This window comes from Macaca mulatta, chromosome 2, assembly GCF_049350105.2.
Source record: "Macaca mulatta isolate MMU2019108-1 chromosome 2, T2T-MMU8v2.0, whole genome shotgun sequence".
NCBI classification, from domain to species: Eukaryota; Metazoa; Chordata; class Mammalia; order Primates; family Cercopithecidae; genus Macaca; species Macaca mulatta.
Genome location: NC_133407.1, coordinates 100,608,478 through 100,744,535, shown reverse-complemented (window position 1 = coordinate 100,744,535; position 136,058 = coordinate 100,608,478). Strand labels below are relative to the sequence as shown.

General features: G+C 44.1%; 1 protein-coding gene, 1 long non-coding RNA gene, 1 other non-coding gene and 2 pseudogenes across 16 annotated transcripts; 1 reads left to right on the top strand and 4 right to left on the bottom strand.

Moving 5' to 3' along the window:
* Positions 1 to 25,453: 25,453 nt before the first annotated feature.
* LOC100425310 (putative NBPF family member NBPF5) lies at positions 25,454 to 37,606 on the bottom strand (annotated as a pseudogene). Its single transcript, XR_013413801.1, has 11 exons — positions 37,305 to 37,606; positions 36,731 to 36,942; positions 35,110 to 35,212; positions 33,560 to 33,774; positions 32,413 to 32,485; positions 30,629 to 30,843; positions 29,568 to 29,619; positions 28,835 to 29,050; positions 28,243 to 28,343; positions 27,197 to 27,242; positions 25,454 to 26,426 (listed from the first exon to the last, which is right to left on the bottom strand). The product of XR_013413801.1 is annotated as a putative NBPF family member NBPF5 (transcript).
* A 1,810-nt stretch (positions 37,607 to 39,416) lies between these two features.
* LOC114676586 (small nucleolar RNA SNORD45) lies at positions 39,417 to 39,495 on the bottom strand. Its single transcript, XR_003727637.2, has one exon. It is a non-coding gene; the product is annotated as a small nucleolar RNA SNORD45 (small nucleolar RNA).
* Positions 39,496 to 39,679: 184 nt separating this feature from the next.
* LOC144339123 (uncharacterized) lies at positions 39,680 to 44,401 on the bottom strand. The gene is made up of 2 exons (XR_013413802.1): positions 44,264 to 44,401; positions 39,680 to 39,800 (listed from the first exon to the last, which is right to left on the bottom strand). It is a non-coding gene; the product is annotated as an uncharacterized LOC144339123 (long non-coding RNA).
* LOC696427 (palmitoyltransferase ZDHHC7 pseudogene) lies at positions 40,785 to 42,143 on the top strand (annotated as a pseudogene).
* Positions 44,402 to 51,081: 6,680 nt separating the features above from the next.
* XYLB (xylulokinase) lies at positions 51,082 to 135,714 on the bottom strand. Of its 13 annotated transcripts, XM_077992171.1 has the most exons (22): positions 135,565 to 135,714; positions 134,193 to 134,277; positions 133,882 to 133,964; positions 122,563 to 122,664; positions 112,950 to 113,019; positions 110,344 to 110,424; positions 108,086 to 108,172; positions 107,635 to 107,763; positions 106,522 to 106,587; positions 105,138 to 105,210; positions 103,219 to 103,337; positions 99,468 to 99,549; positions 97,791 to 97,831; positions 97,047 to 97,162; positions 96,079 to 96,194; positions 95,319 to 95,392; positions 92,833 to 92,929; positions 78,597 to 78,655; positions 76,494 to 76,581; positions 72,628 to 72,722; positions 57,809 to 57,963; positions 51,082 to 53,802 (listed from the first exon to the last, which is right to left on the bottom strand). In XM_077992171.1, exons 2-21 carry the CDS (start codon positions 134,271 to 134,273, stop codon positions 57,832 to 57,834), a joined length of 1,791 nt encoding a protein of 596 aa, XP_077848297.1. In that variant the 5' UTR covers positions 134,274 to 134,277; positions 135,565 to 135,714; the 3' UTR covers positions 51,082 to 53,802; positions 57,809 to 57,831. The 13 variants fall into 13 exon arrangements, with proteins under 13 accessions (XP_077848297.1, XP_028699792.2, XP_014986824.3 ...); XM_028843959.2 differs by lacking the exon at positions 122,563 to 122,664; XM_077992172.1 differs by lacking the exons at positions 51,082 to 53,802; positions 57,809 to 57,963 and adding an exon at positions 58,520 to 59,343.
* Between the last annotated feature and the right edge of the window lie 344 nt (positions 135,715 to 136,058).

Here is a 136,058-nt window from a genome sequence, read left to right as displayed (position 1 = left end):
TGGGGGTGACGGTGGACCGTGGGAAAATCGGATGTCTTCTGATGGGCGAATTAAGTGGCAGAAAGAGGCTGACTTCCCTGAATTGACAAGCAGTCCCCTGTCTGCAATCCCTTGCCACACACTCAAAGGCACAGGTAGGGATCCTGGGAAATGGTGATTTAAACCCAACCAAGTGAGGGAGGGGGCAGAGTCCCGCCCCTCCAAGCCCAGCAGGTGGAAAAGGGCCTCTGGCAACCTGCTTGCCCTCCCTAACGCCATCCCGTCTTCAGCATTTCCTGCGCCGCCCGCAGCGGCCCTGAGCTTCAATCTGCACCTTCAGAACTTCTCAATTGCTTTCAGAGCCCTGCAGTTGAAGATCTTGTCTAGCACATGGTTTTGCTGTTTTCCTCACCCCCAACTCCCTCCTTGGAGGGCCATCGTTCTCTGTCTCGGATTCCACCCTCCTTATCACACAACTAGAGCTTCAGAGGAACCTGATGGGGCTCCCAAGTAAAGAGGGAAAGACCATCATAGCTCAGGGATGAGGCTCCGAGATCCTCAGATAACATTAATTGTCCTTTGTCTCTCTACTTGACATCCTTGCTTGGAGCAGGGCAGGAGCAGCTGAAAGGGTGGTGGCACCTTGGAGGTCTGGGTCATTTCACTTTTCTGAGCCTCAGTTTTCCCATATGCAAAGTGAAGAAGTTAGACTCCTTCAGGGTCTTGCATCTTCTTAATGGCAGAAACCTATTCAAACAAAATCTTATGTAAATGTTCACTATAGGTGGAGCGAGGTGGCTCACACCTGTAATTCCAGCACTTCTAGAGGCCCAGAAGGCACTTGAGGTCAGCAGTTCGAGACCAGCCTGACAAACACGGCGAAAACCTATCTCTACTAAATAATACAAAAATTAGCTGAGCATGGTGACACACACCTGTAATTCCAACTACTCGGTAGGAGGCTGAGACAGGAGAATCGCTTGACCCCAGGAGGGCGGCGGAGGTTACAGTGAGCTGAGATTGCACCACTGCACTCCATCCTGGGTGACAGAGTGAGACTATCTCAAAAAAAAAAAAAAAAAGTTTACAAATAAATGTATATTGTTCTGATTGACACTGATATATGGTCAACTATCCCTGGTCATCAGAGCACCAGGAACACCTCAGGGACCACACTTTGGAGGCACTGCCCAGAAAGATTTCTGGGTCTTTAAAAGTCCCTTCCAGTTCTGGGAAATCCTATGTGAAAAATGATGGCCCCTGCTTGATGCAACCCCTACAGGTGACCTATTATCTAAGCCCTTTAACACAGAATTGAATACTATGCAGCTGTGTGCCAAGCAAGAAGCAGTGTTGTATGGTACACCCTAGCTGTGTATAAGGTATCTGGTAATACCACAGGAGGCCACAGTGATAGACTGTGATAACAGAAGTAAGTCCATATCCATTTTAAGTGTCTTTTCTAGGGAGTATAAATTGTTATCTCCATTCCAATATGGACTGAAAGGTATCAACTTATCCATGTGCCAAAAATTAGATTGGCTGGTTCCTCTCTTCTACTCCATACCAGGTCAGGTATCATAATAAGGGCTCAGAGTGGTCCAAGCTGCCCAAATATCTGTGTCTTCCACTCTGACCTGTCTGGGAACTCCAAATTTATATCCAACTGCTTACTTGACAACTGTAGTTGGTAACCTATCAGGCATCTCAAGTTTGACCTAGCCAAAGCAGAAGTCCTCGTTTTCCCCATAAATCTCCTCCCCCGTTTTCCCTGTCTGAATCAATGGCATAAGCAACTACACCATTGCTCAAATCAGAACCTTATGAGTCCTACTGAAACCAGCCAAAGAGTCCCATAGACAGTTGTTTTTGTTTTTGCTTTTAAGACGGAGATTCACTCTTATTGCCCTCACTGGAGTGCTGTGGCACGATCTCGGCTCACTGCAACCTCCACCTCCTGGGTTCAAGTGATTCTCCTGCCTCAGCCTCCCAAGTAGCTGGGATCCCAGGCACGCCACCATGCCCAGCTAAGTTTTGTATTTTTAGTAGAGGTGGGGTTTCATCATGTTGGCCAGGCTGGTCTTGAACTCCCAATTTCAGGTGATCTGCTTGCCTAGGCCTCCCAATGTGCTGGGATTATAGAAATTGACCCTTTTGCTGTTAAAGCTTGAAACTTATTTGTTTTATCGGAGTTCCTTCCTCAGGAAAGGACCTTCAGGCCTCTCACAAAAAGTATCAAAGAACTGAAGCCACAAAAAGTATCAAAAAACCTGAAACCAGATCACTGCACTAGATGGTGGGCTCCTCGGTCACCATGATTGCTTCCTTGCCCCTCCCATGTTCCTGTTTTCTTACATATCGTTACATTTCTTTCCTGCTGTATAAACCCTTGGTTTTGGTCAGTCAAGGAGATGGATTTGGGACTGCACTCCCAACTCCTCGGCTGCAGCACCTGATTAAAGCCTTCTTCCTTGGCAATACTTGTCATCTCAGTGATTGGCTTTCTGTGCACTGAGCAGCAGGACCTAGACCAAACCCCTGATGTTTCGATAACAATACTTGATTCCTCCTATATACAGTCCATCAGCAAAATGGCCTCAAAAGCGTTTCCATCACCCGACTACTTTTTTCCATGTACACTACTGCAACATTGTCACTGTTGCAAAAGCAGTGAACTAGAAGGGATCTTAACTGGTCCTCTGAATTCATTCTTGCCTTAAATAAATCTTCCATATAGTAACCGAAGTGGATTCCCTGCCACCATTTTGATCATGAGCTCATCAAGCAAATACTAGGCTGGTTGAGAAAGGTGTTAATGGATATTTGAAAAAGGAGTTATTTTTGGGTTTTCTGTTCTTTTGAATGACTACAGGATTGCTAAATACCACATTTGATGTCAGACATGGGGTGACTGAAAACTGAAAGGCAAAAAAATCCAAAACCCCAAATGTCTGCTGTAGAATTTATGTCAATGAGTTCTGCCATTAAGGCATTCAGTGTGTTAGGACCACTCTTCCCTGGCTTACCCACTCTTCAACAATCAAGACCAGAAACCAAGGAAATGAGAAGAATCAGTTGAACATGACATTCTTTAGGATCAAGCTCATGAAAGAAGATGGAAAACTATAGAATTGTAATAAGACTTAGTATCTATACAATTATAATGAATTCTATTAAGGGATTAAATACATTTGTTTAGCAAGATAAACTTTGAAAGTAACCACAATTTTTATAATGTTATTTGGGGATTTCTTCATTTGAGAAAGTATAAGTGGCCTCACCCTTTCTCAGCTTCTGAGAGGCCCTGGTTAGACATACTCTGTAGAGGGTAATTTAGGCATAGCAATATGAAATTAGACAATTTTATGAGAGTACCATTCACAGTGTATAATTGTGGGGGGAGAGGTGGGCAGTGCATGCTTTCTTTGATAGTACAATTCCCCCAAGACTTAATAAGCTATCTGTTATTTCCTAGACATAGTTCTCAAAGTGCTTTATTTCTTTGCCTTATTTATTTTCTTCCGAGACCTTGTACTTTTCCCTGCCTCCTTCTCTTAACTTAATGGTAGTTACTTGAGGTCAACTAAATGAATTGGCCTGGGTAGAAAGCTAACACTATCTCTCAAGAGAGATTAGATTATGCTGTGCTAATGGAAAAATCCCAAAACCTTAATGACTTAAAAGAACAAAATTTATATCTTTCTAGTGATACATGTTCATTGGAGGTCAACAAACAAGCTCTACTCATTATAGTGACTCAGGGACACAGACTAAGAGAGCTACCTTTTGATATATGCTTCTACTATTGGAGAGACAAGGGGAAGAGAGCATGTTAAATGCTGGCTCTTAAAACTTCTACCAGACTGGGAAGATGATGGTTAGGTTGTTGGTTGCATTGTTTTTCAATCTTTCAAAATCTTCACATGAAAACACAGAATAAGCTGGGCATGGTGGCCTATGCCTATAATCCCAGCATATTGGGAGGCTGAGGCAGGAGCATCACTTGAGCCCAGGCATTCAAGCCTAGTCTGAGTGACATAGTGAGACCCCCATTTGTTAAAAATAAATAAAAGTAAGGCTGGGCATGGTGGCTCATGCCTGTAATCCCAGCACTTTGGGAGGCCAAGGTGGGCAGATCACGAGGTCAAGAGATGGAGACCATTCTGACCAACGTGGTGAAACCCCATCTCTACTAAAAATACAAAAATTAGCTGAGCGTGGTGGCACATGCCTGTAGTCCCAGCTACTCAGGAGGCTGAGGCAGGAGAATCGCATGAACCCAGGAGGTGGAGGTTGCAGCGAGCTGAAATCGTGCCACTGCACTCCAGCCTGGTGACAGAGCGAGACTCGGATGTCTCAAAAAATAATAATAATAATAAATTAACTTAAATAAATAAAAATAAAAAACACAGAGCAACTGTATGGAAAAAACCAGACCATCCAAGTGCACTCACCAAAAAACTAGGTGACAAGATTTCCCTCAAAACATCAAAATACAAGCAAATGGAGACAAACTACTAACAGCAACAAAAGCTGTGTGGGCCAGCCTCTGCGCAAGAGGGAGCAGGATATAACAGGGTATATGACATACCTGAGAACCTCCAAGAATTCCCACAGGATGGGGAAATGTTTAGCTCCACCCAGCAAAACTGGAGTCTTCATGGAAAACTCAGAACATTCAGTAGAGACCTAGACAGTCACTCCCTAGTAGTGGAGCTAAACCAGCCCTAGATAATAAAGGCTATTGTAAACCACAATACTAAGCTAAAGGAACAAGCCTTGACATGATCAACCTGATCTATAAGTTAATTTACCCACCAGAGAAACCATCACTTTTTAAAGAAATTCTATCAATCTGGCATTCAGTAAAAAAATATTTTAAATGCCCAACAGCTAATAAAAGAATTACTAAGCATAGGAAGAAGCAGGAAAATGTGACCCAAAATAAGCAGAAAAATCATTCAATAGAAACAGATACAGAAGTGACAGAGATAATGGAATTATCAGGCAAGAATTTTACTTTCATTTGATTTTTACAGGTATTTTTGTACAAATTCATGGAGGACATCAGAAATTTTGTTGCATGTATATAATGTGTATTGTTCAAGTAATGGCATTTACGTATCCATCACCCAAGATCAATACATTTTTGTTAAATATAGTCACCCTACTCAGCTATCAGATATTGAGTTTATTCTATCTGTATTTGTAGCTTTTAACCCAGTTCTCTTCACCCACCCACCCCAGCTCCCTACTCACCCTTCCCAGTCTCTGTTATATATCTCTCTACCACCATAAAATCAAATATTTTAGTTTCCACATACAAGAATATATATTTGTCTCGTTGTGCCTGGCTTAGTTCACTCAAGATATATCCAGATCCATCCATGATGCTGCCAATGACAGGATTTCATTTTTTTTAATTAAAATTTATGAGACAAGGTCTCACTATGTTGCCCAGGCTAGTCTCAAACTCGTGGGCTCAAGCAATCCTCCCTCTTCAGCCTCTCGAAGTGCTAGGATTGCAGTCATGAGCCACCATGGCTGGCCAATTTCATTCTTTTTAATGGTCGAATAGTATTTCATTGTGTATGTATACTACAGTTTCTTTATCTATTCATCTGTTAATGAGTGCTTAGGTTGATTATCTTCTCTTTTGAGAATAGTGCAGTAATAAACAAGAATGGAGGTATTCATTTAATATATTGATTCCTTTTCCTTTGGGTAGCTATCCAGTACTGGGATTGCAGGATCACATGGTAATTCTATTTTTAGTTTTTAGAGAAATCTCTATACTGCTGTTTTCCATAATGACTGTGCTAGTTTACATACCCACCAACAGTGTATAAGAGTTCCCTTTTCGGCCAGATGTGGTGGCACATGCCTGTAATCCCAGCGTTATGGGAGGCCAAGGAGGGAAGGTTGCTGGAGTTCAGGAGTTCGAGACCATCCTGGACCAACAAAGTGACCATCCTGGACCCGCTTGTATCTACAAAAAAAATCAAAAAATTAGCCAGACGTTGGTGGTGCATGCCTGTGGTCTCAGCTCTTCAGGAGGCTGAGGTGGGAGGATCACTTGAGCCCAGGAGGTGAAGGCTCCACTGAGCCATGATCATGACACTGCACTCCAACCTGGGCAACAAAGTGAGACATTGTCTCCAAAATTAAAAAATAAAATAAAAAAGTTCCATTTTCTCTGCATCCTCATCAACATCGTTATTTTTTTGTCTCTATAATAGTAGCCATTCCAGCTGAGATAAGATAATTATATCATTGTGGCTTTGATATGTATTTCTCTGATGATAAGTGACATTGAGCACTTTTTCATATGCTGTTATCCATTTATATGTCTTCTTTTTAAAAAAATGTCTATGCATGTCCTTTGTCTAATTTTTAATGGGATTATTTGGGATTTTGTTCCTGTTCAGTTGTTTGAGTTCCCTGTATATTCTGGATATTAGTCCCCTGTTGAATTAATACTCAGCAAATATTTTCTCCCATTCAACAGGTTGTTTCTTTACTCTCTCGATTGTTTCTTTTGCTTTGCAGAAGTCTTTAGTTTCATAGAGTCCCATTTGTCTATTTTTGTGTTTATGGCCTGTGCTTTTGAGGTCTTAGTCATAAATTCTTTGCCTAAACCAATGTCCAGGAGAGTTTTCCCTGGGTTTTCTTGTAGTATTTTCATAGTTTCAGATCTCAAGTTTCAGTCTTTAATCCATTTTGAGTTGGTTTTTGTATATGGTGAGATATAGGGGTCTGGTTTCCTTCTTCTGCATGTGATTACCCAATTTTCCCAGCACTATTTATTGAAGAGGGTTTCCATTCCCCAATATAAGTTCTTGTCAGCTTTGTCAAATATTCGTTGGCTATAAATATGTAGCTTTATTTCTGGGTTCTCTATTCTGTTCCATTGGTCTATGTGTCTATTTTTATACCAGTACTATGCTATTTTTGTTAATACAACCTTGTAATATATTTTGAAGTAAGGTAATGTGATGCCTCCAGCTTTGTTCTTTTCACTCCGGGTTGCTGTTGATAGGTGAAACCAGGTGGACTTCTGGATTGGGTGGCAACTTGGAGAACTTTTCTGTCTTACAAGAGGATTGTAAAATGCACCAATCAGCGCTCTGTAGCTAGGATTGTAAAACTCACCAATCAGCACTCTGTGGCTACCTAGAAGTTTGTAAAATGTGCCAATCAGCACTCTGTAAAAATGCACCAATCAGCTCTCTGTGGCTACCTAGACGTTTGTAGAATGGACCAATCAGCACTCTGTAATCTGGACCAATCAGCACACTGTAAAATGGACCAATCAGTGTTCTGTAAAATGGAGGACCAATCAGCAGGACATGGGCGGGGACCAATAAGGGAATAAAAGCTGGCCACCCCAGCCAGCAGCGGCAACCCACTCGGGTCTCCTTCCATGCTGTGGAAGCTTTGTTCTTTCACTCTTTACATAAATCTTGCTGCTGCTCACTCTTTGGGTCTGTGCCACCTTTAAGAGCTGTAACACTCACCACAAAGGTCCACAGCTTCATTCTTGAAGTCAGCAAGACCAAGAATCCACCAGAAGGAACTAACTCCAGACACATCTTGGCAACCACAAAGGGACTGTCACCAAGTGGTGAGTACCATTGGACCTCTTTCACTTGCTATTCTGTCCTATTTTTCCTTAGGATTCAGGGACTAAACACCAGGCACCTGTCAGCCAGTTAGAAGCGACTAGCATGGCTGCCGGACTAAAGACATGGGTGTCAGGCTTTCTGGGAAAGGGCTCTCTAACAACCCCTGACTCTTTGGAGTTGGGAGCGTTGGTTTGCCTGGAACCAGCTTCCACTTTTCCTGTACTTCTGGGCTGAGCCAAGGGTTGACAGAGAGGAAAGCCATTCAGCTCTGAGGTCCCAACAAAATGTTAGTTGACCCTGTAGCCATGAGCAGAACTCTCAAAGTTACATTGCCCAAGCAAGACTCGCCCATCTCTCCTATCCATCCTGACTCTTGCCTCCTGGTTCCTAACACCTGTCAGACAAACTTCCTCCTGCCTCTTCTCTGAGACTATCCCACTTCTAAAAACCACTCCCTGTTTCTGGTGCTTTTCTAGTTTCTCTTATAAGAATGATTTCTAGTATAAATTTCAGGACTCTGTTCCCTCCTTTAGGCACCCAGGCTCACCAATTAGACATAATTTTTGCCCAAAGCCCTGTCGTGGTTGGGGGGCGGGGAGTGGAGATCAACTATCCCTTTAGGATCCCTCCTCAGACAAGCAGGCCTAACAAAGGCTATATGGGGAGCCTCAGAAATGATATCCTTCCTATCCATATGATGAGAAGTGAGGACAAAAGGCGTTACTCTTCCAAGCCTGGAGATCCCTTCCCTCCCTCAAAGTATGGCCCTCCACTCCATTCTGGGGGCATATCATCTTTATAGGAAAGGGGTAAGGTCCCAATACTAACAGGAGAAAATGCTTAGGACTCTAACTGGTTTTCAAGAATGCATCAGTAAGGGCCACTAAATCCGATTTTTCTTGGTCCTCTTTGTGGTCCAAGAGGAAAGGCAAGGGTGCAGGTTTTCAAGAATGTGTCAGTAAGGGCCACTAAATCCAACCTTCCTCAATCCTCTTTGTGGTCTAGGAGGAAAACTAGTGTTTCTGCTGCTGCATCGGTGAGCACAACTATTCTGATCAGCAGGGTCCAGGGACCATTGTGGATTCTTGGGTGGGCGGGGGGTAGGGTGGGGGCAGAAACAAACCAAAACCATGGGCGGTTTTTTCTTTCAGATGGGAAACACTCAGGCATCAACAGGCTTATCCATGAAATGCATGCTAAGCCTTTGGGACCAATTTGACCCAAAAACCCTGAAAAAGAGGTGACTCATTTTTTTCTGCACTACGTCCTGGCCCCAATATTCTCTCTCTGGTGGGGAGAAATGGCCACCTGTGGGGAGTATAAATTACAATACTATCCTGCAGCCTGACCTTTTCTGTAAGAGGGAAGGCAAATGGAGTGAAATACCTTATGTCCAAGCTTTCTTTTCGTTGAAGGAGAATCCACAACTGTGCAAAGCTTGCAATTTACATTCCACAGGAGGACCTCTCAGCTTACTCCCATTATCCTAGCCTCCCTATAGCTTCCTGTCCTATTAATAATAGGCCTCCTCTAATCTCCCCTGCCCAGAAGGAAACAAGCAAAGAAATTTCCAAAGGACCACAAAAACCCCCAGGCTCTCAGTTATGTCACCTTCAAGCTGTAGCGGGAGGGGAATTTGGCCCAACCTGGGTACATGTCCCCTTCTCTCTCTCTCTGATTTAAAGCAGATTAAGGTAGACCTGGGGAAGTTTTCAGATGATCCTGATAGGTATATAGATGTCCTACAGGGTCTAGGGCAAATCTTCGACCTCACTTGGAGAGATATCATGCTATTAGATCAAATCCTGGACTTTAATGAAAAGCATGCGGCTTTAGCTGCAGCCCAAGAGTTTGGAGCTACCTGGTATCTTAGTCAAGTAAATGATAGAATGACAGCCGAAGAAAGGGACAAGTTCCCTACCAGTCAGCAAGCTGTCCCCAGTATGGATCCCCACTGGGACCTAGACTCAGATCCTGGGGACTGGTGTTGCAAACATCTGTTGACCTGTGTTCTAGAAGGACTAAGGAGCATTAGGAAAAAGCCCATGAATTATTCAGTGATGTCCACCATAACTCAGAAAATCCTGCTTTCCTCGAGCAGCTACAGGAGGCCTTAAGAAAATATTCTCCCCTGTCACCCGACTCCCTCAAGGGTCAATTGATCCTAAAAGATAAGTTTATTACCCAATCAGCTGCAGATAGCAGGAGAAAGCTCCAAAAATGAGCCCTGGGCCCTGAACAAAATCTGGAGGCATTATTAAACCTGGCAACCTCGGTGTTCTATAATAGGGACCAAGAGGAACAGGCCAAGAAGGAAAAGGAAAATCAGAGAAAGGCTGCAGCCTTAGTTATGGCCCTCAGACAAACAAATCTTGGTGGTTCAGAGAGGACAGAAAAGGGAGCAGGCCAATCAGCCGGTGGAGCTTGTTATCAGTGTGGTTTGCAAGGACACTTTAAAAAAGATTGCCCAGTGAGAAACAAGCTTCCCCCTCGCCCATGTCCACTATGCTGAGGCAATCACTGGAAGGCACACTGCCCCAGAGGACAAATGTTCTCTGGGCCAGAAGCTCCCAATCAGATGATCCAACAACAGGACTGAGGGTGCCCAGGACAAGCACCAGCTTACGTCATCACCCTCACTGAGCCCAAGGTACGTTTAACCATTGAGGGACAGGAAATTGACTTCCTTCTGGACAATGGCTTGGCTTTCTCAGTGTTAATCTCCTGCCCTTGTCAGCTCTCCTCAAAGTCCATTACCATCTGAGGAATCCTGGGACAGCCTGTAACCAGGTATTCCTCCCACCTCCTCAGTTGTAATTGGGTGACTTTTCTCTTTTCACATGACTTTCTTGTTATGCCTGAAAGTCCCATACCCTTATTAGGGAGGGACATATTAGCCAAAGCTGGAGCTATTATCTACATGAATATGGGGAACAAGTTACCCATTTGTTGTCCCCTGCTTGAGGAGGGAATCAATCCTGAAGTCTGGGCATTGGAAGGACAATTTGGAAGGGCAAAAATACCCGTCCAGTCCAAATCATGCTAAAAGACCCCACCACTTTTCCTTATCAAAGGCAATATCCCATAAGGCCTGAAGCTCATAAAGGATTATAGGACATTGTTAGACATTTAAAAGCTCAAGGCTTAGTAAAAAAAATGCAGCAGTCCCTGCAACACCCCAATTCTAGGAGTACAAAAACCAAACGGTCGGTGGAGACTAGTGCAAGATCTTAGACTCATTAATGAGGCAGTAATTCCTCTATATCCAGTTGTACCCAACCCCTATACCCTGCTCTTTCAAATACCAGAGGAAGCAGAATGGTTCATGGTTCTGGACCTCAAGGATGCCTTCTTCTGTATTCCCCTGCACTCTGACTCCCAGTTTCTCTTTGCCTTTGAGGATCCCACAGAACACATGTCCCAACTTATGTGGACGGTCTTGCCCCAAGGGTTTAGGGATAGCCCTCATCTGTTTGTTCAGCCACTGGCCCAAGGTGTAGGCCACTTCTCAAGCCCAGGCACTCTGGTCCTTCAGTATGTGGATGACTTAATTTTGGCCACAAGTTCAGAAGCCTCATGCCAGCAGGCTACTCTAGATCTCTTAAACTTTCTAGCTAATCAAGGGTACAAGGCGTCTAAATCGAAGGCCCAACTCTGCCTATAACAAGTCAAATAGCTAGGTCTTATCTTAGCCAGAGGAACCAGGGCCCTCAGCAAGGAACGAATACAGCCTATACTGGCTTATTCTTGCTCTAAGACATTAAAACAATTGCAGGGGTTCCTTGGAATCACTGGCTTTTACCAACTATGCATCCCCAGATACAGCGAGATGGCCAGACCACTCTATACTCTAATCAAGGAGACCCAAAGGGCAAACACTCATCTAGTAGAATGGGAACCAGAGGCAGAAACAGCCTTCAAAACCTTAAAGCAGGCCCTAGTACAAACTCCAGCCTTAAGCCTTCCCACAGGACAAAACTTCTCTTTATACATCACAGAGAGAGCAGGAATAGCTCTTGGAGTCCTTACTCAGACTCGTGGGACAACCCCACAACCAGTGGCATACCTAAGTAAGGAAATTGATGTAGTAGCAAAAGGCTGGCCTCACTGTTTATGGGTAGTTGCAGCAGTGGCCATCTTAGTATCAGAGGCTATCAAAATAATACAAGGAAAGAATCTCACCATCTGGACTATTCGTGGTGTAAATGACATACTAGGTGCCAAAGGAAGTTTATGGCTATCAGACAACCGCCTGCTTAGATACCAGGCGCTACTGCTTGAGGAACTGGTGCTTCAAATATGCATGTGTGCAGCCCTCAACCCTGCTACTTTTCTCCCAGAGGATGGAGAACCAGTCAAGCATGACTGCCAACAAATTATAGTCCAGACTTATGCTGCCTGAGAGGATCTCTTAGAAGTCCCCTTAGCTAATCCTGAGCTTAACCTATATAGTCCTGGAAGTTCATTTGTGGATAATACGATACAAAGGGCTGGTTATGCCGTAGTTAGTGATGTAACAGTACTTGAAAGGAAGCCTCTTCCCCCAGGGACCAGCAATCAGTTAGCAGAACTAGTGGCACTTACCCGAGCCTTGGAACTGGGAAAGGGAAAAAGAATAAATGCGTATACAGATAGCAAGTATGCTTATCTAATCCTACATGCCCATGCTGCAATATGGAAAGAAAGGGAGTGCCTAACCTCTGGGGGAACCCCCATTAAATATCACAAGGAAATCATGGAGTTGTTGCACGCAATGCAAAAACCCAAAGAGATGGCAGTCTTGCATAGCCAAAGCCATGGGGAAGGATGGGGAGAACAGCAGCATAAGCAGCTGGCGGAGGCAGGGAAAGACCAGCAGAAAGTCAAAGAGAGAAAGAAAGAGGAAAGGTGAGGGGGGAAAGACAGTAAGTCAGAGAAGGAAAGGTGGGGGGAGACAAAGTCAAAGAGAAGGAAAGAGAGAGAGGAAGAGACAGACAAAGAGGGAGTTAGGAAGAGGAAGAGACAGAAACAGAAATCAGAGGGAGAAAGAGAGAGAGAAGAAAAGAAAGAGAGAGACAGAAGTAGTAAAGAAAAAAGTATGTACCCTATTCCTTTAAAAACCAGGGTAAATTTAAAACCTATAATTGAAGGTCTTCTCTGTAACCCTGTAACACTCCAATACCACCTTGTTGTCTGTAACCAAGAGCATAGCCCAAAAGCACTGAGGCCACTGACAATCCATAGCCTTCCTATCAAAAATCTTTAACCCAGCAGGTTTCCTAACAGGGGATCTAAATCTTAATTAAGTACCATACAAATGTCTGACCAGACCTAGGAGGATCTCCCTTTGGGACAGGATGGTTTAGATGGTTCCTCCCAGGCGATTAAGGGAAAAAGACACAATGGGTATTCAGTAAGTGATAAGGAAACTCTTGTAGAAGCAGAGTTAGGAAAATTGCCTAATAATTGGTCTGCTCAAATGTGCGAGCTGTTTGCACTCAGCCAAACCTTAAAGTACTTACAGAATCAGGAAGGAGCCATCTATACCATTTCTAAGTTAATATGGACTGAATGAGGTTTTATGAATAGCAAAGAATTATTGAAATCCCAAACTTACAAGGTTTTCAACAAAAGTAAAATTTGCTAAAAGTTAACAGTGTAACATGTATTATCCTAACTTCTAATCTTGAGGAAATCAGACCCTATTAGTGCCCCTCAAAGCTGAAGTCTGTTAGCACAGGGCCATACAACTAATAACCCTACTTATAGGGTTAGGAATGGCCACTGCTACAGCAACCAGAATCGCCAGTTTATCTACTTCACTATCCTACTACCACACACTCTCAAAGGATTTCTCAGACAGTTTGCAAGAAATAACAAAATCTATCCTTACTCTACAATCCCAAATAGACTCTTTGGCAGCAGTGACTCTCCAAAACCTCCGAGGCCTAGACCTCTTTACTGCTGAGAAAGGAGGACTCTGCACCTTCTTAGGGGAAGAATGTTGCTTTTACACTAACCAGTCAGCAATAGTATGAGACACCGTCCGGCGTTTACAGAAAAAGGCTTCTGAAATCAGACAATGCCTTTCAAACTCTTACACCAACCTTCTGGAGTTGGGCAACACGGCTTCTCCCCTTTCTAGGTCCTGTGACAGCCATCTTGCTATTACTCGCCTTCAGGCCCTGTATTTTCAACCTCCTTGTCAAATTTGTTTCCTATAGGATCGAGGCCGTCAAGCTACAGGTGGTCTAAAAATGGAACCCCAAATGAACTCAACTAACAACTTCTACAGAGGACCCCTGGACTGACCCACTGACCCTTTGGCTGGCCTAGAGAGTTCCCCTCTGGAGGACACTACCACTTCAGGGCCCTTCTTTGCCCCTATCCAGCAGGAAGTAGCTAGAGTGGTCATGGCCCAATTCCCAACAGCAGTTGGGGTGTCCTGTTTAGAGGGAGAATTGAGAGGTGAAGCCAATTGGACTTCTGGGTCAGGTGGGGATTTGAAGAATATTTCTGTCTTACAAGAGGATTGCAAAATGCACCAATCAGCACTCTGTGGCTATCTAGAGGTTTGTAAAAAATGCGCCAATCAGCACTCTGTAAAAATGCACCAATCAGCTCTCTGTGGCTAGCTAGAGGTTTGTAAAATGGATGAGTCAGTGCTCTGTAAATTGGACCAATCAGCACACTGTAAAATGGACCAATCAGTGTTCTGTAAAATGGACCAATCAGCAGGACATGGGCAGGGACAAATAAGGGAATAAAAGCTTGCCACCCCAGGCAGCAGCAGCAACCCACTCGGGTCTCCTTCCATGCTATGGAAGGTTTGTTCTTTCACTCTTCACAGTAAATCTTGCTGCTGCTCACTCTTGGGGTCCTTGCCAGCTTTATGAGCTGTAACACTCACCACGAAGGTCTGCGGCTTCATTCTCGAAGTCAGCGAGACCAAGAACCCACCAGAAGGAAGCAACTCTGGACACACTACGGCTATTCAGGCTCTTTTTGGTTCCTTATGAATTTTAAGATTGTTTTTTCTAATTCTGTGAACAATGATGTTAGTATTTTGATAGATATTATGTTGAACCTGTAGATTGCTTTGGGCAATATGGTCATTTCAGTAATATTAATTCTTCTGTTTCAAGAGCATGGGATATTTTTCCTTTGTTATGTCTTCTTCAATTTCTGGTCATCGGTTTCTTGTAATTTTCCATGTACAGGTCTTTCACCTTGTTGGTTAAATGGGTTCCTAGGTATTTTATTTTATTTATTGTAGCTATTGTAAATGAGATTGCCTTTTTAAAAAAATGGAGACAGGGTCTTGCTCTGTCACCTAGGCCAAAGTGCAGTGGTGCAATCAGCTCACTATAGCCTTGAATTCCTGTGTTCAAGCAATCTTCCTGTCTCAGCCTCTGGGTAGCTGGGACTACAGGCACAGGCCACCACACTTGGCTAATGTTTTATTTTATTTTTTATTTATTTTCTTTTTGAGTTGAAATCTTGCTCTGTCACCAGGCTGGAGTGCAGTGGCACGATCTTGGCTCACTGCAACCTCCGCCTCCTGGGTTCAAGTGATTTGCCTGCCTCAGCCTCCTGGGTAGCTAGGACTACAGGCATACACCACCACACCCAGCTAATTTTTGTATTTTTAGTAGAGATGGGGTTTCACCATGTTGGCCAGGCTGATCTCGATCTCCTGACCTCGTGATCTACCTGCCTCAGCCTCCCAAAGCGCTGGGATTACAGGCATGAGCCACTGCACCCGACCTATTTTTATTTTTATACAGGGTCTCACTACGTTGCCCAGGCTGGTCTTGAACCCCTGGCCTTAAGTGATCCTACTGCCATAGCCTCCTAAAGTGCTGGGATTACAGGCATGAGCCACTTTGCCTTCTTGACTTATTTCTCAGCTAGATCATTATTGGTGTATAGCAACACGACTGGTTTTTGTACATCGTTCATTCATCAAATCTAAGAGTTTTTTGGTAGAGTCTTTAGGTTTTTCTGGATATAGGATCATATATCATATCATCAACAAACAGGGATAATTTGACTTTCTCTTTTGCAATATGGATGCCTTTTCTTTCTTTCTCTTGCCTGATTGCTCTGGCTAGGACTTCCAGTTCTATGTTGAATAGTCGTGGTAAAAGTGACTTGTTCCAGTTGTCAGAGGAAAGGCTTTCCACTTTTCTCCATGCAGTATGATGTTAGCTGTGGATTTGTTGTATATGCCCTTTGTTAATTTGAGGTATGTTCCTTCATTGCCTAATTTCTTGAGAGTGTCATGAAGGGATGTTGAATTTTATCAAATGCTTTTTCTACTTCTATTGAGTTCATCATACGGTTTTTGTCCTTCATTCTGTTGATATGGTGTATCATGTTTATTGATTTATATATGTTGAACCTTCCTTGTACCCCTTGTATAAATCCCACATGATTATGGTGGATTTTTTTCATTTTTGTTGTTATTATTATTATTATTATTATTATTATTTTAGAAGGAGTCTCACTCTGTTGCCCAGGCTGGAGTGCAGTGGTGTGATCTTGGCTCACTGCAACCTCCACCTCCTGAGTTCATGCAATTCTTCTGCCTCAGCCTCCTCAGTAGCTGGGATTACAGGTGTCCACCATCATGCCCGGCTAATTTTTGTATTTTTAGTAGAGATGGGTTTTCATCATGTTGGCCAGGCTGGTCTTGAACTCTTGACCTCAGGTGATCTGCCCACCTTGGCCTCCCAAAATGCTGGGATTACAGGCGTGAGCCACCGCACCCAGCCCAGGTGTGTTATCTTTTTGATGTGCTGTTGGATTTGGTTTGCTAGTATTTTGTTGAGGAATGTTGTATTAATGTTCATCAGATATATTGCTCTGTAGTTTTCTTTTTTGCTGTGGCCTTTTCTGGTTTTGGTATCAGGGTGATGCTGGCCTCATAGAATGAGTTAGGGAGAATTCTGTCTTCTTTGATTTTTCGGAATAGTTTTAGGAGGATTTGTATTAGTTATTTTACATTTGGTAGAATTCAGCTGTAACTCTATCCAGTACAGGTTTTTTCTTTGTTAAGAAGCTTTTTATTACTGTTTCAATCTCGTTACTTGTTATTGGTCTGCTTGCGTTTTCTATTTCTTCCTGGTTCAAACTTGGTAAGTTATATGCGTCCAGAAATTTATCCATTTCCTCTGGTTTTTGCAGTTTTTCTGTGTATAATTGTTCGCAGTAGTCCCTGATGATCTCTTGTATTTTTGTGTTACCTATTGTAATGTCTCCTTTTTCATTTCTGATTTTGTTTATTTTGGTCTTCTCTCTTTTTTTCTTGGTTAGTCTGGCTAGTGATTTATCAATATTGTTTATCTGTCTGAAGAGCAAACTTTTTGTTTTGTTTATCCTTTGTATTTTCTTAGTCTGGTTTTCATTTAGTTCTGCTCTGATCTTTATTCCTTTTTTCTGCTAATTTGGGGTTTGATTTGTTCTTGCTTTTTTAGTCCTTTGAGGTACATTGTTAGATTGTTAACTTGTGATCTTTTTATTTTTTGATGTAGGCAGTTACTGCTATAACTGCCCTCTTTGCTCTACTCTTGCTGTATCCCACATATTTTGCTTCATTTCATTTCCATTTTCATTTGCTTGAATAATTTTTTTAAATTTCCATCTCAGTTTCTTCATTGACTCAATTGTCATTCAGGAGCATGTTGTTTAATTTCTATATATTTGTATAGTTTCCAAAGTTCCTCTTGGTATTGAGTTCTAGTTTTATTCCATTGTGGTCAGAGGAGATACTTGATATGAATTTGATTTCCAAAAAACTGTTGAGACTTGTTTTGTGGCCTAACATATGGTCTATCCTGGAGAATGTGCTGTATGCTGATGAAAAGAATCTATATTCTGCAGTTGTTGGATAGAGAATTCTGTAAATCCCTGTAAGATTCATTTGGTCTGAAGTCTAGCTTAAGTCCAATGTTTATTTGTTGATTTTCTGTCTAGATGATCTGTCTAATGCTAAAAGTGGGGTGTTGAAGTCCCCCACTATGATTGTATTGCAGGCTATCTCTCTATTTAGATCTAATAATATTTGCTTTATGAATATGGGTGCTCCAGTATTGGGTGCATATATGTTTAGAACTATATCCTCTTGCTAGATTGATCCCTTTATCATTATAAAACGACCATGTGTGTGTATGTGTTACTGGTCTTGACTTAAAGCCTGTTTTATGTAGTATAATAAGCATAGATACTCCTGCTCACTTTTGGTTTCTGTTTGTATGGAATATCTTTTTCCATTTCTTTACTTTCAGTCTATATGTACCTTTACTGGTAAGGTGAATTTCCTGTAAGCAACCTACCTACAGTTTGATCATGATTTTAAAAAAATCTATTCAATCAGTCTGTCTCACTCTGTCACTCAGGCTAGAGTGAAGTGGTGTGATCTCGGCTTACTGCAATCTCTGCCTCCTGGGTTCAAGTGATTCTCAGGCTCAGCCACCTAAGTAGCTGGGATTACAGGTATGTACCACCACACCTAGCTAATTTTTGTTTCACTATGATATGACGATGGGGTTTCGCTATGTTAGCCAGGCTGGTCTTGAACTTCTGGCCTCAAGCGATCCACCTGCCTCTGCCTCCCAAATTGTTGGGATTATAGGCATGAGTCACCACACCTAGCCCCAGTCAGTCTATATCTTTTTAGTGAAGAATTTAAACCATTTTCATTCAAGGTTATTATTGATATGTGAGGCTTTGTTCCTATCATATTGTTAATTGTTTCCTGGTTGTTATGCATCTTCTTTGTTTCCTTTTCTCTTATTGTCATTGTGGCTTGGTAGATTTCTGTAGTGGTACTATTTGAGTTCTTTCTCTTACTCCTTTGTGTGATTGCTTTACCAGTGAATTTTGTTTCATGTGTTTTCATGATGGTAAATGTTGTCCTTTTGTTTCTAAGTTTAGGGTTCCCTTGAGCATTTCTAGTAGGACCAGTCTAGTGATAACAAATTCCCTCGGCATTTGCGTATTTGGGAAGGACATTTCTCCTTCATTTATGAAGGGTAACTTTGCTGAATAAAATATTTTTGGCTGCTGATTTTTTTCTTTCAGCACTTTGAATATATCATCCAATTCTCTTCTGGCCTGTAAGGTTTCTACTGAGAAATCCACTGTTAGTCTCATAGGCTTTTCTTCATAGATAATAGATGCTTTTCTCCTGCTGTTTTTAGGAATCACTCATTATCTTGGACTTTAGACAGTCTGATATAATGTACTGTGAAAGAGACCTGATATGGTTTGGCTGTGTCCCCACCCAAATCTCATCTTGAATTATAATAATCCCCATATGTAAAAAGGCAGGACCAGGTGGAGATCATTGAAACATGGAGGTGATTTTCCCCATGCTGTTCTCATGATAGTGAATGAGTTCTCACAAGATCTGATGGTTTTATAAGGGGCTTCCCCACCTTCACTCAGTGCTCATACTCTCTCCTGCTGCCCTGGAAAAAGGTGTCTTCTACCATGATTGTAAGTTTCCTGAGGCCTCCCCAGCCATGTGGAACTGTGAGTCAATTAAACTTCTTTTCTTTATAAATTACCTAGTCTTGGGTATTTCTTCATAGGAGCTTGAGAACAGACTAATACAGTAAATTGGTACCAGGAATGGGGTGCTGCTGTAAGGATACTTAAAAATGTGGAAGTGACTTTGGAACTGGATAAGAGGCAGAGGTCAGAATGGTTTGGTGACAGGAAAATGCGGGAAAGTTTGGAACTTCCTAGCGACTTGTTGAATGGCTTTGACCAAAGTGCTGATAGTGATACAGAAAATAGAGTCCAGGCTGAGGTGGTTTCAGATGGAGATGGGGAACTTTTTGGGAACTGGAATAAAGTTGATTCTTGCTATGGTTTAGCAAAGGGACTGGCAGCATTTTGCCCCTGCCCTAGAGATCTGTGGAACTTTGAACTTGAGAGAGATAATTTAAGGTATCTGGTGGAAGAAATTTCTAACTGACAAAGCGTTCAAAGGAAGCAGAGCATAAAAGTTTGGAAAATTTGCAGCCTAGTGATGTAATAGAAAAGAAAAAACCATTTTCTGAGGAGAAATTCAAGTCTGCTGCAGAAATTTACATAAGTAATGAGGAGCCAAATGTTAATCACCAAGACAATGGGGAAAATGTTTCCAGGGCATGTCAGAGAACTTCATGGCAGCCCTCCCTATCACAGGCCTGGAGGCCTAGGAGGAAAAAATGGTTCTGTGAGCCAGGCCCAGTCCCCCTCTGTTGTGTGCAGCCTAGAGATTGGTGCCTTACATCTCAGCTGCTCCAGCCATGGTACAGCTTGGGCTGCGGCTTCAGAAGGTGCAAGCCCTGAGCCTTGGCAGTTTCCACATGGTGGAAAGCCTGCAGGTGCAGAGAAGTCAAGAATTGAGGTTTGGGAACCTCTGCCTAGATTTCAGAGGAAATGTGTGGATGTCCAGGCAGAAGTTTACTGTGGGGACAGAGCCCTCATGGATGAACCTCTACTAGGGCCGCACAGAAGGGAAATGTGGGGTTGGAGCCCCCATGGAGAGTTCTCACTGGGGCACTGCCTACTGGAGCTGTAAGAAGAGGGCCACCATCCTCCAGACCCCAGAGTGGTAGATTCACTGACAGCTTGCACCATGAGCTGAGAAAAACTGCAGACACTCAACACCAGCCTGTGAAAGCCAAGAATGGGGCTGTACCCTGCAAAACCACAGGGGTGGAGTTGTCCAAAGCCATGGGGGCCCACCTCTTGCATCAGCATGACCTGGATGTGAGAAATAGAGTCAAAGGAGATTATTTCAGAGCTTTAAGATTTAATTACTGCCTTGTTGGATTTTGGACTTGCATGGGACCTGCAGCCCCAATGTTTTGGCCAATGTCTCCCCTTTGGAACAGGTATATTTACCCAATGCCTGTACCTCCATTGTATCTAGGAAGTAACTTTTTTTTTTGACGGAGTCTAGCTCTGTCGCCACGCTGGAGTGCAGTGTTGTGATCTCAGCTCGCTGCAACCTCTGCCTCCTGGGTTTCAGTGATTCTCCTGCCTCAGCCTCCTGAGTAGCTGGGATTACAGGTGCACACTGCCATGCCCAGCTAAATTTTGCATTTTTAGTAGAGATGGGGTTTCACCATGTTGACCAGGATGGTCTCAATCTCCTGACCTCGAGATCCACCCACCTTGGCCTCCAAAAGTCTTGGGATTACAGGTGTGAGCCACTGCATCTGGCCAGAAGTAACTGTCTTGCTTTTGATTTTACAGGCTCCTAGGTGGAAGGGACTTGCCTTGTCTCAGATGAGACTTTGGACCTGTACTTCTAGGTTAATGCTGAAGTAAGTTCAGACTTTGGGGGACTGCTGGAAGAGAATGATTGTGTTTTGAAATGTGAGGACATGAGATTTGGGAGGTGCCAGGGGTGGAATGATGTGGCTTGGCTGTGTTGCCACCCAAATCTTGCATGGGGGCTGTGGCCTCTTTGTTTTGGCCAATGTCTCCCCTTTGGAACAGGTATATTTACCCAATGCCTGTACTTCCATTATATCTAGGAAGTAACTATTTTTTTTTTCAATTTTGAGTTATAATAATCCCCATGTGTCAAGGGCAAGACCAGGTGGAGATAATTAAATCATGGGGGCAATTTCCCCATGCTGTTCTAATGATAGTGAGTTCTCATGAGGTCTGATGGTATTATAAGAGGATTCACTCAGTGCTTATTCTCTCTCCTGCTGCCCAGTGAAGAGGTGCCTTCTGTCATGATTGTAAGTTTCCTAAGGCCTCCCCTGCCTTAGGGGAACTGTGAGTCAATTAAACCTCTTTTCTTTATAAATTACCTAGTCTTGGGTATTTTTCATAGCAGTGTGAGGATGGACTAATACAAGACCTTTTTACATTGTATCTCCCTGAGAATCACTGAGACTCCTGTATCTGAATGTCTAAATATCTTGGTACACTTGGGAAGTGTGATGGTTAATACTGACTGTCAACTTGACACTTCATCTTTCTCCCATGCTGGATGCTTCCTGTCCTTGAACATCAGACTCCAAATTCCTTAGATTTTGGACTGTTGGACTTATACCAGTGGTTTGCCAAGGGCTCTCGGGCCTTTGGCCACATACTGAAAGCTGCACTGTTGGCTTCCCTGCTTGTGAGGTTTTGGGACTCAAAATGGCTTCCTTGCTCCTTGGCTTGCAGATGGCCTATTGTGGGACTTCATCTTGTGATTGTGTGAGTCAATACACAATAATAATTAATAAACTCCCCTTCATATATACACTTATCCCATTAGTTCTGTCCCTTTAGAGAACCCTGACTAATACAGGAAGTTTTCATTTATTGTTTCATTAAATAGGTTTTCTAGTTCTTTCTTTGTCTCTTCTTCCTTGGAGAGACCTATAATTCAAATATTTGATCATTTTATGTTGTCTCAAATGTCATAAAGGCTTTGCTCATTTTTAAAAATTCTTCTTTATTTTTGTCTGACTGGATTATTTCACAAGACCTCTTTTCAAGTTCTGATATTCTCTCTGATTTAGGCTATTGTTGAAGCTTTCAAATGTATTTTGTATTTCCTTCAATTTATTTTTCATTTCCAGAATTTCTGTATGATTATTTTTCAAAATATCTATCTCTTTGGTAACTTTCTCATTCTCCTGAATTGTTTTTCTGATTTCTTTGTATTATTATTCAGAATTATCTTGTATCTCACTGAGCTTTATAACAAATATTTTAAATTCTTTATCTGAGATTTCAAAAATTTATTTTTGATTAAGGTCTATTACTGGAGAATTATTGTATTCCTTTGAAAGTGTCATATTTCCTTGCTTTGTTGTGTTTCCTGTCTCCTTATATTGACATCTGTGCATCTGTTCTAATAGTCACTTCTTCCTATATTTGAATTTACTTTCATATGGGAGGACTTTTTCCTGAATACATATCTACAGTTTTGCTGGGTAGGGTACTTTGGCTTTCATTCTGGGTGCACGCAGTAGTGTAGTCCTTGTCTGATTTTCTTGGCTATAAACAGTGCCACTGGTATCTGTGACTTCTTCAGTAACATAGGGTGTGGTTATTAGTGAAAGCTGTGGTGAAGTTTTGATGGGGAGTGGGATGCCAGGTGGGCCAGTCTTCAGGCCCCAGTGGTGGCAGTGGTGGACTGAGCATGCCTATCTTTTTTTAGAAGCAGGGTTTTTGTCACCCAGGCTGGAGTGCAATGGTGCAATCATAGCTCACTGCATCCTCAAAATCCTGGACTCAAGCAGTCTTTCCACCTCAGCATCCCAAGTAGCTAAGACTATAGATGTGCACTACCACACCTGGCTAATTTTCAAAATAAATTTTTGTATAATGGGGTCTCACTTTGTTGTCCAGATTGGTCTCAAACTCCTGGCTGCAAGTTCTCCTCCCATCTCAGCCTCCCAAAGCACTGGGATTACAGACTTGAGACACCAAACCTGGTCAGCATGCCTATCTTTGTGCCCCAGAGCAGTATATACTGGCACCTGTTTTAGCAGTTACCAGGGGGGCAATTCTTGAGCCTCCAACTGACTTGCTCAAATGCAGGTAATGGAAGCAGTGGGCTGGATGGGTGGGTGGGTTCTTGAGCTCCTGGGCAGTTGGCATGGCATGGGCAATGGCAGTAGCAGTGGCAAGATGCTTGTCTGCGTCCTGAGCAGTGTGCACTGATGCTGGCAGTGAGTGCAGTGGGCTGGGTGGGCCAGTCTTCAGGCCCCCAGGTGATTCTTGCAGGTAGTTGCTGGCTGAGGTGGTAGTGGCTGGGAGTTTTGGCCCAACATCAGGCCCCCAGGAAGAGTGATCCAGTGTCCAAGCAGGTGGATTGGGTTAGGCAATCCACAGGTCTCTGGGCCATGTGCTCTGTCTTGAGAGGAAAGGCTAAGCCAGGATGAGTGGGCTTGTGCTCAGACCCTGAAATGGTGAGAGCGGGCACCAGCTGTGTGTGGATGGGGGCAGGGCTATTCTCAGATTCAAGGCTTGGGTAAGGGACAGTAGCATCCATGTACAGGCCTTGCCACTAGAGAGAGTGTGGCGTCCTTTGAACACTGAATGGACCAGAGACAAGCATACACAGAGCTTGCTTGGCAAGGGCCATGGCACATGACAGAGGCAAGGTAAATGTGTATTTCACCCATTTCATGAATCCCTATGATCCTGGGAAAAGCCTTTGCTTCTTTGAACCTCAAGGAGAAACAGAAAACAGAATTATCCTAGCACAAAAGACCCTTACCCACCAAAAGAGGATGGAGGACAAATGTTTTAACTGATTTTTTCATTACAACATACTGAAATATACTGGAGGGCATCAAAGAGTTATTTGCTCCCACTACAAGATGATTTGATAGGTAAAATGCCCTACAATCCAGATGCAGCTCCCAGAAGTCCAAAAAATGAAATGAGTGAGAAGAAATGAAAATTGGATTTTTTCTCCACACACCCTCTGAAGCTGCTGCCCCATGGGACAGCCACTCAACAGGAAGGATCTTCTGGAGATCATGGGGATAGGAACCACTGGGCTTTGCTCTTCAGCTAGGCTACCACCTCATCATGGACAGTGGTTGTTGATGGTTTACATGACCTTATGACACTGAGACCAGACACATGATTGAAATTACAAACCCACACATGGAAAAAGTCACTGGTGCTCTACAGAGAATGAAAGCTGTGGCCATGCATGGAGGATGGGACACTAGTCTGCTTCAGATGGAGGGCAGCCACCTCAGAGGAAGTCAAGAAACTGGCCTGGGACATAGGAATCATGAAAACAGATCTCCAAAATAATTGGGCAAAACTGCCAGCACAAGTGGACGACCAGAGAAAAGTGAGGGGCGCTGTTCAGGAAATGCAACTAGCAACATACTTTCATCAAAGAAAGATGTCTTATCATAATAATGTTTTCAGCTACAATTCTAAGCAAAAAGAAACAAAGCTGGAGGCATCACACTACCTGACTTCAAACTATACTACAAGGCTACAGTAGCCAAAACAACACGGTACTAGTACCAAAACAGACATATAGACCAATGGAACAGAACAGAGACCTCAGAAATAATACCACACATCTACAACCATCTGATCTTCGACAAACCTGACATAAATAGGCAATGGGGAAAGGATCTCTTATTCAACAAATGGTGCTGGGAAAACTAGCTAGCCATATGCAGAAAACTGAAACTCAACCCCTTCCTTATACCTTATACAAAAATTAACTCAGGCTGGATTAAAGACTTAAATGTAAAACCCAAAACCATAAAAACCCTAGAAGGAAACCTAGGCAATACCATTCAAGACATAGGCATGGGCCAAGTCTTCATGATGAATACACTAAAAGCAATTGCAACAAAAGCCAAAATTGACAAATGGGATCTAATTAAAGAACTTCTACACAGCACAAGGAACTATCATCAGAGTGAACCTACAGAATGGGAGAAAATTTTTGCAATCTACTCATCTGACAAAGGTCTAATATCCAGAATTTACCAGGAACTTAAACGAAGTTACAGGAAAAAAACAAGCATCCCCATCAAAAAGTGAGCAAAGGATATGAATAGACTCTTCTCAAAAGAAGACATTTATGTGGCCAAAAAACATAGGAAAAAAAGCTCATAGAATAATTCAATCAAAACCACAATGAGATACCATCTCACGCCAGTCAGAATGGCGATTATTAAAAAGTCAAGAAACAATAGATGCTGGCAAGGCTGTGAGAAATAGGAATGCTTTTACACTGCTGGTGGGAATGTAAATTAGTTCAATTATTCTGGAAGACAGTATGGCAATTCCTCAAGGATCTAGAATAAGAAATACGATTTGACCCAGCAATCCCATTACTGGGTATATACCCAAAGGAATATAAATCATTCTACTGTAAAGACACATGCATGTGTATGTTTATTGCCACACTATTTACAATAGAAAAGTCATGGAACCAACCCAAATGGCCATCAATGATACTGAATAAAGAAAATGTGGTACATATACACCATGGAATACTTTGTGGCCATAAAAAGGAATAAGATCATGTCCTTTGCAGGGACATGGATGAAGCTGGAAGCCATCATCCTCAGCAAACTAACACAGGAACAGAAAACCAAATACCACATGTTCTGACTCATAAGTGGGAGTCAAACAATGAGAACATATGGACACAGGGAGGGGAACAACACACACTAGGGCTTATTGTGGGGTGGCGGGGGAGGGGAGGGGAGAGAACATAAAGGATGGATCAATAGATGCAGCAAACCACCGTGGCACACCTGTACCTATGTAACAAACCTGCACATTCCGCACATGTATCCTGGAACTTAAAGTAAAATAAATTTTAAAAAATTAAAAACATTTTTTAAAAGAAGTCTTCAGCTGAGCTATTGGTAGCCAAGCATTTACAGTTGCACCTTACCATTCTCCACACCAGCCTGTCTTGATGCCCACAATCCACTCTTGTGAGAAGGAGCTGGGTGACACAGGAGTCACCTAAGACAAGAGGAAAGTTCCACCCATTGGATGTCTGTGTTTAAAACTAGATCCAAGAGCCAGGCTCAAAACAATCTAAGTACAGGAATGTCATGTCTCAGCCTGTACAAATTGCAGAAACAAAAATATATAGAGGTTGCCTGGGAGGGAGACCAGTGGAACTTTATGACCTTCAGGGTGGAGTACTCATAGGCTACATCCAGAGCAGAGCAGGCGAGCTGTTCCTCCAATGAGCACAAGATGCTCCTATAAGGCTGGTGGCAGTCAGACAGGTTATGTTCAATCGAAGGAGTCAAGTAACCTTCATCCAGTGAGTCTTCTGAAACATCCCACTCTTCTACCTCCAGGAACTGCCTGCTGAGCCTGGAGGGTGGAGAAGATTGAAGATAAACACCAGAGGGAACCAAAACCACAGTGCCCAACTGACTAAAGGGAGGCCTCCAGGAAAGGCCAGAGAAAGGAAAGGGCAGGCCCCTCAGAGAAACAGAAAATCCTTCCCCATATGGGGCAGAAGAGAGAGAGCAGCAGAGGCTCGGTGCACTGGGCAGACAATGAGCTGAGGACGAACGAGATGGAATGATCCCTGTACGAAATGGCCATGACACATAGTGCACACGGAGGGACATCAAGGTGCATTCAGCACTTTTGCATAAATTGTGTTGAAAGCAGCATGCAGTGGCAACATGAACACGGGCTCTTGAGTCTTCCTAGAATCTTAGTGATATTGTATCTTCACCATCTCTTTTTCTCAATATCGTAGCATGATATGAAGTTTTTCATTCACTTTCATGCTATCATACACTTGCATACATGGTAACACCAAGACACAGCCATCAGATGTGCATCTCCAATTCACATTAAGCAATAAGAATAGAAAAGGGGACTGCAGAAAACACCTGTAATAGATCAGTTCAACTGAGTCAACTGAAGACAGGTTAGTACAATTGAGAGGAATCAATAAGAGGGGATAATATAAATACAGTATACAATGAAAACAGGCAATGCTAATAACATAAATATTTCATGATTGGCTGAATAGATGGAACAAACATTCAGCACGTTCTGTTTTTTCCTGCATCTGGAATCTCCAGATGTCCACACTGAATTAACTGTCTTCAATTCCTTAGAGTTACCTGGGGCATGATGGGTCTTGGACCTCCTCTTTGTTATGTTTAAGTTCTGTAAATAATTTCAGACAGGGAGAGACAAATTAAGCAGATTCTTCTACACCCATGAATAATCCACCATCCAATCCTAACACAGAGCCATCAGTCTCCTCAGTGGGAGAAGAGGACACTGTGAGAGAAATATTTCGGGAGGCCTGAGGTCCTGTCAGGATAGAAATGTCTTGGGTTTCCCTGAGCCTAGGGGTGAAATCTCCCTATTCTTGTAGACCATTATCTCAATATGATCTGTCCTGAGACTGTGCAAACAGGTAAGCAATATTTTTTCATACCAATTCAAAGCAAATACCCCCAGATGTTTTCTAGAAAGGAAACTGCAATATTTAGCCTTCTCTCATCAAATATCCAGATTGTTCACAGCTTAGAGCATTTTAAACACTGAAATTGGAAGGGTGGAGGGAATTTACAGACCCTTGAATCAAAATTAATCTCTGAAGCTACATGGTAACATTGGCTATTTGGGCATCTAGGAGTGACAGTGCTCAGTCTTGCTTCCAGAAACATGCCAGCAAGGCAATGGCCCGCTTAGCTACAGCAAGCCAACATCAAAGACAGAGAATGGGCCTGGGTTCAATGAAACCTTGGTGCCATCTTCCACAGAAAGGTAGACAAAGATGCCACTGACCTTGGGTAGTCATAGAACTTCAAGGGACATGGTTGGGAAAAGAAATTTATAAGGAACACAATAATAGCTGGCAAGATAAATGTTATTCAAATTAAGACATCTCACAGACACTTCTTGGAAATATGCTGCACAGGTTGGTGTGAATTTGTCACATCTGTCTTGGGTCCAATATCCTGACAGTGGGCCCAAGATGACACAGGCATGGCCCGAGACAAGGAATAGAGCAGAGCTCACTGACCCAACCCATGTCAGTGTTTCAAATTCAACTCTAGAATCTGATTCAAAACAACTCATGTCTATGATTCCTGGGCACATTGATGACTCTCTAAGCCCACGCTGGGGCTCAGGGTGCAAGGATTATGAGGTCTACCTGAGACATCATTTGGATGTTTATCACATTCACAGTGGAGCACTCCTCCCTCATCAGGAGCCAAGCGGACTTGCTGGTCCTCAAATGAGTACAAGGTGCTTCTGTAAGACAGATGGGAGCCAGACAGGTCAGCAGGAATCAAAGGAGTCAAACAACATCCATCCCAAAACTTTCAGGGGACTTCCTGCTCTGCCACCTGTGGCATCTCCCTGCTGAGACTCGTGGGATAGGTTAAACTGAAGGTCTGAGGTTAATCCAAGGGGGCTGGGGACCATAGACTCCTAGATGGATTTGATGGAAGGCATAAGGCAACGGTTGCAGAAAGCAAAGGGGCTGACCCAATAAAAGGTACAAATTATTCTCTTCATGGTGGGACAGAGTGTGGCTGCCATCAGATGTTGAGAGAGAGAGAAAGATAGAGAGAGACAGAGATAGCGTGTGTTCGGTGAATTGCCCAGATTAGAAACTCATGGGAAAAGAGAAACAAAACTCTCATATTTTGACATAATGTGGAGTTGTTTTGTTTTTTTTCAAGTTTCTTCTCTTGTGTTCAAATACTTGCCAACACGCTGACACCAAACAGTTATCTCACCCTGGATTTAACCACATGGAAGAGGACAGGTGATATCAGGAAATCCATGAGTTTGGTGAGTTCACTTGGGTCAACTGATTGTAGATTACTATGCTTGAGAGAGATTAAGCAATTGAAACCAGGCTGAGGCAGGAAGATCACTTGAGCCAGGGAGGTCGAAGCTGCGGTGAGCCATGATTGCACCACTGCACTCTACCTGGATGACTGAGTGCGACTCTGTCAAAAAAAAAAAAAGAAAGAAAGAAAGAAATTGAAATCTATATGAGTACCACAGTAATAAAATAAAAAAAAAACCTTGTTCAAAAGAATAATTCGTACATGACCAAATGGATAAAATATTTCTATTCGGCCAGGCACGGTAGCTTACGCCTGTAATCACAGCATTTTGAGCGGCCAAGGTGGGCAGATCAGGAGGTCAGATCGAGATCATTTTGGCCAACATGATGAAACCCCATCTCTACTAAAAATATAAAAAATTAGCCAGGCGTGGTGGCAGGTGCCTGTAATCCTAGCTACTTGGGAGGCTGAGGCAAGAGAATCACTTGAACCTGGGAGGCGGAGGTTGCAGGGAGCTGAGATCACGCACTGCACTTCAGCCTGGGTGACAGAGCGAGACTCCAACTCAAAAAATAAAAAAAAAATTAAAAACTTCTATTCATCATTTCCTATTTTTCACTGGGTCTTCAGTCTCCAGATGTCACTATTGAACTAACACCCCACAAATCAGAGTTACCTGGGAGACACTGGCTGTTTCCTTTCCTCTTCTTCATTATCATTTTGATTTTCTGCAAATAAGCGGGTCACATTAAGCAAATTATACTCCACACATGACCAAATCAGTGTCCAATCATAGCACAAGGACATAAACATTCTCAGCATCAGAATATGGTATTCTCACAGAAAGTGTCTAGGATGCCCTAGGTTAAGTCTTAGGAGAAGTAGATGGGCCTGCTTTCCAGGTCGGGGGGGCCGAATCTTCCTCTTCTGGCACATCATAATTCCATATCCTCTGACCTAAGCCTGTTAAAGAGTTAAACAAAACTTTTTCCCCAAGATCTTAGAAACTGGCCTAATTTCTAGAAGTGTTGCTGTGATACTGTCTTGTCTCATCAGATGTCATTGTTGTTGAATATTTAGAGGAGTTTACACACAAGACTGAACTGATGGATATATTCTAAAAACCCTTGCATAAAAGAGATTCTGCGATGTTACACAGAAACACTGCCCATGAGTAGAATGGAGAACTCAGGGCCCAGCCTTGCTTTATGGAAACTTATAAGCAAGGTAAAGATAGAAGTGTTTATGTCCTGGTTTCGAGGTAACTGCTAAGCTAACATAAGCCCACTTAAAGGAGATAGAGACTGGGCCTGAGAGCAGTGAACCCAGGGTAACAACGTCTCCAAATCTATAGGAAAGGCTGCCAATGGCCTTGAATAGGTATAGAAACTCCATGGACGTTTTTCAGGGTCACAAATTACATCACTGCAGGGGACAAGAGGCATTGGATCCAAGATAGGAGGTCTGACAGGTGCCTCCTGTATACCTCCTGTACACAGGTGGGTATGAGTTTATCACACCTGCGTGGGACCCAATAACCTGATACTGGGGCCAGGGAGACTGAAGTATGGCACGGGCTGAGGAGGAGAGGGAAGCCCCCTAACCCACCTGATATTTGTGTTTAATATTTAATCCTACTTCCTGATTCAAACCAATATGTATCTATAGGCCCTGTCCTCAGAGTTGAACTTTCTCAGCCTAGGCAGAGGTACAAAGGACGAAGAATATAGAGGCTACCTGGGAGAATGTTTAGCACTTCCTCTTCCCCTTTGTAATGTGGCGATTCACTGCCTACATCCAGAGCAGAGTCGACTTTCTCTTCCTCAGGTGTGATTTTGGCACACCTCTGAGGCAGGGGGGAGTCAGAAGGGTCACGGCAAACTGAACAAGTGGCAGAATATTCCTCCAGTGAATTCTGAGGGACTTCCTTTTCTTCAGCTTCCTGTACCTCCCTGATGAGCCAGGTGGGATAGAGATGACAGAGGTGACAGAAGATTAAACCAAGAGGGATTCGACCCCAGGGAGTTTTAGAGAGTTTTGACAGGAGGCATAAGAGAGTGGTCCTGGCTGGGCATGGTGGCTCACGCCTGTAATCCCAGCACTTTGGGAGGCCGAGGCAGGCAGATCATGAGGTCAGGAGATCGAGACCATCCTGGCTAACATGGTGAAACCCCGTCTCTACTAAAAATATGAAAAATTAGCCGGGTGTAGTGGCGAGTGCCTGTCATCCCAGCTACTCGGAAGGCTGAGGCAGGAGAATGGCATGAACCCGGGAGGCGGAGGTTGCAGTGAACCGAGATCACGCCACTGCACTCCAGCCTAGGCGACGGAGTGAGACTGCATCAAAAAAAAAAAAAAAAAAAGAGTAGTCCCTCACGCCACTGCACTCCAGCCTAGGCGACGGAGTGAGACTGCATCAAAAAAAAAAAAAAAAAAAAAAGAGTAGTCCCAGAAAGCAGGGGTGGTTCCCTTTTAGAGGGAATAGGCAATCCTCCCTCTGTCTGCAACCGAGTGTGGCTGCCATGGGGGCCAGAGAAGAAGAGAGCAGCTGGTGCTCTTTGCACTAAGCAGATAGGATCTGAGGAGGGAGGAGACTCAGCTATCCCTGTATGGTGCAGATGTGATATACAGCACACACGGAGAACCCTAACAGCTGCTACACCATGTGGCTAAGTTGGGTTGAATTTAACATACTCTTACCAAGGGAATACAGGCTGAGCCACTCCAAAGATTGTGTGCCTTCTAGGTTGTCTTCTTCTAATATTCTAATATTGTGAAATGAAAAGTGAGTACTTTTGGTCTAGGTACTTTTCTTGGTGTGCAACTTTGCTAGTTACTTCCTAAATCCTCTCCTTGTTAACTCTTTGCTATTTATCTTACCTAACAAGAACCTAAATGACAACTGCGTAGGAAGCAAATAAACATCTTCCTCTAGTTTTCTTTTTCTTTTTTGAGACGGAGTCCCGCTCTGTTGCCCAGGCTGGAGTGCAGCGGGATCTCGACTCACTGCAAGCTTCGCCTCCCAGGTTCACGCCATTCTTCTGCCTCAGCCTACCGAGTAGCTGGGACTACAGGCACCCGCCACCATGCCGGACTAATTTTTTGTATTTTTAGTAGAGACGGGGTTTCACCATGTTAGCCAGGATGGTCTCGATCTCCTGACCTCATGATCCACCCGCCTCGGCCTCCTAAAGTGCTGGGATTACAGGCATAGGCCATGGCACCTGACCTTTCTTCTAGTTTTCATTGCAGAAGAGAACAGTTCTAGTCAGTGTGTGCAGGAAATCCCTAAGGCTGGTAAGTTCACCTCAGGTCATGCTTACAGGTACCACAAAGAAAACAGATAACCATGTTAAGGGGGCTATTTTATTATTGAATGAGTGCGCTAAATTACTACAATCTGCAGTTTTGTTCGTCCTTGCATCTGGAATCCATGACTACTTTCACCTCCCTTGTGTTCTTTCTGAGGCCTTTTCCATATTTTACCTATCCATTACCAGCTCCTGATTGTTCATTGTTACCTGGGGGCAAGTGGTTCTCCGACTTTTTCAACCTTCTCATCTTTGACATTTTCATCCTCAACTTTATCATTTTCTGAAAACTAATGCAGTAGTGTCCATTTGGATATTTCCCACTTCACCCACTGCAAACACAGTGAGCCATATGACCACAGAGACATGAACAGAGACATGAACATCTATGTACAAGTCAGTGTTGCACTGAAGGCTCTCATGTTTTGTCTTTACCTCTCATGTTTTCTGCCCTGGTGTGGTTTCCTGATCCATCAGACAATGTGTTTCTGATCTGGAGAGTCACCATCATGACATGGGCCAAAATTAAAAATACCTTTTCCCACCGTATCACTAGAGGCTTGGCCCAGCTTCTCTCTGGACTTTGGCAGCTGTCTTCCCCATCTGGACACAAATCTGATTCCCAGGAACAGTCTCTTTGTCCCCTCACAGCTCTCAATAAAACCTGTTTCTTTCTTTTAGGAGAGGACAACCAACCCTGTCCCCCACCCTTCCATTCGTTAGGAAACTTCACAGACCCTCCAAGTGGCTTCTGCTGTGTTGTCCCAGGAAATTCTCTCTACCAAGAGTGTTCCAGTCTTAACAACTTTCCTAACACCACATGCTACTACATCAACTACCTTATCTAACATCACACAGTGAGGAACTTTGTCTTATTTTGAAATACACTCATGTGTGTTCCCACATTTGAATGCTAGATCTACCATGCAAGAGATAATTTATCCCCATTTCCAGTTAGACACAGACATCCAGGAAGGATAAATTGCTGGCCCACAGTTGCTAAGACAGTGCTGAGAATAGAGTCTGGGAACTTCCATTCTCAGTCCAGGGCTCTCTTCACTCTTCACAAGCTGCCTCCTGTCACATCCTCCTTCCTGTCCTTTAAAACTTGATGGATGCTGCTTCTTGGTCCAAAGACCAGTTCCATCAAGGAGGAAGGAGGCTTTTGCCGTACTGTGACCTCCAACCCCTGACTTTCCCATCTCTCTTCCTACACAAGAAGTCCTGGTCATGTCATGGCACTAACGTTTAGTGGAAAGAAAGACCAGTAATAAAATTGTCATTGTGCAGGTGTGGAGGTCTGGAGTCTTCTCATAAGCCTAGGACTCTGCGTCATCAGGGCCCGTGACTACCTTACCTGGGCTGAGCTTGCGGACAAGGCACTCTGCCAGCCTGCGCCCCTCAGCCAGCTGCTCTCGGAGGTCCTGCCCCTGGTGGTTGTCAGGGTCATCATCAGTGAGAAGGGCCTTGAGATGCTGACTGAGAAAGAGGGAGGCCTCTCTCCCTTCCCGTAACTTCTTCCTCAACTGGGTCAGCTCTAGTGCCTGAGAGTGAACTAAGGCTTTGTATCGCCTAAGGTGGGATAGTAGAGAAAATATAAGAGTGGAGAGGGATCAGTGATCAGTTCAAAGAATTGCAACAGAGATTTTTTTTGAGAATATCCTCAAAGAGTCCTCCAAGCAGAATTTTAGCACATGTTGGTGAAATGCCTTTGGCAAAGAGGAAAAAAAAATTTTAATAAAAGGCTTCCTCTGTATTAGAGAGCTCCTATAGGATTCCTCAGCATTCCATTCATCCTTTTCCTCTGTAAATAAAACTAGCTGTCTTCCCAAATTTGTTTCAGAAAGATGCCCCTTTAGTTTCTCATTTTGGTTGCAGACATTTCCATGTAAAAATGCACATAGTACATTACGCAGTGACTGGACACAAAGCCACACATAGAAATGTGGCCAGGTACAGCTGAGGTTATTCAGAGAGATGAAAGAATGCAAGAATGACAGGGTCAAGAAGAAAAGATTCTTTGAATGAAATAATGTGAAGCCAGTAAGTCAGGAGGTGATTCTAGGGATAAAGAAAACATGGTGTTTATTTACAATGGAGTACTATACAGACATAAAAAAGAATGTTATTTTTTCATTTGCTGCAGCATAAATGGAACTGGAGGTCATTATGTGAAGTAAAATTAGCTAGTTACAGAAAGACAAACATCACATGTTCTCACTTATTTGTGGGATCTCAAAATCAAAACAATTGAACTCATGGTGATAGAGAGTAGAAGGATAGTTACCAGGGGTGGGGAAGGGTAGTGGGGTTGAGAGTATGAGGATGGTTAATGGATACAAAAAAAAATAGAATGAGTAAGACCTAGTATTTGATAGCACAGCAGTGTGGCTATAGCTAATAATTTAATTGTACATTTAAAAATAATTAAAAGAGTATAATTGGATTCTTTGTAACATGAACAACAAATGATTGAAGGGATAGATTCCTAATTTTACATGATGTTATTATAACTCATTGCATCTCATGCACCCCACAAATATATACACCTACTATGTACCCACAAACATTAAAATAAAACATTTAAAAAGAGAAAATGTAGTGGTGATTACACAATGTTTTGAATGTACTAAATGCTTCTGAGTTGTTCACTTTCCTTTGGTTAATTTTGTGTTATGTAAGTTTTGCCTTGATAATGACTTGTTTCGAGTCACAATTGTAGCCCGTAATTTACTAGTATTGTTGTTCTCTAATTGTTGTATACATGTTTGCACGACATGTGCCTGCTATGTAAATTCCTGCCCTTCTCCTGGCCCGGATTAGCTCTTATTTCTCCAGCTGAGCTGCCCCCATCAGAGACTCACACACCTTCCACCTGCCTGCCCCACCACACAGAGCCTCCCTCACCTGAGCTCCTCAGCTTGTGTCGACTTCTCTGCCAGCTTCTCCTCCTTGAACTGCATCTTCTCCCCCAGCACAGATTCTGTGATGCCTTTGTGCTCCTCACACTCTGAGAAGACACACTTGTCTCGGTGGGAGGTTGGACATGTCACTGCATACAGGCGAGAAGTCAGGATCCACCCCAAGAACACAAGGATCCCCAGTACCAGGCTCTCGGCAGCACTTGTTGCTGTCACTTACAGGTACCACAGTGTCTGGCAGGAGCAGCCTCCTCTTTAGGTTTCTTTAAAGCAGATGCTCTGTGCTACCATCGCTTCTCCTAGTGCAGCCAGCAAGAGCTTTGCCTTTTGGGCCTCAATAGAAGCGCCACATCTTTACCAACCTTCCAAATACAAGACAGCTGATACGCCCCAATTTACGGATGAGGAAAGAGAAACTCAAAGGCACATAAAACAACTAGAAAATATGACTCAACTGGAATGAGGCAGAGTCAGAATTCACATCCACTAAGGTGTGACTCTGAATCCTGGGCCACTTTGCCAAGCCTTGCAGCCTCTCCTGTAAAACACTGAGCTGGAACATAAAGCAGTGATCTGCTGTACCCTCGGGAAGGCCTCTAGAACTATGGGACTGATAGTTCTCTCGTATTGGGAATTTAAAGCACAAATATTGTCAAGATTTAAAAAAAAATCATATCTGAATACAATTAAGTGCAATGCGAGGCCTGAGACCATAAGTCCCTGAAGGAAATACGCCCAAATGCTAACAAAATATCTGCTAAATTAGGAATAGTAGAATGAAGAAGTAATAAATAGGTTTTGCTCTGTGCCAAGAACTGTTCTAGAGGATTTGAAAGAACAAGGTCCTGTACTTTATTGCAGCAATTTACAGAGGTAGGAATTATAGGACCCTATTAACAGATCAGGAGACTGAGGCAAAGAGAAGATAAACAACTTGGACTGGAGCCCAGGAGACTAGCCCAGGGTCCCCCCTCTCCACACTGCACTGCTACCTCAGCAGAGTCTTGGGCACTCTCTTTCTTCCTCGTTAGGAATAAGAGCCTCTGCTCTGGGAAGCAGGACTTCCCTCTCAGCAGGGTCGTCCCTGCTCCTGATGCTGTCACTTATGGATACCACAGGTTCTACTAAGAGCAGACTCCTCGTTAAGGTCCTGGAAAGTAGGGACTATGAACTATCACCATCTTTCTCCCAGTGTGGACACCACAAGGCTTTGCCTAATGGGCCTCAACAGATGCTTAAATTAAATTCTGCAAGATTTTATATGGTACAGAAAGGATCCTGGTAAAAAATGGTTCAGCTTGTTGCTGAGAAAATCAGGCAATTTTATGCTTACATCAGGCATCAATAACTGAGATTTTAACTCTAATCCCACCCTACACCCCACTTCAAATACAGAAAAGTTGCTAAACACTTTGTGTCCAGTTTTTCGATTCTCAGGAAAATGTGGTTTTATATAATACCCACTTCTACCTTTCTGGGAGTAGGGGAAGGATGAAGTTTATTTTGATGAAGAGAAGAGAGGAATCGGGTCTAAAGAGTATTTAGTTGCTCAGAGAGAAGACAGTGATCATTCATCACTTTGGTGATAGTGAACCTATGGAACTTACTGCATTTCTGTAACTGGTTGGCCAGACAGTAAGCACAGCTTCAGAGACAAGAAATTTCTCTTTGAGGTCTTGGAACTGCTGTTCGCTCATTTTCAGCTGTGAGCGCAATTCCTGCTTGATTTCTAGGATGTTCATTTCTGCTCTCTCATTGTACAAAGGACTGACAGATTCTGCTATGCTGATGTTTGTGGCAGAAGAGGTAGAGCCAGGGACCGGGAGAAGAAACCCAAACACAAGATGGGTTAAAAACTAGTGAAATCATGAGGTCAGGAGTTCAAGACCAGCCTGACCAATATGGTGAAACCCCATCTCTACTAAAAATACAAAAATTAGCCAGGCATGGTGGTGCATGCCTGTAATCCCAGCTACTTGGGAGGGTGAGGCAGGAGAATCGTTTGAACCCGGAAGGCAGAGGTTGCAGTGAGCCAGGATCATGCCACCGGACTCCAGCCTGAGTGACAGAGCAAGACTCTGTCTCAAAAATAACAACAACAAAAAAAACCCTAGTGAAATCAAACAGGTTTAGTCAGGACTGAGATTAACTGTCCTGAAATCACTGAAATTCTTAACTTACTGTTCAGGAAAACTTGATCAACACCCAACACCTCAAAGTCCTTAACTGCCAAAAACAAAGTTTAAGGTGCCAGAGCTTGGAGCAGAAGGCACTGCCTGTAGCTCAGACTCTGAAGGGAGTGAGGGAAGTAGTGTCCAGTGGGTCAGGTAATGGTCTGCCATCACTATAAGAGAATTAGAAGGTGGCGATGTCACGGAATCTTGGAGCCCCTGCCTTCCACCTGCCTAGGCCATCCTGAAACACAAGGCCTCCTGATCTCCGCTGAGGGTCACCACCGATGGGGACACCTCCCTAAGCTGTCATTCTGGGTATCTGTGTACCCTTGTGACAATACCACAGACCTATCTCTTTCCCAATAAATCTAAGCATATTTCTCATTGTTCATCCCTTACGTGGATAAAATCATCAAGGCAGAAATAATTTCTCAACAGGTTTTATTCTCAATGGTTATGCTGAAGTCACCCACCTTCTCTTTAAGTAAAAACAGACCTGAAGGCTTTTCTACAAGTGAAAGACGTGGAACTTTTAGGCTGCCGTGATGTGCTTTTCTGGGTCTTCTGCAGTTTTCTCTGTATCCTCTAAAAAGTGTAGGACCAAAAGCAGAATATAATACTGCATGAGTGAATAATTCATTTTCGAAATGTTTTCTATCTCAATATTATTCTTGTGGCATCCCATTGTTACGTTGGTTTCTATTACGGGGTAGCATGTTGGCTTTTCATTACGCTTAAGACCACATTGATATCCCTACTGCTGAAGCTCTTCCCCTCTCTATGGGTTGGTTTGTTTTTTAATGTCTCTAAACACTCCATTTCATACTTGTCAGTTATGGATGTCATTCTAGTACCACAAGAGCTCTTTTCAAGTGATCAAAATCATTTCCATATATCTCCTGAAAACATGCAGAGACCACCTATCTTGGGAAGTCTTGTAAACCTGAGGCTATTTTGTTGTTTTCATTTCAGTCCCCCATATATTAAACAGAACAGGCCCACGAGTGGTTTTTATGGAATATTGCTTGTTAGATGTTTTTATAAGTTGGCCTGACACCATTGACTTGTGGTTGTCTTCCACTAAAAGAACATGGTGAGATCAAGGTCATGGTCGGGGGTGGGGCTGCTGATCTGCAGGGTCCATTTGCAGTAGAAGGTGAGGTTGAGTTAATAGGGACAAGCAGGGGACAGTGATCCTCTGAAACCGCCTCAGTTTCCCAGTTTCAGTCCCCACCCAGGTTTTGTGAGCCTGAGACTTGGGAGATGGCCATCTTCAGTGGCCCACAGCCTGGGCCAGTGGGTGAGGAACATGCATCCCTCCCATACATTTGTCCTGGTAGGGCTTACCCCCAACACCTGGCAGTGGCAGCCCACACTTATTCTATTATGCACCACCCCCACCACAGCTGCAAGAACCTCCACCCAGCTGGCAACCAAGCCCCAGTGGCAACTTGTGCCTAGTTCACGTCCCAGTCTCCATTCCAGTGGTACTTCCTTCCTGGCACCAGCAGCTGTAGCCCATGCCTCACTTCTTAGTCCTGGCCATAGGAGTATTCTCAGCTCATTCTGCAGTCCCAACCATGATAGCCCAAATTTCCGTAATGCTTCTGTCCTGATGCCACTGGGCCCCAGGACAGCATGCAGTTTCCCAAAGTCTGTGTTTGAAAATGGCACCTTGCTGTAGCTGCTTAGTTTTCAGGAAGGGCGTGGGACCCAGTTCGAGCTCTCTCCCTGGGGCAGTTCTGTCCCATGGTCTCACAGCAGCTGCCTATGTTAGTTTCAGGGGTTGGCAGGGTTGAGGGTTGTCCTGTGGCTACGATTGCAAGATTCCACAGAGGAGATGTGGGTTGCTCCATCTCTCACTTACCTATGTTGGGAAGTCACTCCTGGCTCCCAGCTGATCCTGACCAGCGGGCTGTGTCTCTCCTTTCTCCTTCTCCACATTTGGTGTTTCCTGTCACTTCTCTGTTGAATTCCAGCAAATACTCTTGGGTAATGTATTTGAAGTGTCACTGTCTATACACTATTTTGTTCTTCTAAGTGGGAGAGGCAGGAATGAAATGCTTCTAGTCAGTCATCTTGAAGCCTTTAGTCAAGCATTTTTAAATTTATTGTTTTCTAGGTATCACAGTAATTTTAGAGCTACAGTAGTAATAATAAACTTAAGATTCAGAATATATGCCAGCTCATCATCAATCCTCTAGCTGAGGATTTTTAAAAAGCCATTGGCCAGGTGAGGTGGCTCACACCTGTAATCCCAGCACTTCAGGAGGCCGAGGTGGGCAGATCACGAGGTCAGGAGTTCGAAACCAGTCTGACCAACACGGTGAAATCCCCTCTCTGCTAAAAATACAAAAATTAGCCAGGTATGGGGGCGTGCACCTGTAATCCCAGCTACTCAGGAAGCCGAGGCAGGAGAATCGCTTGAACCAGGAGGCGGAGGCTGCAGTGAGTGGAGATCGCGCCATTGCACTCCAGCCTGGGCAACAGAACGAGACTCCATCTAAAAAAAAAAGAAAAAAGTCATTATAAATATGGACTTCTAGAGACATGCAATATCATTTTTTAAAAAGACTAAATGGATGGAACTGATGGCAGATTAGACATTAAAGAAAAATGAGGTCCATGAAATTGAAAACATAGCAATAGGAAGTGGCCAAAATAAAATCCAGGGAGAAAACACTGGAAAAAAGTGAACAGAGACCCTTCCTATGATCTGTGGGAAAATATAAACTTGTCTAACATAGGTATAGCCAACATTCTGAGGAATAGAGAAAAAAAAATTCTCTATAAAATGTTAGAAATTTAGAAATTTAGAAAAATTTAGAAATTTTAGATATTGTAGAAATAATGGCCAACATTTTTCCAACTTTGATGAAATTATAACCCCACAGATCCATAAAGCTCAGTAAGGTCTTAAACTCACATAATGATCAAATCACTGAATATCAATGATAAAAAGAAAATCATAAAAGCAGCCAGAGGAAAAAGACATATTAATTATGTGGGAAAGAAAAAGGATAAAATTAACAGAGGACAGAAGCTTATCAGAAATTATGCAAATTGAAACAAAATTGAACAGTGCTTTTAAATACTGAAAGAAAAAACAAAACTGTCAACGTAGAATTCTACATGCTAGAATTTGAAAAAGAAAATATCTTTCAAAAATGAAGGCAAAATAAAGACTTTTTGCAGACAAAGAAAAGCCAAAATAATTCAGTGCCAGCAGAACTTCACTACAAAAAAATGTTAAAAGAAGTCCTTCAGGCCAGGCACGGTGGCTCACCCCTGTAATCCCAGCACTTCTGGAGGCCGAGGATCACCTGTCAGGAGTTTGAGATCAGCCTGGCCAACATGGCAAAACCCTGTCTCTACTAAAAATATAAAAATTAGCCAGACGTGGTGGTGTGCGCCTGTAATTCCAGCTACTCGGGAGGCTGAGGCAGGAGGATCGTTTGAACTCAGGAGGCAGAAGTTGCAGTGAGCCGAGAACGTGCCACTGCACTCAAGCCTGGGCAACAGAGCAAGACTCCGTCTCACCTGACGACCCCGCCCAGACCTCAGATCTGATCACATAGGACAGTATGCACCTTAATATCCTGAAGAAGAGGCACAAAATGTTCAAGTGATGTTTAGAAACAACTTGGGAGGGTGCGTCAGTGAAATCATGCAGCCATCAGGACACAGGCTCCGGGACGTGGAGCATCATCCTCTCCTGGCTGAAAATGACAATGATGACTCTTCGTCATCCTCCTCTCAGGTTGATGTGGCAGACAGGGTCCGGTTCATCCATGACGACTGTGGCATGATCTGTGCTGATGTGACATGGCTTCCGGTCATCTATGCAGACTTTGTGGTGACTTTCATCATGTTGCTGGCTTTACTCTGTGGTCAATGGGGTCATCTTTAACTACTTGGCCGCGTTTGCCCTGTTGTCCCACCTGAGAACCATGCTCACCGACCCCGGGGCAGTACCCAGAGGAAATGCTACAAAAGAATACATGGAGAGTTTGCAGCTGAAGCCCAGGGAAGTGATCTACAAGTGCCCCCAAGTGCTGCTGTATCAAACCAGAGCTCACCCACCACAGCAGTATTTGCAAAAGACATATTAGGAAAATGGATCATCACTGCCTGTGGGTGAACAATTGTGTAGGAAAAAAGAATCAAAGATGTTTTGAGCTCTTCACTATGTATATAGCTCTGTCTTCAGTCCATGCCCTGATTCTCTGTGGATTTCAGTTTATCACCTGCGTCTGAGGCAGTGGACTGAATGCAGTGATTTTTCACCTCCATTCACTGTAATCCTGTTGACCTTCCTGTGCCTGGAGGGTCTTCTGTTTTTCACTTTCACTGCAGTTATGTTTGGCACCCAAATCCACTCCATATGCAATGATGAGAGGGAGATCCAGTGATTGAAAAGCGAGAAGCCCACATGGGAGTGGAGGCTGCCCAGGAAGGGATGAAATCAGTCCTTAGGGACCCTGTTACTCCCCTGGATGAATCCCTTTGTCAGCTTCTGTTTTAGGCGACTGCCCAGGAGACCCAGAAAAGGCGGTCTGGAGTTCTCAGTGTGCGGCCTTGCTCATCAGGCTGGAACTTACTTGCTCACAGACTTCCACTTATTTATTTGGGGTCTGACGGGTATCGACAGCTCATCTGTGACCAACAGGACAACTGGAACCTACACAAACCAATTGCTTGCAGCAAGCAGAGTTTTATAAATATTTATAGTCACAGATGGCAGATTCTCCACACCAGAAGAGGCTCTCCTCAGTCTCCACCTGTACAACCATGGATAGGTGATAAAATAGGATCCTTGAGCCGGGCGCGGTGGCTCACGCCTGTAATTCCAGCACTCTGGGAGGCTGAGGCGGGTGGATCACCTGAGGTCAGGAGTTTGAGACCACCCTGGCCAACATGGTGAAACCCCATCTCTACTAAAAATCAAAAAAAAAAAAAAAAAAAAAAAGAGCCGGGTGTGGTGGTGCACGCCTGTAGTCCCAGCTACTTGGGAAGCTGAGGCAGGAGAATTGCTTGAACCCAGGAGGTGGAGGTTGCAGTGAGCCAGAGATTGAGCCACTGTACAGCAGCCTGGGCAACAGAGTGAGACTCTGTCTCAAAATAAAAATGAAAAAAACAGAATCCTTGGTGCAGAGCTTAAAATTATGCCAGAAAGCAAAGAGCTCCCCTCCTCGGGGACTTGCCTTAAACTGGCCTGGTTTGTACATTTTTTGCTGGATGCATCAAGAAGCAATCTGTGACAAATTCTGAGGCTCTTCCTTTAAGCCTGCCGTCCACGCTAAGAGAAGTTGGTGTCTCCCTCCTGGGAACTGTTTTGCCTTCTGTTCATCTGTGAACTGTTTTGTTTTTGTTTCTAATTACTCTCTACCCTATCCGAATTAGGGCTTCCACCACTGCTGATGAAAAACCACAAAGGGGCCTACTTGAGCCAACATCTTAGCTAAGTGAGTAAACCTGCAGGGGTTTGGTAGTGGACTCTGTCACCGCAGAAGCATGTACGCCTTTGGGAGAAGAATTGCATCACAGCCAGAGGGACAAAACATGGATCGTGGGTGATCCTGGAGAAACGAGTTTCCAGAGATTGTTTTGCATATTCATTTGCACATCATTGTCTGGGTTGGACATGGGTATTGGACTTCAGTGAGGCTTTAAATATGTATATCCTGTTATCAATTTAAAAAATTATCCAAGTGGTTGAATCCTGTGAGACTTGGCAAGTGTGTGCAAATCAAGTATACATGACTTTTCAACCTCTTCTTTCAATGTAACTTTTTTTTTTTTCAAGACGGAGTCTCGCTCTATCACCCAGGCTGGAGTGCAGTGTCACGATATCGGCTTACTGCAGGCTCCACCTCCCGGGTTCATGTCATTCTCCTGCCTCAGCCTCCCAAGTAGCTGGAACTACAGGCACCCACCACCACGCTTGGCTAATTTTGTTTTTGTATTTTTAGTAGAGACAAGGTTTCACTGTGTTAGTCAGGATGGTCTCGATCTCCTGACCTTGTGATCCACCCGCCTCGGGTCTCCCAAAGTGCTGAGATTACAGGCGTGAGCCCTGGCGCCTGGCCTCAATATAACTTTTATATGAAATAAAGTAATTAATTGACAGTTTAGAAAAAAAGAAAAAAGTATGGGCATAGTTTTTCTTTTGTTCACATTTGAGCCCCTCTGGGAACAGTATACTTTTGCATTTTGTCCCCTAAAAATTTGTATGTTGAAGCCCTAGCCCCCAGTGCCACTGCATTTGGAGATAGCACCTGTAAGGAGGGAATGAAGATTAAATGATGTCATAAGGGTGGGGCTCTAATCCAATCTGACTGGTGTCCTTATAAGAATAGAGGGGGAGGGTCCATTTCAAGATGGCCAAATAGGAACAGCTCTGGTCTGCAGCTCCCAGCATGATCAATGCAGAAAATGGCTGATTTCTGCATTTCCAACTGAGGTACCTGGTTCATCTCATTGGGACTGGTTGGACAATGGGTTCAGCCCACAGAGGGTGAGTGGAAGCAGGGCAGGGCGTTGCCTCACCCCAGAAGCACAAGGGGTTGAGGGATTTCCCTTTCCTAGCCAAGGGAAGCCGTGACAGACTGTACCTGGAAAAACAGGACACTCCTACTCAAATACTGCACTTTTCTAATGGTCGTAGCAAACAGTACACCAGGAGATTATATCCCATACCTGGCTCAGTGGGTCCCATGCCCACGGAGACTTGCTCACTGCCACTGCTAGTGCAGTAGTCTGAGATCGACCTGTGAGGCAACAGGCCAGCAGGGTGAAGGGGGGCATCTGCCATACCTGAGGCTTGAGTAGGTAAACAAATGGGTCGGGAAGCTTGAAATGGGTGGAGCCCACTGCAGAGCTGCAAGGCTTGCTGCCTTTGTAGACTCCACCTCTGAGGGCAGGGCACAGCTGAACAAAAGGCAGCAGAAACTTCCGCAGACTTACACGTCCCTGTCTGACAGCTCTGAAGAGAGCAGTGGTTCTCCCAGCATGGTGTTTGAGCTCTGAGAATGGGCAGACTGCCGCCTCAAGTGGGTCCCTAACCCACATGTAGCCTAACTGGGAGACACCTCCCAGTAGGGGCCGACTGACACCTCATACAGGTGGGTGCCCATCTGGAACAAAGCTTCCAGAGGAAGGATTAGGCAGCAATATTTGCTGTTCTGCAGCTTCCGCTGGTGATACCCAGGCAAACAGGGTGTGCAGTGGACTTCCAGCAAACTCCAACAGACCTGCAGCTGAGGGACCTGTTAGAAGGAAAACTAACAAACAGAAAGGAATAGCATCAACATCAACAAAAAGGACATCCACACCAAAACCCCACCTGTAGGTGACCAACATCAAAGACCAAAGGTAGATAAAACAACAAAGATGGGGAGAAACCAGAGCAGAAAAGCTAAAAATTCTAAAAACCAGAGTGCCTCTTCTCCTCCAAAGGATCATAGCTCCTTGCCAGCAATGGAACAAAGCTGGATGGAGAATAACTTCGATGAGTTGACAGAAGTAGGCTTCAGAAGGTCGGTAATAACAAACTTTTCCGCGCTAAAGGAGGATGTTCGAACCCATCACAAGGAAGCTAAAAACCTTTTAAAAAGATTAGACGAATGGTAGTGTAGAGAAGATCTTAAATGACCTGATGAAGCTGAAAACTGTGGCACGAGAACTATGTGACACATACATAAGCTTCAATAGCCGATTTGATCAAGCGGAAGAAAGTGTATCAGTGATTGAAGATCAAATTAATTAAATAAAATGAGAAGAGAAGTTTAGAGAAAAAAGAGTAAAAAGAAATGAACAGAGCCCCTAAGAAATATGGGACTATGTGAAAAGACCAAATCTACATTTGATTGGTGTACCTGAAAGTGATGGGGAGAATAAAACTGAGTTGGAAAACACTCTTCAGGATATTATCCAGGAAAACTTCCCCAACCTAGCAAGGCAGGCCAACATTCAAATTCAGGAAATACAGAGAACACCACGAAGATACTCCTTGAGAAGAGCAACCCCAAGACATGTAATTGTTAGATTCACCAAGGTTGAAATGAAGAAAAAAAATGTTAAGGGCAGCCAGAGAGGCAGGTCGGGTTACCCACAAAGGGAAGCCCATCAGACTAACAGCAGGTCTCTTGGCAGAAACTCTATAAGCCAGAAGAGAGTGGGGGCCAATCAATATTCAACATTCTTAAAGAAAAGAATTTTCAACCCAGAATTTCATATCCACCCAAACAAAGCCTCATAAGTGAAGGAAAAATAAAATCCTTTACAGACAAGCAAATACTGAGAGATTCTGTCACCACCAGGCCTGCCTTACAAGAGCTCTCAAAGGAAGCACTAAACATGGAAAGGAACGACTGGTATCAGCCACTGCAAAAGCATGCCAAATTGTAAAGACCATTGATGCTATGAAGAAACTACATCAATTAATGGGCAAAATAACCAGTTAACATCATAATGACAGGATCAAATTCACACATAACAATATTAACCTTAAATGTAAATGGGCTAAATGCTCCAATTAAAAGACACAGACTGGCAAATTGGATAAAGAGTCAAGACCCATCAGTGTGCTGTATTCAGGAGCCCCAACTCATGTGTAAAGACACATATAGGCTCAAAATAAAGGGATGGAGGAACATCTACCAAGCAAATGGAAAACAAAAAAAAAAAGCAGAGTTGCAATCCTAGTCTCTGATAAAACAGACTTTAAACCAGCAAAGATCAAAAGAGACAAAGAAGGCCATTACATAATGATAAAGGGATCAATTCAGCAAGAGGAGCTAACTATCCTAAATATATATGCACCCAATACAGGAACACCCAGATTCATAAAACAAGTCCTTAGAAACCTACAAAGAGACTTAGACTCCTACACAATAATAATGGGAGACTTTAACACCCCACTGTCAATATTAGACAGATCAATGAGACAGAAGGTTAACAAGGATATCCAGGACTTGAACTCAGCTCTGCATCAAGCGGACCTAATAGACATCTACAGAACTCTCCATCCCAAATCAACAATCAACAGAATATACATTCTTCTCAGCACCACATCACACTTATTCCAAAATTGACAACATAGTTGGAAGTAAAGCACTCCTCAGCAAATGTAAAAGAACAGAAATCACAACAAACTGTCTCTCAGACCACAGTGCCATCAAATTAGAACTCAAGACTAAGAAACTCACTCAAAAAAGCACAACTGCATGGAAACTGAACAACCTGCTCCTGAATGACTACTGGGTAAATAATGAAATGAAGGTACAAATGAAGATGTTCTTTGAAACCAACGAGAACAAAGACAAAACGTATCAGAATCTCTGGGACACATTTAAAGCAGTGTGTCGAGGGAAATTGATACCACTAAATGCCCACAAGAGAAAGCAGGGAAGATCTAAAATTGACAACCTAACATCACAGTTAAAAGAACTAGAGAAGCAGGAGCAAACAAATTCAAAAGTTAGTAGAAGGCAAGAAATAACTAAGATCAGAGCAGAATTGAAGGGAATAGAGATGTAAAAAACCCGTCAAAAAATCCATGCATCCAGGAGCTGGTTTTTTGAAAAGATCAACAAAATAGACTGCTGGCAAGACTAATAAAGAAGAAAAGAGAGAAGAATCAAACAGATGCAATAAAAAATGATAAAGGGGATATCACCACTGATCCCGCAGAAATACTACTAGAAAAACTACCATCAGACAATACTATAAACACCTCTACACAAATAAACTAGAAAATCTAGAAGAAATGGATGAATTCCTGGACACATACACCCTCCCAAGACTAAACCAGGAAGAAGTGGAATCTCTGAATAGACCAATAACAGGCTCTGAAGTTGAGGCTTTTTCTACCAACCAGAAAAAGCCCAGGACCAGATGGATTCACAGCCAAATTCTACCAGAAGTACAAGGAGGAGCTGGTACCATTCCTTCTGAAACTATTCCAATCAATAGAAAAAGAGGTAATCCTCCCTAACTCATTTTATGAGGCCAGCATCATCCTGATACCAAAGCCTGGCAGAGACACAACAAAAAAAGAGAATTTTAGACCAATATCCCTGATGAACATCGATGCAAAAATCCTCATAAAATACTGGCAAACGGAATCCAGTAGCACATCAAAAAGCTTATCCACCATGATCAGTTTGGCTTCATCCCTGGGATGCAAGGCTGGCTCAACACACACAAATCAAGAAACGTAATCCATCACATAAACAGAACCAACAACAAAAACTACATGATTATCTCAATAGATGCAGAAAAGGCCCTCAACAAAATTCAACAGCCCTTCATGCTAAAAACTTTCAATAAACTAGGTATTGATGGAATGTATCTCAAAATAATAACTATTTATGACAAACCCACGGCTAATATCATACTGAATGGGCAAAAACTGGAAGCATTTTTTAAAACCAGCACAAGACAGGGATGCCCTCTCTCACCACTCCTATTCAGCTTGGTGTTGGAAGTTCTGGCCAGGGCAATCAGGCAAGAGAAAGAAATAAAGGGTATTCAATCAGGAAAAGAGGAAGTCAAATTGTCCCTGTTTGCAGGTGACATGATTGTATATTTAGAAAACCCCATCATCTCAGTCCCAAATCTTCTTAAGCTGATAAGCAACTTCAGCAAAGTCTCAGGATACAAAATCAATGTGCAAAAATCACAAGCATTCTTATACACCAATAACAGACAAACAGACAGCCAAATCATGAGTGAACTGCCATTCACAATTGCTATAAAGAGAAATACCTAGGAATCCAACTTACAAGGGATATGCAGGACCTCTTCAAGGAGAACTACAAACCACTGCTCAATGAAATAAAAGAGGATACAAACAAATGGGAGAACATTCCATGCTCATGGATAGGAAGAATCAATATTGGAAAATGGCCATACTGCCCAAAGTAATTTATAGATTCAATGTCATCCCCATCAAGCTACCAATGACTTTCTTCACAGAATTGGAAAAAACTGCTTTAAAGTACACATGGAACCAAAAAAGAGCCCACCTTGCTAAGACAATCCTAAGCAAAAAGAACAAAGCTGGAGGCATCATGCTACCTGACTTCAAACTATACTACAGGGCTACAGTAATCAAAAAAGCATGGTACTGGTACCAAAACAGATATATAGACCAATGGAACAGAACAGAGGCCTCAGAAATAACACCACACATCTGCAACCATCTGATCTTTGACAAATCTGACAAAAACAAGAAATGGGGAAAGGATTGCCTATTTAATAAATGGTGCTGGGAAAACTGGCTAGCCATGTGTAGAAAGCTGAAACTGGATCCCTTCCTTACACCTTATACAAAAATTAATTCAAGATGGATTAAAGACTTAAATGTTAGACATGAATCCATAAAAACCCTAGAATAAAACCTAGGCAATACCATTCAGGACATAGGCATGGGCAAGGACTTCATGTCTAAAACACCAAAAGCAATAGCAACAAAAGCCAAAATAGACATTTTGATCTAATTAAACTAAAGAGCTTCTGCACAGCAAAAGAAACTACCATCAGAGTGAACAGGCAACCTACAGAATGGGAGAAAATTTTTGCAATCTACCCATCTGACAAAGGGCTAATATCCAGAATCTACAAAGAACTTAAACAAATTTTCAAGAAAAATACCAAACAACCCCATCAAAAAGTGGGCAAAGGATATGAACAGGCACTTCTCAAAAGAAGACATTTATGCAGCCAACAGACACATGAAAAAAAGCTCATCATCACTGGTCATCAGAGAAATGCAAATCAAAATGACATGAGATACTGTCTCACACCAGTTAGAATGGCAATCATTAAAAAGTCAAGAAACAACAGATGCTGGAGAGGATGTGTAGAAATAGGAACGCTTTTACACTGTTGGTGGGAGTGTAAATTAGTTCAGCCATTGTGGAAGACAGTGTGGCGATTCCTCAAGGATCTAGAGCTAGAAATACTGTTTGACCCAGCAATCCCATTACTGGGTATATACCCAAAGGATTATAAATCATGCTACTATAAAGACACATGCACACATATGTTTATTGCAGCACTATTCACAATAGCAAAGACTTGGAACCAACCCAAATGTCCATCAATGATAGACTGGATTAAGAAAATTTGGCACATATACAGCATGGAATACTATGCAGCCATAAAAAAGGATGAGTTCATGTCCTTTGCAGGGACGTGGATGAAGCTGGAAATCGTCATTCTGAGCAAACTATCACAAGGACAGGAAACCAAACACCACATGTTCTCACTCATAGATGAGAATTAAACAATGAGATCACTTGGACACAGGAAGGGGAACATCACACACCAGGGCCTGTCGTGGGGTGGGGGGGCTAGGGGAGGGATAGCATTAGGAGAAATACCCAATGTAAATGACGAGTTAATGGGTGCAGCAAACCAACATGGCACAGGCATACCTATGTAACAAACCTGCACGTTGTGCACATGTACCCTAGAATTTAAAGTGTATATATACACATATACCTATATATATATGTGTGTGTATATATATAAAGAAAGAATAGAGGGGGGGACACCGGATGTGCATATCCACAAAGAAAAGACCATGTGAGGACACATAAAGAAAGAGAGAGGCCTCAGGAGAAGCCAAATCTGCAAACACCTTGATCTTGGACTTCTGGCCTCCAGAACTAAGAGGAAATAAATGTCTGTTGTTTAAGCCACCCGGTCTGTAGTGTTTTGTTATGGCAGCCCTAGCAAAATAACCCAACTGTAATAGGTTAAAATGTGCATATTGGCAATGCCTACAGCAACCACTAAAAACTAAAACAAAGAAGCTGTTGCAGGTTGAGTTCATGAGTGAACTCAAACCTGAGCAGAGTTCAAGAGATGAGCAGAGATGGAGTTCAGTGTGTAGGGTGTTTATTAAGGAGTGCTCTTGGGACAAATACCTGTAGAATGAAGGCGACACAAGCAGGGGTGGGCAGGATGAGAAGCCAGGTTGTTATGCTAGCCCAATAATAGCCTTGGCCAAGTCCACATGAAACTACAGAGCTAGAATGACTCTTCAGAATTGTGCTGAGTTGGATTGAGATGGTCAGACCTTAATATTCTTGCATTCAGCACGGGATCTTAGTCACCTTGGGAAGGGGAATGACCTTGAGCAAGGTAGCTCTCTGCAATCATGGCAATCCCTGAAGGGTCTGTCAGCAGAAAGCTGTCTGTCAACAGGTCTCCCAGCAGGGGAAACAATAATGACTTCTTGAAGTATTTCTTGATTTGAAGAGGAACCTGAGCAGCATTTAACATCATCCATCACAGAAATCTAACCAATAAATGGAGTAGAGATAAAATGAGATAACAAAAAATACTCAAATAACTCAAAAGAAGGCAGTAAAAGGGGAGGGGACAATGAACAGCTGGAACAAATAGAAAACAAATAGTAAGATGTGGGATTTAAAGAAACCACATCAATAATTATGTTATGTAAATAGACTCTAAACACTCCAACCAAAAGGCAGTGTTTAGAGTTCAAGAAGGTTAAAATTTAAATGATTTAAAGAAACCTATAACATGCAAATGCTAGTCTAACAAATGATGGAGTGACTGTAGTAATATCAGGAAATAGTATTCAGAACAGTGAATATTAACAGGGGAAAAGAGGGACGTTTCATGATAAGTGGGTCAAATCATCATGAAGATATAACAGTCCCAAATGTATATGTCCAAGTAATAGAACCTCAAAGGATATGAAGAAAAATGGAAAAAACTAAAAGGAAAAATGAAGACATACACAATATGGTTGGAGATTTTACTACTGCTCTCTCAGTAATTGGTATAACAAGTATATAGAAAATCAGTTAAGACATAAAAGATGGTGAACAACACCATCAACCAAATTCGACCTTATTGTCATTTACAGAACACTCAACAAGAGAGAAGACACATTTTTTTTTCAAATGCACAAATAACATTCCCTGAAAAGTAAACTATATGCTGGGCCAAAAGACAAATGTCAATAAGTTTTAAAATCTTGAAGTTATACAGAGCATATTCTTAGACCACACAGATGACGTTAAATAACAAAACCAAATTCTAGCAAAAAGGTATCTGGAAAATCCCCTAATGTTTGGGAATTAACCTAAGAATTAAAGAAAAATAGCAAAGGAAATCAGAAAACATTTTGAGCAGAATGACAATAGAAACAGAACATATGAAAATTTATGGGATACAGTTAAAGCAGTGCATACAATGAAACTGATAATGTTAAGTGCTTATGTTAGGAAAGAGGAAATGTCTTAAATCAGTGATGTAGATTTCCACCTTGAAAAACTAAAAAACATTGACCAGGCATGGTGGCTCACACCTGTAATCCCAACATTTTGGGAGGCCAAGATGGGTGAATCACTTGAAGTCAGGAGTTCTAGACCAGTCTGCCCAACATGATGAAACCCTGTCTCTACTAAAAATACAAAAATTAGCCAGGTGTGGTGGTGGGCGCCTGTAGTCCCAGCTACTTGGGAGGCTGAGGCAGGAAAATTGTTTGAACCAGGAGGTGGAGGTTGCAGTAAGCCAAGACCATGCCACTGCACTCCAACCTGGGCTACAGAGTGAGATTCTGTCTCAAAAAAAGAAAAGAAAAGCTAGGAAAAGCAGAGCAAATTAAACCTGAAGTAAATAATAAAGAATGGAAATCAATAAAATAGAAAAAAGTATGATCAATAAAATTGATAAACTTCGAGCTAGACTGATTCAGAAAAAAGAGAAAAGTTGCAAATGACCAATTTCAGAAATGAAAAAGAATTCTTTCACTGCAAGTACTACAGACATGCAAGGATAATAAAGGAATATTAAAATTTTTTATGCTAATAAATTTGACAAGTTAAAATGGAAGATTCTGGCCAGGTGTGGTGGCTCACACCTGTAATCCCAGCACTTTGTGGGAGGATTACAGGAGTTCAAGACTAGCCTGAGCAACATGGTGCCAAGACCAGCTCGGTTGTGGAGACCCTAACCCAGCAGTGCTAGAGGAATTAAGACAAAGACACAGGAATACAGTATAAAGTGAGGATTAGGGGGCTGACAGCCTTCAGAGCTGAGAGCCACAAACAGAGTTTGACCCAGACATTTATTGACAGAAAGCCAGTGAGAAGCATTGCTTCTGTAGATTGTAGATTAGCTAAAAGCATTCCTTATGGGAAACAAAGCAATTTCAGTGAGGAGCAGAGAAACAGGCTCCAGTTGATTATCTGCAGCAAAAACATGCTCTCAAGGCACAAGCCTCTCCTGCTATCATTTGTAGTTTGAGCAGTTTTTCACTCCAGGCAGGGCCAGGTGTTCCTTGTCCTGCTCCATTAATCCAACAACTTTTAGCAGTGTGCATGACAGCCATCATGAGCATGTCACATTGCTGCAGAAATCCTGTTTATGGCCAGTTTCTTTAAGGTCTGTTTATGACAGGGTTAGGGCTTGCTACCAACATGTCCCCCCTTTTTGTTTTTGCAAAGTGATAAAGGCATAGGCAGCTTTGTCACAGTAGGCTACTTCTCACAGGATTCGGGATCCACATCTGCAGACTATATAAAGACAAACAACACCGATTAAAAGCACAGTCATCATTGAAATCACAGAACCTCCAAGAGTCTTGATCCATTTTAACAGGTTAATAGCTGCTAATCCATCTGAAGCACCTTCAAGCACTTTAGTTCCTGGCATTAGCATCAGATGTGCCTGAGAAGCTTGAAATATTTGTTCCTTCAGTTTTGTAATATCTAAAGTAAATTTCCAATATGACCTTTCAAATGTTTCTTAACTCTTTCCCACTCATGCTCTGTTTCATTATACAGATAAGGAGTAATGCAAAAATCAGAAGTATTCCAATCACATTGTAGCTGCATTCTATATTCTAGACTAACTACTCGATCTCCTAGCCACATTACAGTTTGTTGGAGATAACTGATTTGATTAGCTAGTTTCTGGTCTATCTTAGTTTGGGAATTCCACAGGAAAGTAGAAATTTTCTGCCAATTATTTACATAGTCTGCTGTTTGTACTGTGGAATGCAAAGCAACTCCATCTGCCGCAGCAGTAACTGTGACAGCAATCAATCCTATAATGATTAAAATTAAAGTAGCAATGAAACACTGAGAGTGTCTCAGAGTCTTCTGAAGAATTTCAGTAATAATATGCACAGAAGGAGAGGCTTCCCAAGGATGGGAAAGCTTTACAGGTATCCATACTCCTTCTTGGGCTCTTACCACTAAAATAGAATGATCAGTATTATACAAGGAAGAATTCACACAAGAAAACAATCTACATTCTTGACAAGTCATGTGATGATTAGGGAGATCAAGTTTTAAATCACCCACTACAAGCAGGAAAGGTGGACTTATTGTCAGTCTCAACATGGCTGCAAGTGGGGGATCCTCAGGTTCCTCCCAAAATCTCTTCCTCAGCATCTGGCTCATGATAAGGTTTCAGGTGTCTTGATGATATCCAAATCGGCTGCTGGTTTTGGCCTGGAGAAACACAAATATAACCTCTACCCCCATGTTATGATTTTACCTATTTCCCAACTTTTTGTTATTGGATCTCTCCACCAAACCAGTTATGCTGCTTCTGTCTTTGTAGCTGGTGTCTGTAGATGCTGTTCAGCTGCTAATAGCATCCGGCCTTTAGGCAGGCTCAAAAAATTTAAAGTTAATAATGCTAGATTTAGTTGTATGTGTGGAGTCCTATAATCACTGTTCCTCTAATAACTGTTCCCCCCTTCTGCTTTTGTAATTGTTGTTTTAGGGAGTGATTCATTCTTTCCACAATGGCTTGCCCTTGTGAATTATATGGGATGCCAGTAATGTGTTTAATATTCCATATAGAGAAAAATGTAGCTAGAGCTTGGCTTGTATAGCCTGGAGCATTGTCCATTTTAACTGAAGCTAGAATGCCCATGACTGCAAAGCACTGCAGAAGATGCTACTTAACACAGAAGATTCCCCCGTTTGGCATGTAGCCCAAACAAAGTGAGAAAATGTATCTACACATACATGTACATAAGCTGGTCTCCCAAAAGAGGGAACATGTATGACATCCATTTGCCAAAGAGAATTAGGTTCCAATCCTCGAGGATTAACTCCTCCTGTAAAAGATGAGGAATGCACCATTTGGCAAGTTGGGCATTGCTGGATAATAGCTTTAGCTTCTTTCCAGGTAATGCTGCATCTGCGTTTGAGACCAGAGGCATTAACGTGGGTTAAATTGTGAAAGTGTCTAGCATTAGATAATGCCATAGCAACTAGGCGATCAGCCATTTGATTTCCTGCAGTCAAAGGTCCTGGAAGAGGTGTATGAGCTCTAATATGAGTAATGTAAAAAGGGTGCATTCTACTCTTAACAGCTATTTGCAATTGGGTAAATAAAGTCATCAGTTGTTTATCTGCATGAAATTGTAACTGAGCATTTTCAATTAATTGTGTGGAATGAACCACGTATGAAGAACCAGAAATTACACTGACAGGCATCTCAAAAGCAGTCAGCACCTCAATTACAATGACAAGCTCCGCTTTTTGAGCTGAAGTATAGAGTGTCTGGAAAACTTTACTTTTTGATCCAGAATGAGAAGCTTTACCATTACTAGACCCATCTGTAAAAACATTTTCAGCACCTTCGGTTGGCTTAAATTTAGTTATTCTAGGGAGAATCCAATTAGTTAGTTTCAAAAATTGAAATAATTTTGTCTTTGGAAAGTGATTATCAAGAACACCTATGAAATCAGCTAAATGGGTTGGCAATTAAGACTATTTATACAGGCTTTTTGTATTTATGCCTTTGTAAGAGGAAGAATAATTTTTCCAGGATCATATCCATGTAATTTAACAATTTCAGTTCTCCCATTTCCTATCAGAGTAGCAATTTGATCCAAATAAGGAGTGAGAGTCCGTGAATTAGTATGTGGAGGGAAAGCTGCTCTACAAGATCCTGCTCTTGGACAATAACACCAGTAGGTGAATGCTGAGTTGGAAAAATCAATAAGTCTAAAGTCTTTTCTGGATCTATTCTATTTATTTGAGCTTTATGCACTTACTTTTCAATTAGCTGTAACTCTGCCTCAGCCTCCTTTGTTAATTGCCGAGGGCTTGGGAGACTAGGATCTCCTCTAAGGATAGAAAATAGATTACTCATGGCATAGGTAGGAATGCCTAGAGCAGGTCATGCCCAATTAATGTTTCCTAGTAGTTTTTGAAAGTCATTCAATGTTTTCAATTGATCCCTACGTGTGGTTACTTTCTGTGGCACAATGGTAGTGTCATTTACTAAGGTCCCCAAGTAGGAGTAAAGAGTAGGAGTCTGAATTTTGTCAGGAGCTATAATTAAACCAGCACGAGAAATCGAGTTTTGCAAGTGATTATAACATTGGATTAATATTTCCTGAGCGGGGACAGAACAAAGTATATCGTGCATAAAATGAATAATGTAACACTGTGAACATTTTTTACGAGTAGGTTCCATTGCTTGTCCTACATAAGTCTGACAAATTGTTGGACTGTTTAACATGCCTTGTGGCAACACCTTCCAGTGAAAACGTTTAGCAGGCTGCAGGTTGTTTACCGCAGGAATTATAAATGCAAACCATTCACAGTCTTGCTCAGCTAAGGGGATAGTAAAGAAACAGTCATTTAAATCTATGACTATTAAAGGTCAATTTTTTTGAATCATAGCAGCAGAAGGCAGTCCAGGCTGCAATGCTCCCGATAGGTTGTATAACTGAATTAATCGCTCTAAGATCTGTCAACATTCTCCATTTACCACATTTTTTCTTAATAACAAAGACTGGAGAATTCCAGGGGGAAAACGTTAGAGCTATATATCCTGTTTCTAATTGTTCAGTAACTAAGACCTCTAAAGCCTCCAGTTTCTCTTTACTCAGCAGCCATTGTTCTATCAAAATTGGCTTACTTGTTAACCGTTTTAAAGGTATAGGTTCTGGAGGCTTAACAATTGCCACCATCAAAAATGATCTCCTAAACCCTGACAAGAATTTTTTTCTTCCGCTTGAAGTGGTTTCTTTAACCCTTGTACATTTTTTCCTAATCCCATGCCAGGCACATACCCCATCTCTTGTATCATATGCTGATTTTGAGGGCTATATAATTGTTCTATATGAAGGGGAACTTGTACTCCCCATTGCTGTAATAAATCTCTCCCCCATAAATGTATAGGTACAGAAGTTATAGTTGGCTGAATGGTCCCAGATTGTTCATCAGGTCCTTCACAATGCAAAATATAAATACTTTGATATACTTCAGGGGCTTTACCAACTCTAACTATGTTAAATTGAGCGGGTTGAATTGACCACACAGCCAGCCAGTGCTGTAGAGAAATGACTGAAATGTCTGCTCCTGTATCTACCAAACCTTTAAATTTCTTTCCCTGAATAGTTACTGCACAGGTAGGATGTTTATCAGTAATTTGATTTACCCAGTAAGCTGCTTTCCCTTGTTCATTTGTACTTCCAGATCCTCCTGTCCGTTTAGTTTCACTTCTCCCCATTTCCACATACAGCACAATCAGGAGTTGTGCTATACGCTCTCCTGGCTCTGCTTTCCAGGGAACAGAAGTAGATATAACAATTTGAATTTCCCCCTGATAATCTGAATCAATGACTCCTGGTTGTACTTGCACTCCTTTTACATTTAAACTAGACCTACCTAGAAGTAATCCTGCTGTGCCCGCTGGCATCATCTGACTGGAGACAGCAACATTCTTTAACAGTCCCATTACAAAAGGAAAACCTGGTCCATGTTGATTAATAGCTTGTTTAAATTCTTTAAGTATTTTAAAAGGGAAAGACTCCCACGTAACCGTAATATTTCCCTGTTGATCAGGTGGGTGCATTCTAACAGGAAACTGCCAAGCATCCAGATCACCCTCTCGTCTAGCTTGCTGGATTCCTGCCTGAATAGAACTGAGAGCGGTCGCTTGAGGCACTGCTCAAACAGTCACTGGGGCAACTACTTTTCACCCAGTGTCCTCTGGAAAAGAAAGATCCGGAGGGTCAGGCCGCTCCTTTTCTTCAAAATAATGAGGGGGTGCAGAGGGGTAGGGACAAACCTCTCCCTCCTTTGTTGCTTTAGCTGGCAAACAAACCTGTTCTGTCACCTCTTCTGTTACTTCATTAGACTCTCCTTCTTCCTCTGATTCCTCCTCCTCATCATCTGTGTGGAAAGGCTCCAAGGGGGAATGAACCAGAGCCCACACTGATCAGTTATAGGAATATCCTCAGCACCATCCTTATATGCCTTTTTCAGTGTGCTGCCTACCTTTTCCCAGACCTCGACATTCATAGTTCCTCGGTTCGGAAACGAGGGGCAGTATCTCTCTACCACACTAAAAAGCTGCATAAGTCAGCCAGTGCTAACCTTCACTCCTCCTTTTCTGAGGAGATGTCGAAGCAGAATCAAATAAGCCTCATGCCTGCTCGACCCTTGTCCCATTGTTACCCTGACGCTTCTGAGCTCCCCTTCTTACCATGGGAATTGCTTTAACACTACTCAGGTGTCCTCCAGTGTAGTTCCACATTTTCTAACCGTCGCTCCGGTGATCCTTACACCTGGATTCAAGCCCCCACGTTGGGTACCGCTTGCTGAGACCAGCTCGGTCATGGAGACTCCAACCCAGCGGCGCTAGAGGAATTAAGACAAAGACATGGGAATATAGTATAAAGTGGGGATTAGGGGCTGAAAGCCTTCAGAGCTGAGCACCATGAACAGAGCTTGACCCACACATTTATTGACAGAAAGCTAGTGATAAGCATAGCTTTGATAGATTGTAGATTAGCTAAAAGCATTCCTTATGGGAAACAAAGCAGTCTCAGTGAGGAGCAGAGAAACAGGCTCTGGCTGATTATCTGCAGCACAAACATGCTGTCAAGGCACAGGCCTCTCCTGCTATTGTTTGTGGTTTGAGCAGTTTTTTGCTCCAGGCAGGGACAGGTATTCCTTGCCCTGCTCCAGTAAACCAACAACTTTTAGCAGTGTGCATGGCAGCCATCATGAGCATGTCACATTGCTGCAGAAATCCTGTTTATGGCCAGTTTCTTTAAGGCTTGTTTATGACAGGGTTAGGGCTTGCTACCAACAACATGGCAAAACCCTGTCTCTACCAAAAAAAAAAAAAAAAAAAAAAGATTCTTTGAAAGATGCGTATTATTAATATTGACACAAAAAGAAGTACAAAATCTGAAGGGGCATGTATTTTTATTTAAATTGAATTTTAACTTAAAAGTTCCACAAAGAAAACATCTAACTAAGATGGTTTCACTGGTGAATTCAATGAAATATTTAAGGAACACAGAATACCAAAACCATAACACATACATGTAAAACATTTGCCAAAATTCAAGACAAACCTACACATTCTTTTTAAACATTCCTCCCCGCCTCCAGCAAGAAATGAAAGGAAATTTCTTAGCCCAATGGAGGGTGTATTCACACACACAGTCTTAGTGATAAAATGCTGTCCCCTAAGATCAGCAACAAGGCAAGGATTATTGCTCTCCCTGCTTCCATTCAACACTATATTAGACATTCTAATCATTGCAGGAAGGCAAGAAAATGAAATAAAATGCTTACAGATTGAAAAGAAGAAAAACTGTCTTTGTTTGTACAGATGGCATGACATGATGGATAGAAATCCTACATATCCTACTAATACAAAATACTACCATAACTAGTAAGTGAATTTAATAAAGTTGCAAGACACAAAATCAAACAAAAATTGATTCTTATGGCCAGGCGTGGTGGCTTATGCCTGTAATCGCAGCACTTTGGGAGGCCAAGGTGGGTGGATCACAAGGTCGGGGGATTGAGACCATACTGGCCAACATGGTGAAATCCCGTCTCTACTAAAAATACAAAAATTAGCTGTGCATGGTGGCGGGTGCCTGTAATCCCAGTTACTCAGGAGGCTAAGGCAGGAGAATCGCTTGAACCCAGGAGGCAGAGATTGCAGTGAGCCGAGATCACGCCACTGCACTCCAGCCTGATGACAGAGCGAGACTCCATCTAAAAACAAAATGATTTTTGTATGTTAGCAACGAATAATTCCATATACCATAGACTATCCCTATATGCTAGCGAAAACAATCGAAAAAATGAAACACTTTTCCAACAGCATCGAAACAATTAAATGTGTACAAATGGCCAATAACAACACGAAAAGTGCTTAACATCACTAGTCATTAGGAAAACACAAATCAAAACCACAATGAAACTTCACTTCACATCCATAATGATGGCTATTATATATATATTTTAAAAAAAGAAAAATAACAAGTGTTGACAAGGATGTAGAGAAACTAGATCCCTGTGCATTACTGCTGGGAATGTAAAATGGTGCAGCTACTGTGGAAAACTGTGGTGGGTCCTCAAAAAGTTAAACCGAATTACTGTATGATTCAGCAATTTCACTTCTAGGTATACACCCAAAAAATTGAAAGCACGGACTCAAACAGATATTTGTACAGCAACGTTCATAGCAGCATTATTTACAATCACCAAAAGGTGAAAACAACTCAAATGTCCACTGATGGATGAATGGATAAACAGGATGTGGTATATAAAGACAGCAGAATATTATTCAGCCTTGCTACAATGTGAATGAACCTTTAAATTTAAAACATTAAAACATTAACTATTTTACATGTGTGTGGAATAAACCAGACACAAGAGGACACATGTATGATACCACTTATATGAAAAACCTAGAATAGGCAAATCCATAGAGAGAAAGGATAGCGGTCATCAAGGGCTGGAGAGAGGAAAACAGGAGTTATTGTTTAGTGAGTAGAGCTGCAGCCTAGAATGATAAAAAGGTTTTGGAAATGTGTGGTGGTGATGGTAGCATAATATTGTGAATATACCTAACGCTACTGAATTTGATCTTTATATGTTCCCAATGAATAATTCAACATACCATGGAATATTCCTAAATGTTAGTAAAAACAATTGAAACAATGAACACTTTTCCACTTAAAAATGGTTAAAATGATAAATGTCATACATTTCATCACAAAATCTTTTTTAAAAATCAAATAATTTAACAAAATATGTGTAAGACATACACTAAAAACTATAAAACTTTGTTAAGGGGAATAAAAAGAATAATAGAGAATAATAGAGAACTGTCCTTTGTTTATGGAATTTACCCCTCATTGGTACATAGAGATCTTCCTCATTCTTTTTTATTGTGTGGATGCATTATAATCTATTCAATCTGTCCTATATTAATGTATATTTGCCTTTTCCCAAGTACTTTGCTATTATCAATAATTTCACAATAACCTTATACATACGTTATCTTGTATGTTGGAATTGTGCCTTTGTGCAGATTCCTATTGGAATGGTTCAGTCATACTCATATTTAGTTTTGTTAGATGTTGCCCAATTTCCCTCCTTAGGAGTCTCACAAAATTGCACTCCTACCAGAAATGTATACGAATGTCTATTGCTTCACAGTCATGGTAACATAGAATTTTATCAAACTCTTTGATTTTTGTCAGTAAGCATTTTAAAATATGCTTAAAGTGTGTTTGCATTTTTTTCTGATACGTGTGTGTGTGTGTATATATATATATATATATATTTTTTTTTTTTTTTTTTTTTTTTGAGATGGAGTCTTGCTCTGTCGCCCAGGCTGGAGTACAGTGCTGCCATCTCAGCTCACTGCAACTTCCGCCTTCCAGGTTTAAGTGATTCTCCTGTCTCAGTCTCCTGAGTAGCTGGGATTACAGGCGTCTGCGACCACGCCCGCCTAACTTTTTTTTGTATTTTTAGTAGAGACAGGGTTTCACCATGTTGGCCAGGCTGATCTTGAACTCCTGACCTCAGGTGATCCACTTGCTTCAGCCTCCCAAAGTTCTAGGATTACAGGCATGAGACACCATGCCCGGCCTGCTGATACATATACAATTTTTTTATTTTTTTTTTGAGACGAAGTCTCACTCTGTTGCCCAAGCTGGAGTGCAGTGGCGAGATCTCAGCTTACTGCAACCTCTACCTCTTGGGTTCAAGCGATTCTCCTGCCTCAGCCTCCCAAGCTGCTGGGACCACAGGCGTGTACCACCATGCCCAGCTAATTTTTGTATTTTTAGTAGAGATGGGGTTTCACTATTTTGGCCAGGCTGGTCTTGAACTCCTGACCTCATGATCCGTCCGCCTTGGCCTCTTAAAGTGCTGTGATTACAGGCGTGAGCCACCATGCTCAGCCTAGAAACTGTCTTTTGAGCAACTATGCCTGCTTGCTGCCCATATAAAGTTGGGGGTCCAGGGTTTTTTAACATTTAGTCCCTTTTAATCCTGGATAATGCCATTAGTATAGCTTCCTAAAATATACTGTGGGTTTTATGTGTCTTATTGGAGTCTACGTACCAAAAGCCCACTCACAATTATTTTTGAGATAGCACCCTATGGGTTTAATCACTGATATGCCAGGTGTGTGAGGCTGCTGTGGGACAACAATCTTATGATTCCTAGAAGAGTCATAAGTTCCTAGGGACTACAGGCTCCTGCCACCATGCCTGGCTAATTTTTGTATTTTTTTGTAGAGATGGGGTTTCACCACGTTGGCCAAGCTGGTCTCGAACTCCTGAGCTCAAGCGATCCACCTGCCTCAGCCTCCCAAAGTGCTGGGATTACAGGTGTGAGTCATCACGCTTGCCCTAGAGGAGTATTCTTTATTATCAAGGTAGAAAGTTCAACATATATTCATTAGATCTACTTTATAGATACTGTTATTTAGATCACTTATATCCTTAAATGTATTTTTTGTCTCCTTAACTTCAGTCTTGGGTGAGACAGAGGTGTTTTAAAGTTCTCTGTTATTTCTAGGTTTCTATTCATTTTTCCTTGCATAATTTGTTATGCAAATGTTATGTGCTTTAACAAGGTAGAAGTAACACAATGGAAACAATGAAAAACGAGGGAGAGAGAAAGAGGAAAGTACAAAGAGTTCTTTGTTGTACAGGCAATAGGTGGGAGCCAAAGAATATCATTTAAAGTTGACAAACCAGATAATTGAAGCTGTAACACTCATAAGTAGTATATCCTCATTGTGACTTATGGCTTTTAGCATTTTAATGTATCCTTCATTGTCTTGTTTATTTTTTCCTGAATTCTACCTTTTCAGATATGGATACTGTAATCTTTGTCTTCTGTGGTCCTACTTGCCCGGTCTATTTTTGCCCATCTCTTTTTATTTAGCTTCTCTGAATCACTTATTTTAGATGTGTCTCTTATAAATAACAGACAATAAGACATTGGTTTGTAAGCCAATCTGATATTCCTTTTAATAGGTAAGTCCTTTCACATGTACTGATTTAACTTACATGCTTGGACTTAATATATTTACTGTATGATGGCATGTTTTCACTGTAATCTACTGCCTTTTTTCACTGTAATCTACTGCCTTTATTATTATTTCTTTGAGCATTGATGGAGATTTACATTTTTATTCTAGTAATTATACTATGTATTCTATACTATTACTTTAAATAGTATAGTACACTTTCAATGCTCTAAATCTTCTTTTCCTTACTTACACTTCATATACTTGTTTTGTCAACTTTAAATAATGCTCTTTGACTTCTACATATTGCCTAAGCAACAAGGAGTTCTTTGTACTTTCCTCTTCCTCTCTCCCTTCTTTTTTGTTACTTCTGTCTTGTCAAAGCATATACCATTTGATACTATTTCATGTGATTAGAACTTGTGTCCCCACCCAAATCTCATCTTTAATTGTAATCTCCAGGTGTTGCGGGTGAGACCTGGTGGGAGGTAACTGGATCATGGGGGTGGTTTCTCCCATGCTGTTCTCACAATAGTAAGTTCTCACGAGAGCCGATGGTTTTATATGAGTTTTCCCTGCTTGCTCTCTTGTGCGTTCATGCTCTCTCTTTTTTGCCACCATGCGAAGGTCCTTGCTTCCCCTTCACCTTCTGCCATGATTGTAGGTTTCCTTAGGCCTCCCCAGCATGTGGAACTCTGAGTCAATTAAACCTCTTTTCTTTATAAATTACCCAGTCTTGAGTACTATCTTTATTTATTTTTTATTTTTTTGAGACAGAGTCTCACTGTCACCCAGGCTGGAGTGAAGTGGCACGATCTCGGCTCACTGCAATCTCTGCCCCTAGGTTCAAGCAATTCTCATGCCTCAGCCTCCTGAGTAGCTGAGATTACAGGGGTGCACCACTATACCCAGCTAATTTTTGTATTTTTAGTAAAGACGGGATTTCACCATGTTGGCCAGTCTGGTCTCAAACTCCTGACCTCAGGTGATCTTTCTGCCTCGGCCTCCCTAAGTGCTGGGATTACAGACATGAGCCACCATGCCCGGCTGGGTACTATCTTTATAGCAGTGTGAAAATAGACTAACACTGTTCTTCCACCCTTATCCCCACTTCCATTTGGTCTCAGGTCTACAACCAAAGATATTCAATGGTCACGTCCAGTCCTTTTGCTCATTTCCCCAATCATCTCCTAGTTGGATGAAGCTTGTCTTTTAGTAGAATTCTAAGGAAGAAGTCGTGGGTACAATAGTCCCTGGGTTCTTGTGTAATTAAAACTTCTTCCTATATCCTTGATACTTAAAGGAGAGCTTGGCGAAATATGAAATCCTCAGTTCATACTTTCTTTGAGTTTCTTGAAAAGGTTGCCCCATTGCTATCTCGCTTTGTTAAGAAGCCTGATGCCAACCAGATCTTTCCTTTGTAAGAGACTAGGTCTTTTGGCCTACAGGCTTACATAGTTCTTTTCCTTTGGCTTCAAAGTATAGTTTGTAGGATATGTCTCAGAGCTCATCATTCTGGGTCAATATTCGAAGTAACGATAGACCCTTTCAAGATAAAGTTTCAGGTTTTCTTTTGTTTTCAGAAAGTTCTTTTGGGTTTGAGTTTTAATATTTGAATTTTAAATATTAACTCTATTCCACTGTCTTATCTTTTGTCTTCATGAGTTCCAATTTTACCTGTATCATCTTTTCTTTGCCAATCTTCTTTATCTATCATTTTATTTCTGGGTCTTTTTGGCTCTTCCTTTAATATTGCTTTGTTTGTTTTGTTTCTCTTAGCTTTTCTTACTCCTACCTTCTACGTGCCTTAATGTACTTGTGACCATATCTATTTTCATTAAGATATAGTATAATTTGGCCGGGCGCGGTGGCTCACGCCTGTAATCCCAGCACTTTGGGAGGCCGAGGCGGGCGGATCACAAGGTCAGGAGATCGAGACCACGGTGAAACCCCGTCTCTACTAAAAATACAAAAAATTAGCCGGGCGTGGTTGTGGGCGCCTGTAGTCCCAGCTACTCGGGAGGCTGAGGCAGGAGAATGGCGTGAACCCGGGAGGCGGAGCTTGCACCACTGCACTCCAGCCTGGGCTGGGCGACAGAGCGAGACTCCGTCTCAAAAAAAAAAAAAAAAAAGATATAGTATAATTTAGTATTCATATCTGTGATGACTTATCTTTTTGTTCAAATTATTTCCCAAGTTCAGTCAGTTCTCTTCTCATATATGCTTGTAGCTTTTTCATTTTTATTCTGAGGTTTTGAATCTCTGATCTCTGGTGTCCTTTTATATCCACAATTATTTAATTTATTTTCAAATTCATGTTGAAGTGTTTTGTTACAGTTTACTGTTTCATGGTCCAAGACAGCCTTTTTCTGCTGGCCAATAATGTGAAATGTCTTTAAAAAGTAACATCTAGGGGGAGTTGTCTGTCTTCTTCGGAATCTTGGCCTTGCTGTCGTATCTAACAGGCTGTTATCTTTAACCTCTTGCTTCCTTTGCCCCCTTTCGTCCACCATGCCTCCAAAGGACACCACTCCCTTTCAAGATGGCTTCATCTCCATCAGAAGTGATGCCTTTGATCCCACTCATTTTCTAAGCCCCTTCCTTTGAACTTCCCACTAGCTACTGCTCTGATCAACCAAGTCTTAAACCTATCTGCAGGATTTTGTCACTCTGGGTGAGAACATGAGTATTTTGATTTAGCTGGAGTCCTGAGCTCAGTAAAGACTTGGGGCAGAAGAAAAATCTGGAAGAGTCTGCAGGAGTCAGATCATAGAGGACTTTCTGTGGAGGCTTTTGCAATAATTTGAGCAAGGAATAGAGAGGTATAAAGTAAAACAGGAGGGATAAAGAGGAAGGAAAAAGGAACTCACTATACAAATATAGGAAGAAAACTCAAAGTGAGAATCACAACTTTTCAGCTGATGAAATACTCCAAAATAAAAAAGAAATCCAGAATTTGGGAAATTCTTCCAGAGAAATGACACAACTTCTTCAACAAGTGGACTGCAAGAAGAGAGAGGGAATGAGGGAGAAAAAGAGAGAGAAGTTCTAAACTGTGCCACTTGGGAGATGGTCCCTCTCAGTGATCTGTGGGCACAGCTACAAGGAGGGCACAGGAAGCACGTCCACCAGGCCCACCATTTGGGTGGGAGGTTGTGAATTATGCCAGGTGAGTTTGGGGAGGGAGGAGATGAAGGAGGGGGAGAGAACAGATGGTGAAAGGAGAGAATGGGGACAGCATGGAGAGGGTGAGCATAGGGCAAATAAGAGAGGCTCTGGGAGGCACCTCAGACAGCTGAAACAAGGAGGGCAGGGTGTGAGAGAGAAGAGGCTGTGGGGTTTGGATTGGGGGAGAGGATGGAAGGTAGGATCAAGATATGGGGTGGGGGCGGCTGTGGGTCATGGTTTGGGGAGGAGTGGGCAGAGAGTCAGGGTTGGAGAAAGAGATAGGATGAGGTTAGGGGGTGAGACAGGGCTTTGTCTCCCCCATTCTGCTAATTTGAGTCCCTAGATTAGCTTTAATTCTGCCTCTACAAGGGGAAAGTCATAGTTTTTATCGGCTATATCCCAGTCTCAGTGTTGTCCTGCCTCCTGGGATAAAAGACAGGAAAAGAGAGATGTTTTCCTGCCCTGGGGCACACGGGCACATGGGCACAAGGACACGAGTGCCTATCTATCTTCAGGCAGATGTGCTGAGGACGGCTTTAAAATGGTCCTGGACACTCCAAGGAGTCAGCAGAGGCAGGAAGAGCTGTTCAGAACAGGGAAGTGGATCCCTGCTGTCCGGGGCCATGTCTCCAAATGGGGTCAGTAAATCTGGGCAGGCAGGGGCAACAGGGATGCCTGTTCACTCCAGAGGCCCCCGGGTCTGAGACAAGATTCTCTGCTCGAGTTTGGCGTACTGGGGGAGGAGGGCCTCATAGACCTAGAAGAGCAGAAAAAGCGGTTTAGAACAGGGAGAGGGGAAATGCCTCTTACATCTGGTTGCACTTTGCAATTTAAAATTTTTAAATTTCTTTTTTTTTTTTTTTTTTTTTTTTGAGACGGAGTCTCACGCTGTTGCCCAGGCTGGAGTGCAGTGGCGCGATCTCGGCTCACTGCAAGCTCCGCCTCCCGGGTTCACGCCATTCTCCTGCCTCAGCCTCCTGAGTAGCTGGGACTACAGGCGCCCGCCACCGCGCCCGGCTAATTTTTTGTATTTTTAGTAGAGACGGGGTTTCACTGTGGTCTCGATCTCCTGACCTTGTGATCCGCCCGCCTCGGCCTCCCAAAGTGCTGGGATTACAGGCTTGAGCCACCGCGCCCGGCCTAAAATTTTTAAATTTCGTTTACTTGCAATTTAACTTTTTTGCTGGGCAAAAGAAAGAAAGCATCAATTCACAAAAGAGGGAATGCTAGGAGTTCTCAAATCTGTAGTTTAAGATATTTTTAAACTATAAATTATGACAAGAAACTAATTTTTATGATCAAATCTACAAAAGTTTTAAAAAATTCTGGTGAGAGTACCTAGAAATGGCTGCCTCATTGCACAGCTGGTGAAAGTTGGTGATACAACTCTTTGGGAAATAGACTTGACTTTATATCTGTATTAAGGAGCCCATAGTGTGGGACCCAGTTATTCTACTTGGGTGAAGCTCTCCTAAGGAAATAATCCTAAACGTAGGATGCCAAGTCCGCCAAGGGTCTTCTTTGATACCATTGAACATTCAGACGTATAAGACCACCATGAGCCAAGGGAAGACAGCCTGGAGAAACACAGTGGCGGCAGGTGCTCCTCTCAATGGAAGACCATGTAGCAGTTGATACAGCAGTTCACACAGCTGTACAGAAGAGGGTCTCTTTGTCTCCCAACCAGGTTACAGCCCAGGCAGAAAGAGCTGAGATCTGGCCGTGTGCGGTGGCTCATGCCTGTAATCCCAGCACTTTGGGAGGCCAAGGCGGGTGGATCACCTGAGGTCAGGAGTTCAAGACCAGCCTGACAAACCTGGTGAAACCCCGTCTCTACTAAAAATATAAAAATTAGCTGGGCGTGGTGGCAGGCGCCTGTAATCCCAGCTACTCGAGAGGCTGAGGCAGGAGAATCACTTGAACCCAGGAGGATGAGGTTTCAGTGAGCTGAGATCGCACCACCGCACTCCAGACTGGGTGACAGAGTGAGACTCCATCTCAAAAAAAAAAAGAGTTGAGATCCACATCATACAGACGAAAGAATGACCCTGGCTTCAAAACCTCATATGCCCTACAAAAGTATCTCCTGTAACAGCTTAGTAGGTAGGAGGCTTGTCCAGGAGGAGTCACTGTACTCAAGGAGGCCCTGAGGAAGACTTCTCACCAGGTGGTTACAGTTTTCTCAGTTCAGATGCAGTTTCCCAAGCAAAGGCCATTTTTACAAAAGCAACGTTGTCTAGTAAAACTGTTGATATTCCACTTTTATGAGATCTCAAGGAAAACAGCTAGAAAGTTAACCAAAGGTTAAATTCGCATGTAGAATAGGAAAGTTTTTTTTCTTAATCCTTTATCTAAGAAGAGTTAATTATAATTGAAAAACTAAAAGCAACTGTGCTAAGGCATGGAAAATGCTCAAGTAAATTGTGGTTCTGGCGAAAAATTTGCCAGACTTTTTTTTTTTTTTTTTTTTTTTTTGTAGCGATGAGGCTGGTCTCCAACTCCTGGCCTCAAGTGATCCTCCCGCCTCAGCCTCCCATAGTGCTGGGACTATAGGTATGAGCCATCGTGCCTGGTCGACCCAGATAGAATATTATACAGTCATTAAAAATGGTATGCACATACATTTTTAAGAATGAAATATTTATGTTGTAATGTTGAAATTTTAAAGAAGCTACAAAATTATATATACAGTGTGCTTCCTTATAAGCCAAAACAAACAAAAAGCCCAACATAGAAGAAAGACCAAAAAGAAACACAAGCCCACATTCTTACCCTTCTTTTAACCCCCTAAGCAGTCTTCCCTGTGGCTGTCCATCTTACCTGAGAAATGCAGATGCACTTCAGGCGAGCACACGCTGTCTCACAGACAAACAACACTGAAGACCAAGGACCTGGATTTTCCTGGGACTCGCAAGTAAACATAAGCAGGAGCTCATGCCAACCCCATTCCTTCTTAATTTGGTTTAATTTGCTCCAGAGTTAAGTTGTGTTTTTTTATTTCTTGAGACAGGGTCTCGCTCTGTTACCCAGGTTGGAGGTGCAGTGGTGCAATCTTGATTCACTGCAGCTTCTACCTCCTAGTTTCAAGCGATTCTCATGCCTCAACCTCTCGAGTAGCTGGGACTACAGGTGTGCACCACCACACCCGGTTAATTTTTGTGTTTTTTTCTTTTTTAGTAGAGACGGGTTTTCACCATGTTGGCCAGGCTGGTCTGTAACTCCTGACCTCAGGTGATCCATCCGCCTCGGCCTCTGGAAGTGCTGGGATTACAGGCGTGAGTCACCACGCCCAGCTGGAAGTCAAGCATTTTAACAACTCATTATGCGACTGGGGCCTACTCGTGGTGCAGCTGCAGCAGCTCTGTCTGCGAAGGCTCAGGGACAGTTACACTGGGTGTCAGAGCCAGAGAGAGGGAGCCTGCTGGCTTCTAAGTCCACGATGAGTCTGTGCTGCCTAGAAGGGCTTAGGGGGATAAATTCCTTTGCTCTTCCAAATGAGGGTGACACAGCTGATGTTCTGGTTGTACCCTGTGAATTATGTGTTTGTGAAGTACTTGGGAATAGACCCCATGAGTAAAATAAAGCAAAAGATAACAGGTGACCCTTTATAAAGAGGCCCACAGGCGAGGAGCCTAAGGTTGTCCTAGCCTGTACTGGACATTAAGAAGTCAGAGAACAAAGGTAAGGGGCTTTGATTTCTCCCCATGGAGAAAACTGCAACGTTCAGCTGAGCCAAGGGAGAAAACATTCTTACTGCTTTGAGTTTCCGCTTGAGCACAAGCAGTGCTGTAGGTGCCACAGAAAGAATGAAGGATGTGGCCCTGCTCTCAAGGAGTTTAACTCTAGTCCACAAATGCAGTCTGCATATAAGTCGTGTATGCTGACAATCACGTAGACTGTCACTGCTGCAACCCGCTATTGGGAGGGCTTTTGAGGATTTGGATCCAGCGGTAAAGGGTTCCATGAGTTGTCAGTGATTTCGGCCATGGGCCGAAATGGGCAGGCCAGGGAGAGTGATGAGGCACTCTCATCAGCTCAGGGGACACAGCTCCGAGGATTTGCCACTCCATACTCTACATGAGGCAGATGCTGCTGTGCTGCCCTAAAACTTTCCCTAATTACCTTCCTCCTTGCTGGCCTCCTTCCAGATAGAATGAAAGAGCCAGACCCTACCCTAGCCTTTCCTACAATCAGAATTGACCATATATGACCAAGTGGTAGCCTGTTGGGGGTATGTGGGGTAGGTGAGGGATAGGCCAGTATTTTTCTCCCTGATGAGCAAGAGGTGTGTGAGGAGAGGCTCTCTGTCCAATGTCACCTATATCCCTGCCTTTGAACACAGCTGTGAAGACATGATGTTTGGGGCAGCTACAGCCATCCTCCCACCATGTGAGCACATCCAGAGCTGCACTATCCAGCACAGTAGCCACAAGCCATGTACACCTCTGCATACTTGAAGCATGCCCAGAACTGTAAGTATTAAATGCACACCAAATTTCAAAAGCTTCATGCAAAAAAGGAAATGTAAAATATCATATTTGTAACTTTTTTTTTTTTTTTTGAGACAGGGTCTCTGTCGCCCAGGCTGGAGTGCAGTGGTGTGATCTTGGCTTACTGCAACCTCCACCTCCTGGGCTCAAGTGATGCTCCCACCTCAGCCTCCAGAGTAGCTGGGATTACAGGCATGCACCACCACACCCAGCTAATTTTTTTATTTTTTGTAGAGACGGGGTTTTTGCCATGCTGCCCAGGCTGCTCTTGAACTCCTGGGCTCAAGCAATCTGCCCACCTCGGCCTCCCAAAGTGCTGGGATTACAGGTGTGAGCCACTGCGTCCAGCCCCACATTAGTAACTTTTCTATTTATTACATGTTGACATGACAATACTTCAGATATAGTGGATTAAATAAAATGTATTATTAAAATTAATTTTAATCATTTCTTTTTATTTTTACTTTTAAAAATGAGGCAACCAGAATATTTTAAATGACATATGTGGCTCACATTATGTTCCCATTGTCCACTGCTGACCTGAGGAATTGCAGGGAACATGACCAGAGTTCTCATGTTGAACTACTGAAACAATTCTACCTCCAGATTTCCTGTTAGACTATAATGCCATTTCGGTCAAGGATTGTTTTTAAGCCTCACAATTAGTAGGTGAAAGGGAGGCAGGACAGATGTTGTACCCACTTCACAGATAAAAAACAAAGGTCTAGAGACAAGGAGTGCTGCTTAAGGTCTCATGGTGAAGGAGAAGCAGAATAAAAATCAGAACTTAAGTGCCCTTTATCTCGACATCGAATCTTTTCAGTGTATCGAGTGGCCTCTCACACACAACAGAAAAATTACAGATGCTTGGGCACACCTGTGTGTGTGGTTTGCCTGGTCTCCTAGACAGCATGAGTTCCTACTTCCAAGATATGCTGGGAGACAATTCTCCATGGTGTTTCTACATGTTTTGTGACAGCTTTTGTTTCAGACTATCTTTTCAAGGATGTTTGTAAAGCACAGAGACATATAGATAGTGTCTCCAGGGCAGAGACACTGGAGAGAGTGTTTGTCTGCTGACAAGAATAATAAGGATAATGTCTCCTTTGGTGGCAAAGTTTGGGCAGGTATGCTCGCAGTTCCTTTACAAGGTTGGGAGTTTTCTATGCTCGGGATCATTTGGTTGTATCACAGCCTATTATGTGCACAGTATCCACCTGGGCACACTTTGCATCACCCTGTGGAATTTGGAGGCCAAGGGAAACTGATGCAAGCATGAAGCTCATGCTTCCTGATGAACCATGAGTTTATCACGGTTCATCATAATAAAGCCCTTTGTCTCTGATCCAGGAGTCCTGTGTCTTCTGCCTGCCGCTACAAAACTGGCAGGCTTACCTGTTAGCTTGCAAGTCAGGTAAATGTCAGAGCCTTCACAGTTCCTTACAAGATGCACCCACCCCTGCTGCTGGGCTGCCAGACCCTTCTGCAAACAGGTACAGTGGTGTGGCGGATGCTGTGGTGTACCATCCAGATTCACCTCAGGAACGAAGAACTTATTCTCCCAACTGCTGGGAGTGCTGTTGGCAGACAGCCCTCGGCTGCCCGCTTTGGAAATTGCTTTCGCTATAAAGAGCTGCCTCACGCCCTCCTGGGGTGGCCCACATGTGATGACTGATTGACATGGGGTATAAAGGCCCAGTCCCTTAGCACAACTGGATAAAACTCTAAAGGTCACCTCAGCTTCAGAGCTTTCTGTAGGAATAGCTTAGGCTCCAGAAATTGCACTGCCGCTCACCTTCTCCCTCTGTCCAATCCTGTCTACTCCCTTTCCTTTCTACAGTTGGGGATTCCAAGAGCAACTCCTCCCACTCCCATAAACCTCATATATCTTAGTTGACATCTCAGACTCTGCTTTCTGAGGAACCCAACCTGCAACAAGTGAGGTCTGCCTTCACAGGGGTTTCCTGGCCTGGGTGACTGCACAGCTATCTTGGGTCTAGACTTGAGATTTGAGTGCTAGAAATCCAGCATGTCTTGAGTTTCAGTGACGGATCCTTTCAGTAGCTTTTATAGCCTAGTGACATGGAAGGGCCCACCGTGAGGCATACGAAGCAATAAAAATATGCCCAGCAATCCATCTGACCCTGGCTGTAAAATCAGCAGCATCTGTGACTTGCAGCAGACAACCTGGCTCTTTTGCTCCATTTTCTTGATAATTTCAATGAAGCAGAATTTCTCCTTTAGTTGAGCACATCAGGTTTAATGTAGGTGACCTGTTGGTGGGGGAAAAACCCTAGCGAGCTTTCATAATGCAAATGTTATAAACAAATTCTGACGGTCTCTCACCTGAGAAGCTCCCAGGCTTGGGGTAGCAGCTAGTCTGGGATTTGGAGCTAACTTCACAACCTCTGAAAAGGGCACATCTCTTCCACCTTCAAGACCTAGAAGGGAAAACTCACTTCACGTTAGTGCATGTTGCAAATGAAAACTAACCATAAACACCAGGAAGGATCTCACTGGGGTGGCAAACTCTTCTAAAACTGGATTATAGTGACAGTTGCACAATTCAGTACATTTATGAAAAATCAATGAATTGGACACTTAAAATGGATGATTTTTATGTCATGTAGATTGTACCTCAATAAAATTACAAAACAAAACAAAAAAATGCCAAGCGCAGGCTTGTCTCCAGCAGGACCTAGCTTGTCTTGCCCTTTGTGGTTGTGCCTTTCATGGAATGGGCCAGGTAACCTCGACATATGATGGGGAAGGGTCTGCCTGCCCCTCCTCTCTCCCCTCGTTCACCACATTCTGGACAGCCTGGTCTCCTCTCCACTCATGCTGCCTCAGAGCCTTTTCACTGTGCAGAATGTTCTTTCCACTCTTCACACGCCCGTTCCCTTCTCCTCAGCTAAGATGCACCTAGGACCATCACTTGTTCAGGAGGCCCTCCTTAGCCCTCAGCACCATCTGCTTTTCCTCAGAGCACTTTTCCCAACTTGTGCCATATGTTTCAGTGAGTATTGGCTTAAGATCCCTCTTTGGCTGAGGTGTCTCTCTGGGTCACCACTATAACCATGGTGCCTAGCACACCATCTGGCATACAGAAGGGACTCAATAATTACTCACCAAGCAAATGAGTAGCAGGGGGAAGGTTGCCGTTGGTGGGCAAGAAACAATGAGCAATTTCTAGGCAAGGTAAGTAGTAGCATCAGATAGAGAAACACACCACCACCAGGAGTGAAGAAGGGCCCTCTGAAGATGTGAGGAGCAGTTTTCCTAACCAAATGCTAGAAAATTCCAGCTCAGAGCAGAATGGATGTGGGACTGGGATGGTGGTGGGGTGGACAGCAAGAGAAGACTCTAGTCCCATCTCCACTCATACTCGCAGACGCTACACAAGACAGTCATCCCCAGGCCCAGCTGGGGAGAAGAGATCTCTAAATGAAGCGGTTAGTAACCCTCTGGGTGGGGACCAGTGAGCTAAGATTTGGCTCAGGCTTTGGTTTTGGAGGGCAGAGCAGGGCAGTGGCCCAGGTACCCTTTGGCAAGCACAGAAAGGGAAAAAGAGCAAAACAAAACACAGTGCAGGATAGCAGTGAAGTCCCTAAAGGGCAACTCCTTTCCCACTTCCACAAAATAATTATGAAGTGGACCCCATACTTCTATTCAGCCACCCTGAAGGCCAGAAGATTATAGAAGAGTATCTTCAAAGTTCTCAGGAAAAGTATTTTGAACATAGAGTCTTTTACCCAGGCAATCTTTGGGAGGATGAAACAAAGGCCTTGCTGGACATGTCAGGCCTCAAAACCATCACCTATTGAATTCTCTCTTACAATATTTATTTAGGCTGTATATTCCAACAAAACTACCACACAGCTTGGATGTGGTAATCGTAGCACTAGGATTCATGCCTGTAATCCTAGCACTTTGGGAGTTGAGGTGGGTGGATCACTTGAGCCTAGGAGTTCGGGTTCAGCCTGGGCAACATGGCCAAGCCCTATCTCTACAAAAATTAGCCAGGTGTGGTGGTGTGTGCCTGTAGTCCCAGTTACCTGGGAGGCTGAGGTGGGGGTGGGAAGATCACGTGAGCCTAGGAGGTGGAGGCTGCAGTGAACCATGACTACACCACTGCACTCCAGGCTGGACAACAGAGACCATGTCTCAAACAAAACAAAACAAAACCTCAGCATAGAAATAAAGGAGAAAGAAGAAGTTTTTTGTTTGTTTGTTTCTTTTTTTTTTTGAGACGGAGTCTTGCTCTGTCGCCAGGCCGGAATGCAGTGGCGTGATCTTGGCTCACTGCAACAGCTCACTACAGCCTCCACCTCCTGGGTTCAAGCTATTCCCTTGCCTCAGCCTCCCGAGTAGCTGGGACTACAGACATGTGCCACCATGCCCAGCTAATTTTTTTTTTCTTTTTGTATTTTAGTAGAGATGGGGTTTCACCCTGTTGGCCAGGATGATCTCGATCTCCTGACCTTATAATCTGCCCATCTTGGCCTCCCAAAGTGCTGGGATTATAGGTGTGAGCCACTGCGCCTGACTGAAATGTCAGGAAGTTTAAAAAAAAAATAAAAAGTAAGAAACAGAGGAAGGAAGGAAGGAAGGAAGGAAGGAAGGAAGGAAGGAAGGAAAGAGGAGGGAAGGAAGGAAGGAAAGAAGGAGGGAAGGAAGGAAGGAACAAACGAACGAACGAACGAACAAAAAAAGGCAGGCAGACTCATGGGTAAGTGTGAATAAAAGCCAATATGATGTTAAATGTACTTAATATAAGAATCTGGAAATAAATTCCCAAGTGATCTTGATATAGAATGTGGCATGAGGCGGGGTGAGGTAGATGGGGTGGGGAGAGAATAAAAGGGTAAGAGGTTAATTATTATTATTATTTTTTGAGATGGAGTCTCGCTTTGTCACCCAGGCTGGAGTGCAATGGTGCAGTCTCGGCTCACTGCAACCTCTGCCTCCCAGGTTCAAGCAATTCTCCTGCCTCAGCCTCCTGAGTAGCTGGGACTACAGTCGTGTGCCACTACGCCCAGCTAATTTTTGTATTTTTAGTAGAGACGTGGTTTCACCATACTAGCCAGGCTGGTCTCGAACTCCTGACCTTGTGATCCACCTGCCTCAGTCTCCCAAAGTGCTGGGATTACAGGCATGAGCCACCACACCCCGCCAAGGTTAATTAAGAGAAGGATATGTTGCCTGATTAATTCTCAACGTTGATAGAAAAATATAAGCTTAGGCCGGGTGTGGTGGCTCACACCTGTAATCCCAGTACTTTGGGAGGCCAAGGGCGGATCACAAAGTCAGGAGATTGAGACCATCCTGGCTAACACGGTGAAACCTCTCCTCTATTAAATATACAAAAAATAAGCTGGGCGTGGTGGCGGGCGCCTGTAGTCCCAGCTACTCGGGAGGCTGAGGCAGGAGAATGGTGTGAACCCAGGAGATGGAGCTTGCAGTGAGCGGAGATTAAGCCACTGCACTCCAGCCTGGGTAACAGAGCAAGACTCTGTCTCAAAAAAAAAAAAAAAGAAAGAAAGAAAAAAGAAAAGAAAAATATAAGCTGAAATAAGTATGTTAAAAAGTTAAGAACATGAAAAGAATAGAACCACTTGGGCTGCTACAGGAGCTCCCTGAACAGGCAGGAGGCAGGGCAAATTGATCCAACTTGAAGGACGAATGCCCTTGTGGGTATGTGCTGCTCCCGCCAGAACTCGCCTAGATCAGGGAGCTTCCCTTAATGCCCAGAGTTTCAGCGAGGCCTCCATCAGGGCAACAGGGCTCCATGGCGCTGTCCAGGGTCCTGGACTGCTTGGGCCTGAAGTCTTCCCCTTTGTTTCAACTTTTGTTCTGAAAAGACGGCTCTGGACTTTGTCCACTTTTCCTGCTCTCTAGCTGTCCAGACCCATGCCCACGTGCCCTCAACCATGCCCTGTGTTCTTTTCCCGTGTCCCTGTGCTGACCTTAACTCTGACCAGACTTCATTCAGTTAGGACCCAGCCTTTTTTCCCCAATTTAAGCAAAGAATAAAGGAAAAGAGAGTATGGGTTGGTTCTCACCTGCTGGGTGCTAGAAAAATGAAGCTGAAGTCCCCAAGACTCCAATGTCCCCAAAGACTGGGAACACCTCACTCTCCCATTTCCACCCTCCTCAGCCCACCCCATGTCCTGGCCACTTCCAGAGACAGCTGTCTCCCTCCATCGACCTACCATGAAAAGCTCGGTATGCAGAACCCACACAGGCTGAGTTGGCAGTGTCTATAACATACACCGGGGCACCAAACACATCTGCAAGCACCTGAAAAGGACACAGAGGTTCTACTGTGGTGAGCCACTCCTCAGAGGGAACACAGATGTTGTGGGATGCACTTTCCAAGCTCTCTCCCTCATATGTCTTCTGACGCCTTCCATTCCACTTCGACTGCCTTAAGAGGAGTACGCTTGGTCATGCTACCCTGGTGATAATAGTCAGGATGACCTGGGAAAGTCCCTAGTGGAGGGCCACAGCTCCCCAGGCTGTCCCTGTACTTTTTAGCCATTTCACCAAAGACAGCAGAAGATTTAGGAAGTATGCTTAGCAAATGGCACTGACCTAGGGCTGGAGACAGCTGGGTATTAGACTAATATTAACAAGCCCAAACAAACCCAAACTAACAAGGGCATGTTTCAAGGGGATAGTGGTGAAGTTTCCCATTTAGGTTCAAAAATAAATTGCACACATTTCAAATGGAGGACCTGTACTAAGAGGAGTTCACATGGAAAGAACTTGCGGGAGGTCTTAGTTGACCAGAGATATTGTAGTAGATGCCACTGATGCCTACACAGATCCCCCTCACTGGACCGTTGTGCATCCCGCCCCAGCTGCTGTGAGTACTGGCTACTAATGGCTTGCAGCACTACTTCCTCAAGAAAGCTGACCTTGGCTTAGCATAGGCCACCGCTCACAGGAAATTTACTCACCCTCCCTAAGGTGTCCTGTTGGCCCTTTGTCGCAAGGTAAAACCAGTTCTGTGGTATAATTCATGTTCTAGAGCCCTGTCTCCCCGCCAGGATGGAGGGGAAGTAGACTCCAGACAAGACCATATCCTCACTTATCCTTCTTCCTCTGCACTACCCTGAGTCCCACACTTCCTTCTTCCTGGGAGCACTCTCTCAACAAACTGCTTATAGAAGAATTCCCATTTCAGGCTTTGTTTCTAGAAAATCTTACCTAAGATAGGTAATCACAAGTAAACAGCTAATACAATTACTCTAACAGTTAAGGCAGCCCCAGGCTACACCCAAAAATGCACAGTGTCCCCATAACAGGATCTGACAGACCCACAGGTGACAGTCTGAGGGTCAGACATCTGCAGGTTGATTCTACTTTTGGTCATATGTTTCTGGCATAATGAAGGACCAGAAGGACAGTAACAGTCTGGCAACTGTGTTACAACAGGACTAGTTGGAGAATCGGCGATGGTTAAATTGGAAGGCAGAGGCCTTGAGGAAGACAAGAACACTGGCATTAGATGTGAGAAGGTTTGCCATGTGGAAGAACAGGCACTTTCCATGTGACTCTAGAGGACATGCTGGTGTCAGACAGTGGATTGTACACAGCCGTAGAATTCACCTGCATGTGAGACAGATCCCACTCACAGTGTGAGCTGTAAGGCAACAGAGCTGCTTCCTGGAGAGTGTGAGCTAAGAACTCCCCATTCCTGCAGGAATGGGAATGGAGACTGTACTTCCTGTTGAGTCTCTGGCTCTTAGAAGTAGCAGACATAAGAAAATGTGGCACATATACACCATGGAATACTACGCAGTCATAAAAAAGGATGAGTTCGTATCCTTTGTAGGGACATGGATGCAGCTAGAAACCATCATTCTCAGCAAACTATCACAAGAACAGAAAACCAAACACCGCATGTTCTCACTCATAGGTGGGAATTGAACAATGAGATCACTTGGACACAGGAAGGGGAACATCACACACTGGGGCCTGTTGTGGGGTAGAGGAGGGGGGAGGGATAGCATTAGGAGATATACCTAATGTAAATGACGAGTTAATGGGTGCAGCACACCAACATGGCACATGTATACATATGTAACAAACCTGCACGTTGTGCACATGTACCCTAGAACATAAAATATAATATTAAAAAAAAAAAAAGAAAAGAGAAAAGAAAAGCATGCATCAGAATGTATATTTACTCTTCAGTTTTCTTAGTGTACTGTGCATGTAGGCAAATAAAAATTTGGCGCACACACACAAAAAAAAGAAGTAACAGACATGGGAGAGGCCATGGTGTAGGGCCCACTACCAACACTTACCTGTAAGATGTCTCTATTGTGAGATGCTCCTCCTGTGGCCAAAATCTTTGTCTTGGACACTGCAAGGGAAAAGAAAAAAAGTGAAATAGCTATGCCAGTTCTCCCAAGGCAGAAAGGGCTGTTTGTGCAGAGTTCTTCAGCTACAGAGGGTTCATGGTGGGCCAATGCCTCCCGCTCATCACACAGGAATCTGGTAGAGATCCAAAGGTGGCTCTGTGCATGCAGGCCTGTCACATTCATTTGCTTGTGAGGTTGCTGCCCCACTCACCTTAACTGTCTTTAATAATTTTTTTTGTTTTAAATATCTCAACAAAACAGGAGCAGAAGGTAACTTCTTTAAAGATAAAAGTCATATATCCACAACTTATAACAAATGTCATTCTTAACAGAGATTTAGAAGCACTTTCTTTCAGGATAGTGTACCAGCCAGATTCCAAAATGGCCTCCACATAATCCCTCCCTCCTGATATTCACACCTTCAAGTAGTCCCCTCTCACATTCAATAGGGCTGACATGTATACCCAACAGAACCTTGTGTAAATGATGGAGTGTGAAGTCCAAGACTAGATGATAAAAGACATTGAGGCTTCTATCTCGCTCTGACACAGATCACGCTCTCTTGGATCACTAACTTTGGGGGAAGCTAAGTGCCACATCCTGAAGACACTCAATCAGCCCTAGGGAGAGGTCTACATGGGAGTGGACTGAGGCCTCCTGCCAACAGTCATGCAAGTGAGCCAGCAGGGAGGCAGATCTTCCAGCCTCAGTCAAGCCTTCAGATGACTGCAGCCCCAGATGACATTGTGACTGCAACCTCAGGAGATATCCTCAATCAGAATCACCCAACTATGCTGAAACCAAATTCTTGACCCAAAGAAATTGTATAAGAGAGTAAACATTTATTACTGTTTTAAGCTGCTAAATTTTGAGATAATTTGTTACATGGCAATAGATAACGAATACAACTACAAACAAAACAAAGATTCACAGTATCCAGTCCGCTGTTTAACACAGACCTACCAGTCAATGCCACAAGATAACAAAAGCAACTAAAATGTTTAAGTATTGAAAGAAAGGAAAAGAAAACTGTCATTTGCAGACAATAGTCCATCTACTTGGAAAAAATAAAGAATAAGCAAACTAATAAAACTAACAAGAGTTTAATAAGTTTGCCAGATACAAAATCAACTTCTAATAATCAATGGCATTTCTAATAATAATCAACTAGCAAACGTGATAGAAAATAAATTATCATTCACAACAGCAACCAGAAATGTAAGGTAGCCTTACATATAAGGGAATACCTTAACAAAGAATTCAAAAGTCTCTATGAAGAAAAAGTTGAAATTGTTGTTAAAGTACAAAAAAAAAAATCTAAATAAATTAAAAGATATTCCACGATCTTGAATGAATATGAATTAACATTATAAACATGTCAATCATTTCCAATTAATGTATACATTCTATTCAACCTAAATAAAAATTCCAACTGGACTCTTTTAAGGAACTAGACCAATTTCTTATAAAATATTTATGGAAAAATGAAAACCTATAAACAGCTCAGACAATATTTTAAAAAGAAAAGCAAGGAGGGGATAATTGCTATACTACATATTAAAACATTATTATGGGCTGAAATGTGTCTACCCTAAATTTATATGTGGAAGTCCTAAACCCCAGTATCTCAGAAAGTGAGTGTATTTGAAAATAAAGATAAAGACAGACATTACCTCTTTAAAGAGGTAATTAAGATAAAAATGAAGTCATTAGGGGTGGGCCCTAATCCAGTAGGACTGATGTCCTTAAGAGAAGAGAAAATGAAGACACAGGGACACACAGGAGGAGACACAGGAAGAAGATGGCCATCTACAAACTAAGGAAAGAGGCCTAAGAAGAAATCAACCCTGCCGACACCTTGATCGCAGACATTTAGCCTCCAGAATTGTGAGAAAATTAATTTCTGTTGCTGAAGCCACCCATTCTGTGGCACATTCTTATGGCAGCCCTAGCCAACTAATGCAAACATACTACAAAGCCACAATAATACAACAGGTTTTCTGCCTCAAGAACAAGACCCAATAAACCCATGAAGTAGAAACAGGAATGTAGGTCGGGCGCCGGGGCTCACGCCTGTAATCCCAGCACTTTGGGAGGCCAAGACAGGCAGATCGCTTGAGCCCAGGAGTTTGAGACCAGCCTGGGCAACATGGCAAGACCCTGTCTCTACAAAAAATATTTAAAAATTAGCCAGGCATGGTAGCACGTGTCTGTAGTCCTAGCTACTCGGGATGCTGAGGCGGGAGAAACACTTGAGCCCAGGAGGTGGAGGTTGCAGTGAGCTGAGACCGCGCCGCTACACTCCAGCCTGGACGGCAAAGTGAGACCTTATCTCCAAAAAAGGAAAAAAAAAAAAATGAAAGGGAGTACAGAGAAAGACCCATGTATATACAGGAACTGGATAAATGATAAAGGGGGCACTACAAGTAATGGGATAAAACAGACCACTTAGTAGACAGTGTTTGGAAAATTGGACCAACATGTGGAAAAAATTAAACTGGATCCCAAGTTACACCATTCGCAACGACTCCAGATGGATCAAAGTCCTAAATGTGGAAGGTAAAATTGTAACATCAACAGGAGAAACATAAAACAGTACTTCTATGATACTGGAGTAGGTGGAAAATATCTTAAACAATACCTCAAAGGCATAAAATGTAAGATGAAAAATTGATGAATTTAATCAAAATTCTGTTAAATTGCTGACACTATAAATAAGCAACAGACAAATGAGAGATACCTGCAACAAAAAACTGTCAACAACCTAACATTCAAAGTATACAATAAACTCCTGCAAATCAGTAAGATAAAGATAGGAAATCAAATAGAAAAATGGGAAAGGATGTACATAGCCAATTCAGAGAAAGAAACCAGTTACAAAGAGCTGCTCAAAATCACTATTAATTGGCTGGGCATGGTGGCTCACGCCTGTAATCCCAGCACTTTGGGAGGCCAAGGCAGGTGGATCACCTGAGGTCAGGAGTTTGAGATCAGCCTGGTCAACATGGTGAAATCCTGTCTCTACTAAAAATAAAAAATTAGCTGGGCGTGGTGGTGTGCGCCTGTAATCCCAGTTATTCGGGAGGCTGAGACAGGAGCATCACTTGAACCGGGAGGTGGAGGTTGCAGTGAGCTGAGATCGCGCTATCGCACTCCAACCTGCGCAAAAAGAGTGAAACTCCATCTCAAAACAAAATGAAACAAAACAAAATCATCATTAGTTAAGAAAACACAAATTAAACTGACACTGAGATACCAGTTTGCACCCATCAGACTGGCAACAGATTTGAAGGTTGTTGCTGTGAAGTGTTGGTGGGGATATGGGAAAGAAGAACCCTCATAAACTGCTGCTGAGAGTACATGACCGACTTCATGACAGCAGGGCTCTCAAGCTCCTTGCCTCCACTCCCTCACACACAGCAGCAGACGCAGCAGCAGTATTTGTCCCCAAGCTAAAGTAAAGGATTGCTCATTAGTGAAAGTGGGCTACCAGCTGGGGAGGGTGCTGGGGGCACCGAGTGAAGAGGAACTTGAAATGACACTGAGCAGCAGGCATGGAGACAAACATGGAAAGTAGCTCCACTCATCACAGAAAAAGGCTGGATTCCACTTCTAACCAGAATAAAATCCTGCTTATTTTGGGTTGGATAATTCTTTTTGTGAGGGATCATCCCATGTATTGTAGAATGTTTAGCAGAATCCCCAGAATGCTGTGTCCTCACAAGGCTGAAAAGCAGAAAACGGTGAACTCACTCCTGAAAGCACCTTTATAGTGGCATTAATACCTAAGAGCCCTCATGACCTAAACACCTTCCACCAGGCCCATCTCCCAACACTGTCACCTTGGGGATTAAGTTTTCAACATGTGAATTTGGGGAGACACGGTCAGGCCATAGCAAATGGATAAATGGTTGTATAATCATGTGATGGAATATCAGAGTGCAATGAAAATTAATAGCTAATAGCTATCTATGCATGTTAACATGGATGAATTCATAAACATGACATTGAGCTAAAGCAGCAAGTCACAACACATGTAGTATAATTCCATATATTATGAAGTTCAGAAAGGGCAAAAAACCACAATGTATTTAAAGGAATGCATACACAGCTGGCAAAACCATAAAGAATTCCAGGGAAATGATAATACAAAAATCTGGAAAGAAATGATCTCTGCAGGGATGAGGGGAAGATGAGGATATAGTGGAAGAGGAGCACAGCAAGATTCTAAGGTTCTAGCAATGTTCTATTTCTTTTTTTTTTTCTTTTTCATTTTTTCTTTTTTTTTTTCTGAGACAAAGTCTCGCTCTGTCACCCAGGCTGGAGTGCAATGGGGTAATCTTGGCTTACTGCAACCTCCGCCTCCTGGGTTCAAGTGATTCTCCTATTTCAGCCTCCCAAGTAGGTTATAAATGTCTGCCACCGTGCCCGGCTAATTTTTGTGTTTTTAGTAAAGATGGGGTTTCACTATGTTGGCCAGGCTGGTCTCGAACTCCTGACCTCAAGTGATCCGTCTGCCTTGGCATCCCAAAGTGCTGGGATTACAGGTGTAAGCAACTGCGCCTGGCTGATGTTCTATTTCTTAACCCAAGTGCTGATCATCAGATGTTTATTAATATGTTTTATAATTAGCTGTAAGATACATATACTCTACCGTATACATGATATTTTTCACAATAAACTGAGCATAGTGGCTCATGCCTGTAATCCTAGCACTTCAGTAGGCCAAGGCAGGAGGAGGATTGCTTGAGCTCAGGAATTTGAGACCAACCTGGACAACAAAGTAAGACCCTGTCCCTACAAAAAATACAAAAATTAGCCAGGCACGGTGGTGTATGCCTGTGGTCCCAGCTACTCAGGAGGTTGAAGTGGGAGGATTGCTTGAGCCCAGGAAGTCAAGGCTGCAGTAAGCCGTGATTACACCATTGTACTCCAGCCTGGGTGTATTCTTGCCTGATAAAGCCAAACTTTGTCTCCAAAAAATATAATAGGCTGGGCACAGTGGCTCACGCCTGTAATCCTAGCACTTCGGGAGGCTGAGGCAGGAAGACCACCTGAGGTCAGGAGTTCGAGACCAGCCTGGCCAATATGGTGAAACCCCGTCTTTACTAAAAATACAAAAATTAGCCAGGTGTAGTGGTGGGCACCTGTAATCAGCTACTCAGGAGGCTGAGGCAGAAGAATCGCTTAAATCCAGGAGGCAGAGGTTGCAGTGAGCCAAGAATGCACCACTGCACTCCAGCCTGGGCCACAGAGCAAGCGAAACTCCATTTTAAAATAAATAAATAAAAATAAATAGCAAAATAATAATAATAATAACAAACCTTAATCTAACAAAATACACATAGTTCCACTTTGGGCTAAGATGATAATGGTCAAGAAAGAACACACTTGTGCTGCAACGACGACAGAATGGAGTAAACAACAACAACCAGAGCATCATATTTTTGTTTGAAGTTATCAAAAAAGTAAAAATTCAAGAAATCTAAATAAAATAAATTCCAGAATGAGATGAGCCCTTAAGTGCTGATTCATACCTGCAGCATGGAAAACATGAAGAAGTAAGACTCTATAGGCAGATAAACTTTGCTAGAAAAGAAAAGCAACTATATTTGGGCTGGTATGGAGGACTGAAATCTGGAAGAGTCTCCAATATAGAACTAGTCCTCCCCACCTACCAATTGTCTCCAATGAACTACTATGGAAGCAGTGATGTGGAAGTGGGGGAAGAGCTGGAAAACACAGAAAGAGCTCTGTAATCTCACTGGTTAGGTACCAAAGACTTGATGGAGGGAGGGGCCTGATCCTGCTGATCCTGATCCCAAAACACTGCAACGACTGGTGAACTAAAACTAACTAGTACTGATCCAACCCCTGATTAAACAAAAAAGACCACCACCTCACCCTCACTTCCTGATAGAAGGGCAAGCTTTCTCTGCAGGTAAACATTAGCTATTTATTTAACAACTGCATGTGAATCTACAATTATCTCAAAAGTAAAAGGGTTAAAAATTAGCCACTTTGGTCAACACTGTACTTTTAAACACAATGTACAGAATTCAACCAAAATTAAATAGCATTTTAAGAAGCAGGAAATGGGAGTAAAATAGTAAATAGAAGCAGACTCTCAGAAGAATTAGCAGATAGGAGCTTTATAATAATTATAAATATGATATAAAGTCAGAGGAAAAGATGAACAAAATGGTTAAAATATGAAAAATTTCAGCAGACAAATAAGAAAATATAAAAGAATGAAATGGAAATTCTAGAAATAGAAAAAATATAACATCCAAAATGAGTTTGTTAGATGGACTTAATAGCAGACTGAATACAGCAGAAACATGAATAAAAAGAGGTGTGATAGAAATCGTCCCTCTGAAGGCCAGGCACAGTGGCTCATGCCTGTAATCCCAGCACTTTGAGAGGCTGAGGCAGGTGGATCACCTGAGGTCAGGAGTTTGAGACCAGCCTGCCTAACATGGTGAAACCCCATCTCTACTGAAAATACAAAAAATTAGCCGAATGTGGTGGTGCTTGCCTGTAGTTCCAGCAACTCAGGAGGCTGAGGCAGGAGAATTGCTTGAGCCCGGTAGGTGGAGGTTGCAGTGAGCCGAGATCATGCCACTGCACTCCAGCCTGGCAACAAAGCAAGACTCCGTCTCAAAAAAACAAAACATAACAAAACAAAACAAAAAATGAAATTGTCCAACTGAAGCAAGGAGAGAGAGAAAAAAAGAAAAAAAAGAACAGAGAGTCAAAGTCCTAAGGGACAACAGCAAATGTGTAACTGAAGTCCAGAGGAAAGAAAAGAGGAAATAGGGAAAAATAAATATTTGAAGAAATAATGGCTAAGAATTTTCCAAAATTGATGAAAGAGATTAACCCACAGATCCAACAAGCTCAATGAATCACAAAGAGGATACATACAAAATAATAATAATTTAAAAACCCTTACTTAGGTATATCATAATCAAACTGCTGAAAATCAAAGATTAATAGAAAAATTTTAAATCAGCCAGAGAAGAAAACCCCATCACATTCAGGGGAACAACACTAAGAATGACAGCTAATTTCTCATCTGAAACATTAGAAGGCTAGAAAACGATGGAATGACATTTTCAAAGTGGTGAAAGTAAAAAGTGCCAATCTAGAATTCCACAACAGAAAATATTATTTGAATATGAAGTAAAATAAATACATTTTCAGAAAAAGTAAAACTTAAGAGAATCCACTTCTTATAGATGTTCTACATTCCTTCCTGAAGCTCTGACTTTCCATCTGGTATGATTTTCCCTTTAGCCCAGAAAACTTCTTTAGCTGTTTTTGTAGTGCAAGCATGTTGGTAAAAAATTCAAGAGTATAATATTAGTGCAAACCAGACTTTTCAAGTTAAAGATTTCAATTTAAAAATCAATTAAAAAGTGTATAGCTTAAAAAGCCAACAGAGGAGATAAAATGGAATACTAAACATTGCTCAGTTAATCCAAAAATAAGACAGGAAAAGAATAAGGAAGAAAAAAGAACATATAGAACAAAAGAAAAGAAAAAGCAAAATTGATATGTAATCCATTTTGTACATGGATGGATTGAAAAAAATAAAAAAATAAAAAATAAATGGATGGATTGGATTAAATCCAATCATTTCAATAATTACATTAAATGTAAATGGACTCTTCCCTTTAAAAATATTTATTGCCTGCCTACCTTCCTACCTTTCTTTTTTTTCTTCCTTCCCTAAAAAGCCATTAGACAGGCAAACAGAAGTGGCTCAAGGGCCACATGTAAGTACATAACCAGAGTGGGGCAGATCCAAGAGGCTGCTGGAGAGAGGCCACAGAGACAACACAGGTAAAGGTAAGCAGAGAAGCCAAAATGGGGCCTGCATGTCAAGGAGGCAGCAATCTGGAGGGGTCAGAAGAATCAACTTTGTCACTGTTAGGATAAGATACAAATGTGGGAAGGAAGACAGCCAGAATGAACCCCATGGTGTTGGACTGGAAGTGGAGTGTATAGGGTTGAACTCATGTTTTTCAACACATGGAGAAGTAGACAGACAGATAAATAGAAAGGTAAATGTGTGTATAGATACAGACTTATATATATGATGCTGTTCCCAGCCCCTTTCAGTGGGCTGAGCTGGGAAATATTAGGATATATATATATTAGGATATATATGTATGTAGATTTATACATATACATATATACATATATATGTACACTATATATGCTCTATACACTATATATACTCTATACACTATATACTCCCCTTCCAGTCCAACACCATGGGGTTCATTCTGGCTTTCTTCCTTCCCATATTTGTATCTTATCCTAACAGTGACAAAGTTGATTCTTCTGACCCCTCCAGAATATACATATACATATATATATGTATATGTATATATCTACATACATATATATCCTAATATATATATATCCTACTATTTCCCAACTCAGCCCACTGAAAGTGGCTGGGAACAGCATCATCCCAGTAGCAATGAGCATCCAGAGACAGCATCCAAACATCTCTCCCCACTCAAAGGAGTCAGGGCTCCTTGGATAAATGGAAGATTACAGGGCTGATCCAAGGAAAAAACAAGACGAGCCTGAAACTTTTTTTATGCTAGAAGCTATGGAAATGCTCAAGGAATGATGGAAGATATACCAAAAGGACAAGGGGCCAGTTCACTCATTGGTGCATAAAAAGATGAAAATTACTATCTTTTTAGAAATGAAAGATACGTTACATAAATAAAGTTAACATACAGCCTTCTGAAATGCACAAATTAGAAGTTAATACAGAATGGGAATAAATGAGCTAAGATTTCAACTTAAAAATACAGAAAAAGAAAAAAATTCATAAAGTAGAAGGAAGGCATTTAAAAAGATAAAAGTAGAAATTAATAAAAGGGAGCACAAAACAAAATATTAACATTGCTTAATAAAATATACAAAACTTTAGCTAACATGCTCAAGGGAAAAAAAACACACAAACAAGAATGAACTAGGGACAAGGGTACAGGACATAGAATGAGATGGTGAAAGTGGAAATTACAATCCCAGCACTTTGCGAGGCCAAGATGAGTGGATCACTTGAGGTCAAGAGTTTGAGACCAGCCTGGGCAACATGGCAAAACCCCATATCTACAAAAATACAAAAATTAGCCAGGCGGTATGGCGCACACCTGTAATCCCAGCTACTCAGGTGGCTGAGGCACAAGAATCGCTTGAACCCGGGAGGCGAAGGTTGCAGTGAGCTGAGATTGTGCCACTGCACTCCAGTCTGGGCAACAGAGTGAGACTCTGTCTCAAAACAACAAAAACAAAAACAAAACAAAACAAGAAATAATCTTAACGTCCTTCAACTAGGGCTGTAAAATAATTTAGCAAACCTCATGCCAGTCATTAGAAAACATAAAGGTAGACCTGTACATACTGTTATGGAAAGCAAGTCTCAGAATAACACATAGAATATAATAGCATTTCTGTTAAATATATATATACACATACACACATGTATCAGGTTGAACCATATGAAATTGCCATTTTTGTAAATCAAAACTTCTTCAATATTGGCAATGCCGTATGATTCACAGGAAGGAAGTCACAGTCTGGAAGGAAGGAAAGGAGTCTGAGAGGCATATGAAGGGGGCATTTGCTTCTTATTCCATATTTCTGTTTTGCATGAATCTTTTATGATAAAAAGACATCCATTCGTTATGTATTTTAAAACAAATAGTTGTTTTAAGACCCTGCTGCTTTCCATCCAGCCCCTTGGCTCTGTCCAGGAGAAGACATTCAGCCCCCACCTCTCAGCTTCTCTCAGCTTCATCGCTGGAACGCCATCCTCCTGGGGAAACAATTCAAGCTATGGAAGATGTTCTAGTGTGATTCCATGTTGGAAAACCAAGAACAATGGCCAGGTACAGTGGCTCATGCTTGTAGTCCCAGCGATTTGGGAGGCAGAGGTGGGTGGATCATTTGAGGTCAGGAGTTCGAGACCAGCCTGGCCAACATGGTGAAACCCCATCTCTACTAAAAATACAAAACTAGCTAGGCGTGGTGGTGCACACCTGTAGTCCCAGTTACTCGGGAGATCGAGGTAGGAGGATCACTTGAACCTGGAAGGTGGAGGTTGTAGTGAGCCGAGATCGCGCCACTGCACTCCAGCCTGGGCAACAGTGAAACCCTGTCTCCAAAAAAACAAAAGAAAACAAACAAAAAAAACAAGAACACACCTTCAGTGCCCAAATGCAGGAAAAGTAACCTGGCCATCATACGCAGCACCACAAAGATGACTTTTGACAAACTTTGGTTCTCGTATACACCCTTTGCATATAAGGTACAAAGGAACAAAACTATGGCTGTATGGAAATAAGCTCATAAAGGAGACTGGGAGAAAATGTCCCTAAATGGTACCAGTGGTTGGAGAGAGGGGATGGGATTATGAGTCATTTTCCTTCATTTTTTTGAGACATGGTCTCGCTCTGTCACCCAGGCTAGAGTGCAGTGACACAATCACAGCTCATTGCAGCCTTGACTTCCCAGGCTCCAGCGACCCCCCCGGCCTCCTGCCACCCCCTGCCACCCCCTGCCACCCCACCCCCAGTAGCTGGGACCACAAGCACATGCCACTACGCTGGGATATTTATAATTACTATTATTTGTAAAGATAGTGTCTCTCTGTTGCTGATCTCAAACTCCTGGGCTCAAGTGATCCTCCCACCTCCACCTCCCAAAGTGCTGGGATTACAGGTGTGAGCACTAGGCCCATTTTCTTTTCTTTATTTCTCAAACTTGCTACAAGGTTTGACTGTTTTTACTATCAACCTAAACAACATGAAACACACTGAAATACAAGCTGAAAACTATGGCTTATTAGCCCTGCCCAGATGGTGTCTATCATGCCTGATGGTGTCTATAAACATCAAGAGGGCAATTGTTCCTTAAAAAAAGCAGGTTCAGCCAGTGGTTGAGAATCCAGCATCTGGAGCCAGAATAGCTTGGTTGAGATCCCAGCTCTGCCAGTCCTGACCAAGTTATTTAACCACTGCAAGATTTGGTTTCCTTGGTTGTGAAGTGGGAATCATATCAGTACCTACTTCAGAGGTACTGTTGTTAATAAAGATTAATTGCTGGCCAGGTGCTGTGTTTCACGCCTGTAATCCCAGCACTTTGGGAGGTCAAGGTGGGCGGATCACAAGGTCAGGAGATGGAGACCATCCTGGCTAACACAGCGAAACCCCGTCTCTACTAAAAAATACAAAAAATTAGCCGGTTGTGGTGGCGGGCCCCTGTAGTCCCAGCTACTCGGGAGGCTGAGGCAGGAGAATGGCGTGAACCTGGGAGGTGGAGCTTGCAGCGAGCAGATATCGCACCACTGCACTCCAGCCTGGGTGACAGAGCAAGACTCCATCTCAAAAAGAAAAAAAAAAAAACAGATTAATTGCTAAGGAACTGGGCCAGGCACAAACTCAGTGCCCAACAAATGCTGGCAGCTGTTAGTATCACAATAATCATTTTTATTCAAAGTGCCTCTTTATTCCCCTTAGACACTATTAAAACCAAATGAGATGATGACTGGGCAAGAATGAAAACTAGAGCTGGCCAGTCCACATGGCGGCCTGGAGAATGAGTCCTCGCGTGTGTGCAACCTCTGTTGGTTCCAAGTATGTCTATTTCAGTGATCACTCAGCAGAGTGGCAAGACAGGTCTGATTCTGCATTTAAGCTTGCTAAGAGGATAAGTAACTCTATGCTGTTTTGCACAAGAAATGCTTTAGAGGCTGGGAATAATGCCACAATCCCATCAGCTCCTCCTAAGCCCATGGGGGCCTTCTACCCTAACTGCTTCTCCCTGTATGCTGGGCTGTTCCCTTCCCTGGGCTCCCCTTCTGAGAGCCAGAGGACCCCTGCCAGGCACTCCACCAACTCCAGCACCATCCCTGCCCTGCTCACCCAGTCTCATTTTCAGGGAACTTGGAAGTCTTTGCAGACCTTTGGGAAATGTCTTTTTACACTTAGGGTGGTGGGATGAGGGCATTCGGAATGCTCATGGTGGTAATTTTACATATTTTAAAATATTGTATTGACCTAGAACACACATCCTGAAAAATGCACACATCATAAGCCTATAATCTTCATAAATTTTTACAAACTAAACACACCCATGGAACATGAAACAGAACATCACTAGCACCCCACAGGCCCCTTCTGAAGGGCAACTACTAATTATTCCAACTTCCAACAACAGTAAATAGTTTCGTCTGCTTTTTAAATTTTTTTTTTGAGACAGGGTCTCATGGCTCATTGCAGCCTCAACCTCCTAGGCTTAAGCGATCCTCCCACCTCAGTCTCCTGAGTAGCCAGGACTACAGGCATGGCCCACCACGCCTGGCTAATTTTTGTATTTTTTTGTACAGATGGGGTTTCACCATGTTGCCCAGTCTGGTCTCGAACTCCTGGACTCAAGCGATCTACCTGCCTCAGCCTCCCAAAATGCTGGGATTACAGGTGTGAGCCACTGTGGCTGGCCTGTAGTTTCATCTGCTTTTGAACTTGATGTACAGAGAACCCTGCCATATGTATGTCCGTGTTTGGCTTCTTTTGCTCAGTGTTACATTTGGTGAGATTCACCCATTTCATTGTGTATCACTGAGGCTGGTTCGTTTTCATTTGTGTGTAGTATCCTGTTGTACAAATGCACCACAATGCATTTTTCCTGTCTACCATTAATGGGCACTGGGCCACTTCCACTGTGGGGCTATTCAGCATAGTGCTGCAATGAATGTTCTCCTGTACATCTTTAGTAAACACATGCACAAATTCCTGTTTTGCCTTCACTTAGAAGTGAGATTGCTGGCTAGACGGGTATTCAGCTTTAGTAGATGCTGTCTAACAGGCTTTCCAGGAGGTTTCCCTAGTGGGTATTTTTATAGTATCATTTTACTCTGTCAATTCAAAGGTATAAAATATACATTACATAGAACTCGGATTGTCCATAAAGTGTCATAGGAAGGCCCTCAAGCAAAGCAGCTTCACTATCTTCTCTAGTGACAACAGCTATAGCCCAGAGGGACAAATACATCTTAGAAACCTGGACTTTATAGGTGGCCAGTCCAACCTCCTTACAGACCCCTAGACCATTTCAACAACTTCTGTAAAGGGAACTCACTGACCCCCTAAGCTGATTATTCTACAGCTCAAGTTCTCAGAAATCCCTTCCTCCTCCTTTTGCCTCCCCCAGCCCCGGGTCTGCCCTCTCCATGCCAGTTGCCATGGTTTGAGTATGTGTCCCCTCCAAAACTCATGTTGAAGCTTTACCCCCAACATCACATATTGAAAGATGGGGCCTTTAAGGAGATTGGGTTATGAGGGCTTTATGAGTGGATTAATCCATTCATGGGTTAACAGATTAACAGGTTAATGGATTAATGGGTTATCATGAGAATGGGACTGGTGGCTTTCTGAGAAGAGGAAGGGAGACCTGAGCTAGCACACTCAGCTCCCTCACCATGTGATGCCCTCTACCTCCTCAGGACTCTGCAGAGAGCCCTACTAGCAAGCAGGCCCTCAGCAGATATGATCCCTCAACCTTGGACTTCTCAGCCTCCGTAATTGTAAGAAATAAATTCCTTTTCCTTATAAATTACCCAGGATCAGGTATTCTGTTATAGGCAACAGAAAATGAACTGAGATATCAGTCTTCTGAGTTTTGACAGTGCTACTACATCCCCCTCTTCCCTGTCCAAGCTGAAAGACGCAGACTGTGTCCCACAGGCAACGGGACCTGGCTAGGCTAGAAGGACAAGATCCACTCACGTCCCCAGACCTTGCACTGCCTATGTCTTTGGAGTCCAGAGCTCAAAACAGCTCATCTGCAGCTTGGAGCTTAGGGTTACAGAAAGACCTTTCCCAGGTCCTACAGGTCCTGGTCAAAAGGTCAGGCTATTGTGGACACAGCCGAGAAGCAGGAACAGCCTACCTGCTATTCTATGCCTGCCTACAAGTGCCAACTGACACACTTTCTCACCCCATCCCCAAGGTCAGGCTCCACCTTCCTCCTGCACAAGGCCCCCTGAAAGAAAACTTTAGTAGACATTGACCCACTAGCCTTGGCCTCCCGGGTGTGAGCTGGCCCTGAGCCCCCACCCTGGGACACATGCTGCCAGTGGCTCACTTACTGACTCGATAGCCCAAGCCTTCTGCGTGAATCCTCTTGGCCATGAATTGTCCTTCAATCAGTGCTCGAACCTCCACATCCCCAGGGAATGCTGCGACCTGTCTCCAGGAAAAGGTGGGCACAGAGTAAGGAACTCTCATTGTCCATTCGTGTGTATGTGTGTGTGTTTGTGTTTGTCTGCGTGTGTGTCTGTGTGTGCGAGTGTGCGTGTCTGTGTGTGATCTTTTTAAACAATAGCCCAGATTTGAAACTCATAGCTGGGCTCTTTAACCACTGTCTTTGCCTGTCACACACACTCACACAAACACACTACTGAAGCACACAAGCCCACAGCCTCACATGCATGTCACTTTGAAGAGTCAGAGACATTACAGAACTTAGTCTCAGGCAGCTGAGAGATCAAGTTCTGTCTACCATTCAGCTCTGCAATCTTTAATAAGTTACATTAGTCTTGCTATCATTCTTTTTCTTAACAAAATGGAGATAATAGTGGTGCCTGTTTTTTAGGGTTGTTGCAATGATCAGATTAGACAACAGAGCCTGGAAAATGCAGTACATACTAGATAAGTGACAGCCACGAGCTTACGCTGAGATCCCACCCCTGTGGCATGTCCTTCAAGCTAGCACTGATGGGAATCAACCCCAGGCTCACCCCTGCTTCTTTGGCACCTGAGACCAATGCTAGAACCTGCCGCCATCCCCCTCACGAACAGCTACACTCTAATCTTACCGACCTTCTTCTAGTTCCCAAGCTGCTCCCTCTGCCTGGAAGTCTATCCTACTCTTTCCATGGTGAGATCCTGAGTACTTTCAGGTCTCAACCTAAAGGCCACCTTCTCAGAGAGGCCCAGGCCCGATCACCCCACCCAGGGTAAGTCTCCAGCCCACCCACCAGCTGCTTTCCCTTGCAGCACTCTGTTCTTCTGCTTCCCAGCCTTAGCACCTGCTGCATTCATGTACGTGCTCATTCACTCGTCTACTGTCCCTCTCCCTCCTAGACAGCAGGCTCTAGAGAGCAAGGGCCACCGATGTCTTGTTCTCCTTTGTGTCCCGGGTGCCTGGCACCAATCATACATATCTGTTGGTTGAATGAATGAATGAAGAACACTACTTTCTCCTTGACAAATCTAGGATTGATATGCATGAAAGAACAGGCATAACTTCTCCCTCTAATAAAAGAAACCAAACTGATTCTCCATCAGAAGATTGAAATGAACTTCCTCCTTTATACAAAGCTTTCCGTTCATAATCCAACATGTAGTGCCATCATCTGCCATTGAATCCAATGCCAACTCGGACAGTTACAGTTTCCAGACAGAGTGTCTTACATAAACCCCCCATTTACTGTAGTGCCAACATGTAGTGCCATCATCTGCCATTGAACCCAATGCCAACTCAGACAGTTACAGTTTCCAGACAGAGTGTCTTACATAAACCCCCCATTTACTGGGGTCAGAAACGTCTCTCAGGTACAACCCAAAATGTGGTGATGACTCTCCAGTGACTATCTAACAGCAATGTCAATTTCGAGCAGCAAGAACCAACTAAATCCTTCCTGGGAAAGGTCACATTGTGGAGGAGAAAGAAAACAGCAGCTTCAGAGCCAGAGATGACTGGATTTGAGCCCCCTCCACCACCTATGACCTGTGACTCTGGCCAGATTATTTAGCCTGAGCCTCTGAGTCTCAACCTCTCCATCTGGAAAGAGGAACAATAGTGCCTATTGCTTTGAAAAGTAAATGATAGCCAGGCATGGTGGTTCATACCTATAATCCCAGCATTTTGGGAGGGGGCGTATCACTTGTGGTCAGGAGTTCAAGACCAGTCTGGCCAACATGGAGAAACCCCTCTCTACTAAAAATACAAAAATTAGCTGGGTGTGGTGGCTTGGGTCTGTAATCCCAGCTACTCAGGAGGCTGAGGCAGGAAGATCGTTTGAACCCAGAAGGCGGGGGTTGCAGTGAGCCAAGATCGTCCCACTGCACTCGAGCCTGGGCAACAGAGTGAGACTCCATCTCAAAAAAATAAAAAAAATTAAAAAAAAAAAGAAAAGTAAGTGAGGAAGATATAGAAAACCATGAGCACAATGCCTGGCACCAAATGGGCTCAATAAATGTTAGAACCTCCCGGGCTCAGTGGCTCTTTCAACCACGAGGAAATTAATGATCTCAAGATCCATGTGTTCTTGATGGGTACGGGATAAAACTCGCCAAGGAAATAAGCTCTGTGATACTCAATGATAGTGTTAGCATTTGCTAAATTGGAAGAGAACTCTCAGGTTTTCTGCATTCCTCCCTGAGGGAAAGGACCGTGTCCTGCAGATTCCCCAGGATCTAGACTGCACGCTGGCACACCACAAGTGTGTATGATATCAACGGATGAGTGAATGAATGAAGTCCCTAAAAGTCACACAATTTCATAGGCAATTGTTACATTTTACACTCACAAACGGAGCCAGTGTAACTCCAATACCAACAGCACACGTACCTTGTGGTTTTCTGCGTTAAACCTATGACATCCAATAATTTCAGGGGTGATCTCCATTACATCAAAATAAAAACCTGACATAAAACCAGGAAGACATCAGCTGTCATTAGTCAAAAAATAAAAGATCGGCCTCTCAACAGACGTAGAACAGGGCAAAATGACCCCATATCCCCGGGTCCCCTGGCTCTCTTTCATCCCCCAGATGAGACCTGCGAATATTCTCAGTTCTTCTCTCCAACAGGATAGAAGGGAACCAGGGAGCCCTGAGCTAGCTTTTCTCAGAGACAACTCTTCCACTCTCACTTGGCAGCCTTGAACAGGAAGCAGCTGCCCAGTCAATCCTAAAATACCAACACACGTTTGACCAAGGGAGGCACAGCCCCTCCCTGCTCAGGCCTTCCGAGACACTGGGCACTTTTCCTTGTGCCTGGGGCAGAGGGCTGTGAATGGGGATACACCAGGGCAGAGGTTGCCCTCTCTGATGCTGTCACCAGGGGCTTGGTGGGGACAGAAGATGTAGCTATGGCCTGATCTTCTGCTCAGAGCAGAAGCCAAGGACAGCCTTACAGGCCCACCCTCGCTCAGAACACAGGGTTCCACACCAGCTTGTAGGATCTGTGGAATAGAAGTGCAGACAGACAGCGCTCCCCTGGACTTCTCCACGGCCCTCCTCTCCCCCAGCTCATGGGGCCCCAGGCCCTGCCCCTCCAGCCGGCAGCTGCTGACCCTTCACAGGCTTGGGCATCACCAACTGGCCTACCCAGGTTTCCACCGTTGCCCATCTCTGTGGACTGCAGTGCCTTAGAGAACTTGCTCCAGGAACGGGACGCGGACTTGTCGCGGATCTTCTCTCTCATGAGGGAGCCATTTTTAAAGCTGCAGAAGAGGGTATAGCTCTGAGGAAGGAGCCAGTGCTTGCTCACTGGACCCATGAGTTTCAGTAAAGAGACCCAGGCAGAGGAACTGCAGGTCAGGCTGGACCACAAGCCCTAGTCAGTGCACAGCAGGCTCTGAAACTTAGGTATCAGAGGCGCTTCCTCAGATTCCAGGCCCCTGAACGTCCCTGGGAGGCACCGGAAATGCCCTTATCTTAGGCTGTTTACACAGGAGGCTGACACAGAGGAGCCCCAGGTAGAGACAGGGAGCTCCGGTTTCTGCACATTCTACCATGGGCACAATGAGGCAGGGTGGGCTAGATTAACTAGCCACATTCTCCAGCACTTCTCAGGGCTTAGGAGCTCAGAAACCATTTCCCTCAGGAGCTCTGGACGGGTCTCCAAAGGCCTGTGGTCAGAGCACAGAGCATGTCCCTTCCATGAGAGCTGTTGGGAAGCAGGATGTCCTTTCCGCTATGAGGGTCCACCACATGCCGGACAGGTCACAGCAACAATGTGCGGTAAATGCTCTTGCCCTCCCCATCTCATGAGGAAAGTGTGGCTCAGACGTGCCACACTACAGAGTTTGCCCAAGGTCACACAGGATATAGGTGGTGAGGATAGGATTTGAACCCAGGCTTGAGGGACTCAGGGTCTTGGGTTATTCCCCACCCAGCTCTGCTGTCAGCAAGAGTCGGTGAGTCCTTGGGGGTCTCAGCTGCCCAGCAGAGCCTGGGAAAGTGGAGGGAGTCATTCCAGAGCTTAGTGGAAGGACTTAGGGTCCTCAAGATGGTGCCAGATCTGCCCACACCTCCTCACCCAGGGAGTGGTGCCAACCAACACCCATGCTCACCACAGGAGTGCCATGTAGTGCTGGGAGTCAACCGGGTTGCAGAAGATGTGGCCTTCCAGGGCAGGCCTGGGTTCTTGGAGCCAGAGAAACAGGGTGTCACTGGTGCCCAGGCTGACCTGGGGAGAGATGGGCAGAGGCGGGGCGCCTTGGGCTTTGCCCACACACACTGCCCTCTGCCAGCGATGCGCTGTACTCCATCCACCTTAACCCTGTCACTTTACTCACGCTGCAGACCTCAGATGCAAGGCCACTTTCTCAGAGCCACTTCTGACCCTCCCACACCAGATGAGCCAGGAGTTAGCTCCCCAGATGCAGATTTCATGGATCTTCTGTGCTGATTTCCCACAACTGCATCTAAATAATGGTTTGGGTGATGGCTGGTTCCCCACATAACTTTCCCACTAGAAGTAGGAAGGCCTGGGTTATGTCTTCCTTATTCATCTGGGCTGCTCACAGCCCTTTGGCCCCAGGTCTGACCCTCTGCCACTGCACGCACTAAGACTGGCCACTGTGAAGCAGGCAGAGGTCTTGCCTATCTAGCAAAGAACAATGACTTTCTGAGAAAGATGTGCACCCCCATCCCCTCCCTCCACTGTCTTCTAGAACTGGCAGACACTCTGATATACAGGGACCCAGATCCTGGTCCTTCAGGGTCTGGGTCCCAGCAGTATCTCTGCTACTTATCAGAGTGTGGGTGTGAGCGTGGAAACAGAAAGAGCCTATGGGTGTGGGAAGTCGCCTTACCGCAATGTCACCTTCCTCCAGTCTCATGCCTGCCAGCGACGCTGAGAATGGGAGGGGAGCTTCTGGTTAGCTGGTGGCCACGTGGGAACCACAAAGCAAACCACAGGGCTCTCCAGGCAGGCGCACAGCCCCCACTTCCAACCCCCACCCACACCCTAGGGTGGTGGCAGGAGCAGGGGGAGCTGAGCTCTCAGGAGGCCCTAAGAGAAGGTCACAGGGGTCGGGGGTGAAGTCTGTTAGCAGGGGCCTCTGATTTGAGCTGTGAAGTCTCTTCCCTGAAGGGGTCCAAACATCCCTCCACTGTCAGGCACTCCCAGGAGTGCAGAGAATCAAGGAGGCCAAGACAAGACACCAAGGATACACAGCAGAGAAAAGCACAGGCAGTAATGGAAAAGAAGGGGGTGAGGTTATGTTCACTGTCTGTGCCCTGCCTTAGACACAAGGCCCACAACAGCAGTCTTTTTTTTTTTTTGAGATATAGAGGTGGGGTCTCACTCTGTCACCCAGGCTGGAGTGCAGTGGCATGATTATAGCTCACTGCAGCCTCAAACTCCGTGATCATGCAGTCCTCCCAACCTCAGCCTGCAAGTAGCTAAGACTACAGGTGCACACTACCACACCTGGCTCACAACAGCAATCTTTATCTGCCTTGATTGCTGAAGTGCCCCAGCGCTGAAGGAAGGCCTGGCACATAATAGGCACTCACTAAATGCTGAGTGAATGAACATGTGAGTAAAGGTGAAATGGGAGTGAGAAACAGGTGCACTCAAACAGTGCCACTGAGGTTCAATCAGCAGCGTGTGTGTCAGAAGCCTTGGATCCAGGAATCCCACCTTTGAGAACTTATCCTGTAACAACAAAGAGATGAGACCGAATGTGCATCTCAACGTCATTTGCACTGCCAAACACTGAAGCAACACCACCGTCCATCCATAAGGGACTGGTGAAATAAATGCTGGGACAATTGAGCTCTAGACAACTGTTAAAATGAGAAAGATACTGCCCAGGTTGATTAAAATAAACAATGCTTATTTATGAGCACAGAAAGAAGACTGAAAGGACAGAAAGTAACCTTTCTAATTAGGGTTAAAAATTAACCTTTCTAGTTAGAATTAAATGTAACCCTAATCTGATGGATCTTTAGAAAAAGACTTTTCCTGGGGTGGGGCTGAGGGGTAGTAGTTAGGGTGTTGTTTAGTGCAGCCCACCTGGCCTTCCTTCAGAGATCCGAGGGCCCCTCCAGGGGTGGCTTCAGGACTACCCAGAGGAGAAGAGGAGGAAGAGAAGAGGCTAGGGAAGGAGATGAGGTGTCTGGACGAGAAACAAGTCATTGCTGCAGATCAGATGACAGGGCAGAGACTTAAAACCATGTCCTAGAGGAAGGGTTGGAGGAATTGAGCTATTCATCTTGGAACAGAAAAGACAGGTTAGGGATGGGGTGGGCAAGACTGCCTTCCTTAATCATTGAGCAGTTTTCATCCAGAGAGAGCAGACTGACCAGCTCCTGAGGGCAGAGTTGGAGCTGAGATGGGGCAGGTACAAGGAGTCAGATCGCAGGGTGGGGGTGGTGGGGAATGACCACAGAAGGCTTCACCAAGAGGCTGGACTGGAATTCTCAAAAGTCCAGCATGGACCCAGTCAGGCTCATCGGACAGAGAAACTCCCCGAGATACTCACCTGGGTTGTCCCCAGTGAAGGCCACCACTTTGCATCCTGGAGGAAATCCGTAGCGCTGGATGTAATAGGAAGAAATGGCTCCCTGAGGGACGGGGATAAAGCAAAGGTGCTCTGTTGAGGTAAATCCCGCCTGCCCAGCACAGCCACCCACCCTTCAGGCCACGAAAATGCTACAGGCTCCAGGTCACTGGAGCTGAAGGAATGTTTTGCAGAGCCTGGAGTCACACCACTCCCTGTCACAAACTGGGCGTGTCCCTCCTGTTCACAAATCACCAGAGAAGTCCAGTGCAGGTTTGGAACCACGAGCATGAGGTCATCTCAAAAACTGCTGATCTTGAGATTTCAGGTAGAGAGAACAAACCAACCCCTAACTAGTGCTTGCTTTAGAAGCTCCAAATTCTTGATATAGCATAAAAAAAAAAAAAAAAAAGGTAACAGGACGCCAGTAAGCAAACTCATGGGAGCAGATAATGCCTCGCACACTCGCTCTATCACCCTAGCGACTGGATAAACAATAATTGGACGTGAAAGTGCAGAGAACAACGTTCTAAGGAAAGTAATCCAAAAAAGACATATGCAGGGAGGGCTATCTGAGCACTACCTGCAAAAAGAGGGATGATGAAAAACATGGGTCCTGCTTGGTTCGCCCACACATGACACCTATGTGACAAATGAAAATGCCTTTTCAGAGTCAGTTCTTTCCCGATCCTCAAGCTGCTTGTCCGCACAGGCTCCTTCTTGGAGGCAAGTGTTCTCGCATAAGGCAAACAAAGCCTGCTCTGAATTTCACATCCAACTAAAAGCCACGTGTGGATTATCAGTCCCAATGGCTTGGCTGTTTTCTATCTGCCCTTTCTCTGCCTTTCTGACCGGCGTCAGTCTGTCTGGGTTCTGCACTGTCGGCTTCCACAGGGCCACATGGCTCTTCCTTCAGCTCCGTGCGCTGGCCTCATGGCATACTTTAGATGCTGATGGTTTGGCTTTGATGTTCTGCCTCATGGTGGCAGAGGCTGTTTTCAGCATGTCAGTGTGAATCATACAGGTGTGTGCAGTGGTTCACACCTGTGATCCCAGCACTTTGGGAGACTGAGGCAGGAAAATTGCCCAATCTGAGCAACATAGTGAGACTCTGTCACTACCAAAATAAAAAAAAAATTAGCTGTGCATGGTGGTGCACGCCTGTGGTCCCAGCTACTCAGGAAGCTGAGGCAGGGGGATCACTTGAGCCCAGGAGTTCGTGGCTGCAGTGAGCTATGATCATGCCACTGCACTCCAACTTGGGTGACAAGGTGAAACTCTGTCTCTGAAAAGAAAACAAAAGTGCTTCTGTGGCTGAGACTCCCAATGAGAAGTCCTCACAGCAGCCCCTCCTCCACATGGCCCAAGACTCCCAGTTACACGACTCCCTCCAGGCCTCAGAGTGCCCTTGTCCCTTGTTCACACCAACATTCTCTCCCACCCAGAGTTCCTTCTGGTTGTTCTGGCTCTGTGGTAAGCATTTCCCACCAAAGGGCCCCAGGGGCAGGACCCAGATCTCTCTCTCTACTCCATTGTGCCCACAGGACAATGGAGAACAGGGCTGGCCAACTAGGACACACCAGCGCATTCACAGCTGGTGTCCACTGCAAATGGGTGGCGCCGCCGTGATAGGTAAATGTTTTTCCCATTACCCGTGGGACCAGGCACTATTTTAAGTGCTTTAAACATATTAACTCATCTAATTTGCACAACAGCCCTGTAAGATGAACAGCATCATTCCCCTTGTTCCAGATGAGGAAACCGAGACAAAGTCACAAAGCTGCTAGAACCAGGATTCAGTCCCAGGCTGTCCAGTGCCAGGGCCTGTGCTGTGCCAGCCCCGCTGGTATTTCTTTCTGTTTTCCCCAAGGCTGCCTCCTTCAAGCTTCATCAGCAGTCCCTAGAATTTCAGCACTCTGTCCATTTTTTCTTTAGCTATGCAATCATCTGCCATTTTTATCCCTATGCTAATAAATTTCTAGTGGAATTTCCCAAAGTCCTGCCGACCATAAGGCATGTAGCTGAGCACCTACTATGTGCAAGGCACTGATCCAGACACTGACTGACATCTTACGCTAAACCAAAGACCCTGCATGTGTATGCCTGTGGGTGAATGAACAAGGGAGTGTGCAGCGTGTGTGTGTGTGTGTGTGTCTGTGTGTGTGTGTGTCTGTGTGTGTGTGTGTGTCTGTGTGTGTGTCTGTGTGTGTCTGTGTGTGTGTGTCTGTGTGTGTGTGTCTGTGTGTGTGTGTGTCTGTGTGTGTGTGTGTGTCTGTGTGTGTCTCTGTGTGTGTGTGTCTGTGTGTGTCTGTGTGTGTGTCTGTCTGTGTGTGTGTCTGTGTGTGTGTGTGTCTGTGTGTGTGTGTCTCTGTGTGTGTCTGTGTGTCTGTGTGTGTCTGTGTGTGTGTGTCTGTGTGTGTGTGTGTCTGTGTGTGTGTGTGTCTGTGTGTGTGTGTCTCTGTGTGTGTGTGTCTGTGTGTGTGTGTGTCTGTGTGTGTGTGTCTGTCTGTGTGTGTGTCTGTCTGTGTGTGTCTGTGTGTGTGTCTGTGTGTGTGTGTCTGTGTGTGTGTCTGTGTGTGTGTCTGTGTGTGTGTGTCTGTGTGTGTGTGTGTCTGTGTGTGTGTCTGTGTGTGTGTGTCTGTGTGTGTCTGTGTGTGTGTATGTCTGTGTGTGTGTGTCTGTGTGTGTGTGTCTGTGTGTGTCTGTGTCTGTGTGTGTCTGTGTGTGTGTGTGTGTCTGTGTGTGTGTGTCTGTGTGTGTGTCTGTGTGTGTCTGTGTGTGTGTGCGTCTGTGTGTGTGTCTGTCTGTGTGTGTGTCTGTGTGTGTCTGTGTGTGTGTGTGTCTGTGTGTGTCTGTGTGTGTGTCTGTGTCTGTGTGTGTGTGTGCGTGTCTGTGTGTGTGTGTCTGTGTGTGTGTCTGTGTGTGTGTGTGTCTGTGTGTGTGCGTCTGTGTGTGTCTGTGTGTGTCTGTGTGTGTGTCTGTGTCTGTGTGTGTGCGTGTCTGTGTGTGCATGTCTGTGTGTGTGTGTCTGTGTCTGTGTGTGTCTGTGTGTGTCTGTGTGTGTCTGTGTGTGTGTGTGTCTGTGTGTGTGTGTGCGTGTCTGTGTGTGTGTCTGTGTGTGTGTCTGTGTGTGTGTGTGTGTGTGTCTGTGTGTGTGTGTCTGTGTGTGTGTGCGTCTGTGTGTGTCTGTGTGTGTGTGTGTGTGTGTGTGTGTGCGTCTGTGTGTGTGTGTGTGTGCGTCTGTGTGTGTCTGTGTGTGTGTGCGTCTGTGTGTGTCTGTGTCTGTGTGTGTCTGTGTGTGCGTCTGTGTGTGTCTGTGTCTGTGTGTCTGTGTGTGTGTGCATGTCTCTGTGTGTGTGTGTGTGTGTGTGTGTCTGTGTGTGTGTCTGTGTGTGTGTGTGTCTGTGTGTGTCTGTGTGTGTGTCTGTGTGTGTGTCTGTGTGTGTGTGTCTGTGTGTGTGTGTGTCTGTGTGTGTGTGTGTCTGTGTGTGTCTGTGTGTGTGTCTGTGTGTGTGTCTGTGTGTGTGTGTGTGTGTGCGTGTGTCTGTGTGTGTGTGCGTCTGTGTGTGTGTGTGTGTGTCTGTGTGTGTGTGTGTCTGTGTGTGTGTCTGTGTCTGTGTGTGTATGTGTCTGTGTGTGTGAGTGTGTCTGTGTGTGTGTGTGTGTGCGCTACAGTGCTTCCCTGGTAGCTGCCAGCTCTTAAATGAGCCACATCGCCAGAAAGGAGACCTACCACAACTGAGCATGATGGTACTGGTGGGCCAAGCTTCTCCTCTAAATGAGGTGCACAGGCACCAAGGCAAGCCTGGGACCAGACTTTATCCTGTATCTGCAACAAATTCATTCCAGAACCTGAGGAAGGAAGGAAACAAACAACAGACACATCTTGAAAACGGACCTTTTGTGAAAATGCACAAATCTGGCAAACAGCAGATAATTCTCTTGACGCAACTTGTACTGGAGCTCTTTCTTCATGGAAGGTAGGCATGCTTGTGTTGTTCTGGAACCAGAGAACCAGAGGCCCTAGGGGCCCTTGGAAACACCTGGCACCGCACCTCCTCCAAATATTCCTCATCAATTCAAACACTACAGTTAGCTTGGAAATCTGCTGCTCAGAGACCTCCCAGGGGGCCTGGAACTAGCAGCAACACACTGACCAGTAACCACTCTCTATGTCCCTTAGGTTTCCAGGTCAGCCCCCAGGGATTTCTCAATCTCATCTGACCTTTCAAGGAAAGGTCTCAGAGTCCTCTAAACTTCCTCCTGGTCACTGAGGTCAACCTATTAGCTCCTTCCTAAAACATCCTCCTCCCAAGGCTTCCCTGAGGATGGGAAAGGACAGGGAACCCAGAGCATGGGTGGAGAGACCTCCTCCTCCACTGGGCCAGTGTGGAGGCAGACAGAGGTGGGCTGGGATGCTGATGGTGTCACCTGCCCAGGTGAAATTAGGAGGTGCCATCTCAGGTGAGTGAAGGGGAGCAGAGTGGAGGGCCCAGCTGCGGCTAAGGAACATAAACCTCCGGAATGCTCCCCGCCGCAGCTGCTGCGGTTATCAGCCCTGTGGCAGGAGTGCAGAACACGGGTAGACATGCAGGCTACTCCAAGTTGACTGTTCTGCCTGTCTGAGTTCTACGGAGCTAGCTGTAGGGAACCCTGTTGCCTCCTTCAGATTGTGAGGGAAGCTTAACAGCACTCCTTAGTCACTCTCTCTCCTGAAACCAGAATAAAGCCTGGCACACAACAGCCCTCAAAACCTTCCCATGAACTCCCACGAGGCTCAGAGCATCCCAGGCTCCATTCTGAAGCCACGTCGATGGCTCTGGGCTCCTGCCCTGCATTCTCCACCCCCATTCTGTCCACACGCTTCTCACTCTTAGACTCATCCAAGAGTTCCTGCAGCAACCTCCTCCCAGCTTTCCCCCCTCACTGGCATCATCCGCAGTTTATTTTTTTAGCGTTTTGATTCCAGAAGCTCATAAATCTCATGAGTTCACCAAATGTGAAACAAAAACTTTAATAGCTCCTTGCAGGAGCCAGGCTCCATGATTGCCCCTGCTGATCCCAACCTCCTGGTCTTCACCCCTTGTGAGGTTCCCCCCAACATTATACTGGGTCAGCTGTACTTAGTGTGTGACCAGTAAGATGAGACAAAAGTGATGGCACATCACTTAAAGATTAGGGTATAAAAGACTGCTCAGCTTCTGCTTGGCCTCTGTCTCCTCCCTCCCTCTCTGCAATGTCACTAATGGCCCCATAAAGAGGTCCACATGTGAGGAACTGCGGCCTCTTGCCTGTAGTCCTGTGCATGATGCTGGAAACGGATCCTCTAGCCCCTGAAGATGACTTCAGCCCCGGCTGCCAGCCTGACTGCCACCTTGTGGGAGATCCTAAGCCAGTACCTCCCAGCTAAGCTGCCCCCACATTCCTGACTCTCAGACACTAGGTGAGAAAATAAACATGGTGGTCTTCAGCTGCTAAGTGTTGGGGCCATTTGTTAAGTGGCAAAAGATAATGAATACACTTCCTTCCTGGCAATAGATGACCGGGCTACAAGATTGGCACCCACTCAGGGTAGATGGGGCTCCCATTGCCTGCACACCCACATGCCACATGCAGGCTGCCCAGGCACCCACCCCATACCCCGAGGCTCACCATCGCTGTAGTCAATAGGGGAGTAAGAGCCAAGGAACAGAGAAGCAGCAAAGCTACTGACCAAAGAAATTCTCTGTAAAGGAAAGAAACAGTGAGAGGTGCCTTACTTCCACACACCCTGCGCTGCTGAATGCTTCTGACACACACATAGCATGAAAAAAAATTGGAGAGGGAAGTGGAAACTTTGAGCAAAAGGCCCAAATAATGGTGGAGACTGTGCATCTCAGATAGGAGCTGCTGGAATACCATGAGCGGACTCCTCGGGAGAGCATTCATTCTCTACAGTTTCTGATGGGCCATAAAACTGCCAAGGTCAAAAGAGACAAAAGCCAAAAGCCCTATGAGAAAGGGCTTAGGGAAGCTGCCTTTCCATCCAGAATCCACATGCTGGGGAACATGTGCCCGGATTTCCTTCCTCTATTTCCTTGGCATTTACTTCTGCTCACAAGGGAAGTGGATGTGTGGCCTCAGAACCAACCAGGACACTCTCAGGGCTTCAGGAAAGCTGACTCCTCAGAAGCCACAGACCCTGAGCAGTAGCCAGAGAAATAAATGATGGATTTTCAATGCCACCCTGAGGGTCTGTACTTCCGCATGAGAATCGTGGGCCTTTGGAACTGTGGAGAGAATGTTATCACCCCCTGTCCTCGGTCAGGCCAACTTCGTTCCACACACAGAATTTAGGGAGGGTTTTCACCACTCCACCCAAAGCCTACATTAATGGCTAATGCTGTGGAGTAATCTGGAACCTCGAATCATTAAATAATACACCACATGTTAATTTCTAAGATTAAAAAGGCGCTTTGGTTTAACGTGAGCTGATTGTTTCCTTATCACAAGATGAAAATCACTAGCCAGGGTGTGGGGCTGTTTCTCGGGCAGCAACAAGCGCTGGCTTCAGCAGCTGTGGAGCCAGGAATGAACCTGGGTTCCTGTGACAGAGGCTCTGGCTGAAGGGCCACAGCTGGGGACACAAAGGCCTAGTCCTGCACATTTCCAAAGAAAACACTGACTCCGCGCCAGCCATGTGCCTGGTAGTCCTCCTGTGTTAACCACATAGGAAAGTGAGCAGACACAGCCTGCTCAGACACCCAGATCTTCTACTCAGGTGGTCTCGGGAACATGTCTGTCCCCAGTGCTCCCACCTGGACCTTCACCCTCACCCTTCTGGTCAGGAGAACCCCTGACTTCTCTTTCCCACATTCCATTCTTCCCCTCCTCTTTGAAAATGTCCTGACAATGAGAAGAAAGCACATCGAATATATCATTGGTTAATGTCTGCTTATCAATGCTTTCAGTCACTGCACATGAGATGTATCTATTCTAATGGATTATGAGAAGAATTCAACTGTGACTTTCAATCAAACAGGAACATTTAACCAACCTCCGTGTGTGAGTAGACCTCGGGGTTCTGCTGGTAAATTTTTGCAATTTGGTTTCCTGTAAAACGCTGGAAAAGAAATATAAATTCTTAGGAACCCAAATCCTACACAGAATGAATAATCACCTCCATAAAGCGAGTTTACTGTAGCAAGCTCTGTATAGGAGTAGGTACCATGAAAGCTTTTAAAAGTAAGCCCCAACCGGCCATGGTGCTGTGTGCTTGTAATCCCAGCTACTCAAGAGGCCGAAGTGGGAGGAGCTCTGGAGCCCAGGAGTCCAGCCTGGGCAACACAGTGAGACCCCATCTCTAATAAATGAATATTTTTAAAATCAGCATTAAATCTGCTTGATATCTACTGAACAATGGGATTTTGGCCTTTAAAGCCTTCAAATGTCCTTAGTAATCAAATATTCAGGCAGTAAACAATGGCTCTGCACCCACAGGATAGAGAAGTGAGTAACTTTCGGGCCTTCCTGGAGGGCCTCTCACACATCAGGACCGGACAACACTGAGTGAATGACCCTTGCTCTTCACACAGCATGGTGACTGTTCTGACCAAGGCACCAGAGCGGGGATCGGGGTATTTTCCCCATCCACATATTGTTATTTCAGGTGGCCCAAGTAGGGTTGGCCCTATCCCCAAAACTTTTACTTGGGTCATAAGACCCAAGCTGGCCTAATCACAATCACCCCTGGGGACATCGCTGAACCAGTGGAACAGAGACATTCTTTTTTTTTTTTTTTTTTTTAACTTTGCCAGGCACTGCACTAAGTGCCTTACATGCACTGGCTTCTTTCAACTTCAAACCTACCCAAAACATAAGTCCTGTTGTAATCCCCAGGTTACAGACAATGAGAGGAGGAGCCCTCCTCACCCCCAAGCACAGCACCTCCGTGTCAGGAGCACAGCCATGTGCACACCCAGCCTGGCCTGGGAACACACAGGGCGGCAGGTGGCCTGGATCAGGACCCAGGGGCCAGAGTGCCTGTTCCTGGCTCTGCAGGGCCAACACCTCCACGACCTCATGTGATCCCCACAGAGGCAGGTCACCCACTATGCCTCCAGAGCCTGCAGCCAGACCACGGCCTGCACCCCCTCCATCCTCAGCCTACCTCGTAGGCACGGGACCCCGTGAGGCAGCTGAGAGCCTGAGCCCCGCCCACGGCAGCCTCCAGCTGGCGGCACTGGGCTGTGGTGCTGGAGTCCATCCACACCGGGCAGTCGCTGATGGAGAAACAGTCCTGGGAAGGAGGGCAAAGGCGCAGGCTTAAGCTCCATCCGCTGACTTGGAGGGCTGCCCCAGGGCTGGCGGTCACACTGCCCATCACGGCAGTCGTGACGCTTCTTCCCAAGTGACCTTGGTTGGAGACACATGGGATAGCCCTTTGTGCTGTAAGCTAGAACTGGCCCAATGGGGTCTCTCCCCAAAAGCCTGAGGTTGAAAGCTCTTCTGGTGAGGGTGCCTGAGCATAGCTGCAACACTGAGATGAGCAGGCTTCAGGACCCACAGGACGTGGGACTCTGCAGAAGTTTCTCACACTCACACAATGTAGTCACAGCTACCTGCAGCTGCTGGTGTAGCGGGAGGTCTGGTGATAGGCTTGTCAGTGCCTGCTGGGCTCCAGTCTTCCAGTATATACTTCCGTGTTGCTGTTGGGAAACCCAAGCACATGTTCACATGGCCACACACTGGTGTCACAGCCTCCTGGAGACACAGAAAGACCCCAGACCACATGCCAAAGAACTGGGCTCCGCATCTGCCCCTGCCACTTAGTCACAGAGCTCATCACCCTCCTGAGACTTGGTTTCCATGTCAAGAAAATGGGGGGGAACTCTGCCCTGTCTACCCTACAACTTATAGAAAAGGTCCAAGAACTAATTATTGGTCTGGATTTTGATACCTTTTGTAAAACTGCATTTAAAGACATTGCTTGTAATATTACCTGAAATTCATTTATTTATTCACTCACCCCATTCATTAATTAATTCATTCATTCAACGAACATTTATTAAGCACATAGATCATGCCAGGCTTGGGACAGATCAATAGGATACTATCGTCCCTGTTCTTCAGGCTATTTGAGTTGAGTCAGGGAAAAGGACACAAGCGTACAATTACAAAACCCTATGGAGCTGCAGCGACAGGGCCGTGGGAACAGAGGCACCTGACCAGCTCGGGTACAGATGGGTGGAAGCAGTCGTGAGTATCAGGAAAGGGTCCTAGAGTGTGTTGCATGCAGAGAATCTGCAGGTGAGGGGCACCAGGCAGGTCCCGGGAAGGGTGGCATTCTAAGCAGTGGGCCTGAGGCTGGGTTGGGGGTAGGTGATGGGCTGAAGAGAAAGGAGACAGCCTGAGCACTGAGTGCCTGAAACCATGCTCAGGAGGCTGGGGTTTATCTTGGAGGTGGTGGGAACCCTGGATTACCAGGGGGAGTGGCGTGGACAGGGCTGAATGTATGAAGGGCTTGTGGGAGTCACGGGGAAGGTAGGCTGGAGGCAGGGAGGCTGCGGTAGAGACCTGGAGAAGAATGACAAGCAAGTAGTGCTGGAGAAGACATGGTAGAGTCAAGAGTCACAGACAAATCAGTGGGACGTGAGGACCCTTGGATGTGGGGTGGGAAGGTGGAGGAGTCAGGGATGACAATTGAGTTGTGCCCTGGGTGGATGGAGAGAATTCCCTGAGAAAGAACCCAGAAAGGAGGAGGTAGGAATCAGTCTGGGACATGCTAAGTTTGAGGCATTTGTGGGATATTCAGTCATGGGGGTCAGGGAATATCTAGGAGGGAGATGGGTGTCCAGGCCTGGGATTCAGGAGACAGAAGTAGACAAGATCACCCAGGGAATCTCTGTTGTATTTAACAAGAACCAAAACAATAAATTCCTGTTAGGTCATGGAGGAAGAAGCATCTTCAGAAAAATTAGTTACATCCTAGTAAGGATTTGAAAATATGGCAATCTAGCATGGAGAAAAGTGATCCCAGCACAACCAAGGGACTGGATGAGATGGACTTGGGTCCTGACTCCCACTCCCAGCACGGTGTGATCTCGGGTAAGTGACATCACCTCTCTGTGCCTCATAGAAATATTAACGATCATAGCAGAAGCCCAAGCTTTAATAATGCTTACTGTGTATTAATAGGAGGCACTGTGCTATGTACTTACACTCACAATGACCCTATGACAGATGAGAATACAGGGGCACCAGAATGCCAGATGACGCATCCCAGGTCACTGCTTGTGAATGGCAGAGCCAGGGATCAAACCCAGACAGGATGCCCTGCGTGTGTACCAAGCACTCCACAGCACCACCCTGTAGAATCGTAAGGATTAAGTTGGATGGTATCTGGAAAGGCCTCAGAGTTGTATCTGGCATGCACTAAGTGTTCAGTCAATGTACTTTGATATCATTATTAATACTCTTCCTTCTACTGAAACAACTATCATTATTAGGATCATTTTTGACTTTGCTTTTACTTTCAGGAAATAGAAAAGCAATTGTGGTGCCCCCAAGCAGTCATAATAAATTCATGTCAATTGCTTCCTCCATCCCCTTTAGAGGACCTCTACTCAGTTCTCTCACCAAGAGTCCTATTTTATATAACACTTACTCCTAAGAACTGTCTCAGATCCTTTTGCAATGAGACAAGTTATACAGCCTCCAAAGTAAAATAGTTGTAGGGATTTTTATTCACAGTGAAATTTGTGCAGTGCCTGTCAAGAATGAGCCGCTCCCCATCCAAGGGGAGCCATCTCTTCAACACCAGCACCACTGCCCAGGACAGTCACCCTCACATGGCAGACAGAGTCTGCTGCAAACGAACCTGGCCTGCCCCGGACAAGGCTAGGACTTGAGAGAAGTCAAAGCCTGAAGCCTTCATCTTCTCCAAGATGATATCCAGTGCCTGAGAAGAAAAACAGAACCCACCATGACCGTACAGAACCACTGAATCAGACACGCAAGCCTCAGAATTGAAACACAAGTGCCTGCCATTACAGCAGAGGACTCTGGGCAGATGATGAAAAAACTCATGACTTGGGATTTGTAAGCACTAGAGTACAGAAATTAAACAAGTAGGCATCAATCAAATAAAAACGTCAACTATCCTAAAAATATTTTAAATAAATGGAATCATAAACCACCAACGCTCAAATTTTACTCCCCCCCTCCCCGTCTTTTTTTCAAGACAGGGTCTTGCTCTGGTTCCCAGACTGAAATGGAGTGGTGCAATCTTAGCTCACTTCAGCCTCAACCTCTCAGGCCCAAATGATCCTTCCATCTCAGCCTCCCGAGTGGCTGGAACTACAGGTGCCTGCCATCACCTCACACCAGTAATCCCAGCACTTTTGGAGGCCAAGGCAGGAGGATCACTTGAGCTCAAGAGTTCAAGACCAGTGTGGGCAACATCATGAGATCCCATCTCTACAAAAAAATGAAAAATTTAGCTGGGTGTGGTGGCATGAGCCTGTAATCCCAGCTACTCAGGAGGCTGAGGAGGGAGGATACTTGAGCCCAGGAGATTGAGGCTATAGTGAGCCATGATCACACCACTGCACTCCAGCCTGGGCAACACAGTGAGACCTTGTCTCAAAAACAAACAAAGTAAGGCAGCCAACTTTTGGCTTCTTTTATTTGCATTTTCAAGCCACTATATTAGTGATCTGACTTTACTGCAACAGGGAAGTGAAGAGCAAAGTAGAGAGCTCCCATAAGAGTGGAGCATCAGGCCCAGACTCCCTGTATCCAGGAGCCAGAGGCTGGAGGGAGTGGGTAGAGATGATGGCCGCCTGTTCCAGGCCCCTATTCCAGCCTCTACTGTCTGGTTGGACTCTCCTTTCTAGCGAAACCCAATGAGTGGGATGGATGGTGGTGCCCAGCAGAGCTTGCACCATCCTCCTAAGATTTCACAGCAGGAATTAGAGATTCTCTCTGACCTGTGTTTTCCTGAAGGCAGAGAAGACTCTCTCACTTTTGCCTGACTCCACCACCCCCAGCCTTTGCTGGGAGGGCTCCTTTCAGCCCTGGCTGTGGATGCCATCTCTATCTGTGCCCATCAAACCTCGGGCAGGGAGTGGGGCACAGCCGGAACAGGGGCTGGCAGAGCTAGGATCAAGTTTGGTCCTGGAGGCTGTGTCAGATGAGAAATCACCCTGGCCCCGCCCCCAAGCCTGGCTCTCACCCACTGCTCACCTCCCCAGGTGAAGGCCTTGGCCTATGAGATGCCCTCGCCATCATCACTGGGACCTCCTGACACTGACCATTGCCTCTAACCCCCGACCCTCCCACTCTGCCCCTTGGTCTGGCTCAGCTCCCTCTGAAGTACATTCTAGCCAGTTTGTCTGGATAAAACTTCATCCTTTACCCCAATTCTCCAGTGTATGAATCAGGGTTACACCAATAAAAAAGAAATCATACTAGTTATTTTTAACAAAAAGAATTTAATATAGGAAACTGGTTAGATAGGTATTGGAGGACAGAAAAAAGCTTTTGGAAGACACACACTTAATTGGCCTCCAGTTTCAGGGACTTGGGGACCCTGTAGCATATGATGAGGTAGCCCCTGGTGCTACCATGCCTCTCTGTGCTTTCCACATCCCTGCTCCTGTGGCCCCCTAGGTCACCAGATCCTGCTACAGGCATTCTCCTTTCCTGTTGATGCTCAGAGGCAGGCCTGGCTTGGGACTGATATGAGTCTGACTGGCCAGGCCATAACTTGCCATTCTGAATGCTTAGGGAGCTAAGGGATCTTGGAGGCTGAGCACTAAGACCCTAAGGGCTATGTTTGTATTTCTTTTTTTCTTTTTCTTTTTTTTTTTTGAGATGGAGTTTCATTCTTGTTATCCAGGCTGGAGTGCAATGGTGCAATCTTAGCTCACTGCAACCTCTACCTCCCAGGTTCAAGTGATTCTCCTGTCTCAGCCTCCTGAGTAGCAGGGATTACAGACATGTGCCACCATGCCCGGCTTAACTTTTGTATTTTTAGTAGAGATGGGGTTTCACCATGTTGGCCAAGCTGGTCTTGAACTCCTGACTTCAGGTGATCCACCTGCCTCGGTCTCCCAAAGTGCTGGGATTACAGGTGTGAGCCACCACGCCCAGCCTATGTTTGTATTTCATGGTACAAGGGAGGCCACAAGGCCTGACTGCAGATGTTTGGAAAAGATTTGCTCTGTGGTATTTTAAAGATGGTTAATGGCAGGACTTGCCATCTACTGTGGCTCCAGTACCTGGAAGCTCTGAGCCTGGGAGTGTTGACACCAGCTGAGGCTGGGCCTGGTCCCAGGAGCCATGCTAACTCCACTTTCCCATGAGGACCTGGTCTCAACAGATGCTCTCATTGGCTGCCACCTTTGGACTTCCTAGCAAATCAACGAGTCTGCCAGTGAGACAGGCTGGGGACAGAAGGAGAACAGGAATCCCTACGCTTACCTGGACCCACATTAGCACTGGAGAAGTGACCGTCAGCCCATCCTTGTGCACATGAACACCGCCCTGAGTCCTGCAAGAACAACAGAGAATTAGGCCAGAGCCTCAGGGCAGGCAGACTGTTGCAAAGCAGGAGAAACCCTGTGATAGATGACTCTGGAAATGTCCAGATGAAGGAGAACCTTCCCCAACCCCAAGTGGGAACTGTTGATTGAACAGGCACAAGAGCTGCAAAGATGGAAAGAGAAGACAGGCAAATTGCCCAGAGTGGCCCAGAGGTGGCAATTCTCAGACAGCACCTTCTAAAGAAACCTTCTAGATAAGAAAGGCTCACTCTGGGGGAGTGCAGGGTTGGATTATAAAATCCCTTTCAAGCCCCATAGGTTTGGAGAGGTAGAAGAGGGGCAGCTACCCAGAGATGCTGCCTTGGAGGAAAGAGTGTCTCTACTATCACAACAGACCAGGAAGTCCTTGGACTACAGGCTTTGGAAGTTTGACTGGAACCCTCTCCCCACCCTCCTCACTCCTAGAAGATTCTAGTGCAAAGAGCTGAACTGATAAAATCCAACCCTTTTAACTATGTGTTTAAAAAGAAAAAACCAGGCTCAGAATCCACACCAAGACTCTATTAGATAACCATGTGATCTAGCCATACAATTCCTAAGTATCCAGCCAAGAGAAATGAAAGTTTAAGTCCATAGAAAGATTTGCACACAAATATTCATAGCAGACTTATTTGTAATAATTAACTGGAGTCAACCCAGTGTCCCTAAACAAGTGAACAGATAAATTGTGGTGCATATATGTGATACCATACTACAGAGCAAGAAAAAATATGAACTATTGATATGTACACAATTATAACTTATATAGGAATAGACTAGAAGGTGTAAATTAATCCATACAGAGTAAAGGAGATCAGTGGTTGTCTAAATCTAGTGGGTTCTGGGAACAGGCCCTAAGCCTGTCATAAAAAGGCCTTAAAGAAACTGGCCATAAATAGGATTTCTGCAGCAATGTGACATGCTCATGATGTCTATCACACTCATGCTGGAGGTTGCTGGTTTACCGAAATAAGAGCAAGGAACACCTGGCCCACCCAGGGCGGAAAACTGCTCAAGGCATTCCTAAACCACAAACGATGGCATGAGCGATCTGTGCCTTAAGGACATGTTCCTGCTGCAGATAATCAGCCAGAGCCTGTTTCTCTGCTCCTCACTAAGAATGCTTTGTTTCCCATAAGAAATGCTTTTAGCTAATCTATAATCTGTAGAAACGATGTTTATCGCAAGCTTACTGTCAATAAATATGTGGGTAAAACTCTGTTTGTGGCTCTCAGCTCTCAAGGCTGTTAGCCGATTCCACACTGCACTTTATTTCTGGGTCTTTGTCTTCATTCCTCTAGTGCCGCTGGGTTGGGGTATCCACGACCGAGCTGGTCTTGGTAGGTGGCACCCAACATGGGGCTCGAACCCAGGTCGAAGGGTCGCGGGAGCAATGGTTGGAGAACACGGAACTATGCTGGAGGACAACCAAGTACTCTTAAGCAATCCCCATGGTAAGTAAGAAGGGGAGCTCAGAAGCATCAGGGTAACAATGGGACAAGGGTCGAGCAGGCACAAGGCTTATTTGAGTCTGCTTCAGCAGCTCCTCAGAATACAGGGAGTGAAGGTTAGCACTAGCCAACTTATGCAGCTTTTTAGTGCGGTAGAGAAATATTGTCCCTGGTTTCTGGACCAACGGACTATGAATGTAGAGGTCTGGGAAAAGGCAGGCAGCACACTTAAAAAAGGCATATAAGGATGGTGCTGAGGATATTCCTATAACTGTCTGGTCAGTGTGGGCTCTGGTTCGTTCCACCTTGGAGCCTTTCCACACAGATGATGATGAGGAGGAATCAGAGGAAGAAGGAGAGTACAACGAAGTAACAGAAGAGATGACAAAGCAGGTTTGTTTGCCAGCTAAAGTGGCAAAGGAGGGAGAGGTTTGTCCCTACCCCTCTACACCCCCTCATTATTTTGAAGAAAAAGAGTGGCCTGACCCTCCGGATCTTTCTTTTCTGGAGGACACTGGGTGAAAAGTTGTTGTCCCAGTGACTGTCCAAGCAGCGCCTTGAGCGACCGCTCTCAGGCAGGAATTCAGCAAGCTAGATGAGAGGGTTATATGGATGCTTGGCAGTTCCCTGTTATATTACACCCAGATGATCAACAGGGGAACATTATGGCTATATTTGAGCCTTTTCCTTTGAAATTACTCAAAGAATTTAAACAAGCTATTAATCAATATGGACCAGGTTCTCCTTTTGTAATGGGACTGTTAAAGAATGTTGCTGTCTCCAGTCGGATGATTCCTACTGACTGGGACGCTCTTACTCGAGCTTGTCTGACTCCTGCTCAGTTCTTAAAATTTAAAACTTGGTGGGCAGATGAAACTTCCATCCAGGCTGCTCACAATGCCCAGGCCCAACCTCAAATTAATATAACTGCAGACCAAGTTTGGGGGTCAGCGGCTGGGCTGGTTCAGGTGCACAAGTGGTCATACAGGATGATGCTATAGAGCAGCTTAGAGGAGTGTGCATTAGAGCTTGGGAAAAAAATCACTTCAGGAGGAGAACAATATCCTTCCTTTAGTGCTGTCAAACAGGGACTGAAAGAATCTTATGCAGATTTTACAGCTCAGTTACAGGAATCTCTTAAAAAGGTGATTGCGGATTCAGCTGCTCAGGATACAGTGTTGCAGTTATTAGTTTTTGACAATGCCAATCCTGAGTGCCAAGCCGCTCTGTGACCTATTAGAGGAAAAGCACATTTGGTTGAATATATTAAAGCTTGTGATGGTATCGGAGGTAATCTGCATAAAGCTATTCTGCTAGCCCAGGCAATTGCAGGACTGACAGTAGGTAAAGGAAATACTTCGTTTCCTGGAGCTTGTTTTAACTGTGGGAAACACGGTCATAAGAAGGTCGAAAAAATCAGTAAGTCAGGCCGCCAGTTGGGGGTAAAAAGAAAACTGCTGAGCCTGGAATATGTCCAAAATGCAAAAAAGGAAAACACTGGGCTAATCAGTGTCACTCTAAGTTTGATAAAGATGTGAACCTGATTTCAGGAAATGCTATGAGGGGCCCGTCCTGGGCCCCATTCCAAACTGGGGCATTTCCAGCTCAGGCCACTCCCTCACCCCTGTACAATGCCTGTCCCCCACCACAGCAGGTGGTGCCACGGTAGATTTATGCTGCACAAAAGCTGTGAGCCTTCTGCCTGGGGAACTCCCGCAAAAGGGGCCAACAGGAGTCTGTGGACCCTTGCCGGGGGGACAGTAGGATTACTTCTAGGTACAGGTACAAACAGGAGTCATTGATTCAGATTATAAGGGGGAAATTCAAATTGTTATATCTACTTCTGTTCCCTGGAAAGCAGAGCCAGGAGAGTGTATAGCACCGCTCCTGACTGTGCCACATATGGAAATAGGGAAAGCAGAAACTAAACGAACAGGAGGATTTGGAAGCACAAATAAACAAGGCAAAGCAGCTTATTGGGTGAATCAAATTACCAATAAGCATCCTACCTGTGAAATAACCATTCAAGGAAAAAAACTTAAAGGATTGGTAGATACAGGAGTGGACATTTCAATCATTTCTCTACAGCACTGGCCGTCTGTGTAGCCAATTCAATCCACTCAATTTAACATAGTTGAAGTTGGTAAAGCCCCTGAAGTATATCAAAGTAGTTACATTTTGCATTGTGAAGGGCCCGATGGACAACCTGGGACTATTTAACCAATTACAACTTCTGTACCTATAAATTTATGGGAGAAGATTTATTACAACAATGGGGAGCACAAGTGTTAATTCCAGAACAATTACAGAGTCCTCAAGTCAACATATGATGCATGAAATACGGTATGTCCCTGGTATGGGACCAGGAAAAAATTTGCAAGATTTGAAGGAACTGCTTAAAGTGGAAAGAAAAAGTTCCCGCCAAGGCTTAGGATACCATTTTTGATGGCAGCCATTGCTAAGCCTCCAGAACCTATACCTTTAAAATGGTTAACAGATGAGCCAATTCGGATAGAACGATGGCCACTGAGTGAAGAGAAACTGGAGGCGTTAGAGAATTTAGTTACTGAACAATTAGAAAAAGAACACATAGCTCCAACATTTTCCCCCTGGAATTCTCCAGTCTTTGTTATTAAATCAGGTAAATGGAGATTGTTGACAGATCTTAGAGCCATTAATTCAGTTATACAACCTATCGGGGCATTACAACCAGGACTGCCTTCTCCTGCTACGATTCCAAAACATTGGCCTTTAATAGTCATAGATTTAAAAGACTGTTTCTTTACTATCCCCTTAGCTGAGAAAGACTCTGAATGGTTTGCATTTATGATTCCTGCGGTCAACAACCTGCAGCCTTTTAAGCGTTTTCATTGAAAAGTGTTGCCACAAGGCATGTTAAACAGTCCAACAATTTGTCAGACTTACATAGGACAAGCAATTGAACCTACTCGTAAATTGTTACATTATTCATTATATAGATGATATTCTTTGTGCTGCCCCCACTCGAGAAATATTACTCTAATGCTATAATCACTTGCAAAACTCGATGTCTCATGCTGGTTTAATTACAGCTCCTGACAAAATTCAGACTACTACTCCTTACTCCTACTTGGGGACCTTAGTAAATGACACTACTATGGTGCCACAGAAAGTAACCACACATATGGATCAACTGAAAACACTGAGGCTGGGTGCAGTGGCTCACGCCTGTAATCCCAGCACTTTGGGAGGCCGAGGTGGGTGGATCACGAGGTCAGGAGATCGAGACCATCCTGGCTAACACGGTGAAACCCCGTCTCTACTAAAAAATACAAAAAACTAGCCGGGCGAGGTGGTGGGCACCTATAGTCCCAGCTACTCGGGAGGCTGAGGCAGGAGAATGGCGTGAACCCGGGAGGCGGAGCTTGCAGTGAGCTGAGATCCGGCCACTGCACTCCAGCCTGGGCGACAGAGCGAGACATCATCTCAAAAAAAAAAAAAAAAAAAGAAAACACTGAATGACTTTCAAAAACTACTAGGGGACATTAATTGGATACGGCCTGCTGTAGGCATTCCTACCTATGCCATGAGTAATCTGTCTTCTATCCTTAGAGGAGATCCTAGTCTCAGAAGCCCTTGGCAATTAACAAAAGAAGCTGAGGCAGAGCTGCAGCTAATCGAGAAGCAAGTCCATAAGGCCCAAATAAATAGAACAGATCCAGAGAAGACTATAGATTTGCTAATGTTTCCAACTCAGCATTCACTTACTAGTGTTATTGTTCAAGAGCAAGATCTTATAGAGTGGCTTTCCTTCCACATACTAATTCACGGACTTTGACTCCTTATTTGGATCAAATTGCTACTATAATAGGAAATGGGAGAACTTGGATTGTTAAATTACATGGATATGATCCTGGAAAAGTTATTGTCCCTCCCACAAAGGCACAAATACAGCAAGCTTTTATAAATAGTCTTACTTGGCAAACCCGTTTAGCTGACTTTGTGGGTATTCTCGATAATGATTTTCCTAACACGAAACTGTTTCAATTTTTGAAACTAACTAATTGGATTCTCCCTAAAATAACTAAATTCAAACCAATTGAAGGTGCTGAGAATGTCTTCACAGATGGGTCTAGTAATGGTAAAGCCTCTTATTCTGGATCGAAAGGTAGTTTTCCAGACGCCCTATACTTCAGCTAAAAAAGCAGAGCTTGTAGCTGTAATTGAGGTATTGACTGCTTTTAATGTGCCTATTAATGTGATTTCTGATTCTTCATACACAGTTAGTTGAAAATGCTCAGCTACGATTCCACACAGATGAGCAACTGATGACTTTATTTACCCAACTGCAAACAGCAGTTAGGAGCAGAATGCACCCTTTTTACATTACTCATATTAGGGCTCATACACCTCTTTCAGGACCTTTAACTACAGGGAATCAAATGGCTCATCGCCTAGTTGCTACTGCAATATCTAACGCTAGACACTTTCACAGTTTAACCCATGTTAATGCCTCTGGTCTCAAACGCAGATACAGCATTACCTGGAAAGAAGTTAAAGCTTTTATCCAGCAATGCCCAACTTGCCAAATGGTGCATTCCTCATCTTTTACAGGAGGAGTTAATCCTCGAGGATTGGAACATAATCCTCTTTGGCAAATGGATGTCACACATGTTCCCTCGTTTGGGAGACTAGCTTATGTACATGTATGTGTGGACACCTTTTCTCACTTTGTCTGGGCTACATGCCAATCAGGAGAGTCTTCTGCTTGTGTTAAATGTCACCTTTTGCAGTGTTTTGTAGTGATGGGCATTCCAGCTTCTATTAAAACAGATAATGCCCCAGGCTACACTAGCCAAGCTCTAGCTACATTTTTTTTCTATACGGAATATTAAACACATTATTGGTATCCCATACAATTCTCAAAGACAAGCCATAGTGGAAAGAATGAATCTCTCCCTGAAACAGCAGTTGCAAAAACAGAAAAGAAGAGACAGTGACTATAGGACTTCACATATGCAACTAAATCTAGCATTATTAACTTTAAATTTTTTGAGCCTGCCTAAAGGCCGGATGCTATTAGCAGCTGAACAGCATCTACAGAAACCAGCTGCAAAGACAGAAGCAAAACAACTGGTTTGGTGGAGAGATCCGATTAAAAAAAGTTGGGAAATAGGTAAAATAATAACACGGGGTAGAGGTTATGCTTGTGTTTCTCCAGGCCAAAACCAGCAGCCGATTTGGATATCATCAAGACACCTGAAACCTTATCATGAGCCAGATGCTAAAGAAGAGATTTTGGGAGGAACCTGAAGACCCCCCAGCTGCAGCCATGTGGAGACTGGCAATCAGGAAGACATCAGTCTCGGCAAGCAACACTCGTCAGGCACAGCCACCCACCTGGGACCAGATCAAGAAGTTGACACAGATGGCGAAAGAAAATCTGAAGAAAGCGGGATGACCAATACAACGAATAATCTAATGGTAGCTATCATGGCTGTGCTCACCATTGCCATGAGTATTCCCCCAGTAACTGCTGAAACAAAAAACAATTATACTTACTCGGCATATATTCCTTTTCCACCACTTCTACGGCCAGTAACATGGTTAGACTCCCCCCCCAGTGGAGGTATACACTAATGGCTTTTGGATGCCTGGTTCTGCAGATGATAGAGGCCCGTCTCACCCCCAAAAGGAGGGAACAATTATGAATATATTGTTGGGATTTGAGCATCTACCTATTTGCTTGCGAAAAGCCAACAGGTGTTTACCTCCCAGTCATCAATCTTGGCTGGCAATAGTGCCTGAACATAACATCTCTGTGGCACAATTACATATACTTTCTGGTCTTAGTATTTATCACAGTGATTATGCCCCTGTAACCAAAGTTTACTGCCCTCAAAAACCTATCTGTAAAGTAGATTGGACATGGTCAGAAAAAATGAAGGGATTTGTTTGTATCGCAGGGCACGCACAGGTGTTTCGTCATGATTCATATGGCGTCGTTATTGATTGGTCCCCTAAAGGGGCACTTATGAGGCTCACCTCTCAATCTGTAGGTAATGGTCACCCTGCATCTAAACAAAATGATATCAGATGGTGGACACTATAAAAAGTACAGCAAGAGTTCCTATTATTTGGGCATATGGTGGTATAGTGACACCTCAATCCCAAATGATATGGTCTGCTGTAGGAGCTAAACATAAGGAGTTGTGGAAAATATTAATGGCACTGCAAAAGATAAAGATTTGGGAAGGGAAATATACTAAGCCAACCCAATATAATCCTAATTACATGTTAGAATGGGCTCATAATGATTCAGTCTGGATATAGAGTTGTGTCCGTCCTCCTTTCCTGCTTGTAGTGGGTGATTTAATACTTGATCTCCCTAATCATCACGTGACTTGTCAAGAATGTAGATTGTTTTCTTGTGTGAATTCTTCCTTGTATAATACTGATCATTCAATTTTAGTGGTAAGAGCCCGAGAAGGAATATGGATACCTGTAAAGCTTTCCCATCCTTGGGAAGCCTCTCCTTCTGTGCATATTATTACTGAAATTTTTTAAAAGATTCTGAGATGCTCTCAGCATTTCATTGCCACTTTAATTTTAATCATTATAGGATTGATTGCTGTCATAGCTACTGCTGCAGCAGCTGGAGTTGCTTTGCATTTCACAGTACAAACAGCAGACTATGTAAATAATTGGCAGAAAAATTCTACTTTGTTGTGGAATTCCCAAGCTAACATAGACCAGAAACTAGCTAATCAGATTAATGATCTCTGACAAACTATTGTATGGTTGGAAGATCGTGTAGTTAGTTTAGAATATAGAATGCAGTTACAATGTGATTAGAATACTTCTGATGTTTGCATTACTCCTCATCTGTATAATGAAACAGAACATGAGTGGGAAAGAGTTAAGAGACATTTAAAGGGTCATACTGGAAATTTATCTTTAGGCATTGCAAAACTGAAGGAACAAGTATTTCAAACCTCTCAGGCACATCCCACGCTAATGCCAGGAACTGAAGTGCCTGAAGGATCTGCAGACGGATTAGCAGCTATTAACCCATTAAAATGGATCAAGACACTTGGAGGCTCTATGACTTTAATGATGATTGTGCTTTTAATCTGTGTTGTTTGTCTTTGTGTAGTCTACAGATGCGGATCCCGAATCCTGCGAGAAGTAGCCCACCGTGACAAAACTGCCTTTGCCTTTATCACTTTGCAAAAACAAAAAGGGAGACATGCTGGAAAAAGGCCCTAAGGCTGTCATAAAAAGGCCTTAAAGAAACTGGGCATAAACAGGATTTCTGCAGCAATGTGACATGCTCATGATGGCTATGACACTTACGCTGGAGGTTGCTGGTTTACCGAAATAAGGGCAAGGAACACCTGGCCCACCCAGGGTGGAAAACTGCTCAAGGCATTCCTAAACCACAAACAATGGCATGAGTGATCTGTGCCTTAAGGACATGTTCCTGCTGCAGATAATCAGCCAGAGCCTGTTTCTCTGCTCCTTGCTAAGAATGCTTTGTTTCCCATAAGGAATGCTTTTAGCTAATGTATAATCTATAGAAATGATGTTTATCACAGGCTTACTGTCAATAAAAATGTGGGTAAAACTCTATTCGTGGCTCTCAGCTCTCAAGGCTGTTAGCCCCCTGATTCCCACACTGCACTTTATTTCTGGGTCTTTGTCTTCATTCCTCTAGCGCGGGTGGGTTGGGGTCTCCACAACCGAGCTTGTCTCAGTAAGTGGGAAAAAAGGAATCTTTTGGGGGGTGATATAAATATTCTGTATCTTGATTGTGGTGGTAGTTTCACAGCTATAGGTCTATGGCTGTGAAATACATTTAATTATACATTTTTAATGGATGGCATTTTGTGCATAAATTATACTCAATAATATGGATTTTTTTGGCTGGGTGCGGTGGCTCACGCCTGTAATCCCAGCACTTTGGGAGGCCAAGGCAGGTGGATCACAAGGTCAGGAGATCGAGACCATCCTGGCTAACACAGTGAAACTCTGTCTCTACTAAAAAGACAAAAAAAATTAGCTGGGCGTGGTGATGGGCACCTGTATTCCCAGCTACTCGGGAGGCTGAGGCAGGAGAATGGCATGAACCCAGGAGGCAGAACTTGCTTGCAGTAAGCCGAGATGGCGGCACTGCACTCCAACCTGGGTGACAGAGAGAGACTCCGTCTCAATAACAATAATAATAATAACATGGATTTTTTAAAAAAGATACTACTAGGGAAAAAGAGGAAGAGAGCAACAAAATTTTACTATGGACAACAACAGTTCACCAAAAAATGTGGCCTTTACAAAACAGATAAAAACTGTAAGCAGACATTCTGCCATGTATTTAACAAATTAAAACTGGCATTTCAGCTGGGCACGGTGGCTCACACCTATAATCCCAGTGCTTTGGGAGGCCAAGGCAGGCAGATCACCTGAAGTCGGGAGTTCAACACCAACCTGGCCCATATGGTGAAACCCCGTCTCTACTAAAAATACAAAAATTAGCCAGGCATGATGGAGGGCACCTGTAATCCCAGCTACTTGGGAGACTAAGGCAGGAGAATTGCTTGAACCCAGGAGGTGGAGGATGCAATGAGCTGAGATCGTGCCACTGCACTCCAGCTTGGGCGTGACAGAGCGAGGCTCTGTCTAAAAAAAAAAAGAAAGAAACCACACACACACACACACACACACACACACACACACACACACACACACAACAAAACTGGCATTTCCAGCTAAGAAGGAAGACCAGAGCTACCCCATGCCCCAAAAGCACCAGACCCAAATGGTTTCACAGAAAAATTACACCACACCTTTAAATAGCAAATATTTCTAATACTATTTAAATTGTTGTAGAGCGCCCAAAAAGAAGGAAAATTTTTCCAGTTATTTTAGTGAAGTAAATATAAAATTGATACCAAAACCTAACCAATACTGCACCAAAGCACAAACAGCAAAAGGAAAAAAGTAGGAAAATTAGACTTTATCAAAAGTAAAAACATTGCTTCAAAGGATCATCAAGAAAGTGAAAAGACAACCCATGGAATGGGACAAAAATTTTGAGATCACGTATCTGACAAGGGACTTGTATCCAGAATATATATTAAAAAAAAAACTTTTACAACTCAATAATAAAAGAGAAATAGTACAGTTTTTTTAAAAGGGCAAAAGATCTTAATAGACATTTCTCTAAAGAAGATATACAAATGGCAAAGATACTCAACATCATTTTCATTAGATAAATGCAAATCAAAAGCTCAGTGAGATAGCATTTCACATCCACTAGGATGGCTGTCATCTGTAATTAAAAAGACAGTCAATAATAAATGTTAAGCAAGGATGTGGAGAAACTGGAGGCATCATCTACCAGTGGTAGGAATGGAAAATGGTATAGCTACTTTGGAAAACAGCTTGGCAATTCTTCAAAACGTTGAACATAGAGTTCCCTTGTGACCCAGCAATTCCACTTTTAGGTAATATACCCAATAGAAATGAAAATATATGTCCACACAAAAATGTATACATTGTATTAGTTTGCTCAGGTTGCTGTAACAAAATACGATAAAGTAGATGGTTTAAACAACAGGCATTTATTTTCTCACAGTTCTGGAGGCTAGAAGTCCACAATCAAGGTGCCAGCAAATTCAGTTTCTGGTGAGGGCTCTCTTTCTGGCTTGCAGACAGCCGCCTTCTCACAAGGCCTTTCCTTTGTGCATTTGCACATGAAGTGGGATAGCACTGGGGTCTCTCCTTCTTATAAGGAAACCAGTCCTATCAAATTAGGGTCCCACCCTTACAACCTCATTTAATCTTAATTATCTACCTAAAGGCCTCACCTCCAAATACACTGTCATGATGAAGGTAGGCTTCCAACAGATGAATTCTGGGGGGCCACAATTCAATCCATAACATATGTGGATGTTCATAGCAGAATAACTCACAATAGCAAAAAAGCAGAACAATTCAAATGTCCATCAGTTGAATGGAAAAACAAACTGTGATATATCAGTGCAATGGAATATTACTGAACCAGAAAAAGGAATGAAGTACTGATATATGCTATGACGTAGAAGAACTTTGAAAACATTATGCCAAGTATCTGGTTCAAGTTGGTATTTGAAATAAAGAAAAAGCTAGGCCGGGCGCGGTGGCTCACGCCTGTAATCCCAGCACTTTGGGAGGCCGAGGCGGGCGGATCACAAGGTCAGGAGATCGAGACCACGGTGAAACCCCGTCTCTACTAAAAATACAAAAAATTAGCCGGGCGCGGTTGTGGGCGCCTGTAGTCCCAGCTACTCGGGAGGCTGAGGCAGGAGAATGGCGTGAACCTGGGAGGCGGAGCTTGCAGTGAGCCGAGATCGCGCCACTGCACTCCAGCCTGGGCGACAGAGCGAGACTCCGTCTCAAAAAAAAAAAAAAAAAAAAAAAAAAGAAAAAGCTATGAAAATTTTTTAAAAAGAAAACATTGTGCTAGGTAAAAGAAAGCTGTCACATATTATATACATTCATGTCTATGAAATGTCTAGAATCAGCAAATCCAGAGATAGAGAGTGGACTGTGGTTGCCACTACTGGCAGGAGGGGGACTATAGAGTGTATGCTAATTAATACCGGGTTTTCTTTCCAGGTAGTGAAAATGTTCTGAGATTACATAGTGGTGATGGTGACATGGTTCTTTGAATATACTAAAACCATCAAATTGTACATTTTAAAAGGGTGAATTTTATGGTATGTGAATTATATTTCAATAGAGCCAGTATTTTCTTTTTTTCCCCCCACTTTTTTTTTTTTTTTTTTTTGAGACAGTCTTGCTCTGTCACCCAGGCTGGAGTGCAGTGGCACTATCTCGGCTCACTACTAACTCCACCTCCCAGGTTCACGCCATTCTCCTACCTCAGCCTCCCGAGTAGCTGGGACTACAGGGGCCCACCACTATGCCTGGCTAATGTTTTGTATTTTTAGTAAAGACAGGGTTTCACCATGTTAGCCAGGATGGTCTCGATCTCCTGACCTCGAGATCCGCCCACCTCAGCCTCCCAAAGTGCTGGGATTACAGGCATGAGTGACCACGCCCAGCCCCAGTATTTTCTTTTAAAAAAAAGATACGAGGGAAACAATTATGTTAGTTAAGGAAAAACACATTTCTATGGCTTGATACAGCTGAAGTTTCTTTCTCACTCACGTAAAGCACAATTGGTAGGGATGAGGAACACGAGTGGGGAGTGGGGCGTTCTGCTCCACGTAGTCATTCAGGAACCTGGTTGATGGTGGCTCTGTCATGTGCCACATGTGCTTCCAAGGTTGCTCTGGATACCCACATCAGCCAGAAAATGGGAGAAAAGTCAGAGAAGGAGGTTTTGATGGACTAGGTCTTTTAGAGGCCTGATCACATTTTCTTATATTCCACTGGCTAGAACTCAGTCACATGGTTGAACATAACTACAAGCAAGACAGGAGAGTGTCTAGGAAGAAAGGGAAATGAGTTTGGAAGACAGCTTATAAGCGTCTGCTAGAAACCTCCCTTCCCCACTTACAGTAGTAAAAGGAAAAAATAGTTAGAAATAAATTTAAAAATAATTATCTACATTGGGTAGTTTTTGCATTGTCACAAACCACTTCAAAACTTAGCGGCTCAAAACCATTAAGCTCACAATTCTACTTGCTATCATTGGATAGGGCTCAGCTGCGCTCACTCATACATCTGCAGTCAGCTAACGGTAGCTAGAAGGCTCTGCTTCATAGGTAGCTAACAGCAGCTAGGGGCTGGCTGGCTCTTAGGTGAAGAAGTTGGGGCAACTAAGCCACATATGTCCAGCTCTCCAGCAGGGTAGCCTGAGCTTGTTCATTTGGTGGCTGGGCAGAGTTCCAAGAATGACAGCAGAAGCATGTAAGGCTGCTTGAGGCTTAGGCTTAGAACTGGCACAATGCCACTTCCCCTGTTCTACTGGATAAAGCAAATCAACAGGTAGGGAAATGACTCCTCGATGGGAGGAACTGCGGTCACATTGCAAAGCGTGTGGGTACAGGGACGGGTGGAGTATTGTGGTCATTTTTGCAATCTACCAAAATGAGCAAAATCTGTACGTTACACATATTAAAACACATGTGAAGTATTCAAAAGAAGACTTGAACAAATGGAAAGTCATAACATGTGCTGAGACAGGAAGTCTTAATCTCATAAAGTTGTCAATTCTGCCAAGTTAATTTATAAAGATAATATGATCTCAATAAAAATATCAACAACAGGCTGGGTGTGGTGGCTCAAGCCTGTAATCCCAGCACTTTGGGAGGCCAAGGTGGATGGATCACCTGAGGTCAGGAGTTTGAGACCAGCCTGACCAATTATGGTGAAACCCCGTCTCTACTAAAAACACAAAAGTTAGCCGAGTGTAGTGGTATGTGCCTGTAGTCCCAGCTACTCGGAAGGCTGAGACAGGAGAACTGCTTGAACCCGTGAGGTGGAGGTTGCAGTGAGCCGAGATCACACCACTGCACTTCAGCCTGAGCTCCAGAGCAAGACTCCATGTCAAAACAAAAACAAAAACAAAAACAAAAAACAACAATTTGGCTTTCTGGAACCTGAAAAGCTGATTCTGAAGTACATATTGAAAAAGAACAAGAAAGAATAGCCATGGAAACTCTGGAAAAAAAAGAGAACAATCAGAGGGGACCAACAATTCTAGATATTAAAACATATTACAGGCCGAGTGCAGTGGTTCATGCCTGTAATCCCAGCACTTCAGGAGGCCGAAGCAGGCGGATCACCTGAGGTCAGGAGTTGGAGACCAACCTGGCCAACATGGCAAAACCCCGTCTCTACTAAAAATACAAAAATTAGCCTGGTATGGTGGCGCATGCCTGTAATCCCAATTACTCAGGAGTCTGAGGCAGAAGAATCGCTTGAACCCAGGAGGCAGAGGTTGCAGTGAGCCGAGATCGTGCCACTACACTCCAGCCTGGGTGACAGAGTGAGACTCCATCTCAAAAATAAATAAATAAACAAACAACATATTACAGAGCTGGGATAATTGAAACAATGTGTTACTGGCTTATGAAAAGATCTACCAACTCATGGAACAAAAAAGAAAGCCCAAAAATGGACCTAAGTGAACACAGAAAGTAGCACATGATAAGGCTCACATCTCAAATCATGGAGATAAAGATGGACTTCTTTTTTTTTTTTTTTTTTTTTGAGATGGATTCTCACTTTGTCACTCAGGCTGGAGTGCAGTAGCATGATCTCAGCTCACTGCAACCTCTGCCTCCCAGATGCAAATGATTCTCCTGCCTCAGCCTCCCAAGTAGCTGAGACTACAGGCACCCACCACCATGCTCAGCTAATTTTTGTATTTTTAGTACAGACAGGGTTTCAACATGTTGGCCAGGGTGGTCTTGAACTCCTGACCTCAAGTAATCCACCCACCTCAGCCTCTTACAGGTAAAGATGGACTTCTAAAAACCCAGTTGAGGCTGGGTGTGGTGGCTCACGCCTGTAATCTCAGCACTTTAGGAGGCAGAGGTGGGTGGACTGCTTGAGCCCAGGAGTTCAAGACCAGGCTGGGCAACATAGTGAGACCCTATCTCTACAAAAAAAATACAAAAAAATTAGCTGGTCATGGTGGGGGCGCACCGGTGGTTTCAGCTACTTGGGAGGCTGAGGAGGGAGGATTGCTTGAGCCTGGGAGGCATAGATCGCAGTGAGCTGAATCATACCCCTGCATTCCAGCTTGGGTGACAGAGCCAACTCCTGTCTCAAATAAATAAATTAAATTAAATTAAAACATGGTTGGTGTTACAACAACTGAGGAGTCATCTGGGAAAAATTAAAGTTGGATACAAATGTCATACTATGTACCTGGATAAACTCCAAATATTTTTATGTATGAAAGCTGAAATCTTACAAGAAATAGATAAAAACATAGGTGAGTTTCTTCATAATTTTGGAGTGAGAAAGGCCTTTTAAACTATGACTCAAAATCCAGAAGCAATAAAAGAGACTGGGAAATTCAATGACATAAATATGTGTGTGTGGCAATAATAGCAACAACCCGGCTGGGTGCGGTGCCTCACGCCTGTAATCCCAACACTTTGGGAGGCCGAGGTGGGCAGATCACGAGGTCAGGAGATCGAGACCATCCCGGCTAACATGGTGAAACCCTGTCTCTACTAAAAATATAAAAAATTAGCTGGGCGTGGTGGTGGGCACCTGTAGTCCCAGCTACTCGGGAGGCTAAGTTAGGAGAATGGTGTGAACCCGCGAGGCGGAGCTTGCAGTGAGCAGAGATCATGCCACTGCATTCCAGCCTGGACGACAGAACGAGACTCTGTCTCAAAAAAAAAATAGCAACAATCCATAGCAAGTCAAAAATCAAACAAAATCTGGGAAACATATTTGCAATTCATTTAACAACAGAGGGAATTCCTCCAATATATGAAAAGCTCCTAGAAATTATGATAAGAAATGGATAACCAATCCAAGAGATGATAGGAAATAGATAACCAATCCAACAGAAAAATGGGCAAAGGACATTAAAAACAACTTCACAGAAAAATAAATTCAGGTAGCCCTTCAACGTATGAAAAGATGCTCAACTTCACTCATAAGAGAAATGCAAAGTAAATCATTATTCACCTATCGTATTGGCAAAGAATCAAAAGCTCAATAACCCTCACTGTGCTGGCTAGGCTGTGGGAAAACAGGCCCTGTCATGTGTTAGTGGTAGGATGCAAATCAATATAATCCCTATGGGAGGCAATCTGGCCACATCTCCTTGAACCAGCAATCCCACTCCCAAAAATTTAACTTACAAATAAATTGGCACACATCTGCAATGACATATGTAATGTAATCTACTATATTATTTTTCATTGCAAATAAGTCAGTGTCCTCCATTAGGAAATGGTACATCTACACAATGGAATACTACACATCTATAAAAAAGGACACAAAAGTTTTTATGTATTGACATGTAAACACAGCCACATTATTGTGAAGTGAGTAAAGCAAAGTACAGATCAGTGAGTATAGTATGCTTTTTCTTGTGTGAAAGGAGGAAAATAAGAACATTCACACCTTCCTATATTTCCATGTAAAAACACTGGAAGGAGCCTGGCACAGTGGCTCAAGCCTGTAATCCTAGCACTTTGGGAGGCTGAAGTGGGTGGATCACTTGAGTCCAGGAGTTCAAGACCAGCCTAGGCAATACGGTGAAACCCTGTCTCTACCACAAAAGTGCAAAAATTAGCCATGTGTGGTAGCATGCACCTGTAGTCCCAGATGCACAGGAGGCTGAGGTGGGAGGATCGCTTGAGCCTGGTGGAGGATGCAATGAGCCAAGATCGTACCACTGCACTCCAGCTTGAGGGACAGAGCCACACCTTGTCTAAAAAAAAAAAAAAAAAAAAAAAAAAACACTGGAAGGATACACAACAAATTAAAGTCATCTGTAGAGAAGGGATGGAGGGGAGAGATGAGCTCACAGGTGGGATTAAGACTTTTCACTGTTATATGGCCAGGCGCAGTGGCTCACGCCTGTAATCCCAGCACTTTGGGAGGCCGAGGTGGGCAGATCACGAGGTCAGGAGATCAAGACCATCCTGGCTAACATGGTGAAACCCTGTCTCTACTAAAAATACAAAAAATTAGCCGGGTGTGGCGGCAGGCGCCTGTAGTCCCAGCTACTCGGGAGGCTGAGGCAGGAGAATGGTGTGAACCCGGGAGGCGGAGCTTGCAGTGAGCCGAGATCGCACCACTGCACTCCAGCCTGGGTGACAGAACAAGACTCCGTCTCAAAAAAATAAAAAAAAAGACTTTTCACTGTATACTTTTCATTTGAGTTACATATCAAGTGCAATGTAATGCCTGTTAACAATATAAAATATTTTTTATTAACATCACCACTTTGGAAGAGAATGTCTTAAGAAGTTAAACATATACCTGCCATATGATCCACTGTACTCCTGGTATGTCATTTCCAAGAGAAATGAAATCATATGTCCATGAAAAGACTTGTTTGCGACTCTCATAGCCCTTTGCTTGTAACAGTAAAAAAGAGAAACAACCCCAATATCCCTCATCAGGTGAAACCAATTGTAGTCCATCCATACAACATCATACAATGAAATACTACTCGGCGATAATAGGAACCAGCTATTGGCACATGTAGCCACATGGATGAATCTCAAAACCGTGATGTGAAATTTTAAAGGTTTTAAAAAAGAGTACATAATTATGATTCCATCTACACAAAATTCTAGAAAATACAAACTAGTGATAGAAAACACATCAGCAGTTGCCAGTGGGTAGGGGTATGGGGAAGGAGGCACGGATTGCAAAGAGGCAGGAGGAAATTTTTAGGACATGGAAATACTCATTATCTTATTTTGGTGATAGTTTCATGAAAGAATATAGATGTTAAAGCTTCTAACTGTATACTCCAAATACGTACAGTATTGTACATCAGTTATACCTTAATAAAGTTGTTAAAAAAAAAAACAAAACCTCACAGTGTAATTGAGGTGATGGGGAAGGAATGAACTAAATCTATAGGTATCTGGTTTAAAATATCTTGAAAATATAACAGAAAAAAGCAATACCGTATTTTGGTTATGGACACCTTTTTTTAAATGTTCAGTGGAGAGGATTGACTTATTAAATGGAAGAGAGACAGAGGAAGAGAAAATTTTAAAATTTTGAAAGACTAGAAGTCATATAGGGTATGTTCTCAGACCACAATGAAATTAAACTAGAAATCAATGACAGAAAGCTGGAAAAGCTGCAGATTAAACAACATACTTCCATACTTCTTCTTTTTTTTTTTTTTTTTTTTTTTTTTTTTTGAGACAGGGTCTCCCTCTGTTGTCCAGGCTGGAATGCAGTGGTGCGATCTTGGTTCACTGAAACCTCCACCTCCACAGTTCAAGCAATTCTCCTGCCTCAGCCTCCCTAGTAGCTAGGATTACAGGTGTGCACCACCGTACACAGTGCCTGCCACCATGCCTGCCACCACACCCGGCTAATTTTTTTGTATTTTTAGTAGAAACAGGGTTTCACCATGTTGACCAGGCTGGTCTCCAACTCCGGACCTTAAGTGATCTGCCTGCTTCAGCCTCCCAAAGTGCCGGGATTACAGGTGTGAGCCACCGCACCCAGCCTAAACAACATTATTCTAAATAATCTATGAGTCTAAGAAGTCTCAAGAGAACTAAAAATTATTTTGAACCAGAAAAAATGAAACTATAACTTATCAAAATTTATGGGATGCTGCTAAAGCATCCCATAAAAAGCATTTGTGCTTACAGAGAAAATTATAGCATTAAATGCGTATATTAGACAAGAAGGTCTTAAATCAATCCTTTAAGCTTCCACTTCAGGAAACTAGAGAAAGAAGAGCAATTTAAACCTAAAGCAAGCAGAAGAAACTAAGTAATAAAAATTAGAACACAACTTGAAGAAAACAACAGGGGAAAATCAACAAAACCAAAAGTTGAACTTTGAAAAGATCAATACAATTGATAAAACTCTAGCCAGGATAACCAAAGAAAAAAAGAGACAAGACATAAATTACAATGTCAGAAATGACCAACAGCAAGCTATCATCACTACTGGTCCCATAGATCTCATAAGGAGGATAAAAGAATATTATGAACACTATAGCCACACATTTGACGGCTTAGTTAAAAAGACCAAATCCTTGAAACATACCAACTACCAAAAGGCAAACCATGCAAGGCCTGCAATAATAAAAAATGTGAGAAAGCAAGATGGCTTCTAACCTCGACTTCAATGGGCCGCATTAGCTAGGGGAAGAGAGTTGGCAACACAAAGGTGATGGGTAATGAGAGGCGCACAAAGGGCCAGCTGGGAAGGCTTCAAAGAGGAAGTGTGTCTGAAACAAACAGGGAAGGACACTTTTACCAGGACCTCACAGGGTGCCTCAGAACCAGCAAGTCCACAGTATTACAGACTGAATTGTGCCCCCTCTGCCCCCAAAACTCATATGCTGAAATCCTAACCCCGAGGGCCTTAGATTGTGATTATTTGGAGACAGGGCCTTTAAAAAGGCAATTAAGTTAAAATGAAGTCACTAGGATGGGCCTTAATCCAGTATGACTCGTGTCCTTATAAGAAGATTAGGATACAGATGACACAGACACCAAGCACTCCTGCACCGAGTGACCATCACGTGGAGACACAGCAACAGAGTGGCCACCTGCAAGCCAAGAAGAGAGGCCCCAGAGGAGACCAAACTTCCCAGCACTTTTAGACTCCTAACGTCCAGATGTGTGAGAATATAAATTTCCACTCTTTAAGCCACCCAGTCTATGGTACCTTGTTATGGCAGCCCAAGCTGAACTCATGATCCTTCTCTCCAAAACCCATTCTTTCCCACAGTCCGACATCCACCCTGAAGGACAGCCAGAAATCCCACCCTTACACCTCACATTCAATCTTGTAACAGGACCTGTCTATTTTACTACTCAGCTCTCTCCTATCCATCATTTCATACCCGGATGACCTGCAAAAACCTCTTCAATAGTTCTCCATGTCCATTCCAGTCATGCTCTGAATCCGTTCTCCCAATGCCCCCAGAGAGATCTTTTCAAAACACAAATACAACCTGTCATACCTCACCCATACCCCTACCCCTTATGGCCCTTAGTGGCTGACCACAGCTTTTAGAATAAAGACAAACTCTATACCATGGCCTATGGAGCTCTGCCCAGCCTCCACCTCTCTCTCCCCAGCCTCACTGGCTTTCTTCAGTTGCACGAAGGAACGAACGATGCTCTTTCTTGCCACAGGGCCCTTGCACATGTTGTTCCTTCTGCCTGGAATGCTCTTTCATCACCTGGCCAACTTCCCTTCCATCGCTTGGCTAACTTCACTCACTCTGATCTCTAGCTTAAGCACCACTTCCCTAGAAACCCTCTGGGACTTGCCCTCCCAAGTCTGAGTCACATTCCTTATAATAAGCACTTGGAGAAGTGAGTTCCTTTCCTTCAGAAGCCTTCTCAGAGTTTATAATGAAACACTCTTTTGTGAGAGTCTTTGTTTGATACCAGTCTCCACTACCCAGTGGGAAGCTCTGGGAGAGCAAGGACCATTTCTCTTTTTGGTTCACCATCAAGTCCTAGCACCTGGCACAAAGTAGGTCTCAACTGATGCTTACTGCATGAATGGATGAATGAAATTATGAATAGGGGAGATGGCACTCCCAGTATGGGAAAAAAGATACTTGAAAGGTCTGCTGAGACCACCATTCCTGTAGTTTAGCAAAGCCTGAACAGTGCAGTCTGTGAATATAAAAGGTTGTGGGAGAACCCCAAAACCAACACCCACATCACACACGCATGCACATCAGGTACATACCCAAATTCTGGAAGGTCTCTGTCAAAATGCACACTTTCCTCATAGAAGACATTCAACTCTGCATCAACAGCAACAACCTTTACCTGGAAGGCATTTTAAAAAATGAAGTGTAGAATTTTCCTCAGCTTCTACACTGGTCCAGGGGGTACTAACATCACCAGATGAGGCCCCACACCCTAGGAGCAGTTCAGCCCAGAGACCTCCTTGAAGGCAGGGCTGCCTCACCGTAATTGTGGTAACAGAGGACTCATCTGGGTGACACTCAAAGATTTAGTAAAATGAAGAAACCAAGGCTGAGGAAGAATACCCACATGTCTCAAGGAATCTTTGTTCCCCAAACAGCCAAAGCCAAGATCCTCTAGAGGAAGATGTTCACAGATGAGTTGGTTCATGCACCTGACAAGGAGGCAGGAGAAAGTGCCAGAAAGGAAGGAATGGGAAGCAAGGTTTGGAGGCATCTCTGGGGGTCCATGTTTGCAGAGGCCTGAGACCAGGCAAGGCCATGGGCTGTTCTCACAGGCCATGGTTGTGGTCCAGAAACATTAATACCCCACTGAAGCAATATCCAAGCTTGGGAGTATAACTACTTTCCTGGACACCTGGGGAAACTGAGGTCTAGCAAGGCAACTCGAGTCATCCAGAGTCCCACAGGACTTTCACCCCAAGGACTGGCCAGAGGCCTGCCTCCCTTGACCCATTCGAGAAGAGGGGTTTGACTGCAACTGTGTATACAAAAGGTGCCCCTGGTCACCCCATGCCCTGTTTGAAGGCAGATTTTGATTTGCTTGCCTGTTTGCAGGGCGTTGGCAGCAGCACATTGTTCCTCTGACCAGCAGTCCTGGGTCGGCAGACCAGGCAAGCTGGTGTCAACGAAGGGCGGTCACAGGGTAAAGTCCATTTGTACACTATGCATTTCACTTTTTTTTTTTTTTTTTGAGACAGGGTCCCGCTCTGTCGCCCAGGCTGGAGGGCGGTGGCGCCATCTTAGCTCACTGCAATCTCCACCTCCTGGGCTCAAGCGATCCACCTCGGCCTCCCGAGAAACTGGGACTATAGGTGTGCGTCACCATGCCTGGCTAATTTTTGTATTTTCTGCTAGAGACGGAGGTTTCTCCACATTGCCCAGGCTGGTCTCGAACTCCTGGGCTCCAGCGATCCACCCACCTCGGCCTCTCAAAGTGCTGGGATTACAGGCAAGAGCCACCAGGCCTGGCCCATTTCAATTTTTAAAAAAAGGTTTCGGGCTATAATTTGCTTCCAGGTCACTGGTTGTGCATGTGCGCAGGGCTACCCGCCTGTCTGTTCCCCTGCCTTACAGTAGCTGGCTTCCTTCGGGTCCCTGTCACTCGGTGCCCATAACAGCGCACGAACCCACCGAGTCCTCCCGCCCCTCTGGGCACCGGGGGTCCTGCCGAGGGACGCCCGCAGTTTCCTGGGGTAGCGAGGTCTAGGCGGGGTCGAGGCTGCATCTTGCGAATGGGTGGCATTGGCAGGGCATCTCCGGGCGAGGGCACCGATGCCCCACGGCCGCGCGCGGGGTAGGGGCGCGGGGTCCCGGGAAGCCCGAGAGGTAGGCGCGCCCGCGGCCGGGCCCATGTTTTTCCCGCGTCCGGGTGACAGCCCGCCCCTACCCCAGCGTAGCGGAGGAGGCGGCCCCGTGGCCCTGCGACCAGGCGACTGTACCTGCTGCGTGCTGAAGTCCCAGCCCAGGCAGCAGCGGCGAGGGGCGTGCTCCGCCATGACCCTGGCGGGTAAGGCTGCGCGTCCGTCAGTCCGTCCGTCCGCACCGCGGCGTGACTGTCGCCGCGCTCCAGCGCCCAGAGACGCAAGGGCCCGCCCCTCGCTCCGCCCGGCCGGACTGTGGACCCGAGTCACGAGGCGGGCTTGCGCTCTGGCGCCGCCTGCGGGACGACGCGAGCCGGCACCGCGTCCTGTGCAATCGACGGTGCCCCCAGGCAGCCGGCTTTCCTTCCAAGCGCACCCACTCTGGTCCTCCCCATCTTCATCTTCTCTCTACATGGGCCTTGCCTTGACACAGTCTGGCTTCCCTTAGAGGACGCCTGGGCCAGAGGTTTCAACTATAAGCCAGCTTGTCTCTCAGAGGGACCCTGCCTGTCCTTCTGGAGGCCCTATGCCTGCAGTCCTCTGTGGCTGTATCTTGGCACTGGAACAGCTGT

Coding starts and splice junctions, on each gene's coding strand:
- XYLB (XM_077992171.1), bottom strand. CDS start 134,273: ATGAACCAACTCATCTGTGAACATCTTCCTCTAGAGGATCTTGGCTTT. Junction 103,338..105,137: donor CCCTATTGACTACAGCGATG/GTGAGCCTCGGG, acceptor TTCCTTCCTCAG/GTTCTGGAATGAATTTGTTG. Junction 78,656..92,832: donor AGGCTTGGGCTATCGAGTCA/GTAAGTGAGCCA, acceptor TTTCCCTTGCAG/TGTCCAAGACAAAGATTTTG.